Source organism: Camellia sinensis, chromosome 1 (genome assembly GCF_055761805.1).
Source record: "Camellia sinensis isolate YWXY chromosome 1, ASM5576180v1, whole genome shotgun sequence".
Lineage (NCBI taxonomy): Eukaryota > Viridiplantae > Streptophyta > Magnoliopsida > Ericales > Theaceae > Camellia > Camellia sinensis.
In genome coordinates, this window is record NC_138961.1 from 127,382,002 (window position 1) to 127,526,180 (window position 144,179).

Genomic DNA, 144,179 nt, shown 5'->3' on the forward strand with positions numbered 1-144,179 from the left:
AAACAGTAAACGGGTCGGGTCTAAACCGGAATCGTTATACAATTATATATTCAACAATTCTTAGAACATGAGTTCTACATCATATGGTATACATAATTAAACACAAATAATGCCTAGTGGGCTATAAGTTCTAAGACTTGGGCTCAGTTACAAATAATGCTTCTCAAACCCATAAATGTTAGCCCTGGGCTAGAAAAAACACACAATACTTAGACGAGCCATCATGCTCCAAAACAATTCCCTCCACGCCTTCACTTTGGTGGAATCACAACATTCTTATCTGAAAGCAGTTTCCACATGAGCATAAAGCTTAGTAAATGAATTCTTGACAAAGTACATACAATTTTATCAATCTCATAGGATGGATGCATATTCCATGCCATGTCAAGATATAGATTTTTCTCATTTGAAATCTCACGCCATGCACTTGTTCGAAAACATAATTGATTCAATAATTTCAATAGATAAACAAGGGGTGGTAAATACAACACTGGTAATCCCAAAGGCAAGGTGTTTGCTAGTAGGATCTCAAGGCACTACCTCATAGCCACTTTTTCGGCTCCTAATTGGAAGGATTTTGGTACCTCCACCGTGTGGGTTTATGGTCTTTCACCATGGATCTCAAGCCAACTTAATTCACAATTCTAGGTATTTACCCCACAACTCAACATATTTTTAATATTTCCAATGAATCAATTTGAAAACCAACTTCTCAAATCCAAATTTCCAACATATGACAATTTGAAAACATGTAATATGAGAAGAGATGACAATGTAATGGAACAATACATTTTATTTCCCAATCTCTTAACAATATTCCCAATCTCGACAACATAAATCTCAATTGTTGTTTAGCATAACATCTCTACTCAATATATATATATATATACACAACATATATCCTAAGAGACAATAACAACACGTCATCACATGTATTTGCTTTCTTATATAATTGACGAAATTTCAATAGCATAATCATCCTTTTCAATTCTTTATCTTCTCAAGACAATTATAACAACATACTATTCTCATAATTTTTCAACATCAATCTCCCTTCTTTCATGGATTTTCAAAGATGATAAATTTCATTACAGTCTCATCATATCTCAATAATAATGCTCTACAAAATCATGATTTTTCATCAATATAACCTTTTCCTTCAGAATTTCAAATCTTGTGTTTTCGCAAAATTAGGGTTTCTCACTTAAAAAAAAAATCCTCATAAAAGACTTCCAACGATCAACATAGTCTACAATTTTAAAATTTTGGAGAAATATTAGACAAAACCCCTCATTTGAATAATACAAATATTTCAAACAATTAAAACCCGAACTTCTTATCCCAATACCTTACCAAAATAACACATAGAGTAGATAAAACGTATGTATAACTCGAAAAAGTTCCTATCTCAAGCTATGGAGAGAAGAAGAGACGAAAAGCCCCAAAATCGATAGTGTTGAAAACTGATCTCCATCTCACACAACGAAACTCTCAACGTGCCCTCCAAAAGTGCCTCAAAAACAAGGGTTAAAATCTCAATAGATTGAGAGAACTTAAATGAAATATGGAAGTTTTGTGGGTTGGGTAGAGAGAGAGAGAGAGAAAAAGAGAGAGAGAGAGAGAGAGAGAGAGAGAGAAGAGAGAAAATATAGATATAGAGAGAGAGATGAAGAAAAAGTGATGAGAAAGATAGAGGATCAGATTTTATAAAAAGTAGTTTGAAATTCGAAGCTGAATCAGACATTTGGCACCCTCTTCCACACGTGAGGGCCCCTTGGTCGCATGTGCAGCGCTCTTATCTGCACGTGTGGGAAACCTCCTCCTCGTGTGCCTTTATTTCAATAGCCAACCCTCAAATTTCCTCCACCACTGCATGTGCGACACACCACCCCACACGTGCGGTCCCTTATCTATATGTCTGGTTCATTTCTTGCACAAGCAGTCTTGTTTACCAGAGTGTTTTCCTAAGTTTAACTAGGTGTTCCTCCATCTCAGTCCCCTTGCGCACCCAAAAAGAGAGAATACTAAACCCATAAGTAATTTAGGGTCACAATTACAAGAAAATTATGAAATATGGTGAACTCGCATGACCGACAAGGCCTCAGATTTAAATTAAAGGTCCGAATCAAGGAACTAACGGAATAAAAGGAGAGTAAAGCGGTTTATATACAATAGACATCACATTATATTTGTGGTGGCAAGAGAGAATGAGGAGTTGGGGGTGGCGGTGGAGATTGGTGGCGGTGCATTGCGACAGAGTGTGGCCGGAGTTGGCAATGGTTGGGTTAGGAGAGTGGGTTAGGGAGAGCGTATAATTGGAATTAAAGTGGAGGTTCAAAGAGAAAATGGAGGGGACTCATTTAGCTGGGTGGGATTCAAAGAAGTGAGGGATGTAACGCCCCAAGTAATCGGGAGCACCAAAAGATATATTAACAATAATTATAGATATATATATATATATATATATATTTTCCCTTCTTCTTCTTCTTCTTCCTTAAGTTATAAGCGTAGGAAACGTCACTAATGAGTCCTTTGGTCAATAACCAAACAAGATCCGAGGAAGTCGGTGGAGTCAGTATAGCCTCCCTTTTAAGTCCAATAACCTTAGATAGCAAGTTATCTTTCTGACAGATCTTAAGAGGTATTGACACAAGGTCTCATAAGTAACATGGAGATAAGTATAGGATCACAAAAATATTCATATGTATATAAGAAAATAATATTTTAGTGTTACAAATTTTTATTACAAAACAAGGTTCCATCATTAGTACAATTCCGATAGAAAATGAAAATATGGATGGACTTATAACAAAGCAACTTCTAACTTTGTCTATGACAGCCAAAAATCTTCGAATGTCTCCGGTACCTCATTGGCTACAAAGGTTTATTTAACACCTGGTATGAAACGCTATGAGTTTTTAATGCCTAATAAACACACACACACACACACACACACACCCTCCCTTTTTCCCGTCCAATACATTTACAAAAATACAACTAAATAGTTAAACATGATGAACAAATAAGCAAGTAATTAATTAGAGAGTCATAAGGTTAGATGTTAGAATCTAGAAATCCCCGAAAGAGATTTCATCATCCAAACCACAAGAATTGGATTCGGATTATTCGGTATGCCCCATCTTTTATTGCTTTGCAGACCTTACCTCGGATGCCTAGAACGTTTATGTACCGCATAGCGCCAAACGAGGACCTTAAAAGAGATGGTAAAAATATGGGCTTTGCCCATAAACCTCCTCCAACCTTATCCATCATAAACATCTAGGGTCCAAATACAACCGATTCATTGAAGGGTTCTGACACAACCGTTTGTGCAAGACTTTACTTCAAATAAGGAACACGTATCGCCAACCGATTCAATGCAAACACAATATTTCCTCATAATACAATTCAAGTGATTGAAATCCAATTACCACCCCAACTAAGTTTCACATTGTGTTAAATGTTTTAAGTTAAGGTTAGAATAATTTATCAAGACCATTATTTTCATACAAGCATGAGCATCATCAAAGTACCATTGCAAGGAAATGTAGCCACAACATATGTAATTGCCATACTAAAACTCAAACAAGTGATTAGAAGCACATTCATGAAATTAATTAAATGAAATCACCAACAAATATAAATTTTTAGATTAGATACACTTTAAAGATCACAATCTAAGAGACATTTCTAGATTTTTCCTAAACTTGGCCTTGCCATGCATTGTAGATAATTTTATCTAATTTTCATAACATTTTTTCAGAAGTGGCATAACTTTGCTAGATTTTTAGATATTTAAGAAATACACCAACGATGTCCAGATTTGCCGACCATTACGAAAATCGAATTTTCTCTCAAACCACTCACTCTTTTTCAACAAATTTTTTTTCCCGTGTAAGCTAACGCTTAAAGGAAAGTTTTGACATAAAAAAGAGATTAAGGAGATTTTTTTTCATTTTTCTAAATTTTTTGCAAGTGGGATATAAAAATCGGTTCTTTGAGCACAAAGCTTGAAATAAAAGAAAAAGTAAGAAAAGAGAGTAACCATGAGTAATTTTAGAACTTCCATTGTGATGAAAACATGCTAGATAATATATATATATATATATATAACACTCAGAATTTTAGACTCAAGGTGTTCCTTTGGAAATTATGTGCGATAGGTATAGAAAAAGATAATTTTGCATTGAATAAGAGGAAACACGAGTAAGGGTGGGATAAGGCTCAACTCTTTCATTTTTAACATAAGAACACCATGTATACACATCGCAAAATAATTTTTTAAACATCTAATTCCATGTATTTAGAAGAGAAAATAAAAGAATGGATTGTGTTATGGCTTACTTGAAACTTTGTGATGAGTTGCACAAAATTTTCTCTCTTTTTCCTTCTCCACTACCAAAGCTCACTCTCTTCCTCTCCACTCTCTCTTTCAGCCGAATGTGTGTGTGAGTGTATAAGATGTGTAAAACGTGAAGGGTTATGGTGTTTTTATAGGAAAAAAATATGGTGCGAATTGTCTAAAATGCCCTTGCTTCAATTTGAATATTTACAACTCTACCAATGTCAAAACTTTTCCATGATTAAAGCAATTTGTTTCAATTTGTACCATTTTTCAAAAACTTTTCCATTATCCAAAGCAATTTGCCCCAATTTGTACCATTTTTCAAAAACTTTCCCATTATCTGAAGCAATTTCTCCCAACTTGTACCATTAGTCAAAAACTTGTCCATTAATCAAAAAAATTTCATAAATCATGCTTTGATGTTTGCAAAAGTATACCAAATATAGTATCCTGGAATTTTCCGGCTATGTGCTTGTGATTTGAGGGAATCTTTCAATCCATTTTAGCGTATAAATTCATATATATATATATATATATATATATGTATGTATGTAGGTATTTTGTGTACTAATTATTTGTTAAGAAAATGTGCAAATATATATATATATATATATAATGGTACTAACTTTGGGTCAATTTGTGACTCAAGTAAAATGTGAGGGTTAAGGCCTTAATTTATAAATTGAAACATTTATTTAAGTGTATTATTTAATTGAATTAGGATTTGGGAATTCAATTTAGTTAAAGTTTCTTCGTTTCTAATTAAACGGCGAATTGTAATGAGAATCGGGAACCTAAGGTTTTGAACGGTAAATCTATAATTAGGGCATTAATTAATTATTATTATTAGAGCTTTGGAAATAATCCCTAAGTTCCTGGGTTCGATTAGGGTTTGCGAATTTAATATTGGCGCATGTTTTTTGACGCTAGAGTTAAAATTTAAATCAAGTAAGGAGTTGAGGGTCTTTATGGAAATAATTCAAAAGTAAGGGTCTTAAAAAGAAATTACAAAAGGTCAGGGGCCTCACAAGGGGGTAAAAAGGTAGGAATAAATAGGAGTACTTGAAATTATTTTTTGTTGCTGGGCAATGTCATGTGGTGCTTTAACTTGGTATTGATTAGTTAAAACAATAAGTTTTAATATTTTTTTTGTTAGGTTTTGAAGAATAAATTAACAAATGTCAAATGATAAATGATATAGACTTATATTCCAAGACCATCAGCTAATCACTCCCTATAATTTATTCTTTACAAGTTGATTAGCTAATACTGACACAAGGACAGATCAAAGAGTGATTATTTTATAACCTTAGGGCATGTTTGATTGCATGGATTAGAGCATGGGATTGAGATTATTAATCCGTGGGCCCAATTATCCTATGTTTGTTTTAACATTTTGGGTTAGGATTATTAATCCAATGGATAATTAATCCAACAAATTTGTAGGATTATTAGTAATGGAGTAGGGGTGAGATTATTTATCCAATGGATATTAATCCAATTGGATAGTGAATACTACACTAATTTAATAGGATTATTAATACTTCACTATTAGTCTTGTGAATCAAACATGACCTCAAAGTATTATTCCATATCATTTATCAGTTGACACTATCAAGTTATTTCTCAAAAACTCAGTTGGTTCTAATTTTTGGACTTAAATTTTCAAGCATTGAGTTCTTTTATTTTTCGTATTATTTGTTCTTGGTTAATTTTTTTAATATTGTAAGCGAAGTTTTTTACTTTTTAGATGCACCTCACCTAAATGTACTTAAAAAATAAAATATTTGTAAAAAAATATTTAAAAATAAATACAAAAAATAAAAAAAATATACTAATTTTTTGTATTTTTTTATTTTTGGTATTTGGTGAATTTTTTAAAGATTTTTTTCTTAAATATTATACTTTTTAAGTATATTTATATCAACTGTATTTACAAACCTAAAAAATTCGTTTAAAATATTAAAACAATTCAGTGAAAACAAAAAAAAAAAATACATGAAAAAAAATTAATTTTCAAAAAATAAGATACAATCAAACATGGTATGGTTTCACTACTTTAGCCAATAAATATCATGTTGAAGCAACCATATAAAATTGTCCCATTGACAAAAAAAAAAAAAACTCAAATCAAAGGGTACATGTAATGCCCCAAAATAAATAGACACTCAACACCATTATATTATCAATAAAAATTGTGGAAGCTTACAATTAACATGCATTTATTTATCTTTCCATTTTACAATAGGGATTTCGAGACATGATTAACATGAAATAAGATATGTTTCATACAAGTTAATGCCTTAAAGGTTACAAATTTCCAAGGTCTTATCCGATTACAACAAATGAATCACAACTCAATACAAAAAAACTCGTGGCCTAAATTACAACAAAATAAACAAAGAAAACAATAAATATAAGCCTTAAGCTCCAAGATACTCCCAAGATATTGCCTTGGTGGAGACACACTAGTCCACCTAAAAATGGTTTCCCTCATAAGGTGAGCATAAAGCCTCGTAGAAATAAACTTAATAACTTGTATGATGCTTAACAATGTCATAAGGTGTATGCATATGAGATGCCATGGTAAAACATGGATTTTTTTTCTTTGAAACAATGCGATGCTTAATTTCCAAAACATTTTCCCCAGTATGTTTTTCCAAAATGATAAAATTAGTAAATAAAACGAATAAATCTCCAGGGCTAGTGATCATAATAGAAAGCTATACAGTTATCTATGCCATTTCTCTGGGATTATCCAGATGTAATCGGCACCTACCGTGCGAGTTTCTGATCTTACATCAAGGACACATAGGCCAAATTAATTCCCACACCCCCTTATAGTTGCATCATTTTATTTGCCCTTTCCAATAACACAATACGTGTGTTTCAAAACAACAATACGTTTTCCAAACATAAAATCTCCAATTTACAAATCCATGGTATGCTCAATGCGATGTATGATTTGTAAACATTTCCAGTCCCTAATTTACATGCAATTTCTGCAGCAATCAACACAATCCTCCACTGGTTGCCAAAACAATTATCTCTAATGCCATTATTAAAAGATAACAATAACAACAACAATATCCAAAATGTTATCAAAACCGGAATCCCAATGATTTATACAAAATCTCCACGATTCCCAAAAACACATGCATACTCCTTACGAGTCTTGTGAATCTCAACTGAAAATATACAATTTTCCTAAAACATCCAATTAATTCTTTTTAACAATTACCGTTTTTTTTTCCGAAAAGAGTAATCCATACTCAGTGATTTCCAAAGCCCAAAAACGTTTAACAACCAAACTTCTTTTCTCAAAAACCCCACAACACACCCAATTCCATACCACTTTTGAAAACATCGACCATCCTAGTTTTGTCAAACTTTGGGGATTTCTTTTCAAAACACAATTTTCTACGAAATCTCATTACAAAATGACTACTAGCTTATCAATTTTAAACCACAGCTGAAAACAAAGCTCTTTTCCCCAAATTAATGCATTTATAACCAAAAGCTAACTTTTCGCAAACCCTTAACTATCAAAAATAGCAAATAATGAAGCTAAGACGCATGCACATCGATAAGGAAATCCTTACCTCAATTCCAGAAGATGAGAAAAGCCTAAAAGCCCCAAAATCAACAACGACGAAACCACGATCTGACCATATTAAAATAAAGCCCTCTACCTCTTCTACACTGAAGTCTAAGGCACTAAGAGTGAGAGATGATTAAAAAGAGATGAAATCCGGATTTGAGGCTCAAAGAACCCAAAAATGACGAAACAATAGAGAGAGAGAGAGAGAGAGAGAGAGAAGAGATGAGGCTGAAAACATATGTTTTCGGACACAGCACATGCTTATATAGAAAACAGGTTGCAGGCGCGAACATCAGGTCACAGGTGTGATTTCCCTATTCGTGACCGCGGTTAGCCCTACCGCGTGTGACACCCCAAAATCTACACTAAGGGTTGTAGTCAAGGGAAAGTCACTAATGAGTCCTATGGTTAATGACCAAGTAAGATCCCAGATCGCTAGAGGTGTCAAATTAGCCTCCCTTCTAAGTCCAGCTTTCTTAGGTAGCATGCTACCCTTTTGACATATTTTAAAAGGCATTGATGCAAGGTCTCATAAGCAATGTCAGGAACTATATTGGTTTTTAAAATGAGAGTCATATAATAATAAGAGAATAGATACAAAATATCCTTAGTTACAAAAATTAGTTCCATCAATATTACATCCAAAAATAAAATTTCAGATGGACTTTACAAAACAACAAAAAAACATTTTAGCTTCTCTAGAACAACCAAAAGTATTCGAAAGTTTCTGGTTTGTCGTTTTCTACTGCAAGATCCTCTTCGGTACCTGGCATGATATGCCATGAACTTTGAATGCCCAGTAAACGCACACACACCCCGTCCATTTTTCCAAATCTAAAACACAATAACAATGACAACAATAGGGGAAAGGAACATGATATTCAAGTAAATAACAAAGGTTACAAGGTTAGTTATTAGTAGTCTAGAAATCCCCCAAAGAGATTTCATTCTCCCAATCACAAGAATTGGCGGATTATTCAGTATGCCCCATCTTTTGTTACTTTATAGACTTTACCCCAGATGCCTACTGTAGCCCAACCTTTTCGCGCCCACTTTCGGAAATCGAAATAAGCCCTACAGTTCAGACTCCCGCGGTTCTGAGTCTGATTCCACAAGTGGAATGTGAAATAGATAATCACCAAAGAGTTCAAATCTGACAAATCTTTTGAAAAATTGATTTTGAATCAAATTGCCAAAAATGGACTGCTTTGCTAGATACAGAGTCGCCACCTAAATATTTTATTTTGGAAAAATTTAGGAAACCTATGACTCGTGCCAAAGGCCATGTGTCCGTCATCACCAAGATTGTCTTGGCTCGGGAAGTTAAGTACGAGAGGGGAAGGTCATGAATACAATCGAGCACCCCCACTCGCCCGATCAAAGATCGACCTCTACCAATCATAATATGAATCTTATCAACATTATACGCCCTTGTTCAGGCTTATTAAGCTAGCATTTACTATGTGATGTGCACATACACAAGTATAGACTAACTTGCAAGAATTGGAACATTTCGAATCATGTTCATTTTGAAAATTGTTTCGAATATATATCACTTGAAAAAATGATCGCATATGAACATTTACTCAAATTTTTCCAATTCAAACAAATAGCCTTCATCTACAGGCATTCAAGCAGTTTTAGCAATTAAGCAATTTAGCCTCATGGCAAGTGTGCTAGACATGACAACAATCACACTCATGCGATATGCTAAAGCGGGTAAAGGCTCACCTAGTACTTCAAGCCAAATAAAACATGAGTTAGAAAAAAAATGCATAATTCCTAACTATGCAATATGACTAATGCAACACATGCGATATGCAACTAATAGGCTCGGCTACTAAACATGGCATATGAAGCAATTAAATAGCATGCGGTCTAAGCACGTATTCAAAGAAGTATTTAAACTAACAATGCAGTTAGAATGATGAATCGAGCCTCGGTGCATACAATACAAATGGATGCAAACATGAATGCTAATTGAAACGTGATGTCCCTAAACTAACCATCATAAGTAGTTAAATAAAAGGGAGAAAGACGTGGGGTTAGAAGACATACACATTATTACAACATTGTGCCCTCGCACAGAAGGGTCCGAATGAACTAAGCTAATTAACTAACTAATTAAAGCTAAGCTAATTATTACAAAAACAAATGAATAAATAGCTAAACTACTTAACTAATTATTACAAACCGAAGTAATCAATTAACTATTCTAGCTAATTAAATTACAATACTAAATCGAATAACTAGTTAACTAACTAATTAATTACAATATTTTACAAAATTAACTAGCTACAACTAATTAATTACAACAAATATTTAAACTAAACAAGCTCGGTATACAAGGAATGCTCATGCACATGCTCGGTTTCCACCCGAAAAGTCACTGTTTTGCTTCCGAAGAGCCTCTGTTGCACAATAGAACACACGCACTATTGCCCACTTCCAGAATAACTCTGCTCTGCTTTAGGAACACATTTCAAAATTCTGCATCCGTGGCTAGCCGGCCAGTGATGAGGACTGCCGGCCACCAGTGATAGCTGGCCGGCCATGGAAAGTGGCCTGCCAGCCACTGCTGCCCAGTTCATCTTGCTGCAATAGAGAGCAAATAGAGCATATATAGGGTATTTTCAAGGGTTTGTTTGCACAACTCACCCCAAAATAATGGAAAAATAGTAGGAAAAATAGTAGAGAAAGCAAGCAAATAGGTAAAGGCTTATACCTCTTGAAGAGAAGAAGCAATTCCAAGCAACAAGACCTAGTAAACACACCCTCTAGAGCTCAAACCAAGCTCAAAAGTACCTCGGCTCAAAGATGAGAAGATTTGGTTAAGGGTGTATAGGCAAAGGTTAAGGAATTGTAGGCAAAAGTGTAAAGAATTGCTAGAGAGAGGAAAATTTTTTAGTTCAAAATTTTCCTACCTTGAAAGCAAGAAGAGAGGTCCTTTATATATAGAAAACATGAAATTTCCTTAAGGAGATCCAGCCCTACATGTAGGGATAGATGCATGCATCTGTGCAAACAGTTGGCACAGCTAGCATAAAATATCTGTAAAATACACTGGTGGCCGGTCGGCTATCACTGGTGGCCGTAAAGCCACATTAGTGGCCGGCAGGCCACCAGAGGCTGCAGGCTGGAAAAGCTAGGCTTGGTCCAAAACTGGGACAACAAAGGTACAGGGTTTGAGAGGCTCAAAGTTATGGCGTTCCGCTGAGGACTTCGAGCACTTGGCAAGCAAATAAACTCATCATCGGGTGTGCATGCAATGGCATCAAAGTTGTAAGGGTCGTCAAAAATAGGATGTCTACACCTACCAACGGTTACATATCACGTAACGCTAACCGAGGACCTCAAAAGAGACGGTAAAATAAGGGTCTTGCCCATTACCTCCTCACACCAAAACTACGTATGGTCTGAATACAATCGCTTCGTTCAAGGGTTCTGAAACAACCACTTGCGCAAGACTTTAGCTTTCAAAAGGGAACACGTCCTGCTAACCAGTTCGGTTTGAACATAACTTTATCTCATAACAATACTCATGTGATCGAAACCCCATTAGTCATCTCATTAAGTTTTTTGTTTAGATTAATGTTTTTAGTTAGCAATAGCAAATTACAAAAGAATAAATTTGCATAAGTATGAGCATCATCGAAGGACCAAAATAAAATGTATATGACCATAACACATGCAATATCATACCAAGACATGATCATATACTAATAAGCATATTCATGAAGACAAGAGCATAAAACACCAATGCAAAATTAAATTTCTAGATTCAGTACTATTTAAAGATTAAAGTTAAAAGGACCATTTCAGATTTTTCCTGAGCCTGGCCTTCCTATGGTTCATAGAGAATTTCATCTATTTTTTAGAATATCTTTCGGAAATCGAATACCTTTTCTAGATTTTTAATTATTTAAGAAACACTGTAGTGCTGTCCAGATTCGTCGACCATTACGAAAAGCGGATTTTCTTTCAAACCGCTTACTCTTTTTAAATGAAACCAATTTTCCATGAAAGTTGACTCTTTAAGGAAGTTTTTGACATGAAACTGAGGTCCATGAGATTTTTCTACATTTTTCTAGAATTTTTGAAGCTGTAAAACTGGTTTTTCATGCATAATACTCAAAATAGGAAGATTGGTGAAAAAAGAGGCCAACTAAGGGAAATTTTTCATTTCTTTTGGGATGAAAACATACTAAATAGTGTATCAATAACTCATAGTTTTAGAGAGATGGTGTGCCTTTGGAAATAATGTGAGATATGGGAAGAAAAAGGAAGTTTTGTATGTATTAAGATGAAATATAAATGGAAGAAGGATCAAAGCCCAATTCATTAACTTTGAACACATGAACACCATTACAAAACATCTGAAATATGATTTTAAATCTCTAATAACATGTATTTGAAAAGGGAAATAGAATGAGAGATGGTGGTGTTGATTACTTGAGATTTGGTTGGTTAGCTAACAAGACCTTCTCTTTCTCTCATTTCCTCCACCAAGCTCACTCTCTTGCCCTCTCTTCCTCTCAGCCGAATAGGGTGTTTGTGTGTGTGTTCTTGTGTGCAAAATGCTAAGGGAGGGGTTTTATTTATACTAAAATTGGTGCAAAAGGTCCAAAGTGCCCATTGGTTGGAACTAGATTGGATATTTTGAATCTACTTTGATCTTAATGGAATAGTGGATTATTAGAGGCCTTAATTATGCAATTAATCATGATCTAGTTGGACTTTGATTAGGATGGAACTTGAGGTGGAAACAAAGTTCTTTGTTTTGGGGGTACTAGCAAACTTTTCCATGAATTCATGGATTATGTTTGAAAAAGTTATCTATATTTATTTTCCCTAGGGTGGCCGGCCATGTGGGGTGGATTTGAGGGGATTATTTTATTTTTTTTCTTGTGTACAATTGATGGAAATTTCAAAATATAGTGTGTCAAATAGGTTTAAAGGTACAAGTATGTATATATATATATATAATAGTACTAGTTTGGGGTCAATTAGTAATTTAATAAAAATGTGAGGGCTTTAGGTTTAATTTATGAATTGGAACATTTATTTAAGTGTAGAATTAAACTAAATTAGGGTTAGAGAATCTAATTTGATTTAGATTTCTTGTTTCGAATAAAAAGGCTATCAATCAATGAACGTGATGAAAACCGAAAAAACCTAGGGTTTTAAGTGGTAATTCCATATTTAGGGAGTCAATTAATCAGTGTTAGAATATTAGAAATGATTCCTAAGTTACCAAAATCGATTAGGGTTTGCGAGTTTTCGCTTCTAGGGTTAAAGTTGAAATCATTTAGGAAATCAAGGGTCTTTATTACAATATTCCAAAAGTAAGGGACTTTTAAGAAAATAAAATTTTCAAGGGCGTCACATTGCGAGCGTGACTGCACAGGCCGAGGCGTGCACTGCAACCCCCTCGCAAGCCATGCATCTTCCTTCCATCCATCCGACCTAAGGACGCATTCTACTAGCGACCTGGTCGTGGCCCATCGCGAGCATGACCATCCAACACCACCAATCGCAAGTGCAACCAGTAAGGTCGCCGGCGTAACCTGCTTGACCCAACAACACTAGGCTGTTGCCCAGTAGCTAGCCTGAAACACTTCCAAGGTCCACACCAACCATACAAAACCAAAACACCAGAAACAACGTGTCCCAACCAAAAACTAAAACGAATAGGGTTTTTCTAACTTGGAACACTACAATCTCCCCCACTTAAAAAATTTCATCCTCAAAATTGGACAACACCGAAACAATCAACAACACATCCACAACCTCAACAACAACCACAATAGCTACAACACCACAAACCACCCAACCACAATCACCTTTTCCTCAATAATACCGCGACAAAATAAAATGAAACTTGAGCTACAACCATGCAATGAAACTCATCAAAATCACTATGACGCTAACTTGTAATAAGGTATAGATAAAATTTCAAGCAAGGAAATTCAAACACACATTGCACCTGGTTATTTTGAACTCAAAATTCTCCAAACACACACTACTCAAACAGTCCCCATACAACTAACTTCTCATCATTACCTTAACCCAATTATGCACTCTCATGTGTGACCTACCATAAGATGCTTATTCACATTAACTCAACTACGCCACTCAGAAACATTGGAAAACACACACACGTAACAAGAGAATAAAATTTCACTCCGCACCCACTGTGAATTCAGGTCACGACTTTTATTGGTTAAACAACATTTGTTACAATAGGTTCACCGCAAAACCCTGAAATAGAAAACAATGAAAAACCATATTTTGTTTTTAAAGAAAATAAATAAAATAAGAAAACCCTTAATAAGATTTTGTTTTGTTTGTTTTGTTTGCCACAAAGAACGACACCACTGTTATGCCTTGACCCAAACCATACCATCTACAAGACCAACCTCAGGAAACCCACCTACACATATCAAAACCCCTTTTTTACTTTCGATGTAATTACCAAAAATTAAACTTTCATTTTGAGATCACTAAATTTCCAAAAACAAAAAGTTTTTATTTTCCATCTCCAATTTGATAACTCTCCCAACCGTCACCTAACCAATGATATAACCATTACAAAAGAAAGAGTATCACCACCCTGGAACTAAATATTAGGAGGAAAAATTAGCTACAACGATAAGAAATCAAACGGCACAAGAAACCAAGTTACACTACTAGACCTAGAAAACCTAACCCCGCACCGTTACTATCTCATTCCCAACTACATGCCATCAAACCTTCATCTACAAAACGAGCTACTATGACCACCCCCCATCCTAGAAAATAACAACAAACCCAAAACCTCTATAACATCTTGAACAACCATCAGAAGATATATAAAAAGACCAAGAAACAACCGAAGACGACTGTAGACACCCCATTTTGACTGCCTGCAAGACTTAGGCACTTGGTTCGATACACTCAATGACGAAAGTTGAATTGTGTGCTTTGAATTCACAGTGATTCGGATTCAGTCAGGCTCTTGAATTAACCTCAAATCGTTAGCATTTACCTTGTTTGAATTTCTAAGTCTCATTTTTTGACCTTTTGCCATCCTGAGCGGGGAGGGCATACATGCCTGGTCGTGCCACAGTGAAGGCCGGCCGCGGCTATGAATGGCCGGCCAGGCCTTGGTGGCAAGAAACACTGTACTGGGCGGGAGCCCCCCAGCTATCCATTTTTGAAGATATTTATCACCTTTTGAGCTCAAATTCTATAAAAACGAGGTATGGCCTCTGTTTTGCGCGGTTAGAAAAAATTCTAGAAAGCTTATATACACCTTGAGAGCTCTTCCTTCCTCCTTCTTTCATGGCAAGCAACCTTTGAGTTAACCTACCTCGTTTGTGTCATCTCCATACACCATACACCATACACAACCTTGTCTCACCATCTTAGAGCCATGGTTGGTCTTTGAGAAGCCTAATTCAAGCGTAAGGGTGTGTTGATACTTTGTTTGGATCACAAGCAAGAGCTAACTTCTTTGAGAGGTATAAGCTTGTTATTCCCTCTTGCTTTCAACTCTTTCATTTGCTGTCTAGCTCTTATCATTTTGTGTTGTTTTGATCCTATTTTAAAGGGTTTAAGTTTGGGTTTGGAGAGCTATCAAAAGAGTAGAGAGAGTTTGCTCTTTTTGCATCTTTACCTATAGCTCAAACCCTTACTTTTCCACTCTTTTCTTTTGTTCTCTACACTGATTTTCAGAGTTAAAAAAAGGGCTAAAATCATGTTTTTGGAGTTTCAAAAATGGAGGGGTTAGCCACCCCTCATTGTTCTTGTTTACTAGCCTTGTTTACTAGCCTTGTTTCCTCTTTTGTTGATTAGCTTCTTTTAGGCTCCTTTTGTGGGCTTTAAACCTTTTCTTTTTTGTGAGCTTTAAGCCTTTGTTTTTCATTTGTTAAGGGTTGTTTTAGGGCTGTCCTAGCCTTTTAAATTGGTTCAAGCTTTGGTTAGTTCCATTGTTGTCTTATGAATTAGCATACATAACTTGTTGCATGTTGTTCCAAACTTTCCTGTACTTACTTTTCTTGTTAAGAGTCTCACTCTAACAAATCATCTAACCATCTATCTCTTTCATTCTTGAGAATGATTTCAACAGATTGAGGTTGCTCAAAACATGTAAGAGAGACTTCTACTTAATGGCTAAATCTTTTCGGAGATTCATTGTCAACGGTATAGTCTTTCTCTCATGTTTTAGAAGAACCTCTCGTTTGACGTTACTTCTTGTTTAGCGGACTTTAACATCACCATGGACAAGTGGACTAAGAATGGAAATGACTAAAAGAATTAATTTAAAAGCAACCAACAAACTTTAAAAAAAATGAATCATCTTGTTTAGGCTTGGCCGGATGTTATGCCAAGTTAATCGAGTCAAGAACTATCATGTGCTAATTCATGGTTTTGATGATTCTTGAAGCGTCTTTACCACTCTCTTTGAGTTCACTCCATGACAAGAGTGATGGGTGGTCATATCCATTGCATTTCATTGATCTTTGTCCAAAGTTGTATTCAAAATCATTAAGCAATCAATTTGCTCATTGATGGCTTTGGAAGCAATTCTAACCTTCTCTCGAGGCTTTCCCATGACAGAAAAGGAAGAAAGGGACAAACAGAGCTTGAACAACTCTATTTGCACTGTTTTCACTTCAGAACACAAAACTGAGGTACGACCGGCCTTCTCCATGCCCGGCCAGGCTTCATTGCCCTCAAAGTTTGGTCAGCAGTGTATTTTTGTAGAAAATAAAGGGAAATGGCTGAGGTGAAACAAGGCAAGCTTGGGATAGACAGAGTTGCTCTTGAGCACCGTGCATGTGCATGCATGCAATTTTTGCGCATCCTTGCTTATATTATGATTATTGTAATTAATTAATTTAATATTGTTTATTGTAATTAATCTTATCATTAATGTGTTGTAATTATTATTGTCCCTTTTATAATTGCTTGTAGTTACTTAGCTTAGAGAGTTAGTTTATTTATCTCGGTTATCCTTGTTGTAATAATCTTGGTTATCCGTTGTAATAGCATAGATAGCCTAATTAGCTAGTTCATAAGCTTAGCCTATTCCATTCATTTGGCTTTGTAATAATTAGTCTAATTCGCACTTTCAAACTCTGATTCAGACCCTCCTGCGTGAATGCACAAATGTTGTAATAACGTGTATGTCTTCCAACCCCACGTCTTTCTCTCTTTTATTTACCTGCTTATGTTAGTTAGATTAGAGCATCACGTTTTGTTCGCATCCCTCATGCCATGCATCCATTTGTATTGCATGCACCGAGGCTCAGTTTATTATTCAAACTGGCATTGCCATTTAAATAATTCTTTAAATACGTGCTTAGACCGCATGTTAGAAAATTGATTCACATGTCATAACTTAGTAGCTGAGCCTATTAGTTGCTTATTGCATGTATTACATTAGTCATAGTGCATTGATTAGAGACATGCATGTTTTCTAATTAGCTTGTTGTTGTTTGGCTTGGAGTACTAGGTGAGCCTTTACCTCGTTTTAGCATATCGCATAAGTGTGAGTGTTGCTATGTCTAACATGCTTGCCATGAGGTTAAGTGCTTAAATGATTAAATGCTTGAATGCCTATGGATGAAGGTTAATTGCTTGAATTAGGATAGTTTGATTAATGTCCATTTTAAGCCCACCTTTTCAAGTGGCATATTCACAAATCCTTTTTGTTCAAAAACAAACATTGAAATCAAATGTTCCAACTTTTGCAAAATTAGTCTATACTTGTGTGCAACACATAGTAATGTAATATTAGTCTAATAATCAAAACAAGAGCATATAATATAAATAAGAATCACAACATGATTAGTAGAGACTGATCTTTTATTGGGCGAGTAGGGTGCTCAATTCATGACCTTCCCCTATCGTACTTAAGTTCCTGAGCCTAGACACTTTGGTGATGACGAACTAATGGCCTTTGGCACGAGTCTCGGGTTTCCTAAATTTTTCAAAAATATTTAGATGGCGACTCTGTAATCTAGCAAAACAGTTCATTTTTGGCATTTGATTCAAACTTTGATTTTCCAAAAAGAATTGCCGGATTTGGACTCCTTTTGTGTTTTCTCTATTTCACATTGCACTTGTGAAATCAGATTCAGCACCACAAGTGGAGTCCAAACTATAGGGCTATTTGTCTTCCGAAAGGAGCACGAAAAGTCGAGCTTCAACGACCTCATCCTGATTCGTGAGAATACAAGAAAGACAAGGCGCTACGCCACTTACCGAATTCTTACCCAAATATCGGTCATTTCATCGACCCCCTCCCCCTCAGTTAGCAACATACTTGAAACTCTAATCATCCACTACCTTCATTCACTGCCTTCCCTCACAGAAACTTCACCTCGCGAGTCCAAAACTCACACTTCTTAAACTTAACTACTCACGAAGAATGCTAAACGACTCAAATGCTACCAAACCATTCACATCTGCCTTTATAAAGGAAGGATAACCCAATATAGCTGACAAGGGCAACCGTAACAATCTAAAACTCATGAAAGTCCCCTACCAACTCAGGACAAAAGGTCACCCCAACACTTAATTGCGTTCTAAAATCCCTCGAAAATTGTTCTTGAATTCTTCTGCCACCTCATCACTATCTAACTCAAAACACATCGACCAGACAACCTATACCCTTACCACCTATCTATCATACCACCCATGTCTAACCAAATAAGGAATCAACACCCTGGGTCCATAACCCTTATTGCACAGACACCGAAACACTCCTATTCCAAGGCCAAAAGCTGTGAGATGAACCCTATTCTCAGTACATGAAACATACAACAAACCACACCAACACACTCCTATATACTAGCAATCCAAAACAAAAGGGGAATCTATAATTAAGAGCAACCACCACAAAATGAAACTAGCTACCCTCAGTAGACTAGGAATAATCTTCCATAAAAGAAACTTAAGTCACCTTCATGCTGACCACTCTTAACTTCCTAAACACCAACACCGTCAATTCCTAATATTCCAAAATCCCTAAAAGTGTACTAAGGACACCGATTCATCTAGCCCATTTCTTGGTATGAAACCACATCACTTCACCAACGCTTACTCATAGCCTCTAATACATCACCCCATTCATCCACTCTTTCCACTTAACACCAACACAATACCCCAATACCAATCACCCCTATATGGGGGGGTTCCACCCTTTTTACTCACTCTTTGAGTCCAAAATGGACTTCTCTAGACCAAAACCCACAACTTCTAGTCACAAAACAAGACACCATGCGTCATACCCAACGTAACCACATACCGAAAACATCCCCATACCGAAGACCGATAAAGTCCATGATAGACTCGCTATCCACTCCAATCTGATATGCACAACTACCACTATAACAACAAGTTGTTGGTTGAACCAATAGGGACTTTGGCAGAAGGTACCACCAGACACCACCACCTTCCTCACCACAAACACAACCCTTACTCTCCCTCAAGGAGCCTCCATTTCGATAACCCAAAACTCGCACCACTGACATAAAACCCCAATAGCCAATCCCCACCAAATTGAACATACTAATTGGTATAACTCCACCTTCATAATATTCTAACTAGCCATAGTGATCCTCATAGTACCTATCTCCCACAACCAACTCCATTGTCTAATCATTCCAAAATCAATTACAACCAAACCCAAATTATTTAACCCAACAAACAAGTCCCAATTCAAAATGAGGCTCACCCCAAACAAAAACACAAGGGTACATACCCATAAATATCACAAATTTTCTTCTACTTCCTCAACCACTTACCATGTTAAGAAAATTTAATAGTCATTACATACCCCAATTCATGAAGGTAAACAAACAAATAAACATATATATACAAAAGCAAATAATCATGATGTCTTAACATCTCACAACACTTTGGTTACCAAAATAACAACATAACGATTACAAACAACAATCCACCGGTTACAAAACAAAATAACCCAAAATACAACTACACCACTGGTCACTACTACCACCATTGTCCCTCACTGGACCACTAAACTTGGTTACTTTTGAACCCCGAGATACCCTAAGAGCTTACACACCAAGGACAAAACTACTGATGTGTCCCAACTGGCCACACCAGAAATAACCTCGAAATTCCCCACTTTAGAATTGAAATTGCAACTCTCCCGAGGCCCACGAAGTCCAACCTATGCGGTTTAGATAAAAGAATCGGAGTGTCCCTACCCGGACTATTAAGGCTAAGTTTGACTAGATTTTAGAACATCCAAAAGAGTCCAACGCTGGATACAAAACACCAAGTATGGCCCGACTGGTTATACACATAGCAAATAGACAGTCTTCTATTGTGTGACCAATTCAAAGTCTGAAAAGATAAGGACCCTTGCGACTGCTCCCTTATAAGCACCTAGCCGCCTTAAATCCCAGCTGACTAAATGATTCTGGTGGTACAAGTGTTGGTTTAGTCAGCAACCTCGCCTTCTTCTTTTAACTCCTACTAGGTCTACCACGACCCAAACTACAGGAGTTGCCAAAATGACCTCCTCCCCACTCTGTCCCAAAGCTAAAATCATGGCTTTTATATGAGTCGCTGTTTCTCCAAGTGCATTATCACATCTATGCCTAGACCCAACTACCTTCTCCGAATAACATCACAACCCCTCTCTTACCATCCAAGCTTCTCCCAACTCTAAAAAATGAAACTCCTTGGTTTCTACCAATTCAAGAGCACACCACGACGAACTAGGAACCCATGCCTCAAACTACGCCAAAGGGGTAGTACCTCGGCACAACTCCACATATTGTTTCCTCTACTCTTCTCGTGTGGAAGGAAGAAAATCACCACAACCCCACCTAAACCTCCTAAGCAAGACAACACAACAAACTAAGCACCAAATAAACATGTTCATAATAGAGTCTTATAATTACAATAATAACAAATACAATAGTATTTCATTCCACGAAAGCACCTAATCACATAATCACATACAAATTATCAATATAATTTGTTCCATGAAGCCCTAAGAATTCTTATTAGAACGAACATTGATCAAGTGCCCTCCTAATAAGACCTCCAAGCATTCAGTAGACACAAAGAACATCTTAAGAATCCAATTCCATACCCACTTAACCATGTAAACATGTTGTCATTTAGCATACCAAGCATACCACATCTCTATTATGTGAGACAAACCCATTGTGGTAATAACCACTTTCCCACGTACCCAAATATTCAAATCCGGTAAGCTTTAATACCAAGTGTACTGCCCTAAAATAAATAGACACACAACACCATTATATTATCAATAAAAATTTCAAAAACTTACCATTAACATGCGTTTATTTATCTTTCCATTTTACAACAGGGATTCTGAGACATGATTAACATGAAATAAGACTTGTTTCATACAAGTTAATGTCTTAAAGACTACAAATTTCCAAGGCCTTGTCCGATTACAACAAATGAGTCACAACTCAATATAAAGAAGCACATAACTTAAATTACAACAAAATAAACAAAGAAAACAATAAATACAAGCCTCAAGCTCTAAGATCCTCCCAAGTCATCGCCTTGGTGGAGGCACATGAGTCCACCTAAAAAAGGTTTCCTTCGTAGGGTGAGCATAAAGCCCAACAGAAATAAACTTAATGACATGTATGATGCATAACAATGCATAAGGTGTATGCATATACGATGCCATGGTAAAACATGCATTTTTCTCTTTGAAACAATGCGATGCAAAATTTCCAAAACATTTTTCCCAGTATTCTTTTTAAAATGATAAAATCGGTAAATAAAACAAATAAATCTCTAGGGCTAGTGATCATAATAGAAAGCTATACAAGCTATTTATACCATTTCTCCGGGATTATTCGGATGGAATCGGCACCTACCGCGCAGGTTTTTAGTCTTACACCAAGGACACATAGGTTAAATTAATTCCCACACCCTCTTACAATTTTATCATTTTATTTACCATTTCCAATAATACAATACATGTGTTTCAAAGCAATAATACGTTTTCCAAACATAAAATCTCTAGTTTACAAATCCATGATATGCTTAATGTGATGTATGATTTGTAAACATTTCCAATCCCTAATCCACATGTAATTTGTACAACAATCAACACAACCCTCCATCGGTTGTCAAAACAATTATCTCTAATGCCATTATTAAAAGATAACAATAACGATAACAACAACAATATCCAAAATGATATCAAAATCGAAGTCCCAATGATTTATACAAAATCTCTACGATTCGTAAAAACACATGCACACTCCTTACGAGTCTTGTGAATCTCAACCGAAAATATAAAATTTCCTAAAACATCCAATTAATTCTTTTTAACAATTACCCTTTTTTTTTCCCAAAAAGAGTAATCCATACTCGGTGATTTCCAAAACCCAAAAAACGTTTAACAACCAAACTTCTTTTCTCAAAAACCCCACAACACACCCAATTCCACACCACTTTCCAAAACATCGACCATCCTAGTTTTGTCAAACTTTGGAGATTTCTTTTCAAAACACAATTTTCTACAAAATCTCATTACACAACGATTACTAGCTTACCAATTTTAAACCACAACTGAAAAGAAATCTCTTTCCCCCAAATTAATGCATTTATATAATATAACCAAAAGCTAACTTTTCACAAACCCTTAACTATAAAAAATAAAAATAAATAGCAAATAACGAAGCTACGTAGCATGCAGATTGATAAGGAAATCCCTACCTCAACTCTAGAAGAGGAGAAAGCCCAAAAGTCCCAAAATCGACAGTGACAAAAGCACGATTTGACCAGATTAAAATGAAGCCCTCTACCTCCTCTACACTAAAGTCTAAGGCACTTAGGGTGAGGGATGATCAAAAAGAGATGAAATCAAGGTTTGAATTTCAAAGAACCCAAAAATTGTGAAACGAGAGAGAGAGAGAGAGAGAGAGAGAGAGAAAAAAAAAAGAGAGAGAAGGGATGAGGCTGAAAACAAATTTTTTCGAACACAACACCCACTTACATAGAAAATAGGTTGTGGGCACGGCCGTGGTTAACCATACCGCGAGCGTAACTACGCAGGCCGCAGAATGCATCGCGACTCTCCTTGCAGGCCATGCACGTTTCCTCCATACATCCGACTTGATGACACACTCTGCTCGTGCCCTGGTTGCGGCCCATCGCGGGCACGACTATCCAGCACCACCAATTGCGGGCGCGACTTGCCTGACCCAGCAATATTAGGCTGCTTCCCAGCAGCCAGCCCAAAGCACTCCCAAGGTCCATACCCACCAGGAAAAACCAAAAACACCGGACAACAACGTTTCCCTACCAGAAACTAAAACAAATAGGGTTTTTCTAACTCGGGCCACTATAGTTCAAGTACAAATAAGAGGATTCAAAGAAAAAGTTAGGGTTCAATTGAAAACTATTACTCACCTCAATACAAAAAAAAAAAAAAAAAAAAAAAAAAAAGGGTAAACTATAAATACATTTTTTAATTTTGTTTAAAATGTGAATCGTTTTCTATAGTTCTGAAAATTATATTTTGTTTCTTGAAGTTTCTAACTTTTTAATTAATAAATTTTTTATTAATAAATTATTAAATTAATTAACAGGTTTTAGTGATGTCAAAATATATTTTAATTAATAATTTAAATAATTTTATTATTATATAAAAGAGCAATTAAGAATTTTATTTCTGTAATTAATTTTAGGAAAAATTGGTCTAGGGTCCCTCTCCCACTTTTCATAATGGAAGAGATTCTCAAAATTATTTTTTGATGTCTAAGGTCCCTCTCATCTATCACAGAGAAATTCAACCCCCTTCCTTTTGTCTACTCTCGCACACACACACAGACATGTACATACATACATACATACATACATACATACATACATACATACATACAGAGATAGAGCAGAACTAGGTGTAGCCGACGGTGAAGAGGACGTAGCGAGGCACATGTGGTCCAGCGAAGTACCACAGCGTCAATACCACCATGCCCAATGTTAGAGGTAGCGAGATTAGATAGAACACCCACATCTCTCTCCTCTCTCTCTCTCTCTCTCTCTCTCTCTCTCTCTCTCTACTCCCTTCTGTCCCTCCCTTTCTCTCTCTCTTTCTCTAGAAATCAAGTTTCTGTCTCGATTTCAGGTGCGTGGTTTTGTTGGGCAAGAAGAAGATTGGAAAGGGAATCAATGTGAAAGGGTTACCAGACCCCGTCAAACGGAGCTCCGATTGATGCTTCGAATTTGAAAATTTGAAACATCAGTACAGCCACTTACAACCAAAATACAGCACTGAATCTAAAAATTTTCAGTAATTTTCCCACGGTTTCTCGGAGACCAAACACATGCACAAGTGAAGGAGGTTAAAATAGGTTTTTTTTCTTTTTCTTTTTTTAAAAATTCTCCACCTTCTTAGTAGTAGAATTTCTCAAATTTCTCTGGGTTCAAGCTTCCAGGAGTATTTGGCAATGGAACTGAATTTTCTCTAGGTTGAGAATTTTCTCTGGGTTGAGAATTTCTCTGGTAATTTAGCTCACAAAACGTCTATTTCGATTATTTTTTTTCATTTGAACTGAATTTTAGGTCAAATATTCAAAGAAACTAAATGAAAATTCAAAGAAACTAAATACAAATTCAATGTACGCTCCCAACTCAGGCACTAAATAATTAACAAGTCAACTTGGTTGTTAACCACAACTTCACATTTTATTCTGGACAAAGTACAAGAACAAGCAAAAGCATCAAACTGACAGTTTACAGAGAAACAAACTAAAGAAGAAGAAAGCTTGAGCAAGAAGTGTTGATCATGGCAGAAGGTGAAGACGAAGCTCCAGCTATCAAGTCAACTCTTATGCTGATTGTTCTCATACTCATCCTGGTGATTATGTGCATGCCACCTTCAAGGGAACGAGCTGTGTCCGTATACCGTTGCTGTTGAGAGATTTATCTCTGCAACTCATGTTTTTCATTTTCTCGTTCTTTAGTTTCTAGAACTGTACACTTTATTTTGGCTAGAATGAGAGGTAAATTTTAGACATAATTGAATTTTTCTGAATTGAATTTTCTCTGGTTTGGACAAAAGAATTTCTCTGGATTAAATTTTCTATGGTTGAATTTTCTCTGGATTGAATTTTCTCTGATCGAATTTTCTCTGGGACTGAAATTTCTCTGGATTGATGTTGAGGAACCTTAGACATCCTGAAAATAGTTGATGTCCTTTATACTATAAAATCATAATATCAGGGACCTTAAAAAAAATACCCCTTAATTTTATTAAAAAAAGTTTTGACAATAAAATATTGAATAAATTATAAATACACCCCTTGAGGTTTGCTTAAAATACAGATTAATCTCTGTGGTTTGAAAAATTACAAATACCCTCTTATTAGAATTTTTTATTTAACAGAATTAACTGAAAAAATAAAATTCATAATTGTTCTCTTATACAATAATAAAATTACTTAAATTATTAATTAAAATATACTTTTAACATCATTAAAAACTGTTAATTAACTTAATAATTTATTAACAAAATGGGTAATTTGTTATGAAATTAGAAACCTTAAGAGTGAAATGTAATTTTCAAAATTATAGGAGGCGATTTGTATTTTAATAAAATCTCAAGAGGTATATTTATAATTTATCCTAAAATATTATAATTTTTTAAATTACATGAATAATTTATATTTTATTTTATTTTATTTTTTAATCCCAAATAAAATCCTATATATCTAATATTTTCAATGCTCCGAGGGTTTACCTTTTTATTTTTTATTTTTTTAAACATACTCGTGGGGTTTACTTGAACCCCTCATTACAACGTAGCGTCGCCCGTGCTGGAGAGTGACCAAAAAGAGTCCAGATCCTCTGCAGCGGTTTCCTGCAGTGGTTCCTGCTGTGGTGCCAAAACGACGTCGTTTCGGAACCTCCTTCCTTTTTTTTTTTTTCTTTCCCCAGCTCCTCTCTTGCACTCCATTCCCAACTCTGAGACCCAAATCAGAGAGATACCACAAGGATGACAGAGAAGAAGAAGGAAGGAAGGAAGAGAAAGGGAAATCACCGGCATCACCAACGAGACCCTTCACCTCCTTACCTCATCGGAAAACTCTCATGCTACCGTCGCCGCTGTCACAGCCCCCAAAGCCTCTGAAAAAAAGGGGCTTCATCTTCTTCTCGCCATTCAATTTGTTCCATGATTTGATGAAGACAAAACCATTAGAACGAAGGCGTTTGCTTGGTCTGGAAGTTCATGATAAATATGTTGGCCTTGCTGTTTCAGATACGAACAACCTCTGAGGTATGAAACTTCATTGAACACAATAAGTTTCAATATTTTCATGCTCTCTCCTGGGCATTTCATGGGTAGTTTTATGTATTTTTTCAGCAGGACATATGTAACAAGTACCCACTATTGCTATAAAATTTGCTAGCATGTTATGATCTACATAGAGTCAAGGATATTTGCTATGTGTTTTTCTGGGAACTTACTGAGTGCTACCTAACACGTTGGTAAAACTAATTTTTGCTTGGTCTGCTGGGTTCTTGTTTCCCTTTGCAAATTGAACGTTAATCAGAACATTCATTCTTGCTATCAGCAAGAAATTTCATAACAGTTAAAGTAAATAAAAACTCCTTAATTTTTTTTCTTTCTTCTCTTATCAATTTGATGAAGAACTAACTCACATTTTAACTTTCAACCATATTTTGAAATGTTTAAAATTTGTTTGTGTTTTGTACTCAAAATACTCAGCATTTAGATATTTAGTTTTGCCTCTGAAAAAATTATGCTGAAATTGAAAATTTGAAACCTTTTTTGTGACTTGGTCATATGTGCCTTTCCATTCCATTCTGCAAACTGTGGTTGTTATTTATGGACGATATGCCAGTAGCCCACTTGATCTACGAGAAGGAGGAGGAGGTTGAGGAGGAGGAGAGATAGAGGAGGAGGAGGTTGAAAATCCATTACGGTCGCCTCGCCTTCGCCTCACCTCCGCCGCCGCATCACAACGCATCGCCTTGCCTCGCCGCCATCGCCCTCCTTTTTGTTTCGTATCTCTGTTTTGCTCCTCGGATGGGTTAGGGTTCTCAGCCTACCTCAGAGAGAGAAGACAATGGACAAAAGAAAAGAAGAAAGAAAGAAAACAAAAAAAACAAAAAAAAAAAAAGATGAAAACGACGTCGTTTCAGTACCACGGCAGGAAGAATTGCAGGGAACCACGGCAGAGGATCCGGACTCGACCAAAAAAGCAACGAGAGGAGAGTGACAGCAGGGCCGTGACCGGCGAGCTAGGAGAGCCCGGTGAGCTGTCTCCCTCTCCCTACTTTCTGTCCTTTTTTGTTTATAGCATTTTTAATGGAACAAATATTTTGCAAATTACCCATATAAGGATAAACCTACTCATGATGAGTGGCTGGCTGGGATAACCCCCAAACACTTTTGAAAAATCCCTAATTTCTATAATTTCTTTGCCCTTATTTAATTGGTTTTAAGTTTTGGTTTATGTGTTTGTTAGACCGAATTTATTTTCCTTAATTCTTTGCTAATTTTTGTTCCTTAATTTCTGTAAACATATTCTTTGAAAGAATCTAAAGCTAATGTAACTTTGTTTCGATCTGTCTGTATATATATATATATATATTTTACATATTTTTGTGGGTTAAATTTCTGTGAATTTTTGTGAGTTGAATTTATGTGGATTCTGAATTTTTGTTGGTTCAATTTTTATTTCCTATTGTAACTTTACATTTTGTTGCTGTAGTTGTTGTTTATTTATTTCCATTATAAATTGGATTTGACTATAATGCAACAAGACTAGATTTTTGTCTTTTGAATTATTGCAATGATATTCGCTAATAGCTGAAAGAATCGAAATGATTTTATCCATTTAAATTGTGAAGCTTATCTTCTTTAAATTCTCCTTAGATACATTACCAGACTCTATAGCTGCTTCATGTTGTGGTAAATTAATTTGTGTTCCATTTAGTTACTGTCTGAAACGAATTCAACTTTGAATTTTTATTGTATTGTTTTTGTGCCAGTTTCTAATCTTTCTCATATTCATCTGGTGGTGGAACATTAATAATATTATAATGTACTACTGATCTTATATACTATACAATTGTAGTGTGCTCCCAAATAACTCCAAATGGCTATTCTTAAATTCTCATTATGTTGAAGTTATCTCCTATTTGGTGCCCTCTTTGATTGTCTTTCATGTTTCCTTTTTACCCGTTTTCTATTTTTTTTGGGGATTAAATGCAGGGGAAATTTGAAACTCATTTTATCTTATTTTTACCTTCATTGAACTGAACTCCTTTTACCTATTCATTTCCCAAGTTCCCATCCTATTCCTCTTCCTCTTTGCAGGATAAGGATTGTATCCAACTATTATCTTGAGTTTTTTTTTTTTTTTTTTTTTTTTTTTTTTTTTTTTTTTTTTTTTTATGGAATTTGAATTGGATATTTATGGTATAAGAATTAGAGATGAAATGGGACTTTTGCATGATATAAAAAGACCCTCACACCCATTAAAAACTTGAAAAACTCCCCCACTCCTCCACTCCTCCACTTTGACACTCCTCTCTTTCCATCTCCGTATTCCAAAGTCCCACTGAAGAACAAAAGCAGATACCTTTGTAACTCATGGACATCATGGTTGATTCATATGTTTGTCACCACCAACGTTGCTATGTTTCCACAATTTTATGCCAACAATTGTCCCCTTAATGTTTGCTTTTGTTATGTTTTCATTGTGATAATTTATGCACTGGAATTGTTTTGGTGCAAAAATTGGGATCATGGTGTGTGTATTTATTGACTTTTTTTGGTTGATTAGATGTTTGAAGTGAGAATTTTATACGTTGTTTCTTTCATAGTTTAATATTGGCCTCTTTTATTAATTTTTTTCCCCCCCTCTTTTGAAATTTTGTGAGCTGTGTTGAAATTTTTGTTCTTAGAGTGTGCTATATGTTGTTGTTCAAATATTTTATTGAATGACTTTTTTTGGGCAATTCTGTTAAAAATTCAATCATATTGTGACACTGATCTATCATCTATCATCTATCAATTTATGCTTATTTCTTTACCTATCAAAAAATATATGTTTATTTGATTCTTTTTGTTTTCAATAATTGTGATTGAAATATATGGCATAAATACATGACATGAATGTGTTCTATTCCTTGTTGATCTAGCATTGTTGGTTATTTTTTTTAAAGCTATTCTATAATTTTGTTTGTGGGTATTGTTCATGATATTTTAGAAGACAGTTAATTTGGGGATTACTCAATTGTATAATGATTTAACAAAAATAGTTAATAAAATTAAACTAAGGAAAGAATATGCTTTTCTTAAAATTTCTTCAATCTCTTAACAAAATGTAGTTGTTCTTAAGACCTCGATTAATTCGACTAAAATTTTAATTAAAAAATTATCATTATCTTTATAATTAGTCAAGTAAATGTAATTTTACACCATAGGGTTATCTCTAAAAATTTAAAGATGTGATGAATATTGTACAATATGAAAATAGGCCGTAGGCTTTGGAGTAAATTTTGAAGAGTTTTTTTGAATAAATTTGGGTAAGAGAGGATATGGAATAATGGATTGAATTTTATTGATTTTTAGAGACAGAGAGATCATGGTAAAACTGAGTCTCTGATGGGTTTGATCCATTATTTTATGGCGCCAAGTTTGACTATAACATAACATGCTTTAGAAAATTGGGAAACTAATTTCACTTGTGTAAAGTTAAGCATTTTTTTTAAAAAAATATTTCAAAAGTAAAATGTGTAGATCAAATGTTTTATTTTAAGCGTGATTTATACCATATCAAGTTTAAATCTACATTATACAATTCATTTTCTGAGTATTTTGTAAAGCAATTTTGAAGATATTTTTTGGGTAACTTTTCTGCATTTTGATCTTGGTTTTGACTCTAAAAGCTTTCATCTTTGCCTGAGGTTAAAATTTTTGGTTACATTATGTCATTATTAGAAGAATTAGGAGTCTATTTTATTAGAATTGGATATTCAAGCTTTTTTCCCAATTAATTGTTTTTATTATTATTATTATTATTATTATTATTATTATTATTATTTCCATAAAAGATGTATAACTCAGCAGTAAAAACTTAAATATCACACGTAGTTGGAGACTTTGCCATGCAAAACATTTTCCCTGTTTCTTTGCAGAGTTGAAGGGGTGAAATTGAATTAGTAGTAAAAGTAAAGCCCAAAAATTTGTTTCAAAAATTGCTATGGGTTTAAGAGTCTTACGAGACTATAAAACTCTTTCAAAGAGGGGAGTACCAATATCATGAGGATTTGGGTTTGCTAATCCCTTAGCAAACCCAAAACCTGTCCGCAGCCCGGGCCTAGATCCTAGGCCTAGGCATCTATTTTGAGGCCTGGCTTGTGAGCTTGGCCCACCAGGCCCGACCTGAGCTCAAGCCCGCGGCTTGACCCATTAGGCTCGATATTGTTTTTCCCCCTGTTGGCTTGGAGAATTTTTGGAATGAGAATGGAGATGGGAAATTACTATTCTTACATATAATTTTTATACAAATTTCTTCACTAGAATGACCTAGTAGTAGCATCTTTGTGATTAAATATCATTTTAAGGGTCATTTTATTTTAATGTCATTCTATATAAAATAATCACTCAATTAGTTTATAGGAAGTAATTTTTTACAAGAAAAGTATACAATTTACAATAATATTAACTAGATCGTTAGAGGAAAAATATATTGGGTAAATTACACTTCGCCCTTTAGCTTTCACCTGAATTTCATTTTGGTCCCTCGCCTATTTATTGTAACAACTAATTCTTTAGACTTGAACATGAGTTTCATGTAGTCCCTTTTTTACGTCACCGTTTTAAATTTGAGTGAATGTTGAAAAATGAAAGACCAAAATAGGATTTAAGTGAAAGTTAGAGGTTTTTTTTTTTTTCCTCAAATAAACACAACCCCCCCCCCCCCCCCCCCCCTTCCCTTAAATGCCCTTAGATGTGCTCACGTTTCTTGACATGAGCACTTTTTGTCAATTTGTTAATAGTAGAGACAGGAGGAATACTTTGAAATTATTTTGTAGTTATTCCACTTCAATGGTTTTTGGCCATTACAGTTACTCTTAAAATTTTCTCTTGTGATCATGATTTAGTTTTGTTGTGATCATGATTTTACTTTATCAAACTTCAAGTCAGATAACTTAAAATTTAGTTTTATTATTTTTTGACAAAGCATTTGACTCAATATTGAGAGAATAATTTTTTATGTGTAAACAAAACAAATGATTTTGGCAGGGCTAATGCTTTTCCATGGAATTGCTCTGATACACACTGTTTGTAATACAGTCGTGTTTTGGCAGAGAAAAATCAACTCCCTCCTAGTGCAACTAACAATTCCCTATCTCAGTTGCTGATCGAAGCTGATACTATGCTCTTGCTCTTAGAGTAGTAACATTGACTATATGGCTAAAGACAAAAGAGAAAATGAAGTTATGAAGGTCAAAATTGTTCTCATATTTAATAATACCAACAATGCGATACCCATATGGGATGAATTTGACAACACTGATTGCATTGTTGCAAGCATGTGCGCAACACAAGAACCTCAGGAAAGGAAAAGAAATCCATGCCTACATTCTCATCAGTGGCTTCCTAAGCTCCCCGCTATCAACAACTAGCCTTATCAACATGTACTCCAAGTGTAACAGCATCACCGATGCCTTAACGATTTTTGATATGTCAACCCATCACCAAAACCAATACCTGTTTGCTTATAATGCGATTGTAGCTGGGCTCATCGCCAATGACATGCCGAGACCCGCATTGGAATCTTACTGGAGAATGCGGTTGGCAGGTATTAGGCCAGACAAGTTTACGTTTCCATGTGTAATTAAGGCATGCTCAGATGTTAAGGAGATTTTAGAAGGTAGGAAGGTTCATGGATTGCTGTTTAAATTTGGGTTGGAGCTGGATATCTTTGTTGGAAGTGCCTTGGTTCATTCTTATTTGAAGTTTGGCTTCACGGATGAGGCACATCAACTGTTTGAGGAATTGCCCATCAGAGATGTTGTGCTATGGAATGCAATGATTAATGGGTTTGCACAAATTGGGCAGCTTGGCAGGGCACTGGAGGCTTGTAAGAAGATGGTTGAAGAAGGGGTTGTTCTGAGTAATTTTACAGTTACTGGGATCTTATCAATTTTTTCTATGATGGGGGACCTTAATAATGGGAGGGCAATTCATGGTTTTGCAATGAAAATGGGTTATGATTCTGGTATTGCAGTTTTAAATGCACTGATTGATTTGTATGGAAAATGCAAATGGGTTGAGGACGCATTGAAGATTTTTGAGATGATGCCAGAGAAGGATATATTTTCATGGAACTCTATATTATGTGTTCAAGAACAGTTTGGTGATCATGGTGGAACTTTGAGGTTTTTCGATAGGATGTTACGAGCTGGGGTTAAACCTGATTTGGTCACAGTCACTACTGTCCTACCGGCTTGCACTCATTTGGCAGCGTTGATGCATGGTAGGGAGATTCATGGTTACGTGATTATCAATGAATTGGAGAAAGATGGTGATGATAAAGATGATGATGTGTATGTTAAAAATGCCGTTATGGATATGTATGTAAAATGCGGGAGTATGAGGGAAGCTCGTTTGGTTTTTGATAAGATGAACTACAAAGATGTGGCATCATGGAATATCATGATTGTGGGGTATGGCATGCACGGGTTTGGAGGTGAGGCGCTAGATATGTTTTATGGCATGTGTGAGGCACAATTGAGGCCTGATGAGGTGACTTTTGTTGGAGTTTTGTCAGCATGCAGCCATGTAGGCCTCGTAAGCCAAGGCCAAGAGTTTCTTGTGCAGATGCAGTCACAATATGGGGTGGTTCCAACCATTGAACATTACACCTGCGTGATTGACATGCTTGGTAGGGCTGGGCAGCTCGAGGAGGCGTATGAACTGGTGTCAGCTATGCCAATTGAGGCCAATCCAGTGGTATGGAGGTCTTTCCTAGCAGCATGTCGGCTCCATGGGAATGCAACTTTGGCTGAGGTTGCTGCACAGCAGGTGTATGAGCTTGAACCAGAACACTCTGGAAGTTATGTATTAATGTCAAACATTTATGGCTCAGTTGGTCGATATGAGGAGGTTTCAGAAGTGAGATATACAATGAAGCAACAAAATGTGAAAAAGGCGCCAGGGTGTAGTTGGATTGAACTCAGTGATCGAGTCCACATTTTTGTTACTGGTGACCGGACACATCCTGAAGACTACTTGATTTATGCTAGATTAAATTCATTAACTACTCGCATGTATGAGCACGGATCCTAACCACGTTCTAACGCATTATAACGCTCCTGCTGCTTGCTTCCTAACATTTTTCTGCTAGCTGTCTAACGTTTTACAGAGACAAATGGAACCGCTTGGTTGTCTACTAGAAGAATTCTACTCCTTCCTCACCGAATAACCTAGGCATCCTCCTAGAATTTTCCAGTATCGGTGCTTCCTATCTATTTTTTCAAAGTCAATTTCACGTGCTACAAGTTTACAACACTGCAAATTTCATGATGATGGCTGCAGTGTGAATTTTGTCTTCTATGCCATGTGCTTCTGCAACAAGCATTAGATTTCTCACAAAATACACACACACACACACATATATATATATATATATATATATATGTCTTTGTTATTAAAATCTTATGATTCGCGATTCGATTCACGATTTGATTTGTAATTTTTGTAAAATCAATATGAATCAATAAGTGAATCTATTTTAGAACTGAATCTTTAATGAGCATGATTCGATTCACTTTTCACGATTCATACAATTCTTGAAACTATCGTGTCCGACGTATTTTCGACTATTTTTTCTCCATCTTTTTTTTGAAAATAATATAATACAACTTCTAATAGCATTTAGTACCAAAATAACAAATATATATACATGATTTGTTATTATTTTTGTCGTCATGGAGTTTTTAATAAGATCCAATCAGATTTAAGCAGACTTAACATGTTTTTAACATTTCTTTTCGTTTTTTTCCTTTTAAAAAAATCATAATACATCTTCTAAAGATGTTTAAAATTAAAGTAACTTACACTATGAATTATCTATTGTTATTTTATTAAATTAAATATAGTTTAATATTACATGGGTGATGTTAGTTATCCCTTTTAAACTATTTTGAGCTTTAAAAATAAAATATCCTAAATAATTTTTTCTTGTTATTTGGTTATTGTTATTTGAAAAAATATGTATGTTTATTGTCTAAATATTAATATCGTTGTTAAATTATTGTTACTTTAGAAATTGAAAGTTGGTCTTTGTTTACTGCCTTTATTAAAAATTGTTGACAAGAAATATCTAAAAAAAGGAAAAGGTAAGGTGATGATCTTACCTAAAAAATTTTGTTAACTTCTTACCTATTAAACTATGTGATCATCATTCAAAAAATTATTTTTATTAATTTAAATCTAAATATTTTATGTTCAGAAAAATACATTTAAAATCCAAATATGTAAATATATTTTTCTAAGTAATTTAAAAAAAAGGTGACCGAGTATTTACGATTCACAATTCAAATCCCGAGTTGACAACTATGATATACATATATCTCTTCTTGGTGGAATTGGTATTACACTGTGCTACTGTCGGCATAGTCCTAACGCTGTCCAAGCCAACGTTCTGGTACCACAGCTTCAAATCCTGGTAATTATATCCCAATTTTCATATTTATGGTCTGTTGCACAATATCAAACTATGTTATTTTCATGCATGTATTTATGTATGGTAATTATTCTTGCCAAATCAGATTTCCATGGACTCGAATATCAATGGAAGAGATGAAAAGAAATTAAGAAAACTATAAATAGGCTTAACTTCGTTAAGTTATAAGAATACTAGATATTGAATGTAGAGTGATAGTCTTTATAGAAGTAAAATCCTTAATATAATCTATCATTACATTGACAAATTTGAAATAACTACATGAATATCCTACTTATTTCTCTGTTCAAACCTCCATACACGATCAATCTCTTACAATTTATCAAGTTTAATCACAAACCAATTTCGAAAACAACAATTCAAATGGAGCTTTGTGATTTCATAGCAAACCAACATGTGTGTATATGCATTAACCCATCAAAAGCAAACTAAAAACCCATCATGCCATCAATATAAAGATCAAATTTAACAAAGCACAGAATGAAAAAAGAGCTTACAAACCACCAACTTCAAAACAAGTCTATCAAAACCAAGCACTTAAATATCATCATAACAGATAACCTTTCACATAGACATATTTGCTAGCTGTTAAATATGAAAAATATGTATTTTGATTTTGTTCTAAAAGCACACGTGTGCTGCTCTAGTGGTAAAAATGTTATTTCCCAGACTGAAGGTCTTGGCTGTAAATCTCATTCACCTCACTATATGATTTTATGTTTTAAATAAGCTATAGTATAGTATAGATAGATAGATTAAAAGTTCATAATTAAAAAATGGAACCCAAAATCACATCTGACTACCATACTGATCAAGTTCCTTGTCATTGTTCTTGCGTAACTGAGGAAAGGGGAGGACATCTTGAGAGACTCAAATTCTCAAACACACCCCCTCTTTTTTTTTTTTTTTTTTGGTTCTCTGTTTTTGTTTTAGAAAATGACTTTGTAAAATGATGTCTCCATTCTAAGATATCAAAAAATTAGTTGGTAAGATTTTCTTCCTTGACAACAATGCTTTTATTTCTTTGTTTCATTAATGGAAATTGGTATTGGGATCATTCTGTTTTAAAGTCACTGCTATGATTGTTGGATTGGCATAAAAATCACTCACATAGAAGTTAGCTAAAGTTGTTATTATTAAAAGATGAATTTGAATTGACAAATATATCCAAACTATTCTTTTGAATATAATGTCTATTTAAATTTTATAGTATCCTTAGCTAGGAAGCACGGGTGTGGGTACGGGTATGGGTACCATACGGGTAAAATATGGCATATTCAAAAAAAAAAAAAAAGCTACGGGTACGGCTGAGATGCATTAATTTTTTTTTTTTAAATTTATAACTAAACATCCAATATACAAATCAAAGTTTAATATCATAATTAAAAAATCAAAAAATAAATCATTTAACAATACTTGCAGTTGAACCTATACTTCCTCATGAACTCATATTCCTATAACCATTATTAACAAAATAAGTTGTGAATTCTTTCACTTCATTCACTTTTGTAATTTTCAAATAGCAATTTAAAAGCATCAATACTATGATGAAAGCAATTAATTTTTTTTTTAATCTTTTATTTTATATAATTCTAAATGTCTACTACAATACAAGACTACAACAGTAAGAAGAAAGGGCACAAAGTGGGTGATTTGATTTTACATTGCCTAATTTTTTTGAATAAGGTTGTAGCTTGCATCAAATTTCAGTTGCTTTGTGGGAAAAAAATGTAAAATATATATATATATATATACATGAAACAAATTGGAAATATGAAAGAAAATCTAAAAAATGAATAAGAAGAAGAAAGAGTAAGAAGAATCTAAAGAAAAAAGAATCGAAGAAAGAGGAAGAATCTAAAAGAATCGAAGAAACAAAAATCTGGAGTGAAAAAAACTCACCAATGAAGAAGAAAGAGGAAGAAGAATCGAAGAAGAAGAAGAGGAACTCGCTGATGGAGAGTAGATTCATTGTCAACTAGCAGTGTCGTCTTCGATGAAGGGTAGATTCTGTTGAGTTTGATACTCTGGTGGACCAAGAAATACAACCTTTATTGATAACACTCTAGTACACAAAACATTTGTACACAATCACTCACTAGTACACTCCACTTATCCACTCACACATACATTTAAGCACTCACACTTTGTGTCTTCCTCACACAAGACCTTGAGACATTTCACACTAGCTAGTACTTGACCACTCACTTTGGACTCATTCTTCTTTCACTCAATTGTCCAATTTCTTAGTACATGCACTCATCTCATAGTTATACTAGCTGAAGAACTTTTTAGAATACACTCATACTTTTCTTACACTCTAGAACAATCTAGATTACTCTAGTATATATTAGAGCTTTCTATTATTGTCTAAAATATTCTAGAATTTTTCGGAACTTTCTAGATTTCTCTAGTTTTCTCCAAATTTCTTTAATGTTCCGGAACCTTCTAGGATATTCTGGAATCTTCTGTATTTTTCTAGGTCTTTCCAGTACCTTCTAGATCTTTCCGGAGTATTCTAGATTCATGTGGAAACTTCTAGAATATTCTAGAAAGTAAGGAGAGTTAGTGATGACTCTCAACACTCCCCCTTAGCACTAACTCTCATTTCTAGATTATGTAACCATGCCACATTGTTTTAGAAACTCTTTGTGAGTATTTCTACACCCTGGTCCTCTACCTCGATAAACTTTGTCTCCATCTGTTCCAATATTTTCTTCTCTCTTTTGAAATGATTTATTCTTCCATGGAACACCACGTCCTTGGCCGAATATACAATCTCGATCCTTGGGCTTAAGTACTGAATGCCAGGTTCGACTCTATCTTTGTCACGCCCTAAGCTCCGTGACAATGCTGCACACTCATTTAAGTGAGCATGCAAGGCTAAGAGTCCAATCACATAACCCACAATGTAAAATACTCAAATTAAATCCTTAATTATCATAATGCTAAATTCCATAAAAATAAATGATTCTTATCGTACGAAATTGTCCATCAAGTCAACTAATATAATCCACTAACAAAATAATAATCCAAATACTTAAATCATAGTCTTACTCTCGGCACTCCCATAAGTAAAAATCCCGCACAGCTCTACTTCTCAGAATCTAGAAAAAATAAAATAAAATAAGAGTAAGCTAGATAGCCCAGTAAATAACCAACCATCACTGCTAGCTGGATCAACTATACAAAAAAGAAATAGTGGATAACCAATAAATATATTTGCGCTACCATTCAATAAATGAACAATTATTTTGTAAGGTGGTTTTGTAGCTGAAAATAAACAGTGTAGCAATACATTTTAATTGAAAAGACAATGAGGTAATTCGATGAAATTTCGTTGTGCAAAATTGATGGTTCAATATTCAAATGGTTCAATGATGCAATTCACAAAACCCAAGTCTTGGTGACTACGGTCACTTAGCCCGTGACAAGGCCCAGAACCACACATAGGCCGGTGGTAAAGCCCCGAAAGAAACTAGTTTCTGTGCTAATAAATAACCCCCATTGGCTAGGGTCCAAATCATAGTCAGACTAGAGTGATGTTCTGCATTCAAACAATACACAACTTTTAAATAAAATATTTGATATTTTCAAAATAAACATTTGGTACAATTTTCAGAATAGTTTTACCAAATATTCAAATAATTTTCATAATAATATTCGATGTTGTTTTATACTTGACCCATATTTTATTTTAAAAGAACATGAATGCTATAAATAAATATTTATGATTTTAAACGATTCGATAGGAATAAAAATAAACCAACAGTGATAGAGGGTTACTTACACCAAACGCTTAGAAATAATATTCCAACACCAACTCCAAACACCCAGCTCCACCACTTCAATCACACAAACATAATAAACAAAACCTCAAATAAATTAATATTTTTACGTGTTACATACACCCACAAAAGCCCCACCATATTAGATTAATGTATTGCTTTAATATCCAAGTGATCAAACCATTCAACCCAACTTTATAGCCAAACACACCCTTACCCATGATACAAAACTCCATTGTTTCTATTACCCACCCAAAGTTACACTTACACATTGCACCCAATTCTCAAAACCTAAGTAGGCATCTATAGATCTTTCAAATCCCCTTAATGCATTGACTGTTAAATTCCTCAACATAAACTTAATAATTAACAGTAAAGACAGATTTTACCTTAACCAATGGGTGTCTCAAACTCACCAACGTGTTGCCTCCAATCCCTATTGCGGCCTCACTTGAACCTCTCTTCTCTTTTTCTTTTCTTTTTTCTTTTACCTTCTCAAACCCTAGCCGTCTACGGAGCAATTTCCAGCCTCTGTTTTGTTTGTTTCCCAAGACTTAAAGCCACAATAGGTGGGGTTATTAACTTAATTTCTCAAAGTTACAAAATTACCCATCTAAGTAATAGAAAATATAATGCCATCTCATAACTAATTCTTTGATACTAATAAATGACCCATATAAATTAATTTAATTACTAATCTATCAAATAAAATAATCCTACACACAACTTGGGTTTTACAGTCTTGATGCAATACCTTCCTCTTTCATCATCTTCCTTAAATTGTTAAATTTTGTTGTTTCCTGAAATGTTATTGACTCTTTTATATCATCCATCTTAGCAAAGGTTGCATCAGCACACCTTGGATTGTGTTGACATTGCCTTGCAAATATTGATTGTTGTAGCTTTATCACTTCTTCAACTTCTTCTTCTTCTGTTTGCTCCTCCAACTTCTCTGGTAGGTGAGCTTCTGGATCTTTAAATGTTGAAGACTGAGACTCAATTGCAAGAATCGACTCATCTGTGATAGAGTGTGCATCCATGTCCTTGGTAACTGCATTGCACTGCTCATGTACGCCTTCATCGAAGTGTAGCTCCTCTTCTGAATCTGCTTGAGTAGCCACAAACATTGTAGGAGACGCTTCAAAATCCCATTCTTCTTCAAATTCTGGCTGTTTTTCTAAGTAACCTGGTTCCAAGGTCTTGAACATTGCACATGAAGCTTGGAAATCTCATTATTCTTCACTGTTGTCTTGGTGACTTTTAAATGTCACCAATTACCTTCTTCTTGCCTTCTCTTTGAACGACAATCTTTTGCGTAATGACCTCTCTTTCCACATTTGTAGCACTCTATGTTATGCCGCTAGGGTGCTGAGGATCGTCGATCATGGTTGTTACTGCCAGATTAAGCTCCCCCTGTTTGAGAGCTCCCATCCTGCTGCTGTGATTTGGCGTGTTCTTCATTTTCTTTGGCCTTGTAGAGTTAGGCCGTCTTGGTGTAACGCCCTCAAAAAAAAAAATATTAAACCCATCAAATAATACATTCGTTGACATATGAAATAACCACATTCTTATATACATCAGTGTTTCATTACAGAAGTATTACATGTTAACAACAAAAGCAAATGCCCTAAGGGCTTACAGCTTTCCAAGTTAACACTTGGTACAACAAGAGTACTAACTCATACACGTTAAGCCCTTGGCTTGAATTTACATGTAATACATCAAAAGGTAAAGCGACAAAAGCAGGTCCGCCTCTAGCCTCCCAAGCTATGTCCTTGGAGGTGGCATGCTACCTGTACCTGAAAATGATATTCCCATATAGGGTGAGCCACAGCCCAGTAGAAATACACTAAACCAACCATGAACAATGACTAAAATATTAGCAATTGATAGATGGTCAACACTGATACAATCACACAAATCACTTATTTATGTCATACGACTTACGAGTCCAAGTTTCCTTTCATTTTCCCTTTTTCCACGGATAGGCATATAAGCACTAACCACATTCTCAACAGATATGTATAATAACAATATCCACATTCTCAGATAAGCAAATAAGCTATATCCACATTCTACAACAGATATGTATAATAACAATATCCACATTCTCAGATAAGCAAATAAGCTGTATCCACATTCTACAACAGATATGTATAATAACAATATCCACATTCTCAGATAAGCAAATAAGCTATATCCACTGTTCACAAAGATAAGCATATGAGCTCTATCTCCACTTCTCTAGACAAGCATATGAGCTTTATCTACGGAGTTCATCCCCTATCTTCTCCCAACACTATCCGGTTTAGAGGTACATCCCCTATCTTCCCCTAAACCGCGGAGTACATCCCCCATCTCCTCCTCTACACATAACGTATACAAACACATTGGTTCTATATACAATCACTCAATACATTCAGTTAATGTACTCTATCAACCGTCAAATTCCATGACACATACCATTGATTAGTTTCAGTTTGCCTAATCATCATGCATTGTCTACAACAATCACGACTATCCTCCACCGATAGCCCAAAGCAGTTATTTCTAAACAGAAAATAAATGCACAATGGATATTCAATCAACATTTCATTTCGGTGTGTGATAAACAATCCAACTACACCCTTTAATCCCATACATTCTCAATCTTGACAATTCCATTTCATTTTCTCATTTCTCACAATTAATTATCCCAATTAATCAAACAATGTAATTAGGTCATTATTCATAATTAACATTTCAACCCTTAGGTCCCATTTCCATCAATGATTTAACATTTATTCCATTTCTCTATGCCAAACATGCATCTAGGTTTATTATGAATAAAACTCCAACTTTTGTAAATTATACAAAAAGCCCAAACTCTCACAAAATTACCAAACCAACCCCAACATCTCAAAATACCAAAATTTAAAGACAAAATCCATAGAGAGGAGTAGGATATCCCTACCTCAAATTCGGAGTCCCAAAGGAGAAGACAACAAAACTCAACGTGCTCCAAAACCCGAGATTTTCATATTAAAAGGAAGTCCTCGACGATCAACAACTTTTTTGTAAAGGCCAAAGATGAGCAAATCACTCCTACTAGATCAAAACCTAGAGAGAAGGTAGAGTCTAGAGTGAGAGGCTCAACAATGGTGTTTTTGGAAAAGTAAGAGAGAGAAGAGAAAGTGAAAAAGTGATTTGAAAAGTCAAAACACGGAACTTAAACCCAGTCGGTCCGCTCGAGCGTAACACACAGACTCCCGCTCGAGCGTCCAAACTCCCGCTCGAGCGTACAACGCTGCACAGGAAAAATACTGAATGGGTGTAATCTCCGCTCGAGCGCCACAACCCCCGCTCGAGCGTACAGGCCAAAATCTGGGCAACTAGTTTTGGTTTCTAAACTCAACCAACCTATAACAAACTCGCCCAACACATCCTATAACTCAAATGTGAAGTAAAGAGGATGCAAACAAGATAAATTAACAACAACTAACATCCACGGACACATGTCCGGATCACTGTTCAACAAGGGTAAAACCCGGGATCGCTATAGTCCACCATGTCTTGGTCCACCCCTTCTATCATTATTACTGAAGAGTGTCTCCTGTCTTCAATGAGACCCCAACCATTTGTTTGCATAGGCTTTCTTGATTGGCCAATAAATTCTTCAACTCTATAAGAGATGGTTGAATTGGCCAACCCCTTATAGCTGTGATGAATGCATTATACTCGTGCCTTAACCCATGTATAATGATCCTCCTCTTTCTTTCCTCATTAATATTTGCTTTAGGATCTAGATCTGAAATTTCATGACATCGATCCTTAATTTTTGTGAAATATTCACTTATGTACTTATTTCCTTGAGTGGTAGACATCAACTCATTTTCTAGAAATTGGAGCTAGGCATCATTTGTTTTTGAAAACAATAATGCAAAGGTGTCCCATGCTGCCTTGGGTGTGTCATCATTCCTTATACGCCCGAGCAACTCATCCTCTATGGTTGTCTTGAGCACATACATTGCCTTTCCGGCCTTGATCTTCCATTTGCGGAGTGCCTCGGCATTTTCTGTGGAAGGTGGTGCAGTCTCATTTCCATTAACAACCTCCCACAAATCCTGCCCTTCAAGGTAGGACTTGATGCGACTCTGCCAACTCTGGTAGTTGTTGTTGTTGAGTCTTGTGACTCCACTCGTTGTGTTCACAAGATCTACCATCGTGACTTGGTGTGATCCTCCTGCACTTTCACCAAGTAAGTGTGGTCACTAATCCACAAACTTCACGGTCTTAAGTTGTGCAGGATCAACTCAAGAAAACGGTCCTTGACCGCCTTGCTCTGATACCAAATTGTTGGGTTAGAACACAACAGCTATACAAAAGTGAATCTTTATTTAGATGCAAAGATACACTCAAGTATACAAGAAGACTCTCAAGGACACCTCACATTTGGAATCACTCACACTCAAGCACTTGACTCCACTCTTGATTGTTGTGTCTTATATCTTCGAAATGAGGTCACTTCTCTTTATATAGTCATCCACTTCCTCAATGGATGGCTAGGATCATTTTGATCCAAGGGCTATTATTAACCCTCTAGAATATTCTAGCATATACTCATACTTTCCTATATTCTAGAACTCTCTAAACTATTCTAGTATATAATAGTACTTTCTAAAATACATTTTTTTTTCTTTTTTCTTTTTGTGAGTTTGACACACTGGTGGACCTAGAAATACAACCTTTATTGATAACACTCTAGTACACAAAACACTTGTACACAATCACTCACTAGTACACTCCACTTATCCACTCACACATACATTCAAGCACTCACACTTTGTGTCTTCCTCACACAAGACCTTGAGACACTTTACACTAGATAGTGCTTGACCACTCACTTTGGACTCACTCTTCTTTCACTCAATTGTCCAATTGTCCAATTTCTTAGTACATGCACTCATCTCATTTTTATACTAGTTGAAGAACTTTCTAGAATACACTCACACTTTTCTTACACTCTAAAACAATCTAGATTACTCTAGTATATATTAGAGCTTTCTATTATTGTCTAAAATATTCTAGAACTTTCTGGAACTTTCTAGATTTCTCTAGTTTTCTCCAAACTTCTTTAATGTTCCGGAACCTTCTAGGATATTCTGGAATCTTCTAGATTTCTCTAGGTCTTTCCAGTACCTTCTAGATCTTTTCGAAGTATTCTAGATTCATGTGGAAACTTCTAGAATATTCTAGAGAGAAGATTCTAGAGAGTGAGGAGAGTTAGTGATGACTCTCAACAGATTCAACCACTCTATTCTTCGAATGGAAGTCGACTTCACTAGTTCTTCGAATGGTTTGGGGTTTTAACTCAAAATGATAGAAATAATCCGTTCTATGTTTTTCATTATTACTAAACACCCCTATATTTATTTAATTTTTCAAAATGGGCAAAAATTAATTGCTCCGGTGCCCCTAAAATATTATGAAAATTTTGTTGACCCTGACGTACCCAACCGCATGCCCATGGTGTACCCACAATGTACCGGTTGTATAAAACATACTCGGTATGTTTTTGCCGTACCCGATACATGTGCAGTCGTACCGGTACGCGTACCTGTACCCGGTACTTGTACAACAATATTTTTGAAGTACCTGTGCTTCATAGACCCTTAGTGGATAGTGTAGTGATAGGGAACTGAATAGTTTTATTTTTATTTTATTATTATTATGATTTTTCCGCGAAATTTTGAACTTTGCCCCTAGTGTAGTTATTGTTATTAAGAGATGAATTCAAATTTATAAATATATAGGTGTAAGTTTAACTTGATGCTTTTAATAGGTGATCGTTTTCGTTCCTTCAGTTTTTGGAGATGCATGTCCTTTTGCATTTTCTTTGTATTAATATTATCTTTTAAATTTGTTGAAATTCCATGGGGGGTGTAGCTACTAGCTACTGAGATCATGCAATCAATTATGTCTTTATAAATGTAACTGGTTTATGTCAACTCATGTATTGACTATGGATAATTTTTTTTTTCATTTTATATCATGGCAGATTCTTAGAGAAAATATTCATTATTTTCTTGCGTTGTATTTCTGCACCAGATGTGCTACATTTGCAGGAAGAGATCATCATGAATTGAGCTTTGGTGATGACCTATTTAGCAGCCCTTTCGAATAACTCTGACGAAGGAATTTTCTGAGTAATGTACTTGCAATTCTTCCTCTTAAAAAAGAAATCATTTGAGCTGAAGTACATAGGGTGGCCAAATTTCCTGAACACGAGTAGTCTCGACTTTCCAGAATTGTGGCTCTAATTTCAATAACTTGTTCAACTCAAATGTGCTACTTCTTCTTGTTACAAAACATAATACCGTTCTTAGTTGAGACTGTTATAAACACGTATAATGGATGAGTTAAAACAAATAAAAGAAAGGACTTTGCTGTTTGTAGTTGGCACTGCCACCGTTCAGAGGTGGTTGGTTGTTGCATGTGCTTTTATTTCTCATGCATTACTAATTTTTTTTGTGCATTGTTGAATACTGATTTGTCTTGTGCTTACCTTGCCTTGTTCCTTCTTTTTCTTTATTATTCTTAGATCTTGCATGAAATTTGTAGGCAAGACTTGAAAACCACAATGTGTTTTATGTACATATCTATTTAATTTCCAAAGCTTGTGCTGTGTGTAATGTGTTTTATGTACACATTACACACAGCACAATTTGGACAGATTGACACGAGAATTTTGTCTTTTATGCATATAGGTCTTCTAAATAAGCATTGTAACTGCGACATGACCCCCACACGGTAATAAGCATTGCAACTGCGACACAATCCCTATGTACGTAGCGAGTGCGGATCCAACTAGTAAGTATAAAATTGTTCAATTATTTAAGCACTCCAGTTCATACTTCTTGTCCCCGCAGTTTTCTAGATTGCCTTTCAATCTAGAGGGGTGGGTGATATTATGAATATTTCCACATGAAGAATAATAAGATTGGTCACAGTGGTAGTGACTTCTCTTAGCATGGCCATTTGCAAAAAACAGGACAAGAGCAAGGGCTGTCTACCCCGCCAAGAGAAGCTTCCCCCCCCCCCCGGCGGAAAACATGGAGTGACTCATAGCGAGAGAGAAAAAGAGAGATTCCACTTATGAGTATACATTGGGGAAATTCTATAATACACCCCTCTTTTTCAGGTGTGTACCATATGAAGATGGTTGTGATCTTTGGATATGATTTATTGTGTTATTGGTTATGACTTGATTATAACTCATCGTCGTGTTAGTTATGACCTAATTATGATATTTTGTGATTTTTATTTTGGTTATGACCAGAAAGATTTTTAGTTATACTTCCAAGTAGTGTTTTGTTATGACTCGTAGTTATGATATGGTTATGACATTATGACCTATTATGGTTATTATTTTGGTTATGACCAAATAAGATTTGGTTATGCGATGTTTGATTATGACCTATCGTATTTTTTTTAGTTATGTGACTTGAAAGTAATTTAGTTATGATATTTGTGGTATTATCAGTTGTATATGATATACCTTAAGTGATTTAATTACGACATTTGTGTATGTCTATGCCCGAGTAAACATAGGACACAACGTTATCATCATATGCTGATTTTGGATTTGCAGTAGTATGTTACATTGTTGGGTTAATAAGGGATAAGAATTGTTCACTTAATATATTTGTGACTTTTTATTGATTGGTGACATTATGTAAGGTAATGTTATTGTTATATTATTTTTTTCCATAGTTGATGGAGCTAGCAAGATGTTATTGTGAGGTCTAATTTGGGAACATGCTATTTTAGTAACTTTTTGACTTTTTGGTTAAAATATAAGGTAAAAAAAAAACTTATATGTTTGGAATGACTTTTTGGGTTTTTACGAAAAGATGTGCAAAAAATGGAGAGAAGAGAATCCTTGACTTTTTGGTATAAGTTATAGTCTTTTTGACTTTTTTAGTAATTTTTTGACTTTTAGACTAAAACTATTGCTTTCCAAACGAGACCTAAGTTATGTGTAGGGATAGCAATGGAACGCCCTGCCCTTACCAATATCATATCGGGGCGGGATAAATCAAGGAGGTGATGACGGCGGGGTGGGATGGAAGTGGGTTAATTTCATAACTTTAATAATGAAAATATTAATAAAAATTAAAAATAACATAATATATTACGGATAATAATTTATAATTAATGAGTATTAAATGATATGCAATGATAGATAAATAAGTAAAAATAAATGTTAAGTGTGATATTTTTGTATTTTAATATTGTTATATTGAAAAACATTAAATTATATAAACATTGTATAAATATAATTGGGGTGGAGAGCAAAACTCATCCCCATCCCATTTTGTCATCAAGGCAAGGAAAATCTGCAGGAGGGGAGAGAAAGTTATCATCCCTTGTAATGCTCATGTAGAAAAGAAGATTTCTAATTCAAATTTAAATTTGGGCAACTTAAAAAAATTACAAACTTTGTTAGCAGGCAAATTGATATTGGAATTGGAGTTCTTCTCTTTGTTGTGATTGAAATTGGATTGCAGCAAATGAAATTTAATACAACACTGATACCACATCATCAGTGACACATGATAATACTTTGACAAGCCCAAGGAAGGTGTAGATTGTTTCCGCTGACTTACTTTTACTTGTGACTTTTACACCTCCCAACAACAGAAGTTCATAGTGGCCACACTCGAGCACAAGGCTTACAATTTCTTCTGCCTTCTATCAAACTTAGAAAATGGTTTTCTCAATTCATTTGTATATGAATTCCTATTAACACAGCAACAACAAATTCATTCTTAACTGAAAATGTCTTATTGAATATTGATTCCATTCCACAATCACCAGGTCACAAAGATCCAAGCCTCCAAGATACTTATCCTAGGATTCATGGATTTGGAGAAGCCAAGTTCCTCGCTAATACTGATTAACCTCGTGTTGAACTTTATGATCATCTTTGTGCCTATCCACAAAACAAATAACTTCATATATTTCTCAATATATATATATATATATTTTGGGATGATGAATTTGAATAGGGATTTAGAAAGGGAAAGAAAAAGTAAGATAAATATGAATGAAATATAAGTTAAATTTTTTTTCTCAATTGTCCTCACTTTTTTCTTTTCTTTTTCAAATTATTGTTCAAATTCATTATTCAAACATAACTTTAATAATCAAGCAACAAAATCTCTATCTTCAAAAGCATTGAAAATGAAGAAAAACATAAAATAAAATAAAAAAAAAACTACAAATGACAATTCAAAATTTTCACTAACACTCCCTTTATTAAGGCAAAAAACATTTTTCGCATTAAAATTTTATCAATACCACTACATTTCTGCCACCACCACCACCGTCATTGCCGTTACTGCCACCATCTCTACCACCACCCATTGGCGGACACAGGTTGTAGTGGGCGACGGCCATCGGCCCCCAAACTTTTGAAAAATTACACTTTCACCATGCAATTTTGAATTTTTATAAAAGAAGTTTGCATTTTGGCCACTTCAAAATATATATAATTTTACTCTAACCCCTCCAAAATCTAAATAATTTTACTTTTGCTATCCTAAATTTTGAATTTTTTTGTTATTTTCATGCAATTTTTAGTAATTATAAAATAAATTAGTATTTTAGTCACTCTAAACCTTTGAAAAATCTCATTACTTTCATGTCATTTTGAGTTTTTGTAAAATAAATTGATATTTTGATTTCCAAAATCTGTATAATCTCATTTCAATTCCTCTAAAATCTAAATAATTTTCCTTTAGCCCCCCTTTGCACAATTTATGTGTTCACCACTGTTGCCACCACCTCCACCCCATCACTACTACTACCACCGTTGCCACTACCACACCACTACTCCCGCCGCCGCTACCACCACCATCACCACCACCGCCACCACCTCAACACCTCCACCTCCACATCCACATCCACCCCATGGTCGCCACCACTAATGCAACTATTAGTACATTAGTTTAAAGAACGTAACCAAACATAGGAAAACGTTTTCTATAGAAAATATTTTTTGCAAAAAACTTTTTTGTATTAAATGTTTTCGAAACAGAGCGTAAAAGATAATAGTCAATAAATAGCTGGACAAATACCATCCTAGTCCCAAAACTGAGGATCCCAAAGGTATTCAAACAAAGGCTATAAATGAAGTACTAGTAAGGCTCTTGAAAATTTTGATATTTCAATCATTAGATATATGTTAGCTGTATATTATTATAAATATATCTTATCTATTTGTATTGTATCTCTCTCTATCTTTATCTCCTTCTAGTCTTATCTTTATCTTTTTTTGTACCTATCTATGTTTTCTTTCTGCCTATATATACAGGCTTCTCCTATTGTATTATTCATTCAATTCAATATATTGTTTCTCTTTTCTTTTCTCTCTCTACTTTCATAACATGGTATCAAAGCCTAGGGTTCTCTCCTAGCCTCAATTTTTTTTTTCTTTTTTGGTTCTATCCTCGATTGGTTTCTGCTAGCTTATGCGTATTTAGTCCATCCCTGTTTCCATGGTTCCGGGCTACCTCTGTTCCTCCCATCAACCTTCAATTTGGACGCTTTCAGGAACGTTATCAGACCACTGCCTCTCCTGCCAAAGCAATTTGGGATTTCTTAAAGGAACGTTATCAGACCACTGGACATGCTCATCAGTATCAACTATTGCAGGTTTTTCATCACATGCGCCAGGCACCCGGTCAGTCTCTCAATGACTTTCTATTTCAAATGTCGTCTGTTTGGGATCAACTCGCTCTTTCTGAACCTCTACGGGCTCATTCTGACGATGCACAACTATTTATTACTTATCAAAATCATCAGTGACTATTATAGTTTCTTATAACTCTTCATAGCACTTTTGAGCCTGTACGTGTTTCCTTGCTCCATCGTTTGCCCTTGCCCACTTTAGAGCAAGCCATTACTAAACTCCTCTCAGAGAAGACTCATTTTGGGAGTCTCAAATCTCAAGACATGGATTTTGTTCTTGCTACACCACCTTCTCAGAGTTCCTTATCTTCACAGCCAATCATATGCAGTTATTGTTGTAATTGAGGCCTGCCAACCAATCGCTCTCTTGTTCACTGCTAGGTTAGCGATGCTTGACTTGTCACAAGACTACTCCAGGCTATCTCTAAAGTAATTGTCCTCGAGCTCCCTCCACTATTTCATCTATGAAAGGGGATTCTCGTTCTGGGTCTCAGTCTAAATCTGGTCACGATTCTCGTTCTGCTGCTGTTGCCTTTGAGGGTTCTTCTGCTCCTTCCTTCTCTATGGATGATGTTGAGTCCATTATCCACTAGGTGCTCCACAAATCTGGTACTCCTCCCTCTACTGCTCTTTCCGTAACCTCAGGTAACTCTTCATGGTATTTTGATTCCGCTTGTTGTAATCTCATGACTTCTGACTCCACTCTATTTTCTTCTTTGTCATCATCCTCTTCTGCTCCCACTATACATACTGCTGATGGTTCTCATATGCCTGTTAGTCATATTGGCCAAATCTCTACTTCCACTGTGTCTTTTTCTGATGCTTACCATATTCCTTCTCTTAAAATGAACCTTATCTCTGTTGTTTAGTTATGTGAACTTGGTCTAACTATTACCTTCTCTGCTAATAGTTGTTTGGTGTAGGACCCTCAGACGAGACAAATCCTTGGGATAGGCCGTAAGCATGGATGTCTATTCGAGCTTATCCATCTTCGCAGTCCGCACAAATCCTCTATTGTTGCTGCTGCATCTACTATGTCTTCTTTTCAACTTTGGCATTATCGCTTAGGACATGTCTCTTTTATTTGTTTGAAAATTTTAATTTCTAGTGGTCAGTTAGGTCGTGTCTGTCTTGAAGATGTCGATTGCTTATCTTGTCAAATTGTTAAACAACCTGCATTACCTTTTAATAAAAGTAATTCTATTTCTACTGCTCCTTTTGATCTTGTGCATTCCGATATTTGGGGACCTTCCCCCACACCTACCATGGGGGGGGGGTCTAGATATTTTGTGATTTTTGTTGATGATTTTTTTCGATATACTTGGCTTTTTCTTCTCAAAAATCGCTCTGAACTTAAACAAATTTACTATGATTTCTCTGCTATGGTCCGCACTCAGTTTTCTCGTACTATTAAGCTTTTTCGTTCTAATAATGCTAAGAAGTACTTGGATTCTGATTTTCTTTCTTTTCTTCGGGCTCATGGTACTCTCCTTCATCGATCTTGTATAGGCACTTCCCAACAAAATGGATGAGCTGAAAGAAAGCACCGTCATATTCTAGACACTACTCGAGCTCTTCTGCTCTCTTCTTTTTGTCCTGAAAAATTTTGGGGGGAAGCTACCCTCACTGCCATCCACACCATCAATCGTGTCCCCACCCCTGTAATAGCTAACACTTCTCCTTTCGAGCACTTGTATGGTTCTCCTCCTGACTATACCACTCTTAAAATTTTTGGTTCTTCTTGTTTTGTTCTACTTCAGCCTCATGAACACACTAAACCTGAACCTTGTTCTCGTCTTTGTTGTTTTCTGGGGTATGGTATCGAACATAAAGGGTATCGTTGTTGGGATCCTATCTCCAAACGTCTTCGTATTTCCCATCATGTAGTCTTTTGGGAACACAAAATGTTCTCTACTCTTTCCAAGTTTCATCTACCACAGTCCACCCACTCACCGGTCTTCACTGATATTTCTATAGATCTGTTTTCTGATGACTTTGATATAGATTCTGGCCCTATGCTTCCACAGCCGCCTACGCCTATCGTCCATCCTGAGGATCTTGTGTCAGCTGATGGCCCTACGCCTTCTCCATCTCCAGTGGAGGTTCCTCCGGAACCTATTTCCATTGAGGTTCCTCCTCTACCTGAGCATCATTCTACACGGGTAAGGCAACCTTCTGTTCTTCTCCGTAATTATATTGTTGGTTCCACTGCCTTTTGCTCTCATGAACCTATTTCTTATCAAGAAGTTTCTTCTAACCCTCTTTGGCAACAAGCTATGACTGATGAACTGCAGGCTTTCGATCAAATTCATACCTGGGATGTGGTTGATCTTCCTCCTGGAAAGCGTACTGTTAGTTGCAAATGGGTTTACAAGATCAAAACTCATTCTGATGGTTCCATTGAGCGTTACAAAGCTCGCATTGTTGCCCGGGGATTTAGTCAAGAATATGGGATTGACTATGAGGAAACATTTGCTCATGTTGCCCCTTTTACTTCAGTTCGCAACTTACTTGCCGTTGCTGCTGCTCGCCACTGGCACCTTTCTTAGATGGATGTCAAGAATGCATTTCTCAATGGTGATCTCACTGAGGAAGTTTATATACAACCTTCTCCTGGTTTTTCTATTCCCTCAAACAAGGTTTGCAAACTCCGCTATGCTTTGTATGGTTTGAAACAAGCTCCACGTGCCTGGTTTGCCAAGTTCAGCTCTACCATTCGTGACTTTGGTTTTTCTTCCAGTGCCCATGATTCTGCCATGTTTATCCATAAGACAGAGTGCAGTACTATTCTCCTTCTCCTCTATGTGGATGATCTGATTATCACTGGAGATGACATAGTGGGTATTTCTAGTCTCAAATAGTTTCTTTATCGCCAGTTTGAGACGAAAGATTTGGGTGCACTTAGCTAATTCCATGGCTTGGAAATTTCTCAAGATTCCTCTCGTTATTTTCTTACCCAGGCCAAGTATACTTCTGATCTCTTGGCTCGTGCTAGCCTTACTGATTGCAAGACTGTCACTACTCCAATTGATTCTCAGACTCGTCTTACACCTCTTGACGGCCCTCTATTGTTAGATGCCACTTTATATCGTCAGCTAGTTGGTAGTCTTGTCTATCTCACAGTTACCCGTTCAGATATTGCTTATGCTGTTCACATTGTTAGTCAATTTATGACTGCTCCTTACTCTCCACACTATGCTGCTCTAGTTCGCATTTTGTGCTATCTCAAAGGAACTCTGTTTCATGGTCTTCACTACTCCCCTCACTTTTCTCTACAACTACATGCCTTTTCTGATGCTGATTGGGTAGGGGATCGTACTGATCGTCGTTCCACTATTGGGTTCTGTTTCTTCTTGGGCAACTCTCTCATTTCCTGGCGCAGCAAGAAGCAAACCCTTGTTGCTCGTTCTAGTACCGAGGCTGAGTATCATGCTCTTGCTGACACTACTCAGGAGCTTATGTGGCTTCGTTGTCTTCTTTTTGACATGGGTGTTTCTCATTCAGCTGCCATCAACCTTTATTGTGACAATCAAAGTACTATTCAGATTGCCCATAACGATGTCTTCCATGATCGCACCAAGTATATTGAGATTGATTGCTACTTCATACGACAACATGTTACCAGTGGCCATATTCGTCTTCTCTTTGTTACCTCTGTTGATCAGACCGTCGACTTCTTCACCAAAGCTCATCTTCCAGGCCGCTTCTCTGATCTCCTCTCCAAGCTCAAGTTGATATCTGACTTACCACCTTGAGCTTGAGGGGGGGTGTAAGCTGTATATTATTAAAAATATATCTTATCTATTTGTATTGTATCTCTCTCTATCTTTATCTCCTTCTAGTCTTATCTCCATATTTTTTTGTACCTATCTAGGTTTCCTTTCTACCTATATATACAGGCTTCTCCTATTGTATTATTCATTCAATTCAATGTAGAGTTTCTCTTTTCTCTTCTCTCTCTACTTTCATAACGATATAGAATCAATCTCATAATATCACAAATTATGAAATCTTAACATTTAGGCATCTTTTTAAAATCTGATATATATACTCTCTCTTGCTGGTTACTATGGTGGGAGAGAAAGCATGACATTCAATCAAAAGAAGAATAAGATGGCAATCATAATAAAGTTGATTGAAGATTTTAAAGCTAGAGTCAACTCTTGGAAACATGTTAAAAACAGTTTTGATAATTGGCGTAGATCATCAGGTTGTTCTGTTCGATTGCTAGTAGATGGTTAGGGTGTCTAGGGGCTTGGCCCTTATGTTTCGTACATAATTTATTGTCTCTTCAATGAATTATTTTACTTGGAAAAAAATAAAATAGAATTCAGACCTCTTAGGTGCTTGATTTCCACTCAAGCAACTTTGAAAAATAAATGCCAGTAATTGCATATTTTCTTAACAACACCACAAGCGTCAAGAGGACAAGAAGTTAATAATTTCATTATCTTTTGCAGATGTATCAAAGAAACTAGAGGTCGCAGGTAAAGTCATATGTTAAGCCTTCACTTGACACTAGCAATGCAATAGTAAGCTAAGGATTCTTCACTCTGTACATTATATATACGTAGATGAAGTTATAGGTTTTTTTCTAGTCGAATTTTTTTTGGAGGATTACACATCTCAGTGGCCCCCAAGATATTCATATGCTGATATTAAACGGATCACAAATCAATTTATGGAAAAATTAGGCCAAGGAGGTTATGGAACCATGTACAAAGGAACTCTTTCACATGAAATCTTTGTTGCTGTTAAGGTCCTCAACAATTCCAAGGGAAATGGGGAAGACTTCATCAATGAACTTGGAACAATTGGGAAAATCTGCCATGTGAATATTGTATACTTGGTTGGGTTTTGTGCTGATGGGTTTGCCCAAGCTCTTGTCTACAAGTTCCTACTAAACTATTCACTAGAAAAGTACATTTTTTTCCTGAGAACCCCAATAACCACCTCCTTGGTTGGGAAAGGATTTAGATATTGCTCTAGGCATAGCTAAAGCGATTGAATATCTTCACAAAGGGTGTGATCAGTGAATCCTCCATTTCAATATTAAACCTTGTTAGACCAAAACTTTCATCCAAAGATCTTTGATTTTGGCCTAGCCAAATTGTGTTCCAAGGAGCAAAGTGTTGTGTGTGGGTGATTTTCTGACCACATTGCCAACTTAGTGCTCAACTGGAGAACACCGGCAGAATAGATTAAGCCCGAACGACCTGCAACAGAAAGAAGAATTTCCGGTGGTGGCTTGTCCACCCGGGGGCACTTCGACGATCAAGTCAATACTCAATATCTCTCAAAGATAACCAATAGTGCTTAACTCACTAGACAGAATATCAAAAGCATAAAAGGCATACCTTAGACCCATGAGGGTGCCTCTCTTTTATAGCCAACATAATCCTAGTCCCAATAGAAGCCTAGCTCCAATGGACTTAGGATTACTGCTAACCTTGGACTCCCAATAGAATTAGGATAAACTCTCTAAGAGTCTCATCTTTATCCAAACTGAAGTCTTCTCCCATTCTAGGACTCTTGTCCGTTATCCGCTTATCTCGGATTTCAGTATTTTCGGAGATAACCTCGGGCTTGCCGAGATCACCTCGGCGTCATGGCTAGGACACGTGGCACCTCGGCTGGCACTTCGGTGACACCTCGGCCACGTGTCGTTATTCAAAATTTATGTCCCCACAACTGCCCCCTAGGTTCTATTACCTCGGCATCCCGAGGTGATGGAACCTATATCATTCCTTCCTTTAATCATGACCCCGGTTTAACTTCAACTTGTAAACTTTTCTCAAGTTTCAACAAGTGTTAAACAATGATCTCGGTTTAACTTCAACTTGTAAATTGTCCACAAATTTCAACAAGTGTTAAACAATGATCTCGGTCTAACTTCAACTTGTAAATTGTCCACAAATTTCAACAAGTGTTAAACAATGATTTCGGTTTAACTACTTGTAAATTGTCCACAAATTTCAACAAGTGTTAAACAGTGATTTCGGTTTAACTTCAACTTGTAAATTGTCCACAAATTTCAACAAGTGTTAAACAATGATTTCGACAAGCTCTTCTCTTCTCGGACTTAATCATCTTAGGCCGAGATCTTGTCTTCTGGGATCTCAGATCCGAGATCTGGAATCCAGGATCGGCTTACTTGGGCTGAGCTCTTGTCTTCTCATATCCAGTGTTATCTCGGCTTGACAGGTGAGGTCACCTCAGCATCTTGTCGCTTTCTCTGGAGGTAATCTCTCAGATCCTCCTTGGTTCGTCTAGGAGCTTGGCTATCTCCGGATTTCAACCTCTTTGGTGCACTACTTCCTGTGTCATTGCGAGTCCTTTTGGACCTTCCTCCATTGGTTGCGTTGAAATAGAGGTCCTTTCCCTGAACATGTCGATGTTCTTTGGAGTCAGCTTCCTTGGTACGATGTGTCCTCTGTGAATCTCCCATTCTTGATTCTCCTCGTCCGACCTCCCTTGAAGGCCGGTGAGAATGTTCCTTGGTCCTATCATGCTGAGGAGTCGTAGGAGTTGTGTTCTGCTCCCCTGCCTGGGCATCTTTCTTGGCTGCTAGAATCGGCGTATCTTGTGATGGGAACGGTGGCTGGAGGTCGTCCTCGTTATAATACTTGCTTCGGTCTGATTTCTTTGGCACGTCGCCCTCCTGGCCGACGTCCTCTTCTCCGTGATTCTTATCACGAGTTTTTTCGTTGTAGTTGTCTTCTTCGACGCCAAGGTCAATATGTTTCCCACTCTCAGTAGGGGTGTCGTCCCCAACCTTCTCTTTCGGTCTGTCGTTGGCCATCTATTCTCCTTTTCTTTCCCACATACGGCGCCAAATTGTGTGGGTGATTTTGTGACCATACTGCCAACTTAGTGCTCAACTGGAAAACACCGGCATAATAGATTAAGCCCGAACAACCTATAACAGAAAGAAGAGTTTTCGGCGGTGGCTCGTCTACCCGGGGGCACTCTGACGATCAAGTCAGTACTCAATATCTCTCAAAGATAACCAATAATGCTTAACTCACTAGACAGAATATCAAAAGCATAAAAGACAAACCTTAGACCCATGAGGGTGCCTCTCTTTTATAGCCAACATAATCTTAGTCCCAATAGAAGCCTAGCTCCAATGGACTTAGGATTACGGTTAACCTTGGACTCCCAATAGAATTAGGATAAACTCTCTAAGAGTCTCATCTTTATCCAAACTGAAGTCTTCTCCCATTCTAGGACTCTTGTCCCTTATCCGCTTATCTCAGATTTTGGTATTTTCGGAGATAACCTTGGCCTTTCCGAGATCACCTCGGCGTCATGGTTAGGACACGTGACACCTCGGCTGGCACTTCGGTGACACCCCGGCCATGTGTAGTTATTCAAAATTTATGTCCCCACATGTTGTATCCATGACTGCTACTAAGGGGACCATGGGTTATACCCAAAGTGTTATGTAGGAACCTTGGGAAAGTATCCTACAAGGCTACAAGTCAGATGTTTATAGTTATGGAACGTTGTTGCTTGAAATGGTTGGAGGGAGAAAGAATGATGTTACAATTGAAAACACTAGCCAAATGTACTTTCCAGCGTGGATCTATTAACAGTTTGGAACAAGGACAGAAGCTATGGATCCAGGTTGACAAAGATGGAGATGCTAAAATAGCGAAAAAGCTAACAATCATGGGGTTTAGTGCATTCAATGGAATCCAATAAATCGTCCTTTCATGTAATATGTGATTCAAATGCTGGCAGGAGAAACAAACAACATGAACATGTTTCCTAATTCTTTTGCGACTACAAATGCCATGAGGCATGGAAGACAGATTGAACAACAACTAGCAGTTATCGTAGAACTAGAGAGAGGCCCAGTTGGTTAAATGTTGAAGTCAGGCTTAGAAGCGTCTCAAAAATCAAGAATTCTCTATTGCTCTGCTCATAACTAAATACAATGGAGAAACAATCGACTCCTCAGTAAACGCTATTTGACTATTTTATACTCTTCGTCACAGTTTAGTTACAAACCCATCAAAAGTGAATTCCATAATATAATGTGAGCATGATAGTCTCTGCACTATTTCTAGAAAATCGAAGGTTTCATATTCAACAATAATTTGATGGGAAAAAAAAAATTGAGAAAAGATGTGGGGTCTTTTGACTTTGGAGAAACGATCGCGATTGGTAGCTCAAGATTTTTGGCTCGAAATTGGCTCGAAAAAGTGAGAGAGAAGGAGGAGGAGGAGGGAGAGGCTGGAGGAGGGGCGGAGAAGGAGGAGGAGGAGGAGGGACTGGAGAGGGCCAACATATCGGGGTGGAGGCGGAGGCGGGGGGCGGAGGGGGAGGAGGAGCGGGGGCGGGGGGTGGGGGCTGCGAGGCTGAGGCTGCGACGACGATCGGCGGATGGGGGACTGCGACGATCGGGCAGAGGCGATGGCGGAGGACTGCGACGACGGGCGGAGGGCTGCGACGGACGACCTGCCTTCTCTCTCTTTCTCTCTCTCTCTCTCTCTCCCTCTCCCTCTCATTTTCCTCTGTTTCAGACCAGCATGACGAAGAAGAAAAAAAAAAAAAAAAAAAAAGACAGCCCAAAACGACGTCGTTTTAGGCTGTCGAGCCAAAATCGAGCCACGAATTTCGAGCTACCAGTCATTTTCATTGGAGAAATTTGATTCTATCAAGTTTCCAAAATTTTATATCTTTCAATTCAAAACAATTGCTGGAAACGTCAAATTAATTGGTCCAAGATATAGATGTTGAAGAATTTGAGGTAGACAATGACCAAAAAAAAGTTCCCCTGTACCAAGATGTTAAAATTCTCAAGCCAACCACCTCCCTCAAATCCTCTAGTGTATTATTTGACTTCCCTAGTCTCTAACAATTTAATAATGGCATGGTGTGATGAAACTAATCCAATTAACATGACATCACTGATATAATTACACACACATACATATTCAGGGACACAACCATGATTCTATCCTTGGGGGGCCAAAATGTAAAATAAAAACATTCATATTTAATGTAGATGTATTTATATTTTAAATTAAAATTTTATTTACCTACCAAATTGCATTTTTTATTTTGAAAAATCACTCACGTAAGCAGTAAGCACTATACAAGAAATAAAAAAAATTAAAAAATTTACGAAAAAGAAAAAGAGAATATAAGATTTTATCATATTTTGTCTATCAAATAAAATAATATTATTGCATTAGCAACAAATATGAATTATAGAACTCATTATATTAATGTATAATATTATTAAAAAAATTAGGTATAAAAATATAATCATCATAATATAATTGTTTTGCTATGGAGTTGGAAAAGAGAATAAAAACACAAGAAGAAAAGAAAAAAAACAAAAGAGAGAGTAACAACGAGAGAAATCAAACAAAAGAATTTAGAAATATGAAAGTGGATTATACTAAGGTTGTGGCTGTGCTTGATTCATGAATCTGAGCAGGGATTTAGAAAGAGAAAGAAAAAATGTGTGTAAAATGTGGTTATTGTATATTTTATTAGGAGAACTATATATAGGTGGGAGAAGGAAAAAATAATTACCAATACATGAAGGAGTGTAAGCACTTCCATAGTCTTTCATTTGGACCCTATCACAGACACACTTGTATCCCTCATACATTGATAATTTTTTTCAACTCCCTACTTGCAAATAGTTCCCCCTATTTTATTTATATTTCACATACTTTTTTTCTTTCCATTTTTAAATCTCTATCCAAATCCATTAATCATGTTAAATATAGTAATTATACTTATATCATAGTGAGTATGGTTATACTAAGTATGATAATGAATATAATATGATATGTATGATATACAAAATATATAATTATTATATTTAACAAATCAAAACACAACATAAATACTTTATCACATAGAATGTTCATGGAATTATTCGAGTGAAAAGCAGAATGAAAAAAATAAGAAAGTGGGGTGAAAATATAACATTCATCAACTTGGGGGCCAATACACATGCACATATGGAAATGGATATAAAGAAGTAGTAGTATACACAAAGCAATTGAACCAAGGCAGGGGAGCCATAGCCGCTTACTGAAGTATGACTTATAGGATGAGGTGGGCACTAGTTCTATATAAAACAAGGCACCCACGTGGGTGAAATATATGTTTTTATTTATGGGTTAATTGCTTGCTGGAGTTGATACTTAGTGATTATCTAAGAGATACTGACTTGATCGTCGAAGTGCCCTCCCGATTGAGAACAACAGGATAAGTTATTATGTTCCTTGTTTCAGGTTGTGGATTCCATCTAGTGTATGTGCTCTTCGGCTTTGTTCATAGAATCTTTGGAGGAGGATTCGATTTGGTTGTGTGATCAAATTTTGACACACAATATTGTTATTTTTTTCCAGAAACTTACTACTTCGGATTGAAGTGTAGTTGATAATTTAGTTATCTTTTACATGAGCCTAATTCAAGCTACTTCGAGTAAATGGCATTGCAGGTTAAGCTGTTTGCTTATCTTATACATTGTCTATACACATTTGAAATAAGAGTTTGAGAAACTATATCCAAAGCTCATGTGCTGTCATATGGTGTCAAAGCAATATCCCTACAAAATAACAAATAATAAAACATAAAAAACCCACATGTATCACAGAATAGAAATGGAAAAGCCCCATTCTTACCTAATTTGTATGTACAATCTTTCACGAGAATCATGTGGCAGTGATTTTTATTTTTATCTTTCATAATTAAAATGTCTCTTCACGAGTTCTTTGTTTTAAAGTGATTGGGCCAACATATCAATCATATCATTCTATATAAAATATGCATTTTTTTTTTTTGGGGGGGGGGGGGTGTGTGAACATTATAACTCATAGAATCTTCGCAAAAATGTGACGAATGTAAATGTAACTAAGAAAGTCTTCAAGCAATTGAAATGCAACACAAGGAGAGACATCTCAACCATATAACAAGTTTTCACACAAATTTATTTCAATGAGGCATAGTTGTCCAATCATGTGTTGGAATAAGACTACCTCAATTATACGAGGGAGATGTTAGAATTCCCTGCTAAAACATAATTTTTTATATGAAACAACTTGAGGTGCAACACATCCACAGTGATGGAATTTATGCGATCACAAGGAGGATAGCATAGGCAACTCTGCAAGATCCATGTCCATTTCATGATCTTCAACTGGCATCGCTTGTGGACACAAAGAAGGCTTGGGAGGCATTTGCAAGAGTTCAACATTCCCTTCAAGCATCTCTACAACTTTGTTCATTGAAGGACGGTCACTGGGATTCATTTGTATGCACCATAAAGCAACTATTATCATTTTCTTTACCATCACTCTTTCCTTCTCGGTGGTCTCACCCATTTCTATGTTCCTCCCTTCTCTAGATTGGTCGTAGACCCACGAAGGAAAGTAAATTTGGCTTGCATGATCTGCAAAGACATTCAAATTTCTCCTCCTGCCAGCCATTTCCATCAGTAACATTCCAAAACTATAAACATCAGCTTTATATGAAATGCCTCCAATGTTCTTATAGAATAACTCCGGAGCCATGTAGCCCATTGTTCCTCTTGCTGCAGTCAGTGACACAATGCTATCATTTATTGGATACAATTTTGCGAGCCCAAAATCAGAAAGTTTTGGAGTGAAATTCTCGTCAAGAAGAATGTTATGAGGCTTGATGTCAAAATGTAAGATCTGGATGTCACAACCTCGATGCAAATATTCAATCCCACGAGCCACTCCAAGAGAAATCTCGTACATTTGCGTGCAACTTAGGTGGACATTTCCTTCTTGAGAAAAAATGTATTTTTCAAGAGACCCATTAGGCATGAACTCATATACTAGAGCGCGCTTAGATCTCTCTACACAAAAACCAATTAGCCTGACCACATTAATGTGATGAATCCTTCCGATAGTGGCAACTTCATTGATAAAGTCTTGCCCATTAGCTTTGGATTTATCCAATATCTTTATTGCTGCAGGATGGCCACTTCGAAGCATTCCTTTATACACACAACCATAGCCTCCTTCACCCAACTTATCCTTGAAACCTTTAGTCATTTTTTTAATGTCCAAGTAAGAGTACATAATAGGCATGAGATTATTCTGACTTCGAAGAAAATCCTCAATGTTGTCGAACATAGACAAATGCCTTCTCCTAAACTTATAGATTAAAAACACAAACATAAATGCCATCCCAAATAAAGCTCTTCCTGCGAGGCCTAGTACTGTATGAGAAAATTGGAAGTCAGAACCTGCTTTAGGTTGGACGAAGGAGGCCATATTGAATTTGGCGTAAGTTCTTTATACTAAGGATTAATTAATGTTCATTTGAACACAGAAAGAAGTGAGTGAATCCCAAAAGTGACAAAATTTAAGAATTGTTCGGTAATTTTTTACTATTTTGGATAAATTATAAATACGACTTTTCAGATTTGTTTAAAATATAAATTGTTTCTTATAATTTTAAAAATTACATTTCGTTTTTTCAAATTTCTAATTGCATGACAAATGACCTATTTTATTAATAAATTATTAAGTCAATTAACAATTTTTAATGAAGACATAAATATATTTCAATTAACAATTCTAGTAATTTTATTGTTATATAGAAAAGTAATTAGAAAATTTTATTTTTTCGATTAATTTTATTAAATAAATTTTATTGATAAGGAGATATTTATAATTTCTAAAATCGCAGGACCAATCTGCCTAGTATTTTTGTGTCTCTTGGTCTCTCCTATGGTTCAACGTAAATTTAAAAAGATTTAAAGTGAGCTAAATGATCTTCTGTTAATTTCATGTATTTTATTTAGAAAGATTTATAATATTTTTATTCATTTATATATATATATATATATATATTGTTACCATAAATAAATTTTGAGGGAGAGTGATATAGATCTCCGTACCTGTGTAGGAAAGCAAGTTGACTAGCGCTGCAAGATAAAAAGAAAAATGTTAGGAACATCAAGCGATTTATTAATATTTTCATCAAATATGCCATATGCTTGTGGGTTCTATCATTACTCAGATAAAAATAATGATATTTATATGAAGATTTGAGTTATCAGAGGCAGTGACAGAGAGAAATGAAAGAGTGCCCAATATAATTAACAAGGGTTAGGCTAATTTGAGGGGCTGTGAGGTTTCTTACGGTCCCATTTTGATAATATCAATCGTTTATTTTATAATGTTATTTATATATTATTATATAAAAAAATTAAGTCAATATGAAAATTACAACTTTTTTATTTTTATTTTATCTTATTGTGTTTGTCTCCACAAAAAATACATAATCTATTTTAAAAAACATATTTGTCATTTATTTTTTTGAGACAAATTTAATAAAATGAAAAAATTATAATTCTCGGATCAACTTAATTTTTTCACGAATGATATAAACTAAAAACTCTACAAAATTAATAGTTCAAGTCATTAAAACGAAACTCGTACTTATTCCCATGGCCCCTCAAGTCAAGTTTCAATTTGAAACTTGAGAAAAATGTAACCTAATTTACAAAGTGTGTTTATATATTAATGCAATGAAACCTCCTTGAACTTTTGGAGGAAAACAAAAAACAAAAAACAAAAAACAAAACAAACAAAACCAGCAACACATTTTCTTCTTATATTAAATTGGAGTTTTTTTACCCCCCCAAAAAAATAAAAATAAGTAAAATTAAAAGAAAGCATAAATTTAAATTTTGTATGATTAATTGTTTTGTTATTAATTAGATTTGAAACTATAAAATAACAACACCATATTTTTATATATTTGAATTAGATTGTAATGATTTCTTTATAATCTAATCTATCTTAACTAAATTTAATATACAATTGGGTAAATTATAAATACACCCCTGAGGTTGATGAAAATACGAACTACCTCCCATGGTTATGAAAATTGCATCCCATTCCTTCAGGTTTTTAATCGCATAACTAATTAATGATTCATTTTATGAATAATTCATTAAGTTAGTTAATAGTTTTTAATGATGTTAAAAATATATTTCAATTAACAATTCTAGTAATTTTATTATTGTATAAAAGTGTACTTGAGAATTTCCTTTTTTCTATTAATTATGTTAAATAAAAATTTCTAAAAATGAAATATTTATAATTCCTAGAATCACAAGAGACAATTTGTATCTTAAGTAAAGCTCAAGAGGTATATTTGTAATTTACCATATATAATTTTAGTGAGTATAGCAAACCTTGTAGGGATGAACTCCCTTCCATAACTTCATCTCTCCATACCCCCCTCATGGGCCCTAATTTATACCCACATCCATCATCTGAACCATTTATTTCGTAGACCCCACAATAAAAGTTATTTATGAAAAAGATTAATTTCATCGAATGTGTATAAACATAAGAACAAATCAAATTTTATTTTGTAAAATGAACAACAAATATGATTGTAAATTTAAACTAGTCATTTTATAAAACGAAATGCGATTTGTTCCCGTATTTATAGTTATCCAATAAAACTGATTTTTTACATGGATAACCATTACCGTGAGGCTTACTAAGTAAATAGTTCGAATCATTTGTGTGTGCCGAATTTGTTGGCTCCATAATTAAACCATCTAGTTAGAAGGTGACTTGTGGCAAGTAAGGGTAATTATGTAGATGCCCAAGCCATTAAAGAACCCGGCCTCTTAAGCAAATTTCGTGAACAACAGATGCAAGTTCTAGCAGTTGAAAGGTAGTTATTCAACATGTGAACAACACAAGGAAATAAGTTATCGAGACGGTTAGCGGTTTTGCACACACAAAGAGAAGAATTGATCTTAAGAAGTAGCTACAAGAAAAGAGATCATGGTAAGGAAAAGCAGCTCAATTGCTTCAAAGGCCAAAAGAAGATTATAAATAGATAAAAGCAAAGATGAAAAGGCCCCCCGAACAAATCCAGACTCTACGGCTTTGTCATTTCTTTTATCTTTAAATTTTAGCATTGCACTTACTTTTCATAGGACTAGAATAAAGTAACTCTTGTATTTTCAGAATTTGACCTTCAATGATGCCCTTACTAAAGGTAACATTTTGTAATTGCATTATTCAATTAATCAATTACATTTTCTATTTAGTCTCTTCCTCTCATTCTGTTTCGAATTCAAGTAATATTGCATTGGTTCTTAATAAAACACAACCAATAACATCCTCTTCATTAAGGCTAAAAGAATCTAATCACAATTGCCTAATAAGTAAATTGACTTATAAATTCTACAAGGGTTTTTCCGATCCTTACTGGTAGGAGAAAATTACATATTTATCTTTCGAAGTGTCAAAATAGCCAACATATAGTTTTTTGGCACATCCAATGGGACACTTTTTGTGTTGAAATATGGTAAGAACATGACGCCAAGAAGAAGAACATGTAGATAATGATGTTGATGTTGATATTGAGGTACAAGAAGAGGGTCTTTTGGCCTCGAAGAGAAGAAGTAGCAGACCCTCCCTCTACTTCTAGCCAACAAGAAAATGGCCAAGTACGTGTAGAAGAGAATCCTTATCCAAGGATTAAGACACAACCTCAACATATTGGCCAACCACAAGGTCAATCTTATGAAAAAGCACCTTTCCAAGGCCAAACACTTGGCCAAAGTAGTAGAATTAGAAGTGAACCACTATTATTTAGTCCTACCATGTCAAATGAACAGTGGATTGGAATAGTGTCCATGATAAGTCAAATAATGGCTACAACCTTTAGGAATTAGTCTCATTCTTTTGGTGCATCAATCATTCAAAAGATTGATAATAGGCTAGAAAATGTAGGTCTTATTCCAAATGATGGACATAAGAATCCTGTTCAAGTAATAACCCAACCTACACCATCTTTTACTAACAACTAAAGCAATGGTGACAATAAGGGAAGAACCACACAATCTTTTTATCAGCCTATTAGACCAGCTCCACCAATTGGTTTGGGGATTTATCATAGATTGTCTACTACTGAAGAGACAAATGTTGTACAAGTAGAGCCTCAGGTTACACCTTGAAGTGCACCTAGTAATCCTACCTATGGATATACACAAGCACGAATGAATAATACTACTAGAATGGTGTCAAATCTAGTTTTTGAACCTACACTCGAGGGGGTTGGCAGAGCCTTTTAGACCACCACATGTTGTTCTTAGGGAAGAAGATGTAATAGGATATGAACAACCACCAAACCCTACTGTGTACCACATGGATCGAATGACTGCATCTTTTGTTCAGCCAGTGCCAAATATGTAACCCCATGCTCATAGATAACAAATCTATCAAGGGTATGGCCAATAATAGATCCTAGTACCCAAGTGGTGGCCCAACCTATTATTCCAAATGCTATTCATACAAAACAATTGTTGAACATGCTGTAAGAAATATGTGGTCCTATGACTCGAGGGGTGCAAACATCAGTATACAGAAAACCTTACCCTGATTGGGTGGATAGGTTGCATGAGTTCCCAAAGGGCTATAAAGTCCCAAATTTCACTTTGTTTCGAGGGGATGGGAATCGATCAACTAGAGAACATATTGCTAGGTTCACAAGGCAAAGTGGGAAATATACAAATCATGATTACATGAAGCTTCGATTATTCCCTAGTTCATTAATTGGCCTAGTATTTGCTTGGTATATTATCTTACTTCTTGGTACTGTCCAAACTTGGCAACAGATGGAAGAAATGTTCTATGCCCAGTTCTTCCAAACTGAACCAGAAGTCTCAATAGATGACCTACCAATATTGAGCCAAAGACTAGATGAGAAGGCTGCCCAATTCATAGTTAGATTTAAAAGGGCTAGGAATAGGTGCAGGGTAGTCCTTCCAGAGCCTGAATTTGTTAGGTTGGCTCAGAATGGTCTAAAATTTACACATATGAAAAGAGTTTGATGCAATGGACTTCACATACCTAGTTAATTTAACGTATAAGGGGACTAGGTATGAAACTCTGTTAGAGGAAGAACAAAATATGAATAACTCTTCATATTGGACTTATTATAAAGATCCTAATTTGGAAATTAATGTTACAAAGATTGTAGGCAAATAACCATATACATGTGACACCTTAATTAAGAAGGAAACTACAATTGATCGTCAGTTTAAAAAGAAAAATTTTCATAGAACATATTTTTTTGATATTTCTAAAGTTGATGAAATATTTAATCATTTGTTGGCAACACAATTTTTAAAACTACTGAAAGGAGTGGTTATGCCCCTTTCAGATGAATTGAAGGGTAAAATATATTGTTAATGACATAATACTTGGTTTCATTTAACTAAACACTGTATTTTTTTCAAGACAGGATTTAAGAGCAGATCTGGGAAGGCAAGGCTGAGAAGGCAATGGGGATTGACAAAGATCTCTTTCTAGAGGTGCATGAAATGTAAGCCAATGTTGGGGTTCCAAATTCTATCATCCAGGCATTGGAATGAGGTTTGTATCTAGGAGAATTGGATGTCTTAGATGTCCAGATGAATGAAATAAAACAGGAGATAGCTTCAAAGGAACATAATCCATCTCAAAAATAAAAAGATGTTAGCATTTCAGATGGCCAGAAACAATTTGATTGCTCAGTAGCTGTATGTTCTTTAGAGACATCAACTGTACAAAGAATTTGTCCCAAATGCAGAGTCAGCTACAATGGATGGCTGGAGTCCCTGAGAAGGTTGAGAATAAAAGTAATAATTCAAGACATGTGGTTCGAACGTTTAGTGGCATGTAGGAACGAAACTATGCTCCATATTATCCGATGTCCTTTTATGAAAAGACATCTTCGACCAAAGGTAGGGGCACTAGAGGCTCATTCAAGAGTAGGAATCACAAAGATACAAGAGCAGACTTACTTTTCCAGTCTCATAGGGAAAGGAGTTTGAGAGAAGTCTAGAAGTTGGACCCTCGAAGACTAGCACTTCTAGCCCTACTCACATGCAAGTATACTCTTGGGTTCAAGGGTTGTCTAATTGGTTTGTTATGCAGACCAGACCCTAGGTCATTCCAGTGGAAGCTAAGAAAGATCAGAAACCAAAAATGGTAAGGCCACCTTCTGTTGTGCCTGACCAATGGGCGATGCTGAAGAACCCAAAGAGCAAGCAACTAGATTTGGTGCCTATCCTCTCCAGGTCTCAAAGGAGGAAAATTCATAGCAGGTGCTTGAAAGAACTCCAAGACTCTATCAAGGTAATACCTAGAAGAAGGGTTAGTAGAGAAAGAAGAATCGATAAGGAGCATGTAAAATATAATCGTGCTCAAGAGAAAAGAGAACAATTGGCTAGATTTTATGCTAAATTTAACAGCCATGGAAAATGCCAATCTTGTAAAAGTGATTATGAGTTTGAAGATTCAGTAATCTAAGTAGATGGTTTAGTTACAATGGAAGATGCGCTGTTCAAAACTATGATGGCAGAATAAATCAAGCCAGCGAAAATTAAGTTGGCTGATCCCATGGAAATATAGGGGGGCCAAAATTCTAAAAGCAGTTCACAACCTTCGAAGAGGTCAGGATCTCAGAATGAGCCAGTCTTGATCCAATTTGGCTCATTACCTACTGTGAACATAAACATGGTTTATGTCTTATCTTATATGTTTGAGGTTGATCTAAGACAACGAAGAAGCCCATCTATCGAGGAATGGGTGGACATAGGTGGTGATTCTTCTGCTACATAGACCGAAATGGTGGAAGAGATAGATTCTAATGGCTTAAAAGAGATGGAGGTCCAGGTAGCTACACCATGCTACCCTTTTGAGTACATCACTCTAAGCATGACTCAGCACATCAAACCTTTGTATATAAAGGCACATTTTGATGGAGTGTTGATGATCAGGGTGCTAGTAGACAATGGAGCAGTAGTTAATTTGTTGCCCAAAGCCTCCTTGAAGAAATTGGGTTTGAAGACTCCAAACATCTATATCAGGCTTCACAAGGGACAAACATATGGCCTAAGGTATCCTACCAGTTAACCTTAGCGTGGGATTTAGACACTGTATGGTAACCTTTTTCATGGTTGATAGCAAGGCAAAATACAATGCTTTACTAGGAAAAGATTGGCTTCACACCAATAAGTGTGTGCCATCATCCTTGCATAAAAGATCATAATAACTTTAGGTGATGGGGAAATAGAAAAAGTCTAGGCAAACCCTCAGCCATTCACTGCTCATGTAGACTTTGCAGAGGCAAAGTTGTATGATGATGGAGTGATGCCCTTGAGTGTGATAAAGACTTAGGAAGGGACAATATATAATGGGCCTAATAAAGAAGTGGCTTATCTCAAACAGAGGATTTGGGATGGTTTGGATGAGCTAGTATGCAACAAAGATGAGTCTAATGACTAGCTCTGAATCAGAAACAATGCAAAAGGCCATAACATTGGCCTTGAATAATGTATTAGCTTTAGATATTGAAGCCAGAATCCAAGAAGATGAGATTTTTTGGGCAGATTTTGTCCATGAGGATGAGGAAAGGCAATCAGAAGTTGAGATGTCAGAAGCATTGAAGGAGTCTGAAATAATGGAAAACTTGGAAATCAAGACTCAGTACCCCTTATAGAAAGTAAATCTGGGCATGGAATTCGCTTCAAATCCAACTTTTATTAGTGCTTGCTTAGACCCAATCTCTAAAGCTAGATTAATGGCTTTATTAAGGGAATATAAAGATTGCTTTGCTTGGGATTATAGTAAGTTACCTGGTCTAGATAGGCAGTTGTTGGTACTTATTATATGTATTATTTACAGCAGTTAGTGGAACATAGGCTTCTTATTAAGCCTAACTTTAAACTAGATAAGTAGAAACCTCAAAGAATGAGCCCATAAGTGACTCTTAAAGTCAAAAAGGAAATTTCTAGATTGCTGAAAGTTGGATTCATCAGGATAGCCAAGTATGTAGAATGGTTGTCTAATATTGTTCCATTGGTAAAAAAAAATGAAAAGATGAGGATCAGCATTGACTTTTGAAACCTGAATTTAGCAACTCCTAAAGGCGAGTATCTAATGCCAGTGGTGGATTTACTTGTGGATAGATCAACTGGTCATACTATTTTTTCTACGATGGATAGCCATTCTGGGTATAATCAGATCTGCATAGCTAAAGAAGATGTCCACAAAATAGCTTTTAGGTGTCTAGAGAATTCAAAACCTTAGAATAGGTAAAAATACCTTTTGGGTTGAAGAATGCTAGTGCAACTTATCAAAGGGCCATGAATACAATCTTTCATGACCTAGTGGGGTGGTTTCTGGAGTTTTATATTGATGACATCATTCCTAGTCATTCGAAGATCATTTAACTCATTTAGAAGTATCATTCAAAAGAATGGCGCATTACCAATACAAGCTTAACCCTCTGAAACATGCTTTTGGAGTGTCAGCTGGTAATTTTCTAAGATATATTGTCCATAGAAGAGGAATCCAGATTGACATGGATAAAGCTAAGGCCATAATTGAAGCAAAACCACCAAAAGTAAGAAGGAATTGTAATAATTCCTTGGACAACTTAATTTTTTTAGAAGATTTATTTCTAATATTGTTGGGAAAACTAAAGTTTTTTCTTCTTTGTTGAAGCTCAAAGATTATGAGAGTTTTAGGTGGAATGCAGAGCACCAGGCCATATTCGAAGCCATTAAGAGTTATTTGCCTAAGCCTCCTGTGTGGATGCCTCCAATGGAAGACAAGCCCCTGAAGTTGTACATTACAGCAGAAGAAGAATCAATTGGAGTCTTATTGGCCCAAGATAATGAATATGGCAAAGAGCAAACAATTTATTACCTTAGCAAGTTTTTGAATTCTTGTGAATGTAAATACTCAGCCATTGAGAAATTATGTTTAATCTTGTATTTTGCTACAATAAAGTTGAGATACTATATTTTAACAAGAGTTATGCATGTTGTAACATCTACTGATTTGATTAAATACATGTTAATAAGACCCATCTTAAGTGGTAATATTGGTAAATAAGTCTGAGCTTTATGAGAAGTTTTCCTTGAATATGTTCCCTATAAATCAATAAAAGGGTAAACTTTGACAAATTTTCTAACTGACCCTCCATGCCAAGAAGAACAGAAAAGCTCAAATGATTCAAATATGGCTAACATTGTGCCTTGGAAATTGTGGTTTGATGGTTCCAAAGCCAATGGCTTGGTTGGGGTTAGAATTTTAATTGAATCTCCAACAGGAGTACAAACCAAGCATGGTTTTAGAATAGATAAGCCAAATTGTTCTAATTACCAAATTGAGTATGAAGCTTTGGTTTCGGAGTTAGAACTTTTAATAGGCTTAAAAGCTGAAACATTTGAGGTATTTGGAGATTCCTAGTTGGTTGTAAACTAGTTAAATGGTATTTTTAAATGCCAAAATGATGGTCTATTACCTTATTATGTAACAGCTTTATACTTAAGTTTTCATTTCAAGGACATGGTGATATCACACATCCCTAGATTTATGAACGAACAAGCTAATGAAGTGGCTCAAATAGTATCGAATTACAGGAAACGAGATGAACATGAACTGGATACATCTTAGATTTCTTTTAAAAAGAGGCTTTTGTTCTTAAAAGATAAAGGGATAGTAGTAGAAGCTTAGTCAATTGATGTACCAGAAAATGATTGGAGACATCCAGTTATCCAATATTTGACAAGTCTAGATGTAGAGGCAAGTAGAGCTGTCAAACTAAGGTCAGTAAAATTCATCTTATATGATAACAACCTTTACAAAAGAGGAGCAGATGGACTATTACTAGAATGTTTGGGGTCTAAGGAGGCTAGAATAGTAATGGTTGAGGTTCATGAGGGTATTTGTGGAGTTCACCAGTCAGGAGTCAAAATGAGATGGTTACTAAGAAAACATTTGTACTACTACCCAAGTACACTCAAAGATTGTATTGAGCATACAAAAGGTTGTCAAGCATGCCAAAAACATTGGATGATAAGACATGTTCTAGTAGATGAAATGCATTCAGTGATCAAGCCTTGGCCTTTTAGAGGTTGAGCAATGAATATAATTGGAAAGATTCATCCTCCATTTTTGAAGCATCATTGCTTCATTCTAGTAGCCACAGAGTATTTTATGAAGTGGGTCAAAGCAAAGCCATATAAATCCATAGATCAAACTGAGGTAATCAGCTTCATTAAAGATCTAATGTATAAGTTTGGTATTCCCCAAACTATTACTGTTGATAATGAAACAGTATTCGAGTGTGGTTTAGTGAATGTTTTTGTTGAAGAACTTGGTATAAGCATAATTACACTCAGTCTAATGGACAAGCTTAGTCATCAAACAAGACAATCAAAAAAGGAATTCAGAAGATGATAGAAGACAATCCCGGAGAGTGTCATAATATACTTTTAGAAGTCTTGTGGGCATACAGAATATCTAAAAGTTCTAGCACTGGGGTTAATCCATTTGCCTTAGTATATGGACATGATGGTGTGCTCCCAATGGATATTAATGTTAAATTTTTAAGAGTTAAAGCACAAGATTGTTTTGACAAGGATCTTTATTGTCAAAACATGTGCATGAAATTAGAAGATCTTGATGAAGCCAAAATTTTGGCTTTGAACAAAATTATAATCCAAAAGTAAAAGGATACAAGATGCTATCACAAGAGGGTGTATCATCAAAGCTTCGATGAGGGAGACCTAGTATGGAAAACCATATAACCTCTTGGCATCAAAAATCACAAATTTGGTAAATGATCACTTAATTGGGAAAGACCATTTTAGATTCATAAAGTACTTCCAAATGAGACTTATTATTTAAGGAACCTTAATGGTTTTATACATCTGAGAAAAATCAATGGCGAATTCTTAAAATTATATTTTCTAACTGTTTGGGAAACCTCATGTGATAAAGAATCAAATCTTAACAAAAGATAAGCACAAAGCAAGCATAACAAAGACCAAAGTTGCTAAAAGTAAAATTTTCATTAATTAGATGAAGATTTTATAGAGGCCATAGTTGGGTTCAAAATGATGTGCATTGTTTGAGTTGTTCCTGTACAATCATCTTCCTACTATCAAAAGAAGGAAGTAGATCAAGTGCCTTATACATATCAGTCCTAAGGAGCCCTAGATTGGTGCTAAAGGCCTATATTTTCTCATAGGTTGTGGCCAATGCTACATTGACCTCTGTTAGCTCTTCCTCTAAGGCCTTTTTCTTCATAAGAAGTGCCTTTTGCTGGGTAGATGCATCTGCATATTCAGATATGAGAGAAATAACTCTAGCTTGAGTAGTGCTAACAAGAGTTTGGTCTTGTGTAAGTTGTTGTTGAGAATTCAAAGCTAACTCTTACAACTGAGGATAAAAGTCTAAGGAGATCATGGCCTTCAAGAGCACATTATGCAAAGGGAATTTATGGTGAAACAAGGACTGGCAGCATAAATTAAACCCTCGTTTGAAGATTGGATTCTTTAAAGCTAGTAAGGGAAGTCTTGAGAAGCGTTCCACCTTAATACTCAAGTGTTGAGGGGATGGGGCATTATCAGGAATAAAATGGCTGATGAAAAAGTCTGCCAGTAGAAGAGGGTTAGTTTCAACAGACAATAACAAAGGAATAGGTGTAGCTGTCATGATTTGTTAAAGCTCTTGCTCAAATGCCATTAACTCAGGCCTCGTTTGGCAAGAGGCTATTTTAGCCAATTAGCCAAAAAGTTACTAAATTAGCCAAAAAGCTAACAACCCATACCAAAAAGTCAAAGATTCTCTTTTCTTTCTACTTTTTGCACATCTTTTCGTAATTAGCCAAAAAGTCATCCCAAACATACAAGTTTTTTTTACCTACCTTTTTAGCCAAATAGCCAAAAAGTTACTAAATTAGCCTGTTCCCAAACGAGGCCTCAGACCCTAACATTTCCATAGCTTCACTATTGCTAGCTTGAGGTTTTATGCTCTCCTCCATTGTTGTTTGATTCTATGCTTGAGGTGCAGAAGTGCTGTTAGAAGGTATGGAACTTGGTAAGATTTTTGATTGAGAAGTCTCAACCATAGTAGCCTCTGATAGAAGGATGCTCTCTACTATTCTTCGAACCAGGGAATCAAGTGAAGAAGAATTGAAAGGTTTAGTTTGGCTCAAGGTATCAACAACACGTGGAGGAATTACTGGGGTAGAGGTTTGAGAAACAATAGGAGATGAGACAGGAAAGACTGCTTGCAGAGGTGTAATTGGGACATGTTGTTCAGTAGTATCCTTTGGTAAGTCCTCTTTTGCTTCCTCTTCACTAACAATCTAGGGTTTGTAGGGATACACAACCCTGCTTCAGCGAGTAAAAGGGATAGCGCAAGGATCAACCCATTCCAAGAGATGACGATGAATCTTGAAACGAATGAAAGGTGTTGAACATGACTCTCAAAGTGTCCTAACCAGTAGCAATGCTGGTTGAGGAAGAAGATGTGGGTGCGTCCCATCCCAAAGAAGAGGATTGCAAAGTAAGAGGGAAAGAGGAAGCAATTTGTGTTTGGATAGTATAATGTTCTGGTTGAAGGATATGAGAAGGAGAGCCAAAATGAACAACCTTAAGATGCGAACCCAACTCTAGAGACGTTGGGTAGTTGGAAAGAATAGTTGCATTAGCACTGCAAAAATCTACATCATCCTGAACCTTGTTAGACATTTGATCAAGACCAGCAATAGTTCGAAGCCTCTGAAGATAAATGTTTTAGGCAAAGATCGATAGTCAAAGGTTGATGATTCTAAGTCTCTACGATTATTTGGTCTTAAATACAAAAATTCAGAAGTGCAAGCCAAAAGATCATGGTAGGAGAGAACATTTATAAAGGAAGCTAAACTTAAGTAAGTGGAGGTTGTGGAGAAAATAAAGCACCAGAAGTTAGAACCACTAGTGTAACCCATATTGCTTACACTAGTGCAGAGGGTAATGTTGGCGCCATAATTAAATCATCATGTTAGAAGGTGACATTTGGCAAGCAAGGGTAATTATGCAGATGCCCAAGTCATTAACGAAACCCACCTTTGACGCAACTCACGTGAGTAGTGGATGTGAGTTTGGGCAGCTGAAAGGTAGTTATTCAACACGTGAAGAGCATAAGGGAAAGAAGTTATCAAGACAACAGTTATTAGTGGTTTTGCATGCATAAAGAGAAGAAGTGACCCTAAGAAATAGCTACAAAAAAGGAGATAATGGTAAGGAAAAGCAGCTTAACTACTTCGCAGGGCAAAAGAAGGATATAAATATATGAAAGCAAAGATGAAAATGTCCCCAGAATAAATCCAAGCTCTACGTCTTTGTCGTTTCATTTATCTTTAAATTTCAGCATTGCACTTACTTTTCATAGAAGTAGATTAAAGTAACTCTTGTATTCGAAGTTGTCCTTACTAAAGGTAACATTTTATAATTGCATTATTCAATTAATCAATTACATTTTCTGTTCAGTCTCTCCCTCCCATTCTATTTTGAATTCAAGTTATATTGCATTGGTTCTTACTAAAATACAACCTGTAAAGTCTCTTGATTGAGGCTAAAAAAACCTAATCATAATCGCCTGACAAGTAAATTAAATTGGCTTATAACTTCTGTTAGGACTTTTCAGATCATTGTTGGCACGTGACAATTACATTTTTATCCTTTGAAGTGTCAAAATAGCCAATAGGATTAGAGCCAACAAGAAGAATATGAAGAGCTATGGATAGATGAAATATGGTGGGGAGCTAATTCCAACTTAGAATTTTAGTACTAGATTAATGCTTTAAAAGGAAGCACCAAGCTATGAAGGATAGTGGGCGCTATAAGATGAGATGGTGGGATCTAAAGGGGATAAATTATAAATATTTAAGAATAGAATGGATGAAGAAGGTTCTTGGGATTTGAAAGATGATGCTAACACTATGTGGAACTCGCTGGCCAATTATATAAGGAGAATCTCAAGGGAAGTCCTTGGAGAGTCAAAAGCAAAGGGACCCAACTCTAAGGAAACTTTATGGTGGAGGGATGAGGTTCAAGAGGTAGTAAAGACGAAAAAAAGTGCTTTAAAAAGTGGCAGAAAGATAGAACTGAATAAAATCTTAAGAGCTACAGATTGGCTAATAAGGAGATCTAAAAAGTAGTGAGAGAGACTAAATTGAAAGCCTATGATGACCTACAAACTAGAATTGATAGTAAGTAAGGAGAAAAGAGAATATAGAAACTTGCTACGATAAAAGAGAGGAAAACAAGATATTTTAATCAGGTTAAGTACATCAAGAGTGAGAAGTCTAAGATGTTGGTAAAGGATGAAGAGATTAAAGAGATGTGGAAGAACTATGTTGAGAAGTTGTTAAATGAGGAACATGGAGGAGGTCAAAAGGGGAGGAAGTAATCAGTAATAAGGAAAATCAAGATTATATTCTATCGCATAATTAGGAATTTTGAAGTGAAGATTGTACTTAAGAAGATGAAATCAAATAAGGCTCTAGAACTCGATGATATCCCTATTGAAGTTTGGAAATATTTGGGTAAGAAGGGGGTTGCTTGGTTGACTATGCTATTTAGTAATATTTTGTTGACTAGGAAAATGCTAGAGGAGTGGATGATGAGTATTTTAGTGCCAATCTATAAGAATAAAGGAGATGTTTAGAATTACAACAACTATAAAGGAATTAAGTTGATATGTCATATAATGAAAGTATGGGAGATTGATAGAATGCCAATTACGAAATATAATAGAGCTGTTAGAGAATCAATTTAGATTTATACCCGATAGGTTAACAATGGAAGTGATCTATCTTTTGAGAAGAGTAATAGAGAAGTATAGAAAGAAGAAAAGAGATATTCATATGGTTTTTATTGATCTTGAGAAAGCATATAATAGGGTGCTTCGAGATATAATCTAGTGGATGTTAGAGAAGAAAGGGGTGACAAAAGGCCACATTGATGTGATTAGGGACATGTATGAAGGTGTGGAGACAACTATTAGATCATCGGTTAAAATTTTCAATCACTGTGGAGTTACATCAAGGATCAACCTTAAGTCTTTATCTTTTTACTTTAGTTATGAATGAGTTGACGAAAAATATTCAAAATGATGTGCCATGGTGTATGCTTTTTGCAGATGATATCATGTTAGTGAATGAGACTAGAAAATGAGTTAACACTAAGTTGAAGACATGGAGAGAAGGACTTGAATCTAAAGTATTTAGGATAAGCAGAATTAAAACAGAGTATATGGAATGTAATTTTAGTAATAGTAACAATGAAAACAGAGGAGAAGTGAAGATTGAGAACCAAGAGCTACCTAAGAGTGAACCTTTTCGTTATTTATAATCAATTACCAAAACGGCTGGGGATATTGGAGCATATGTAGTCCATCAAATTAAGGTGAGGTGACTTAAGTAGAGGAGTGCGTTTGGGGTACTGTGCGATAAACAAGTACCCACTAGATTAGAAGGGAAATTCTATAAAACGGCTATTAGACCAGCGATGTTGTATGTGATAAAATGTTGGGAAACTAAGAAACAACGTGTAGATAAGATGAGTGTGCCTGAGATAAGTATGCTAAGGTGGCTGTGTGGCAAGAATAGAAAATACAGAATTAGGAATAAGTATATTCATGAATGAGTACGAGTAGCAGTGATAGAAGATAAGCGGAGAGAGAATAGATTGAGATGGTTCAGTCATATACAATAGAGACCAACAGAGGCAGTAATGAAGAGGCGCGATACATTGACGGTAGAGGGAAGTGTTAGGAGAAGGGCAAACCTAGATTGACATGGACTAGTATAGTAAATAGAGATATGAATCTCCTTGGTTTGGCTAACCAAATGGCCTTTGATAGAGTCGAGTAGAGAAGAAAGATTCATGTAGCCGACCCGATTTGATAGGACTTAAGGCTTGGTTTGGTATTTGAATAAAGAGCTTTGTCTTAAAGGTTGGTTATGGTGAAGAAAAAAAAAAAAAGGTTAACACTTTCTGAGATTTGCTTAAAATACGAATTGTTTTCTGTGGGTTTGAAAATTACATTCCACTCTTTCAAATTCTAATTCATAATGAGTGACGCTTTTTATTAATAAATTATTAAGTCAATTAATAGTTTTTAATGAAAAAGATATATTTTAATTAACAATTTCAGTAATTTTATTATTGTATAGGGGAGTAATTAGAAATTTTATTTCTTCTATTATTTATGTTAAATAAAAAATTCTGATAATGAGGTATTTGTAATTTCAAAACTGTAGGAATATTCTATACTTTAAGTAAATCTTATGAAGTGTTTATAATTTCAAAAATGTTTGATCTACTAAATTTTCCTCTGCTGAAATTGCTTGAATGAATCGACCGGGTAAAAATGAATATCCTACATGTAAGATACTCATTGGGTAATTCAGACAGAGGAAAATTTAGTGGATGTAGCGGTACTGTTGTAATTTTCCCTAAAAAAAACTAATACTCTATGTGGTTCATTGGGATGAGAGAGAATTGTATGAAATGGTGATTACTTAAGTTTTTTTGGGGGGAATTAATTAATAGTGGAGCAGAGAAAAAAAAAAAAATACAAAGACATAGAGGGTGCAAATGAATCTGTGATGAGGTACAAATGAAAAGTTGCACCCCTCCATATTTATTTGTGTAATTTCTTTTTTTTATATGTCTAGTGATAAGTAATTTTCCCAAGGATTTTTATGAAATGACAATTCCTTTAAAATGATATAAAATGATTCTATTTGTAATATTTCTCATTATTATTTCATTCCACTCAAACATATCAATAATTATTTTAATAAAATCATCACTATATTCCAATTCATTTAAGTAAACCAAACCCTAGCTAAGAGCTAAGAACGTTTCTGATATGAATGGATGAAGGAAGAATACTTACATAAAGCGATCCTCCACATGTAGCCTGCATTATTTTAAAGGAAAAAAAAATTGTCAGCCAACAAAAAGCATTACTCCTCGCAGTCATATGTATCTTAAAATCTTTAATAATTAATATTAGGGTAAATTAACCGATCTCTCGTCAGATTTAAAGAAAATATAATAAATTTCATAATTTTAATAAATTATATTGAGTTTTTTTAAAAAAATTTAATTTATATAACACTTAACTTCAATTTCATTAATAATTTGTTAGTTATATGAATGAAAAAAAAAATAATATTGTCTTCTATTTTACATAAAAATATATATTTTAAGTTATTTATTTTTATATTTTTGCACTATTGTATTAGTTTTGGTTCATTTAACCTTATTAAAAGGAGTCAGGGTAATTATATTAAAATTATTAGACTTACTTTATTTTTATCAAACATCAAGGGAGGTTAGTGTAATTTACCCTTAATGTTAAAATTAATTTTAACATGTTATATAGCTAAATGTTTTATCTTGGAAAGTTTTTTTAAATGGTGGAATTATCGTATATTATATTTTCTTATAAAATAACAAATATAAATATTATTTTGTAAGTTGTATTAAGAAAGATGTAAACAGAAATTTTTTTACGAATCTTACGAGAGAATTTTGCAATAATACAATTTGACAAGAAGAATGACAAACTAATAGAGATGATTTTTTTAAGAGATTTTGCTAAATTCTAATTTCAACAATTACTTTAGGACATTTTTAAAAAATAATGAATTAAACATCATGCCCCACATACTATAATAATGAATCAGGGTGGAATTTGAAAATTATTGACAAATTATAAAATACACCCCAAACTTTGATTATTGTTACAAATAAGACACCATGGTTTTCATTTATTCAAATTACAGTTTGAATCTTAAAAACTTTTAAATTGGTCCAATTCAAACTATCCATCTATCTTGATTTAAAGGCAATAACAAAGAAGGATGATTTTGTCAATTTATTCACCACAAACATATACAGTATGCATATATTACGGATGCTTCTATTTTCACATCTCATTCTTTCTTTGTTCACACATTTAATGATATTTTATTTTATTATAATTTTGTCCTAAGATAAAATTACCAAAATGTCCTTATCTTTACCAAAATCCTAACTTCCTTCTAAACCTAACCCTAGCCGCCGCCACCACGAACCACCATTGCTGCAACTTTGCCTCCTTGAAATCCCCATTGCCATGAGTTTCCTACCATTGCAAACTACGTAGCCCCTCTGCGGTACCCTCGTAACCACCACTCTTCATCCTGTCAAAATCATAGTCGCAACTTCTCTCACTATGAAACGCTAGTTGCTGGCTATCACTCTTTATTTCAAAACCCTAGTCGTGCAATCTCTCTCTTTGAGAATCTCTCTATATCGTGGTCGCTAGAGTGTGGATAGGATTGGTGTGTTGTAGGTGAAGGAGTTACAAGAAGGAAGGGTCGTAGGAAGGGTATCGAAGAGAATTTGGTAGGAGCGGAGGTGCAAAGAGGGTCGTTGGGGACGGTTGAGGAGGGCCACCAGAGATGGTAGTAGCAGTGGATGTGAGATAGGAGGCTCGCGATGGTGGCCAGAGTTCGTCGTGGTTCATGGTGGTAGCGAGTGGTAGTTAGGGTTAGGTTGGGTTTGAAGGAGTTAGAGGTATTTTTTTACAAGAAAGGATGTCTACTGAGCAAAATTTGATATTTGAAAATCATTAATTGTGTGCCTTGTAAAGAGATGTGTAATGAAAGGGTTTAGTATGTGGAAATAGAATTACCTATATATTATACTAACAGTTGGCACATGTAATGCTTGCGCAATTCAAATAAATAAAATAAAAATAAATTACTTATTATGTGTTGTGTGTTGGTCAATTGGTAAGAATCTTCTTCATCAAACATTAGGTCTAAGGGTTCAAGTCTCACTTCTTCCTTTTATCTATTTTTTTTTTTTAATTGGAAAAATAGCCACTTGATAAAAGGAGATAAGAAACTTCAAGAAACAAAGTGATTTGTTCACTAATATAACTAGCGGGCGCCACACGAAATGCATATGTAATTCAAATAAGAATAAAAATAAATGATAACAAACTAATATTATAAGACAAATGTTGCCTAAGTGGTAAGAATCTTTTTTGTTAAAAATAAGGTCTTGGGTTTATTCTTTGTCCATCTCTTTGAATAATCTTTTTGTTTTAAAATAGAAAAATCAGTCATGTAGTATGAGAAGAAGAAAAGGCTTCACGATACCACTAAGGTTGTTGCTTAAGATATATTGTATAGATTATAGGAAAAAGCCAATGGTGTCATGTGCACCTTACCACAAATTAACATAACTTTATTAAAAAATTTCGTAACATCAATCCTAGAATGTTGAATCTAGCCACAAATTGACATAACAAAAATATCGTAATCAAACCACAAACTTCTGTAATATCAACTATAAAATTGTGAATATTTTGTTATATTATTTATGGTGAAGTTACACATTTTATGATTGATGTTACAAAATTTTATAACAAAACTATGTCAATTTATAATAGAATACGTATAGTCTGCACTCTTGAAGGGGTTGCACACTGTAGCCTTTCCCTAGATATAAATATCCACCATCACCTCCTTTATTGCTCTCAACATGATCTCACACTAGGAGAGACAACACAAACTATCCCCACCGTCTCCCACCGCCTTTGCCATACCCAGTATCTCTTCCATTTCCCTACCTTTCTTGCCACCACCAATGCCTCCCCTATCATTCCCCACCTTCGCCCCTAGTTTTGATTGTAGAAATAGTTCTCTATTACGTGGATTTGGAGCATAGTTTGTTTTAATTCAGAATGTGGAATCCATGTTGAGTTGCAAGATATCGATAAACTATCTCTGATTTGAATATGAAGATCTTAGAAGAGGAATAAGTTGAATCAGCACAATATACAATTTACAACTCTTACATATCGGTTTATTGGTGCACTGACGCGGTGTTTGATTGGGGAATTTAGAGAAGAAAAGAGAAAAAGTATGTAAAATTAGGTGAAATATAGGTATATTTTATTTAAATTTCACCTATATTTTTCCTTTCTCTTTTCAAATTCATCTCAAAATTTCCCAACCAAACACTGTATAAGTGTATGTAAATATGAGTTGAGATGTGTAGTAGATGGCAGTTTGGGGAATGGGAAGATCTTAGAAAAGGAATAAATTGAATCAGTACATTAAATTGTTTACAACTCTTAAATATCGGCTTATTATATGCAAATGTGATGGATAATATGTGGCTGTGGAGGAAGGGAAATGGAAGGAGGGTTGTGGGTAAGGGGAAGGAAAGGGAGGGACTAATACAGTTTAGTTTAAGTGTATGGTGGTACTGAGATGGATGGTTAAGATGGTTATTAAGGGTTGACGGTTATTTGGTATCGTTAAGGTAAAATCTTGATTCACATTAATATTGTATTTAAATTATAAAGTTGGTTAGGAATTTAAAAACAAAATAGAAAGAGGTGAGAGAAAATAAAATATAACCTGATTTTTTTTTTTTTCATTTTTCTCGCTTTTTCTTTTTACTTTTAAATTTTTGTCCACATCTATCAATAAAAAAAAAACCTAAGTTGAAATAAAAAATGAGAGAATGCCACATGCTTTGCAAAAAAATTCCTGTGTTAGACAAGTTATAAGCAGGGTCGATGAATGGGTGGGATTAAGAGTAATTTAACACATCAAAGTTTAAATAGAAAAAAAATTAAAGAATCATGAAAAAGCCACATGCTTTTGCCACATGCTTTACAAAAACCAGTTTTTTTTTTTTTTTTTTTTTTTTTTTTGAGGTCAAACTAAATAAAGGATTTTTTATTTGGACAAAAACAGGTTTCCTAATTCCAGTCTTCTAACAGTGAGGGGGCCAGATTCATATCAAAATACTCTTATACAATAATGTAACATAGAAGAGAAATCCTATGTGTGTATCTCTTTAGGTACATATCATATGTATTTTATTTAAAAATATATAATTTTATTATAAAATGTGCAATATTATTACAAATTGACATAATAAAATATCTAAAATTTTATAATTGATATTGCAAAAATTTATGATTTGATTATGACATTTTTTGTTACGCTAATTTATAGCGAGATTACACATTTTGTAGTTATTATTATTAAATTTTGTAATAAAATTACATATTTTGTCGAAGCTGCATATGGTGTCATAGCATTTCCCAGCATCAATATAGCACTGTTTTTAGTTTTTGAATTGTTTAACAGCTTAGAATTTTTTTCTGCTTGGTTTTGAGTTTTTAAAAATAACTTTTTGAGTTTTCAATTCGTATCTTTGTATTTTTAATATTTTAATCAAATTTTTTTTTAAAATTTTTAGATCCACTTAATCTTAATATACTTAAAAAGTAAAAAATTTATATGAAAATCTTTAAAAAAATTTATTGAATACAACAAAATACAAAAATGTATTGTGTTTGGTAAATTTTTTATTTTTTAAAAAATCACAAATACTATAATTTTTAAGAATATTTAGATTAGGTATATTTAAAAAATAAAAAAATTGGATAAAGTCTCGTTTGGGAACCCTCCCTTTTAGCCAAAAAGTCAAAAAGTTACTAAATTAGTCAAAAAGCCAGCAACTCATACCAAAAAGTCAAAGATTCTCTTTTCTGTCTACTTTTTGCACATCTTTTCGTAAAAAGCCAAAAAACCATCCCAAACATACTAGTTTTTTTTGGCTCATATTTTAGCCAAATATTCAAAAAGTTACTAAATTAACCTGTTCCCAAACGAGGCCAAAATATTAAAAAAATTCACTAAAAAAAAAAAAAAAAAAAACTAAATTTTGTAAAAAGCGGACTCAATTTTCTAAAACCAAACATGATTTTAACATATATCTTCGTTTTTGATGAAGTTGAATTTTTGGAATTCTCTCTGAGATCTTTTGTTTGCGAATAAAAAAAAAAAAATTAATTAATGAATATTCATTGTATTGACCATTACCCAAAACAGTAAAATTTCACTTTTTTCAAATATTAAAGTTTTCACTTGAGGCTAAAAATCGCAAAATGGAAAGCCAATCCCAAAAAATAAAAGAACATGGTTCACTTTCTATGTCTCAAGATGATAATTGATTGATATCAACTAATCATTATCTTGACACATGTTTAAAAAATGTGTTTAAAAAATAAACTTGAATAATATTTTTCAAAGTAAAATGATGCCTTATTTTATGTCTAAGACTAAAAATTTCAAATTGAGGCCCGCAAAATGACAAAATTGAAATTGATGTTTTCAAACAATTAAAATTTTCTATTCTAAAAAGGTGAAATTCAAATTGAATGCTAAAATTTTAAAATTGAGGGCAAAAAATCGTCTTTTTATTTTTATTTTTATTTTTATTTTTTTAGATAGTAACACACAATTTCCTAATAGTAAACTTTATAATTTGATTTATATATAATTTTAGATTAATGATTCATCCACTAAATTTGTTTAGTCTGAATTTGGGTTAAATAAATTCGGTGGATGTAACGGTGTTGATAATTTTAAATCAAGGCCATTTTTTTAATTTTATTTTTACAAGTTGATTGCTTAAATTAACTTGATCTATATCTATCCAAAGTCAACTTTAATTTTTCTTCACATTGACTATGCTATTTGCAAATATGGTGATCCTGGTTTGTTAGATTTTACCTTACATGAAACATGATGGTCGTGAAGCTATTTTAGAGAAATATTTTTCTCTGTTACAATGAAAAAAAAAACAAAAAACAAAAAACAAAGAAAAGAAAAAGAAATGGAAAAAGGAATATTTTTATTTGTTCATATTATTAGCGAATGAAGAAATTGAATCGGAATTCAGGGTTTGAAGTATTAAAAAAAATCTTACGCACAACGAAAGGTCGACCTATGCGGTAGACAGTTTCTGAAGTAGTAGCTGCCGAAGTAGGAGCCGTAGTAGCTGTTAAAGTAAAGCTCAAATCCATAAGCCATGGCATCGTGGACGGCCAAGAAGGAAATGTTCCCACGATTTTCACTCCTCATCGACAACAGCGGCTGTGCAATCGGAACCATCATCTCCACTGTACACAAATCCGCCACATCTGACACGTTCAAGTCACCCAACGCAACGTACAAATATTGCCCTTTTACAGAGTCCGAAGAATTTCCTCCTCCTTTGCTACAAATATTGTGTATGTAGAGGGGAGACTTCACTGGGTTCTCACAATTCATGAACACTACTACTAGAGGTCTATCATATGCGTACCTCAAACGATATGGATATTGAAAGGTGTTGCCATAGGTCAAAGAGTGAAGAGGAAGAGAGGAGCAATCGTCCTTCTGTATGCCCACATCCACAAGTCTGATTGTCTGCTTGTCGTGGTTGATCTCCTCCACGTAGTATTTTCCAGAGAATGAGTATAATACTGTGCGATTATTCTTGCACTCCAATTCATACGCCTCGTCTCCGCAGTCTTTTGGATCGCCTTTCAATCTAAAGGGATTGGTGATGTTATTATTTCCACACGAAGAAGCGTCACAGTGGTGGTGACTTTTCCTAGCATAGCGATTTACAGAAAACAGGACGACAACAGCAACAACAACAACAACAAGGGCTGTGCACCCTGCCAAGAGAATCTTTCCCCCAAACATGGAGACTCTCAGAGAGAGAGAGAGAGAGAGAGGGGGATTCCAGTATACAGTATACAGACATCAAATTATATAAATCACACGTGTTCCACGACAATTAGACCAAGTTTGATTGTGCGGTCTCAATTAGATTGATAGTATTTTTAAGATATTTTTAGTATTATTAATTCTTGTAGAATATGCATATTGTATTTTGTATTTGGATTGACTCATCATTAGGATGAGAGATTGATAATCTTACCCATTTTGCAATTAACAGTTTAAAAATCTCTCGTTTAGTCTTTCATTTTGTATCACATTCTCTTGAAATTCTGTAGTCCATCATTTACACAATATTTGATTGGGAGATTTGAGAAGGAATTTAAAAAATAAAAGAAAAAATGAGTGTGAAACTAGGTAAAATATAAGTATACTAGCATATACCCGTGCCTGAAGGCACGGTATAAGTAATATTAAGATTAGAATATAATTGTAATCCTAACACTATTTAAATTTATTTTTTAATTTGATAAAATCACAAATTTATTATAAAATTTTAGAGTTCTCACAAAACTCCTCACAAAAATTCGTTTTTGCTTATATAATATATAACTAGATAAATAGATGTGCCTAACATATATACAATTTCTATGGGCATACATACAATACTACTTTTACTTATATAATTATATGGAAATTGTATGTATGCCCGTAATGTCCTAGTGTATTACGGGCACACATACATTGTATGAAAATATGTGTAAAATATATTGAACAAAAATGAAAAGATAAAAAATAAATAAACAAGTAGATAGAAAAATAAAAACATGAGAAAATAAAAAAAATAAAAAGAAAAGAGAGAGGAATGCGAGATCATGGGATCATGAAAGGAGTGATATGAGAAAAGGAAAAAGTAAGAGACAGAGAAGCAGGAAAGTAGAAAATGTATATGTAGAACATTTTTTGAAAAATATATCTTAGCCATTGCTTTATAATTTGAACAGATTTGAGCCATCTCAATGTTCTAATGGGACAAAAATATGTTGCAGATTTAAAAATCATCTTACTTTATTATATGGATGTTGAAAATTCATATGAGATCTAAATTTATGAAGTCTATCAGATATTCAATATATTTAAAAATAATAATTAATTGTTCAAAGTCATTTAATTTGTGGACTATAAAATTCATTAATTTAATCTCCACTACACATAGTAAAACCTAACTCCTAATTTTGGAATCGCAAACTTTTCCATATAATATGAATAAAAATAAGTGAACAAAAAAGAGAAAATAAAAAAAGCAACAAATGAAGAGAAAAATAAAAATGGGAGAAATTAAAAATAAATAAAAAGAAAAGAAAGAGGAAGGTATGATCATGGGTTCATGGAAGGATGGGTGAGAAAAGGAAAAAGTAAGAGAGAGAAGCGAAAAAATAGGAAATATATATGTAGGATATTTTTTGAAAAATATATCTCAGTCGTTGTTTTATAATTTGAATAGATTTGAGTCGTTCAAATATCATAGTAGGACAAATGTGTATAGGACAAATTTAAAAACCATCCTGCTTTATTATATAGATGTTAAAGATTCATATGGGGTCTAAATTTATGAAATCTATCAGGTATTCAATATATTTAAAAATAATAATAAAATTTTCAAATTCATTTAATTTGTGGTCTAAAAAATTCATTTGTTGTAACGCCCCAAATTTTTAGCCCAAATGATAATACAACAATAATGGCTCTTTCAAGGAAAACCAAATATAAATCTCTAAACTTACATTATATGATACAATAGTTCTTTATGCAACAATACATTAATCCAACAACAAAAACATAAACAAATAAATACCTCCAAGGGTTTACAAGTTTCTAATGCTTGAGCCTGGTTACAGAAAATGGTTATTCAAACCTACACACATATAGCCCTTGGCTTACACACAGAGTCACAATAAAATGAGAGTCTCGTACTCTTAACACACATTTCCTCGCCTTTAGTTAAGCGGCATCACTACATCTTTTCCTGCACAAAAATCCCGTAGGGTGAGCATATAGCCCAGTAGGAAATCTTTAATAAAGTATATACATTTTATACAAGTCTCAAGAGATAAAATGCACATGCCGTGCTATGCCATTTTGAAAGAAAATCACATCTTCATCTTTCAAAACTATCATGCTCAATGATGTCATGCAATTCAATTCTTCATAACTTAACAATTCATTTCAAGAGTGGCAAATACGACTCTAGTAATCCCTAGGTCGGTGTCTGCAAGTAGACTATACAAGTGCTACCAATTTGTCATTTTTACCAGTATTAACCGGAAGGCTCGACACCTATCCACGCGGGCTTTCGGTCTTTCACTTCGGACTCTCAGGCCAACTTATTCAATATCATCTACACTACCTATCAAGACTTACCAACGTATTTACCCCAAAACCATTCCATGAAAACTTGCTTTTCAACATTCTTTTCTCAATGCAAGTTTTCAGATCAACTTTCAAAGTTTAATGTAATCAAATGAATTGATATGCTAATAACACAAGATGAATATAAATACTTTTATTCCAATTCATCATCTAAGGAATAACACAATTCCCTCTTCTTAAGTATCCTCAACAATTAGTCATTTTAAGACTATTTTAACGTTTTGAACAATAATTTTCAAAATAAACAATAATTCTCATATTCCCTGAAATTCATCATTTATATAAATATGAATAAGAAATTTTTCAAAGATTCATTTATTTTGACACACAAAATAAATATAACAATATCATTCATGGATTTTCAGTCCCTTAAAAAAAATCCCCAAATTCTAAGTTTTCTCACCAAAACTATACAACTCAAATTTTTTGAAAGAACACTTTCCAAAATCATCTTTTCTTCAATCAACGAAGGTCAAAACCCATAAGATCATTTTAAAAGAACAAGAGACAAACCTACTTTCAAAATCGCTCAACTTCTTGAATCAACAATCAATTTTCAAAGCTATCGAAAAATGATTTCGAAAATCATATAGATCTTGCAAAAACATATATATAACTCTAAGAAAATTCCTACCTCAAGTTTTGAAGAAGAAATGAGATGAAACCCCCAAAATCAACGGTGTAGAAACTCGATCTTCACCGCACACAACGAAACCCTCGAGATGATAACCAACTTTGGTGAATAACTTAGGTCTAAATCCCAATGGATTTGGAGAAATCAAAGAGAGAATATGACTTCTAGAGAGAGAAGCTCCCGATCTGAAATTCTGGAGAGTTTTAGAGGGAGAGAGAGAAAGGACTAAAAAAGTTATCTGAAATATCAGATTCATAAACTGATATAACATGGGCCGCTTGAGCGTGGAAAGCCTTGCTCGAGTGTCAAATACACTAACCCAGTACTTTTGTAGGCAGGTCAAACTTCTAAAACCAAACATTCTCTGCTCGAGCGGACAAGCAACTTCGAATGCATTTTGCATTTTGCAACCTCGATCCCCAGCCGACCCAGTTGAAGTGGCAAAACATGAAAAAAGGATCGAAACCGGGATCGCTACATTATTATAATTTTCACTACACACAATAAAATCTGGCTCTTGATTTTGGGATAGTAGATTTTTCTATATAATATGAATAAAAATAAGTAAACAAAAAGGAGAAAATAAAAAAATAAAGAAATAGAGAGAAAAATAAAAATGGGAGAAAATAAAAAAAAATAAAAAGAGAGAGGAATATGGGATCATGGGATCGTAGAAAGATGGGTGAGAAAATGAAAAAGTAAGAGAGAGAAGCGGGAAAGTAGAAAATATACATGTATGATATTTTTTAAGAAATATATTTCAACCGTTGTTTTATAATTTGAATAAATCTGTGCCGTGCAAATGTCCTAGTAGGATAAATGTGTATAGGACAAATTCAAAAACCATTCTACTTTATTATATAGATTTTATTCATATTTCATTTTACTTTTCTATTTTCCTTTTCAAATTATATCTCAAATCCCTCAACCAAACACAGCGTTAAGAAATATACAGTTACAGGACCCTATTTTTCTTAGTCAAATGTTAGTAATGTTATAAAAAATTAAAAAAATCATACATGATGATGTGGTTCATTGTGGACCTTTCACTTCAAAATAAAATATCATTAAAAATGAATTTATTTACAATAATGATATTGCCATATCACTATTATTAAATTTTTTTGTATGTTTAAAATTTTTCATATTAATTATGCCTTTTGTTGAAGGGTTTTCCCCTACCATATGCATTTTTAAATTATGTCATTTTCTTATTTAATTATGACTAATTTTCTTTTTTGGTTATGACCTTATTTTAGTTATGACTTATGAGATCTTTAGTTATGCCTCATATGTTGTTTGGTTATAAACTTTTTTTTTTTTTTTTAGTTATGACTCATAAAATATGAAATTACGTCATTTTCTTCTTTAGTTATAAGGTGTATATGGTACACACCCTTTAATCTTTCCCATATGTATCAAATAAAACAATAGTACATTTCCTTTTGAGGTTTTATTTTTTTTTATTTTTGTTTTCCCTCTTTTATCTATTTCGTCTTGACTATTCATACCCGTAAGTCTAACATCAACAAAAATTACATAATACAAGAAAGACCCGTAATAGGAAAGAAACAAAGAAACTAAGAGAAGACTTTATGTTGGTGATAATTACAAATAAAACATTAGAAAATACAAATAATAGAAATTACAATAATTATTGAAAGGGCTGAGGCGCGGGAAATTCGCTCTCTTTAAGGAGATTCAAGCCCTCTGCGATTAGGCAAAGCCTCACACCGGTGCAGTAGAAAAAACCTTGACTTGTCCCTCCCAGGATACAACAGCCCTACTAAGTCGTATGGTTCACCAATACTGCACAATTGATTAAATCCAAAACTTTATCATATACACCCTTTTTTATTTGCCTGATAAATTCACACTAGACATAACAAAGCAACAAAAACTCCTTCTCATGTGTTCCAAGATGGGAGATTAGCTCAATTTATAGAAGATGAAACTTGGTGGACAAGTTTCTTGGGGGATTCTTCTTGGAAGTTGCTTGGAGGCTCCTTGGAAGATGCTTGGAGGGTAGGTATGAAGACTTGAAGGAGACTTGACTTGGCAAAGACTTGGAGGATAAGAATAGGAAAGAAAATTGGTAGGCAACTTCCTTGGAAGTCTTGGAGACTTGTAGAGAAAGATAATGAAAATTTGGAGGAAAAGAAAAGAAAATCAAACCTATAACACATTATAATATTAAAATACATGCTAATATTCCCTCACCTATTTTAATATTATAGGTAACAAAAACTGAGATTATTAGGCAAATAAGGATATTATGCATTATGGTACGTGTGCTCTGCATTGAACCTCCATTACTGAAACAATAATATCTACTCCAGAGCCAACAGTATGCTCAGAATTGAACTATGACTACGTAAGGGAAATAAATAATTATTGCACACACATAATATTCCAGGTGTTCACATAAGCTTTAAGAGCTAGCACATTACGGTCTTGTGCGATCCCAGTATTTATGAGTATGTTTGAGAATTATCCCAAATCTCATAGGTAGCGGCCCCACTACCACACTCACATATGTGAATTCTGTCAAGGGTGCTCCTGTAACTATGACACCCCACTCAATAAGAGTTACAGAAATTCATTAAGAGTTTTTTAATAACTCAACCTCTACAACATTACATGATAAATGCACTTACATCATAGGGATGGGTAAAAAGTAATTTAGTGCATTTCTTACGGCCATCATATGATCGTTTTTTTCATTGAACCCAGTTACAGGATCTCTGGTCCCTGGGTTGAGTATCCTCATACATGGCTCCTGCTATATTCAATGGGCTTCAACCCCATCCCCCTCGATGTATTCCAAACTCTATCTCTTGCTAAGGCCTTAGTTAATGGATCTGCAAGATTATCACCAGATTTAACATAATCCACATTTATGATGCCATTATTTATATAAGATCTCACAGTACCGTGTTTTTTTCTGATAGGTTTGGATTTACCGTTATAATAACGGTTATTAACTCGACCAATTGCTACGGTGCTATCACAATGAATCAATATCGGTGGAATCGGTTTTTCCCAACAAGATATTTCATTTAACAAATCTCTCAACCAATTTGCTTCTTCACTAGCTGTAGCTAAAGCAATAAGCTCAGCCTCCATTGTTGAATTAGCAATAATGGTTTGTTTTTTCGATTTCTAACTTATAGCACCACCTCCCAATGTAAATAAGTAACCATTGGTTGATAATGAATCACCTGACAAGGTATTCCAATCGGCATCACTGTAACTTTCGAGTGCTGCAGGATACTTATTATAAAACAAGCCATATTTTATGGTACCAGATAAATATTTCATAATACGCTCAATGGCTAGCCAGTGATCATTGCTAGGCTTGCTAGTAAACCTGCTAAGTACTCCAACTGCATAGGCAATGTCAGGTCTAGTACAGTCAGTTGCATAACGCAAGCTACCAATCATACTAGCATATTCCTTTTGATTAATTACATCCTTATCATTTTCAACAGGAAATAAACACACATGAGGATCAAAAGGAGTAAGAACATGCTTGCAGTTATAAAAATTATATTTTCTCAAAATCTTCTCAACATAATGCGACTGATCAAGAAATATACCATCACAGGTTTTGGTAATTTTCATTCCCAAAATATAATTAGCCTCACCAAGATCTTTCATATTAAAATGGCTATTAAGCATATTTTTAGTTTCCACGATGATATGCAAATTAGAGCCAAATATGAGTAAATCATCTACATAGAGGCTAATAATGACATGTGAATTCTTTTCAGATTTATAATAAATGCATTTATCACATTCATTTGTTTTATAGCAATTCTCAATCATGCAGGAATCAAATTTCTCATGCCATTGTTTAGGGGTCTGTTTTAAGCCATATAGGGATTTAACTAACTTGCATACTTTGCTTTCTTGACTGGGTTCCACAAAACCCTCAGGTTGATCCATATAGATTTCTTCACCCAAGTCTCCATTTAAAAAGGGTGTTGTAACATCCATTTGATGAATTTTTAGATCATGAATTGCAGCCACTGCAATTAATAATCTAATGGATGTAACTCTAGTAACCAGAGAAAATGTATCAAAAAAGTCAAGATCTGCTTGTTGTTTAAAACCTTTTGCAACAAGCCTTGCTTTATATTTATCAATAGTTCCATCCGGTTTAAGTTTTTTTCTCAAAATCCATTTACAGCCAATAGTTTTACAACTTGGTGGTAAATCTATTAATACCCAAGTTTTATTGGAAAATAATGATTCCATCTCATCATTTACAGCCTCATTCTAAAAAACAGAGTCAGGAGATGCCAAAGCTTCTTGTAAAGTTAATGGAGTTTCCTCCACATTAAAAACATGATAATCAGGGCCAAAATCTTTTTCTAATCTGGCTCTTTTACTCTGTCTAGGTTCAAAACTACAGTGTCTTGGTTTTGTAAAAGAGGAGTAGAGGAACCAGTTTCAGATAAAATATTTTCTTGATAATTTTGACCCTCACCATTTTTAGACCCCCACCATTTTTAGATTTAAAAGGAAATTTTTCTTCATGAAAAATTGCATCACCTGATTTAAAAATTATTTTGTTTCAATATCAAAAAATCTATAGGCTGTACTATTTGTTGCATATCCAAGAAAAGCGCAAGTGGCAGCTTTCACACCTAATTTAGGTCTTTTAGGGTCCACAAGTTTAACAAAAGCTAGATAACCCCAAACCCTCAAATATCTTAAATTTGGTTTATGCCCTTTCCACAACTCAAAAGGTGTAACTTTTATTTTTTTATGTGGCACTCTATTCATGACATAACATGCAGTTAAAATTGCTTCTCTCCCACAAATTTGAAGGAGCACTTGCTTCAATTAGCATAGCATTTGTTAAATCAGTTAAAGTTCTATTTTTCCTTTCTGCTATACCATTCGATGCAGGTGAAAATGGTGGAGTAGTTTCATGGGTTATTCGCAAAGAATGAGCAAACGAGTTGAATCCAAAAGATTCATACTCCCGGCCTCTATCACTTCTATACCTTTTAATCTTTTTTCCGAATTGATTTTCAACTTTAAGAAGGAATTCTTTAAATTTTTCAAAAGTATCACTTTTATTTTTCAACAAGTATACATAAGTGTATTTTGAAAAATCATCAATAAAAGTAATAAAATATCTATTCCACCAGGTGTTAAAATTCTTTCAAATTCACATAAATCAGTGTGAATTAATTCTAACAATTCAATATTTCTCACCACACTTTTATGAGGTCTTTTAGTTATTTTTGCTTGACTACAAACTTCACATTTCTCAAACTTATTTGTTAGTCTGGGAATTAATCCTAAACTACTCATGACTCCCACATATCGGCTAGTAATATGACACAGACGAGCATGCCAAAAATTCACAGAAGACAGCATGTAAACAGAAACATGTGCTTTCTTATTCTCAACATTTAATTTAAACATTCCATCACAGGCATACCATTTCCCCACAAATATGCCTTTTCTAGTGATTACATATTGGTCAGATTCAATAGTCTGTTTGAAACCAGCTTTGTTGAGCAAATAACTTGACATCAAATTTTTTCTCATGGACGGTGTGTACAACACATCTTTTAAAACAAGCACACGTCCAGAGGTAAAATTCAGCTAAACATCCCCACACCCGAGCACCTTGATTAAACTAGAGTCACCAAGCATAACAGTTCTCTCCTCATTAAAAGGAGTAAAATTTTTGAACCAATCTTTATCATAGCAAACATGCATATTGGCACCAGAGTCTGCCCACCACCCTTTTACAGATTGAACCATAAAAATATCTGTGATCATAGCCACAAATGGTTCCTCCGTAACATTAGCATGTGGTCGAGACTGTTGTTTCCGAAATTTGCAAGTTCGAGCAATATGCCCACTTTTGCCACACACAAAACATGTCATATTTGTCAGATCTTGTGAAGGGGGTTCTTGGTTCCATTTTTTTTACCTCGGGTAATTTTTATTTTGTGGCCTTTCAGTATTTTTCCAAATTTTTTTAACTGGCTTCAAGTGACTATTTTTATGAAATCGACCTTTAGGTAAAGTATTTCCAGAAGTTAAATTTACCTTTGCAGTGGAATGCTCTTGTGTCATAAGCGCATCTTGTCGTTGTACTTCCTCCTCCACCCGAATCTGTGTAATTAGAGTCTCCAAGGACGTCTCTTTTTGCTTGTGACGCATTTACTTCTGAAACTCCCTCCAAGATGAGGGAAGTTTGTCAACAATACCTGCTACAACAAGATTGTCTCCAATTTTGATACCTTCGGATCTAACTTCAGCCACTAGCATCTGAAAGTCTTGAAATTGCTCCACTACTGATTTTCCATCTATCATTTAATAGCGGAAAAAACGGCTTACAACATATTTTTTAGCGCCTGCCTCTTCACTGTCATATTTATTCTGCAAGGCTTTCCAAATTTTCTTGGCAGTGGTGTAAGTAGTATCATAATAATCATAAAATTTATCCGAAAGAAAATTCAAAAAATAATATCGACATTTATACTCATCTGTGTTGTATTTCTCGATTTTTTCAAAATGAGCAGCATACTCTTCGTCGGTCATCTCTTCAGTGGGGACTTTGTTTGGATTTTTCTCGGTCAGGATATAGGCCACTTTGAGGAGACTGAGGTAGAAAAGCACCTTGCCTTTCCATCTCTTGAAATGAGCTCCCTTGAACCGGAAGGGCTTTTGAGATCGCCGGTATTCTCGTTGGGCTTCTCCAGTATTGGTTCCATGACTTTTTGCTATTTGAATCTCCTTAAAATTGTTGGTGATAATTACAAATAAAACACTAGAAAATACAAATAATTGAAATTACAATAATTATTTAAAGGGCTGAGGCGCGGGAAATTCGCTCTCTTTAAGGAGATTCAAGCCCTCTGCGGTTAGGTAAAGCCTCACACCGGTGCAGCAAAAAAAATCTTGACTTGTCCCCTCCAGGATACAACAGCCCGACTAAGTCGTATGGTTTATTAATACTGCACAATTAGTTTAACCCAAAACTTTATCACATACACCCTTTTTTATTTGCCTGATAAACTCACACTAGACATAACAAAGCAACAAAAACTCCTTCTCATGTGTTCTAAGATGGGGGATTAGCTCAATTTATAGAAGATGAAACTTGGTGGACAAGTTTTTTGGAGGATTCTTTTTGGAAGTTGCTTGGAGGCTCCTTGGAAGATGCTTGGAGGATAGGTATGAAGACTTGAAGGAGACTTGATTTGGCAAAGACTTAGGGGATAAGAATAGGAAAGGAAATTGGTAGGCAACTTCCTTGGAAGTCTTGGAGACTTGTAGAGAAAGACAATGAAAACTTGGAGGAAAAGAAGAGAAAATCAAACCTATAACACATTATAATATTAAAATACATGCTAACACTTTATAATGATAAAAAAATAATAATAATTAATCATTATTTTTGGTAAAAATTGTTGACTCGACCTCTTTGTTGAAAGGAATAGAGTCCTTTTGAGTACTTTCTTCCTCTAACCATCTCCTAATACTTGATCCAAAGGTTTCAACATCAACTTTGTAGCCTTTGGATCAAGTGTTAAATGTTGGTTATTAGAGGAAAAAAGTGCTAGAGAGGATTTAGATCCCACTTGAAAATGTATCATAGTGGCTGATTAAGTTAACTCAATTAGATACCATTGAGAAAAGATTTTTTTTTTTTTATAAAAAAAGTTGATACAAGAACCCCTATTGTCTATGTAAAGGGGAGACGTCACTGGGTTCTCACAATTCATGAACACTACTGGACTTGCGTTGCTCAAATAATATGGATAGGATTTACTAAAGTTGTGATAGGTTAAAGAGTGAAGAGGAAAAGAGGAGCAATCGTCCTTGTGTATGCCCACATCCACAACTCTGATTGTATAGTTGTCGTAGTTGATCTCCTCCACGTAGTATTTTCCAGAGAATAAGTGTAATGCTGTGCGATTATTCTCGCACTCCAATTCATACTCCTTGTCTCCGCAGTTTTTTGGATCGTCTTTCAATCCAAAGGGAAGGGTGATGTTATCATTATTTCCACACGAAGAAGGGACACAGTTGTGGTTACTTTTCTTAGCATAGCAATTTACAGAAAACAGGACAAGAAGAACAAGGGTTGTGTACCCTGCCAAGAGAATCTTTCCCCCAAACATGGAGAGACTCTGAGTGAGAGAGATAGAGAGAGATTCCAGTATATAGTACGAGAAAAGTTAGGAATCATGAATTTTTTTTATGAAAATGATTATGAAAAATTTATGATCCTTGGATTATCTTGATTAGTGTGTGGTGCTTCATTCTAAGTGTAATCTAAGGATCACAAAACCTTCATGATTATTTTCATGAAAATTTTTTTATGATACCTAACATTGCTGATACAGTATACAGACATCAAATTATATAAATCACACGTGTTCCATGACAATTAGTCCAAGTGTGATTGTGCCGTCTCAATTAGATTAGATTGATTATTATTTATAAGACAGTTTTAGTATTATTAATTCTTGTAGAATATGTATATTATATTTTATATCTGCATTGACTCAACATTAGGATGAGAGATTGATAATCTTACCGATTTTGCAATTAACAGTTTGAATCTCTCATTTAGTCTTTCATTTTGTATCATATTCTCTTGAAATTCAATAGTCCATCATTTATGTTGCATTAGGTTGGGAAATTTAAAAAGAGATTTGAAAAAGAAAATAAAAAAAATGTGTAAAATTAGGTAAAATATAAATATATTTTATTCACATTTCACTTTTTTTTTTTTCATTTCCCTTTTCAAATCATTTTCTAAATTCTCCAACCAAACATAGGGTTAAGAAATATTATGTCCAAGTAAATAGTTACTGGACCCTAATTTTCTTAGTCAAATATTAGTAATGTTATAAAAATAAAAAAAAATTCATGCATAATGATGTGATTCATTGTGGACCTTCCACTTCAAAATAAAACATCTTTAAAGATGGATTTATTTACAATAATGATAATATCACATCACTGTTGTTAAATTTTTTTTGTATGTTTAAAATTTTTGATATTAATTATGCCTTTTGTTGAAGGGGTTTCTTAAGAATCCATTAAATGTACCTAATTACTATCATAGAAACTTGAAAAAAATTATAGATGTATTTCGGTACAGACTAACCTACCATTTTCTTTTTGAGACTATTGTTGAAAAGTCTAACCTAAAGAGGGTATAAAACATTAGGTTCAGTGGATATTTTTTATAGTGAGAGGTCCACCCTTTGTGAAATAGTTTGGTGAGAAATCTTTTTGCTTGTTTTAAAGGACATTTTGTTTCTAATTTTACACCTTAATTTACTTGTGGACGTTTTTTTATCTGTTGACATTTTTTTAACTATCTATTCAAATTCATACCTATCTGTTCAAATTTTTTGACTCTTTGTTCATATATTTTTTTATCTATTGAATTTTTTTAACTTATTTGTTGAATTTTTATAACTTATTTTTTCTATCTGTTCAAATTCACGCCATTTTCAAACTTTCTCTCCTTATCTGTTCCTCTTTCCACTTTTCTTTTCCCTCTCTATTTGTTTCTTTCTCTACTTGTTTATCTATTCATTTTTTTTTTCTGTTCAAAACAAATAAAAACAAGACAAATTTATATATATACATGAAACAGATAAATTGTTTTATCTGTTCAAACCTATTTTTCTTATTTTTAACCTATCTATTGAACACAAAGCAAGAGAAGAGAGAGAGAAGAAAGAAGAGAGAGAGAGAGAGAGAGAGAGAGAGAGAGAGAGAGAGATAACGCCGGCTGGCAGCTTGAAGGCGGCGACGAAAGTTAGGGTTTCATCCAACAATAATTCAACAACAACAATAACAATAACAATAAAATAATCAACTACTAAAAAAAAGGCTTTTGCAGTTAGATCCAACAACAACCACCATTTTAGCCATAGCTGAGAGTTCTAAGTTTGTCACAATTAAAGATTAATAAAAAAAATTTAAAAAAAAAAAAAAGAAAAGAAAAGAAGAAAAAAAGCATATCTACAAATCTGAAGTGTAGATCTGAGTCGGTTGTGGTGGGTTTGAGGAGGTGCATGATGAGATTGTTAGTTAGTTTGATGACACCGAAGTGAGATTGAGATTGAAAGATGAAAGGCTCAGAGCTCCCCTACTCATATACAATAAAATAACAAAAACCAGTGAGCGAATCAATGTGCATAAGCACATTAAAGCCAAACAGAGAGGAAAATGATTAAGGATGAAGATCGAATAAATATACTATGACTGAGAGATTGATAAGAGTTGAAATCAAGGTTCTAAATATCGGCCGGTACGTTCCGTACCGGCCGGTTCGTACCGGAATATGCCACCACCGAGTCGGATACTCACCGGTATACCGGTGAGAATGAATTTCGCGTCTGTAACGGCCGATTCCCGCTACGTATCGGCCTGAATCCGATACGTGAGCGATATATTTCCGATACAGCCGGTACGAAGCAAAAAATAATCGACCAAAGCGAAGCAAAGCAGCTGTAAAAGTGGAGCAAAGCACCTGCAAAAGTCATGCTCTGTTTATATATAGAGAAGGCATGCTCTGTTTATATATAGAGCAAAGCACCTGCAAAATATATAAACAGTTCGGTTTATATATATATATATATATATATATGTTTTGCCTCTGTTTGCTTTGTATAAAGCATGCTCTGTTTTTTTTTCTTTGATGAAATTCACCTGTTTTTCTTCTGCAACTTCGGGTCAATATTTTGAGTGAGAGAGAGGGAGAGAGAGAGAGAGGTGGTTGTATTATGGTATGAAAGCCTGAGATTGAAGTGGATATATATGAGGTGCATTGGGAGTCTGAGATTGAGATGGATAAGAAGAGAGAGCTACTTGGCTACATGGAGGTGCATAGGTTTATGGTGGATTTGTAGATTCAAATGTTTAAGGTTTTTTTATTTTTATTTTTTTTTATTTTTATATACACCTATACCTCTATTTATATTAATATATATATATATATATATATATATTCTCAATACAAGAAAAAATAAATATTCAAATCAATTTTTTTATTAAAAGTTTAACATATGCCAAAAATAAATACATATCATTTAGTTGAAAATTAGTCAAAAATGTTCTTACATAACGAAATTTTGATTAAAATATAACAAATTAAAGTTAAAAGAGTCAAAAAAATGTATAAAATTTAGTTTTAGAGGGATTGTTAATGATTTTTAAAATTTCACGGTCGCGACGTCCGATTCCCGATACGTACCGGCCGATACTACCGATACCGATACTCCGCGATCGATACCGTTACGTCAGCCGATACCGCGATTTAGAACTATGGTTGAAATTATACTGAAAAAAGGTTTAGATCCAAAGTAGTTTATGTCATAGCAAAGTTGATTTGCATCGGAACAACTCCATCAGTCGGAGATGAGGCTTCTGATCTACCTCATCAGATCTACATGTATCTCCGGCTTCTGATCTATCTCATCAGATCTATCTCACTCTCACTCTCTCTCACTCTCTCTCTCTCTCTCTAACCTCACCCGAGGCTCTCAACCATCGCCGAAGACCACTAGACATTCATCGTACTTTCGGCGATGACGACGGAGGTGGTGGTTCATGATTGCAGCGGCAATGCAAGAGTGGTGAAAGGAAGCGCTACGAAGCTCGCCGGCGACGTCGGAATGATAATGGCGAACATAGAAGAGAGCGGCGAAGAGCTTATCGCCGATTCGCATCTCGTCGATTTTCATAGCTGAGATATGAGGGCCTTACGGTTCACAATCTAGTGGTGGTTCATGATTTGGTGATGATCAACGGTGTCCTAGTACTCCAGCCGCCGACGAGTGTGTTAGATTCTAGTAGTGGAGCATCGACAGAGAAGCGGCAGAGGAGCACATAGAGAGAGAGAAAGGGACATAAAGAGTTTAGAGAGAGAGAGTTAGGGTTTATAAAGAGAGAGAGAGAGAGTGTGTGTGTAACTGTGTGAGATGAATCGTGTATATATACATAGGGCATTGTTTTAGAACCCTTAAAATATCCACTCCATAATTTTCTTACACACATGGAGGTCAGAAATTAGATGAGAAAAAAAAATAATAATAATTATTGACCAATCAAAATTAAAAAGGTCAAAAGGATGACCCCAAAAGGAGTCTCAACCTTTATTCATATATATAAAAGGTTTTTGGTCGTTTTGCTTAAGATTATTATTTTGGATAAAGTACTTCAATACTTGGACCTTTGGATGTAAACAATTCAAATTTGGACTTTTAGACCGAAAGACCTTTCTTTTTATTAGAAATGAAAAAAATATAAATCAAATAAAAAAATACGTTCTTTAATTGTAATCAAAACTTCATCCATTGTTGCCTAAAAATTAGAAGAATTAAAAAAAAAATTAAAATCATATCTCAATATATATATATATATATATAGGGAAATTCTACTATACACCCCTCCTACCGTATACATTTTAAATTATGTCAATTTCTTCTTTAATTATGAATAATTTTTTTCTTTGGTTATGACCTTATTTTAGTTATGATTTATGAAATCTTTAGTTATACCTCATGTGTTGTTTTGGTTATAACTTCTTCTTCTTTTTATTTTTATTTTTTATGACTCATAAAATATGAAATTATGTTATTTTCTTCTTTAGTTATAAAGTGTATACAGTACACACATTTCCCATATATATATATATATATATCAAATAAAACAATAGTACATTTTCCTTTTGAGGTTTAATTTTTTTATTTTTGTTTTCCCTCTTTTATCTATTTCATCTTGACTATTCCGTCTTGCTACTAGAAAGCAGTACAACAATACATACCCGTAAGTCTAACATCAACAAAAATTACATAATACAAGAAAGATCCTGTAGTAGGAAAGAAACAAACAACTAAGAGAAGACTTTATAATGATAAAAAAATAATAATAGTTAATCATTATTTTTGGTAAAAATTGATGACTTGACCTCTTAGTTGAAAGGAGTAGAGTCCTTTTGAGTACTTTCCTCCTCCAACCATCACCTAATACTTGATCCAAAGGTTTCAACATTAACTTTGTAGCCTTTGGATCAAGTATTAAATATTGATTATTAGAGGAAAATAGTGCTAGAGAGGATCTGGATCCCAGTTGAAAACGTATCATAGTGGCTGATTGAGTTAACTTAATTAGATACCATTGAGAAAGATTTTTTTTTTTTTTTTTTAAATATTGATAGTTGAATAGTGAAGTGAGGACTAGTGAAGTGAGGACTAGTTGTTCTATGAATAGGATTCAATAGTTGCAACATGCAGGGGTGGTCAACTAGTTGCTCGACCCTCACAACCTGCCTAATCCAACCCTACCCGCTAGGTTTTGGGCGGTTCCGAGATATAGGTAAGATTGGATGTGGGTTCAGTTTTAGATAAAATTGCGTGTTCGGTTCGGGTTGCACACAACCAATCCACAACCTACCCGTATTATTAAAAAAAAAAAAATTATAATCTCCAACATGGGTCGTTCCTTTTCTTTTGCCTTTTTATCTCAATTTCATTGTCTTTCCCCACTTATATAAAGCCTTTGTGCCTATTGAAAGTACTAAAAAAACAATATGGGATGCAAAGTAATGAAAACTTAAGACTAAATCATATATTTTTATATATATATATATATTAGCATAAAATCTGTACTATGCACGACCTTAAACAAATAATTAAAATTTTATTTTTGAATTTAAATAGTAACAATTTTAAAAGTTAAAGGTAAAATAGTTAAAATCATGTAAATTAAGTTATTTTTCAACTACACTCAAATAAAGTTTTAATTGTGTTGCCATTAGTGTTATATTTTAAGTATTACCTAACAATCCCAAGGCATTGGCCTAGTGGATGTAGCTTAGGGTCTATGGGTGTGCTCTCTAACTCCCACTACGTGTTATCATATAGCAACCCAGGTAAAGACCCGACCCTTATACTCTTTGATTCATGATCTAGTGCTCATTGTAGTTGTTTATGCCCATTCTTTTCTTATATTGTTGTTCGGAGAGTAGATATTATGGTTATGAGTTGTTTGAAACAGGTTGCACGTTAGTTTTTCAAAAGGGATTATGCTTGATTCTTTTCGGGTTTGCTCAAGTGGACTTTCCTTCGCTCGAGCGATCTTTGGTTCCTTCTAGTATCTGTGTTTGTAGTATGAACTTCTGGGAGTGAGGTATTCTTTGCTCAAGCCATGGGTTGGTCACTAAAGCGGTATTCTGTGTCTGATGCTCGAGTGGTATTTATTTCGCTCAAGTGGTATCTTTGCAGGTCTAAACTACTGGAAGGGAGTTATCGTGCACTCGAGCCATGATTTGGTCACTCGAGCAGTTGCTTGTGTTTGATGCTCAAGAGGTGTTTCGGTCACTCGTGCGGTCTGTGCATATATCAGTATGGAAAAAAGATCTTTTCTTTCACTTTTTGAGCTTTCTCTCTCTAAAAAGTTTCTTTATCAATTTTTTTCACTCTCTCTCTCTCTCTCTAGTTCTTGTCTAAGCATCTTTATATACTCAAATCCGTTGGTCTCGCCGCCGTAGTGCTGTGGGAAAAAATGTGGAGCTCATAGAGGTGGACATTCTAATCGGAAAGTTTTAGTTTTCGGCTTCGTCAAACTTTGGGTCTTGTTCATCTGTCACACCCTGAATTTACGAGGTCCGGCTCACATGAGTAAACCACCGAACGATAAACGATAACTAACAACACTCATGCAGATGTATATAATATAGGCGTACAGTACATGTGTTATTCCAATTTTATACATTCTTACATACAACATCTAAGTCGAATGGATGCTCTATAACTAAAACATACAAAGATGTTATAATCAAATTAAAATACCCAAAGACTTACATCATATACAAAGGATGCAACCCTTACAAGAATAACACACGACCAATAGTAACACAAATGGCCCAGGGCCTACAAATAAAGGAACCACCCTACACGGTTCCGAATACAACTTTACTATCTTAGTCCACATCCACATAATCATACCTGAAAAAAAATTTCAGCCACGTAGGGTTAGCATAAAGCCTAGTAGGAAGTATTTCAAAAACTAAATATGCTCCACCAGTGCAAATGATCATGAGTGCAATACATACATATATAATATCCCAAATGCATTCTCAAATCTACTTGCTTTCTCAATAAAAACCCTTTCTTCCCAGTCTTTAAAACCTTTTGTTTATTCGAAGCATTTTCCGAATTCAATACATTAGTTTGATATAAAATCCATTTTCACAAGTCAATCCAAGTATCTCAATACCAACTAACAATTTCATTGCCAATTCCAATACGAATACATCGTTAACCAACAGCAGTTACATTGCTAAGACCGTTTTAAAATCATTTCTTTCCAAAACCAAAATGATAATAAATAAAATGAGTAAATTTCCAAAACCAATACAACCTTTCATGGAAATTTCGTCTATGGGAAACCGTCAAATGAAACCCATGTAAACATAGACTATACAAGTACTACCATTGCCATTTTACAAAAATTTCGTCCGCGAGATAGGCACCCATGTATATGTATGATTTTTAGGACTTTCACACTGGACACACAGGCCAACTTAATCGATGTGGCAACAACCTTTTCCCAGATTCACTGTTTTATTTATCCTTTCCAAATAGCACAATACATGTGGTTCAAAATATTATTTTTCCAAAACAATGCAAATGTTTTAAAACATAATGCGAGAATTTCCAAAAACCTCTTTCCAAAACATATAGTTTAAATTTTCAAAATTCATTACATGCTCCATGATATGCATGATTTATAAATAGTCCAGTTTGCCTAGTTCGTATGCAATTTCTACAACAATCATAACTATCCTCCACTGATAGCCCAAAACATATATCTCTAAACAGATAAATAAATTCCGTTAACGATACACTTCTCCAAAATCTCAAATAGGAGTGATAATACATATCTAACTCTACCATCATCATTAATCTTCATTTCAATTTCACATTACTCAACATTTATTCCTTTTCCTCTTTACAATCTCAACAATTACATTTTAGGACATAACCCCCTTTCTCTTTGAAAATCCATTTCAATGCAAGAAATAGCTCATTTCAATATATATCAATTCCAATTTCATAATCATAACCTTTTTCAAGAAAATATTTGGAAACCCCTCTTTTACATTTTGATTTAATAATCTAACAATTTTCCAAAAAGATCAACATTTTAGGGTTTCTCCAAATTCGGGTTTTTTACTTTTAAAAACTCATATACATTTTTTTGTAAGTGGAAAATAAACTTTTGTAGCTAAACCATAGCTCAAAAATCCCATTTGGAACAAACCCTCACTTAGAAAACAAATTTCTAAAAATCAATCCAAGAACAATGAAATCTATATATTTAAAATACACTATAAATACACTACTGAACTCATATTGAGTTTAAAAAATAGTACCTACCTCTTGAAGCAAGATGGAAACAAGTCGCTGATGGTGAAACGATGATCCGTTGAGATTAAATGGAAGCCTCGTCGTGCTCTACGTTTTGGTATATGGAACTAGGGGTCAAAGATGTCTAGAAATAGATGAAATCAAGACTAAAAAGATTGAGAAAACAAAAATGGTGGAAGGGGAGAGAGAGAGAGAGAGAGAGAGAAAGGAGTGAAAAGTGGAGAGGTTTGACCCAAAAAGTAACTTTTAAAGACCTGATTCTGCGCAGTACGCTCGAGCACTGAAAGTTATGCTCGAGCGCACTATGCTCACTACACAGATTTACAAATTTCAAATAGGTATAACTCTCTCGTCCGGACTTCGATTAGGGTCGCTCTTATGTTCAAATTGAAGCCTCGAAAGTAAACTTTCCAATGGTTTTAGCGTCACATTAAGATTCAAAGTGTGGACAGAGAAAAAGATAAAAGAGTGAATACTACTCAATCTCACCCAACTACTATGGTAACACCTCAACCAAGGCTCAAATATCGACCAAGAATGTTCCCAATCAAGATAATTAAAGAGTCAAATATAATTCCATTATAACAAGAAGTACATAGTGTTACATCATCTCTCATTCTAATCTTGAGATAAGGATTTCTTTAACCTCTTTGTATGATTCTTAGCCTTGTTATGTGGTCCTTGAAAGAGTGGTGAATTGGGAGTTGTGGGTTTGATTTGGAATTGGTTTTACAAGTATAAAAGAGGGGTTTTCAAATGAGTTCATGGAAAATGTTGGGAAGATGAGTATATTGATAGGTTGGGTTGAAATCTTGAAAATCTCTCCTTTAAATGTGTTTTTGAAAGAAATAGATGTTTTGTTGAAAATCTTGAAAATCATTCAGCGTGTTTGGTTTGAGTTTTTTGGATTAAGTTTTTTAAAAATTGAGTTTTTTAGTTTTCGTGTTTTTTGTTTTTAGTGAATATTTTTAAAATTTTAAACATTTTTTTTTTACTTTTTTAGATGCACTTTACTTAGATGTATCTAAAAAGTAAAAAAATTATGAAAAAATATTTTAAAAATTAAGAAATACATAAAAATACAAAAAATGTACTGAATTCTTGTATTTTTTTTTTGTATTTTTGGTATTGTGGACGCACCCGTGGGCCTTGCTACCACATTTCGGACTCAAATGTTACGGTTTTGAATCTAATCCCGCAAAGTGCAATGCAAGACCAATAAATCACCAACGAGTCCAAATCTGGCAAATAGTTTTGGAAAACTGATTTTTAAGAAAGAAGTGCCAAATATGGACTGCTTTGCCAGATATAGAGTCGCCACCTAAATATTTTATTTTTGGGAAATTTAGGAAACCCTGACTCGTGCCTAAGGCCACGTGTCCGTCATCATCAAAGTTGTCTCGGCTCGAGAACTTGGGTACGATTGGGGAAGGTCATCCATGAGCACCCCCGCTCGCCCGATTCGAAGATCGGCCTGTACTAAGTATGATATCGAGTTTTTGAAAACACATGCGTTCTTATTCTGGTTAATTAGCTAGAATTACCATGTGATGCGTACAACACACAAGTATAAACTAGATCGCCTAATTTAGAACAAAGCATCGCATATCCGTTTGTTTGGAAATGGTTTGAAGTTTGCTACTCGCAAGTAGGCTAAATCACAGATTTCAATAAATTGTTCCAATTCAAGCAACCTAACCTTCAGCAACAGGCATCCAGGCAGTTATATCATATAAGCAATTAGCCTCATGGCAAGCATGCTATCATGTTAACATTCACATACATACGAGATGCTAAAGCATAAACATTTACAGTGTACTCTGAGCCAAAACAAGGAACTAGTTAGTAATCAATGCATGATCTTAGTTCATGCTAACAATGGCTAATGCATCACATGCAAAATGCAACTAGAAATAGGCTCAGCTATTCTAAGATGGCATGTGGGATGCGACAATTCGATACACGTATTCAACTTGGAATTTGAAACACGATGCAGTTAGTATGATGAGTCGAGCCCGGTGCATGCAATACAGATGAATAAATGCACACATGCATAATATAAGGATTCTAAAACAAAATATGTCCTAAAACTACCTATCATAAGCAGGTAAGTAAAAAGGAAAAAGACGTGAGGTTGGAAGACATTCACACACTCACGCACACTTATTACACAATTGCGCCGTCTTGACAGAGGGACTAAAAGAATAATACAAATTAACTAATTAACTAACTAACCAGCTAATTAATTATCACACAACACTTAACTAATTAAACAAATTAATTAAGCTACTAAAGCAGTAAAACAGCCTCGAGAAGAGGGGTGCATGCATGCTCGGACGGTTTCGCTCGGAAATCCATCGCCATGTCACATGTTGCCTCTGTTTGCACTGTTCTGCACTTTTGAAAATTGCACAAGCCCTAAGGATGCTTCTAAACCACTCCCTGAGTGTTGTGGGAGGTCACCGGCCACAATATAAGGCCACAGGCCATGGGAAATTGGTCACCGACCATAAATAGGGCTCTCGGCCAAACATTGGTAGCCGACCAGCACTGAAGATGGCCGACCGGCCATATCTTCTTGCAGAATGCTGTTTTGCCTTGTAGAACCTCTTCAAGAACAAAACTCCAGCAAGTTTTCTGAGTTTAAACCTACCCAAGAACACTGAAATCAACCTCCTAGCACCTCAGCAATCAAGGATGGTGTTCTAGTATGTGTTTGTGTACGAAAGTAAGACAATACTACACCTTTGGAAACAAAACAAGGCTAAACAAGGAAGAATAGATACAATACTATATCTATCCTCTCAAGAACAATTTTTCTGAACCCTTGAGGAGGGAGGAGCGACTCCCTCTTTATAGAAGTTCAAATTTGCAAAGCTTCTAAGAAAAACTAAGCAAAGGAGCCAATCCCTCCATACACGTGTATGGAGGGGGTAATTATGCGTGCCAGCTGGCACTAAATATCTGCATAAAGCAAATGAACAGGGGTCGGCCAGCAAAAATGGCCAATCGACCAACACAATGGCCGGTCGACCAAATACAGTGCCGACCGGCCAACACTCTTGGCCGGTGGAAAGAAAACATTGTCGATGGCCTCAGGCCTTGGCCGGTGGGTTGAGAAAATGGCCAACAAGCCACCCTCTTCTCTCAGAAGCAAAAACACAGGTGTTTGGTTCACAACCAATCACAAAAAAAACAAGTTGAGAGATCTTGAGGCAAGACGCGTAGCCGAGACCTTCGAGAACTCAAAACGAACACAAACATGGATAATCATCGAGTGTTCAAACGATGACGTTCGAGTATTGAGGACGGTCAAAAATGGGGTGTCTACAGTTGCCCAGTTGCCCCTCTTTAACAAAACTTGAAAGTCATAAGGATGACGGGAGTGAATGTCAAAACCCGGAGATGACCCATTTTTGACAAGGCTGAAAACTCAGACAAAGAATGCAAGATAGCAAGATATGTACTCGAAGGCAGGGACAAAATGCAAGAACAATGCACAAAGCCGAGCATAACTTATGATCATGCAAAGAAAGCTGTAACGAAGCATAACATGCAATAGTTTTAAGCTAGCATAAACCAAACTACATTACAATGCAGAGAGGATGTAAGAGAATTATTCAATTCTCACTACGTCTTACATAGAGAATACAATACCTGCCCGGATCATCTAGTCGTGCTAGCTTCAAATGAACCGTGCATACAATATCGTGCCTGTAAAAGAAAGAAACTTAATAGGTACAATATCCTTAGAAATATGCATAACAATGCAATTTAAAACTGTGTGACAACGCGAGTGGAGGGATGCAAAACAATGCAACCTAAGGACGATGCATGACAATGCGGAACGGATGCAAGACAATGCAGCCTAAGTGTGACGCATAACAATGCGGGTTGGATACAAGACAATGCAACCTAAGTGTGACGCATAACAATGCGGGTTGGATGCAAGATAATGCAACCTAAATGTGACCTATAACAATGCGGAATGGATGCAAAAAAATACAACCTCAGTGTGACACATAACAATGCGGGTATAAAATGCAAAATGATATGCAATATTACAAAACAATGTAATAATATATAATGTATTGAAACAATGCTAATGATATGCAATGTATTTGAAATGATCAAACCACAAGCAGTACAAAACCTTACAAATATCATAAAGGGATGAAGATGTAAAATCAAACTATGTCTACCATAGAAAAGGTGCCGACACCCTCAAACCACAATCCCCTTAGTGGAATAGGCGCGTACACATGCAGAACTATGTGTTTGTAGACGGAACACAAAATACAAGTAATTGGGTGGCATGATATAAGTGAGGAATGACCTGCTGAGGAAAGATCATGATCCTAAATACTGGATGCAACACACTACACTACAATGCAATGAATGTAATGGATGAATTGAATAAGGTACACGGCCAAACCGTATCTTGCCTAAACAAGGCATGGACACAAACAAACCACGTCTAAACACGGAAATGGTGCCGTCACCCTCAAACCACAATTCTATTAGTGGAATAGGTGCGTACACAAAATCTCATAACCATGCTTTAACGTGAAAAGTATGAGCACATACCAGACCAAGCTCAACATGGAAAGGCGCAAGCCATAGATGGATAATGCAGTGAATGCATGCCAACTACAATGCAATATATATTCTATATGCAATGGATGGAGCGGATAAGGCGCGCGGCCAAACCGTATCTTGCCTAGGAAAGGCATGGACACAAACAAACCACGTCTATCATGGACATGGTGTCGTCACCCTCAAACCACAATCCCTTTAGTGAAATAGGTGCGTATACAAAATCTCATAACCATGCTTTAATGTGAAAAGTATGGGCACATACCAGACCAAGCTCAACATGGAAAGACGCAAGCCATAGATGGATAATGCAGTGAATGCATGCAAACTACAATGCAATATATATTCTATATGCAATGCAATGCAATACTAGATGATGTAGTAGTTAGGAGGCGAATGTACCTTACAGGGGCACTCGGTAATGACCTACCTCAGCAATGTCCTACCTCATGCTGATGTGGGAATCTTCCCCTTCTTCTCGGTTGAACGACAGGTACCACTCTTCTCCCTAGCTATGGTTGCAGCTTTCCCTATTCTTCAACAGGGTGACATACTAGGTTGGTTCAGTATCCAGAATTGAGGCGCATACCTACTACCTCAACGTGTGGGGCTTCCATACAGATTTCAAGCCGGGGATACACCCCTGGGTATTCAAACCAGACTTTAGTCTCGAAAATTCCAAACCTTTGCGTTCTAGGCATGAGCCGTTCGAACTCTAGTTTCCACCATCTCAGTTGATCTCCTAGGAACTCACCGCAAACATAGGCATGTGACTATACTAGACCACCAGAAGTCGTTCGGACATGACAGACACCAAAGGAATTGCACCTTTAGAGGATTTAAGGTCTCCTAGACCAGAGAGTCGTTCAGGCACGACAAACACCAAAGGAATTGCACCTTCAGAGGATTTAAGGTCTCCTAGACTGGTGGATTTAAGGTCTCCCAGACCGATGGATTTAAGGTCTCCCAGACCGGGGAAATTGCACAAGACAGTGCGAAACAGGGTGCGCCAGGCAACGTGAACAATGCAATGTACTAACAAGTGCAGGTAAGATGCGCAAGGCAGCGCGACAAAATGCATGCAAAATGCAAGTACGATGCGCAAGACAGTGCGAATGAAGATGCAGGATTTAAGGTCTCCTTAGACGGGCGGATTTAAGGTCTCCCAGATCGGGGAGATTGCATAAGACAGTGCGATGAAATACATGCAAAATGCAATGCAATGCACTAACAGGTGCATATGAAATGCAATGCGCAAAACAGTGCGATGAAATGATAGAGTAGATGCTAAGGGTGACAAATTCCAACCACTAGAATCACGAGAGGAGGTTCAAAACAACCCGCCCAGCTCGTCTATAACGCAACCTGAGATAAAACCCACCCAGGCCCACGCACCACGCGTCCTGAGATAAATCCCAAACACGCTGAAATCGTGTAAGGAACAGGAAAGGGAGAAACAAGGGGACATATCCCAGCTGTTTCGGAATGGTATAAGCATTAGAACGTATTCCAAATGCTTTAAACCAGGGAAGGAGAAACATAGGGAGACAACCCTGTGTTTCGAAATGGTATGAGCATTGGAATGTATTCCAAATGCTCTAAACCAGAAAAGGAGAAACATAGGGAGACAACCTCGTGTTTCAGAATGGTATGAGCATTGGAACGTATTCTAAATGCTCTAAACCAGAAAAGGAGAAACATGGGGAGACAACCCTGTGTTTTGAAAAGAAGAAGAGACATAGGGACGTATCCCCGTGTCTCGACAATGGCGCGAGCATTGGAACGTATTCCAAATGCTCATAACCAGAGAAGGAGAAACAAAGGGAGATAACCCTATGTTTCAACAAAGAAGAAGAAACCTGGGGACGTATCCCCGTGTCTCAGAAAAAGAAAAACCTCTCAGCGTAGCACACGCGAGAAGGGAAAGAGAAAACCTTCTCAGCGTAGCACACATGAGAGAAGAAGAGACGGTGCAAGAACGCGCAGTCATCCAAATGCGTATCAAACGCGAGAGGAGGAGGGTACCCAAACGCATGCTCAAATGCGAGAGGAGAGAGGTATCAGTCAAAACTGAACTGGAGCTTTTCTAAATGAACAGTACATACAATACCGTTCATAAACGAGAAAGAAACCAGAAAGGTAGAATGCAACACAATGCATGAAAGCAATGAATCAAACAAAGCGGTACTTTACAAAGCACCTCGTGGGACGAGTAGCGGTGAACCGCTCTACTCTGACGGAGATCTCCCCCTATGTTCCTCGAACACCTACCTTCAACTCACAGTAAAAAGGTCCTGAAATGATGACAAGGAGCAACATCTACTGGGAAAACCACTGATGCCGCTTTTCTTCCTGATCATACTTGTGACTTTCTCTCATTGCAAACACAGCCAAGATAAACCCGGCAGAGATTGGTACTCGGGAAGAGCACTTCTGATTGCCATTCTAGCACGAAAGTAGTCGACAAAGTATTCTATTGATTTCGAACGCACAGCCCATTCTGAAGATTGTTCATTCTGAACTCACAGCCCATAATTCTGAATACACAGCTCATCCAGCATACAACTGGTTCTGAACACACGGCTCGTTCTGAACATTGCTTATTCTGAACTCATAGCCCATAACACAGTATCCTGTTTATTCTGCACATGGCGGATGCAGGACACTGTTGATTCTGAACACACAGCCCATTCCGAACACTACTCATTCTGAACTCATAGCCTATAACACAGTATTCTGTTTATTTTGCACACGGCTCATACAAGGAACTGTTCGTTCTGAACATACAGTCCAATCTGAACACCGTTCAATCTGAACTCACTGAACATACAGTCCAATCTGAATACTGCTCAATCTGAACTCACAGCCCATAACACAGTATTCGATTTATTCCGCACACAGCTGGTACAACACACTGTTCGTTCTGAACACACAACCCATAACACAGTGGTTGGCTCATTTTGAACACGCTGGATGGAAAGATGGAATTTGCAGGAGTTGAAACAAACTTAGATGCTCCGAATTTTCCTTATTTTCCTTTTGCTTCGCGATTCGGAACCCCTAGCTTCAGATAGGTTCTAATTTTACTGCTCCGACATGACCCGGGTTGAACCCTGCGTTTTTTGAAAGAACAAATTCTGTTTTGCACAAATGTGGAGAATGGCACAGCACTCTGAGCACAAAATGATTTTTTTTGAAATAAGAAAAGGGTTCTCAACCGGGTATTGAGCCTACAACTGACTACAGTCAAAACGACTCAATAACGGAGAACAAAAGGTAAACAACCTAAACACATCAAGAAACACTCAAAACGACTCAAAGCAAGAATTGAGACAAACAAAAACAAAATACATGACATATAGACGTGTTCCAAAGATGAGAGACATCTCAGTTCGTGAGAAGCCAGTTTCTTGGGGTATTGGTTCCCACCCCTTCTCATTTGTGATACTCACATCACTCGACCCTCAGGCTCGATTTTTCTCTCAAAACCCTTTTCTCACCTTTTCTCTCATTGCACATCTCTCTATTCTTCAATCTCTGATTTTTCATCCCTCTCCTAGGTGGTTGATGGATAAACAGGAAATTGTGGGTTGATGCCCCAATATTATCAGCTCGCAGCTATTTCCTTTGGTGACATCTAGCCGATGCCCTTGATGAGGCGATGGAATATCTTGATCCATTTCCATTCGTGCTTCGCATTTGGTTTGATACCTCGCTACTCGGAGGGTGAGAGAGCTTTCAGCCCTTTGCTTGTTAACTTTAGTTGTGCCTTTTTCTGGCAAGCATGATACCCTTTCTGGCAAGTAGAGCGCCCTTTCTGGCGAGTATGTTGACAATGGGGAAAAGACAGAACGCCTGACTCAACTGTGCCCTTAGTCCATCATTTTGACCATTTTTTTTTTGTTTTGGTTTTCTACTAAAAAAATTTTGACCAACATGAGAGTTAGATTAACATACTTGTTCAATTTTCTAATTTGAAATCATGCAAGTTAGGTTATGAGCACTGAAAATTTTCCTTTTTTGGGGTCCAAGAAATGGTCCAGTTTTGGAAAAATTGGAATAATTTTCGAGAGAATTGGTCAACCTTAGTAAAAATTCTCAAAAACTATTTTGGCAAACAGCCACTGCTCAACGAGCATAGAACTTACTCTTGAGATGCACAACCTCAAATTCAAAGGAAAATTGCCCCTTGCTTGAAGAGAGTTGCATGGTAACAGAAGGTTACCCCTTGTTTGAACGGCACCGCAGCGCATTGAATGGCAACGGAAAGTTGCCCCTTGTTTGAATGACACCGCGGCGCAATGTAGTCAGTCCTCAGAGTGACGAACACAACCAAATTCTCAGACACAGAGAAGGCAAAGATGATCGAAACCATTATATGGGCACAATCAATTTGGAAGTGTTTGTGGCTGGACTTTAGAATGAAGTTGCCTACGTATCCCAAACATGGGAATCAAGCCTTACATAGTTCAGGTTAGGGTACACTCGTGTATTAACCCTCACCTTTTGCGCTCTAACTTTTGCCAAGGCTGCCCTTCTGGGTTTTTAACCTTGCGAGCTATGTTTTTCTTTTCTTTGTACTTCTTTTTCATTCTTTGTATTTTTTTCTTTTCTCTCTTCTTTTTTTCTTGCTCTAACTTTTGCCTGGGTCGCCCTTCCGGGCTTTTGGCCCAGCGAGCCTCTCAAAGGTAAAAATGTAGCTTTGTCCATGGTAAATGATTTTAGGATCTTGGGGCCATCTGTATGCAAAAGAATGGCTGCTGTTTGTTGATGATGTAGAAGTCCATCCAATGGGGCTGAATTTGCCCCTAGTGCTGCGGATAGGAGCTCGATTGTTCTTCAGCAATACTTACTTCTTTCCTCCCTTCTGGGATTTGGCATTCTTGCCAGTCTTCATTGATTTGAGAAATGTCCCAATTTTTGACTCTTCGAGCACGTCTGATATTTTTGCCCCTAGTTTGAGGGGTGCTTTCGATCTAACTTTGCAAGCTTCTTTTGATAACATATGATCTTCTGTGATCTGACTTTCTTGCCCCTAGTTCGAGGGCTACTTCGAATTTGGCCATGCAAGCCTCACATTGTGTGGTTGGCCGTTGAACATTCTAAGTCAAAGTTCAAGGCTTGAAAGCAAATGGGTCGAGTCTCGAGGCTGAGAGCCATCCTAAGTTGCACAATTTCAAGAGCGATTCCACACAGGTCTTCGCAGGACCGCGCAAAATATTTTTTTGAAATCTTTTAAGAAAGCGACTAATCGCTCGCGCTGAAGACAGTGTAGAACCAATCTGGATCAAGCCAGGATCCTTCTCAGTACTCACACTAACAAGCATGATTTCATTCATTAAGGGCTTAGCATGCCTCTCTTTCTCTCAAGTTGATCAAATTTTGCAAATCTCGAGGAATTCCTTCATCTTCATTTTTTCTTTATCACAATGTTCAAAAAGTTTTTGAAAAACTTAGGTCAATGCAATGATTTAAAGGCACAGAAGAGCAGGCGAAATGCACTGCCGTTTCAATCTAAACTTGCTGGCGCCATAGGCGTAAGGCAGAAGCAAACATAAGAGTGTGAAAATCACTGCTGTTCCATTCAGATCTGTTGGCACAACTGGCTCCTCAGCAGAAACAGACTCAAAAGAAAGCAAAAAGATAAATACAAAACAAGCAAGTAATGTCCGAGGTAACATCCCCGGAATCACCTGACTCGTATACAACGGGACTGACTCGATACAACAAGATAGACCCGACTGACATAGTATGAAAGACTGACCATATACAAGTCAACAAAACTGACTGAATACCCAAGTTAGAAAGTATAAAAACCAGCATTCGCAAATGCTTAAAACAGTGCCTGCCATACGCCACATCCGAGGTAAACCGAGCGCCGTCCGCAGGTGGTCCAACCCCTGATCACATACTTGTATTATCCTCGAAATCCACCAATCCAGTGCTGACAGACTTTGTTGAGCTCGGCGGGAGGATGACTTCATTGTCAATCAAATCTTGCACTTCGTGGCGAAGACAGGAGCAGTTGTCGGTGTTGTGACCGGTTTGTTGATGGTACACGCAGTACTGAGTAGCATCATGTGAGAGAGGGAGGTTACTTGGGAGAGGCCGAGGCTCGAGGGGTTTAAGATGCCTCTTTTCAGCCAGGATTTGAAGTGCTTTAGACAAAGGCATGTAGAGGGCATGGAAGACTCTGCGACCTTAGGGCAAATACTTCGAAGTCTGCAGACTTTTACTGGATGCACTAGCAAAGGGATCGGCAGGTGCTGCCTTGGCTCTCTGATCTTTTCCAGGCGTAGGGTTAGGATTGGTAGGAACAGTTCTGGTGCGACGGTCCCTATCCCGATTTTCCCTCTGGCTTGAACTACTCTCGGTCTCAGTGGGGAAGATGTCATCCACGATCTTAGCCACAACTGCAAGTACTTGTTGCTTATTCAACCCCTCGGCTTTCAGAGCCTCAACAGTTTGCTGAAGTTGTTCATAGGGATCAGTGTCCATTTTCATCTTGTTTTTTCCACTAGCCTCAGCTTGGTGGGAGGTTTGGGTTATTGCTTCAGTGCGAAGCCCTGTTGTCGTCGACACGTCATTGCTGGAGCTTGAGACAACTTCAGGTTGGCTGAGCTCAATCACAATTCGCCCCAGTAGCGGGGGCTCTTGTGGCATGAAGTTCCCGGCACACGATGTGGTTGGTGGCGAAGCCGACATTCCATAGGCGAGATCAGCCACAGACCTCTGGAGGTCGCCAATCATTCTTATCAACTCAAACGTGGTGGGGTCACGAGTTTGAAACAACTAGGGTGTCCAGATCGGGTCCGAGACAGGCGACCTAGGCGGATGTGGTACTTCAACATTGGTCTTATCCTGCGAGATGATTCCTTGGTCCAATGCGGTTGCCATAACCACAATTTCCTCTGAATTTTGTGTCGTCATAAGTCCGTTGAAATGAACGGAGGTGATGTGACCGGTGACTGACGGATTAGACGTCTGTCTTGCCTTAGCGAAAGAGAACACTGGCTATTCCGAACTAAATCTCTAAACTAAAAGAGAAAAACAGGCAGCATCTCAGCCCAATTTCACCAGAGCAGACATAAGCATAGCCGAATAACTGTACTCTACTACTGATCACTGTTCCCAAAATTACTACCCCAAATCTGAATCTGATACCCGCAAATATAACTGATTCTCAAAACACTGATGCCCGCAGGCCTGATTCTCAGACTTGCAAACTGATATATGCGTTCCCTATGGAGATACACTCTAAAAGCACATAGCCAGCAAATGAGAGCCAATACACCCCTATGCTGGGGTAGGGTTTCCCTGTCCTAGTTTCGTCAAGAACTAGGGTTTCACTACGCACATAGCGGTTTCAAACAACCTATAATCGGGTAAGCAACCTGTCCTAGTTTGGAATAGTCACTACAGATTCCGATATGCACTAGGTTGAATGGTCAAAAAGGGTGCCCCAGTAAAAATCGGGGTTTGTGTTCCCATCGTGGCAGAGCCCACAACCGGTCAGCCTTATGGCACGCTTCTCAAAGTGAGCCTCTGGTAAACCGTTCAGGAATAGCATACGGCAAACACAGTGTCCTAGGCGCACAAATGCACATGCAATGCAAAGAAACACATAAGTGTAATCAAAATAAGATATCATGAGTTCGAGTCAAGTTCTCTAAGTCCCCAGTAGAGTTGTCCGAAACTGTGGACGCGCCCGTGGGCCTTGCTACCATAGTTGGGACTCAAATGTTACGGTTCTGAATCTAATCCTGCAAAGTGCAATGTGAGACCGATAAATCACCAAAGAGTTCAAATCCGGCAAATCGTTTTGAAAAATTGATTTTTAAGAAAGAAGTGCCAAACATGGACTGCTTTGCCAGATACAGAGTCGCCACCTAAATATTTTATTTTTGGAGAATTTAGGAAACCCTGACTCATGCCTAAGGCCACATGCCCGTCATCACCAAAGTTACCTCGGCTCGGGAACTTGGGTACGATTGGGGAAGGTCATCTATGAGCACCCTCACTCGCCCGATCCGAAGATCGGCCTGTACTAAGCATGATATCGAGTTTTTGAAAACACATACGTTCTTATTCCGATTAATTAGCTAGAATTACCATGTGATACGCACAATACACAAGTATAGACTAGATCGCCTAATTTGGAACAAAGCATCGCATATCCGTTTGTTTGGAAATGGTTTGAAGTTTGCCACTCGTAAGTAGACTAAATCACGGATTTCAATGAATTGTTCCAATTCAAGCAACCCAACCTTCAGCCACAGGCCTCCAGGCAGTTATATCACATAAGCAATTAGCCTTATAGCAAGCATGCTATCATGTTAATATTCACATACATACGAGATGCTAAAGTATAAACACTTACAGTGTACTCCGAGCCAAAACAAGGAACTAGTTAGTAATCAATGCATGATCCTAGTTCATGTTAACAATGGCTAATGCATCACATGCAAAATACAACTAGAAATAGGCTCGACTATTCTAAGATGGCATATGGGATGCGACAATTCGATACACGTATTCAACTTGAAATTTGAAACACGATGCAGTTAGTATGATGCGTCGAGACCGGTGCATGCAATACAGATGAATGAATGCACACATGCATAGCATAAGGATGCTAAAACGAAATATGTCCTAAAACTACCCATCATAAGGAGGTAAGTAAAAGGGAGAAAGACGTGAGATTGGAAGACATTCACACACTCATGCACACTTATTACACAATTGCGCCCTCTCGATGGAGGGACTAAAAGAATAATACAAATTAACTAATTAACTAACTAACCAGCTAATTAATTATCATACAACACTTAACTAATTAAACAAATTAATTAAGCTACTAAAGTAGTAAAACAGGCTCAGGAAGAGGAGTGCATGCATGCTCGGACGGTTTCGCTCGGAAATCCATCGCCATGTCACATGTTGCCTCTGTTTGCACTGTTCTGCACTTCTGAAAATTGCACAAGCCCTAAGGATGCTTCTGAACCACTCCTTGAGTGTTGTGGGAGGTCACCGGCCAAAATATAGGGCCACCAGCCATGGAAAATTGGTCACTGACCATAAATAGGGCTCTCGGCCAAACATTGGTAGCCGGCCGGCACTGAAGATGGCCGACCGGCCATATCTTCTTGCAGAATGCTGTTTTGCCTTGTAAAACCTCTTCAAGAACAAAGCTCCAGCAAGTTTTCTGAGTTTAAACCAACCCAAGAACACTGAAATCAACCTCCTAGCACCTCAGCAACCATGGATGGTGTTCTAGTGTTTGTTTGTGTACGAAAGTAAGACAATACTACACATTTGGAAACAAAACAAGGCTAAACAAGGAAGAATAGATACAATACTATATCTATCCTCTCAAGAATAATTTTTCTGAACCCCTGAGGAAGGAGGCGGGACTCCTTCTTTATAAAAGTTCAACTTTGCAAAGCTTCTAAGAGAAGCTAAGCAAATGAGCCAATCCCTCCATACATGTGTATGGAGGGGGTAATTATGCGTGCCAGCTATGCCAGCTGGCACTAAATATCTGCATAAAGTAGATGAACAGGGGTCGGCCAGCAAAAATGGCCGATCGACCAACACAATGGCCGGTCGACCAAATGCAGTGCCGACCGGCCAACACTCTTGGCCGGTGGAAAGAAAACATGGCCGATGGCCTTAGGCCTTGGCCGGTGGGTTGAGAAAATGGCCAACAAGCCACCCTCTTCCCTTAAAAGCAAAAACACAGGTGTTTGGTTTACAACCGAGCACAAAACAAACAAGTTGAGAGATCTTGAGGCAAGGCGCGTAGCTAAGACCTCCGAGAACTCAAAACGAACACAAACATGGATAATCAGTGAGTGTTCAAACGATGACGTCCGAGTATTGAGGACAGTCAAAAATGAGGTGTCTATAGGTATTTAGTGAATTTTTAAAAGATTTTTTTTACAATTTTTTTACTTTTTAGGTGTATTTATGTTAGGTGTGTCTAAAAAGTAAAAAAATTGCATAAAATATTAAAAAAATTCAATAAAAAAAAACACAAAAAATAAGAAAGTAGAATTTTTTGAAAACTATTTTTAGAAAAATGGAACCAAGCAAGCTTATTGGTTTTTGAACTAAGGAAAACAGAAAAGATGTTGAACTTATGAAATGGTAATATGAATATATCTATTGAAGATGAGAGTGGAGTTGAATATGTATTATGACTCTTATATTGAAATTATAAAATCATATATGTTGCTTGGTAATTTTTTTTTTTTTATAGAGATATTTGTTTTTGGCCATCGGTAGAGGATAGTTTTGATTGTTGCAGAAATTGCATGAGGATTAGGTTAATTGAAACTAATTACTCATACATTTTGCATTGAACATTTTTTTTTTAATATTTATACATTGAAAATATATCATTTTGAGGGGGGGGGGGGGAAATGTGAATACCTTGGTAGATTTAGTTAGGAGGTGTGTGTGTGGTATTATCTATGTTGGCCTATGTGTCCTTGATAAAAGTCTAGAAACTCGTGCGGTTAAGTGTTGATCCTTTCATTTAGTACTAGTAAAATGGCTTTGATAGTGCTTGTATAGCTTACTAGCAAACGTGATTTCTAGTGTTGTGTATCCACTGCACTGTTTTTTGATTTTAAAAAGTGTTGTTTTATGAATTATGTCATTACATTGTTTTGAAAGAGAAAATGGAAACGTTTTAGTAAATGACACATATGCATTCACCATATGACTTTGTTAAGCTTCACACAATGTGCTAAGATATTCTCTATTCGGCTTTAGCTCACCCTATGTGGAAACCAACTTTCAGGTGCTGAAGGTATATACCCCCACCAAGGACTTAGCTTGGCAGGATCTTGGAGCTGAAAGCTCATTTGTTTTTCTTTTATATGTAAAATACCTTTTGTACAAGCCTTAAACTTTTTATTTGTTTTGAGCTTGACCCACTTTTGTTATAACAAAGTATCGTCTTGGAAATATGTAATCATTAAGGCATGAACTTATCCGAATTTTCTTTTATTTTATATATCGCCATGTGTCACATGCTATAAATTCAAAATCTAGGATTTATGAATTTATAATGCATGTGACACCTTTTGTAATGTTCTCAAGAGAATTAATTAATGATTGAAACCTTATTAGTTTTCCACATATCTAGTGTATCCTATGGGATTATTTGTTATTATATTTTGGGGGCGTTACATATCAACTCCTTGAGGTTATGCCCGTATGTTTTTCTTGAGATTTGCCGATCTATGTAGAGGAGGTGTTTTGTGTAGATGGGCCCGATCCAAGTGGAGGGGGCGCTTTGTGTGTATTTTGGGTTTAGTTAAGGTGCGCATAAATATTACAATAACAAAAAAAATCACTTAAAATTAAAAGTAAATATATTGTTTCAAGTCAATTTTTTGTCACATAACAACATACTACTTTAATTTACAATTACATATTGAAATTCAAATTAGATAATCATATGAAGGAAACTTCAAAGAAGGTAGTACTGACCCATTTTCTTAAGCCACTCCAAATCAAATCCATCTTATCCTATAGAAGCAATACTGACCTATTTTTTTTAAGTCACTCTACTATCTACAAATTATTTCACTTCCTTCTCACCGCTTCAGCCAGCCTTTTTCAAGTACCTTTCTCCAGCGACCTTTACGACTTTCAACCCAACGCAACAATTTACTAGAGCTCCTGCCTATATCCTCCAATCTATACCCTATTAACCAGACTAATGCAGTTTTTATTTTATTTTATTTTATTTTTATTTTTATTTTTATTTTTTTAACAAAAACAAAAATCATCAAACGGTTATTTTTTAAAGTAAAAGGAGATTTTTGTAATTTATAAAATATCAAGGAATGATTGGGCTACAGAGAATGTGTGGAGTAAGATTGGTTTGAGAATATTCTATTTTAGTAATTTTTGACATTTTAGTTAAAATATGAGATAGAAAAAATTAATAAATTTGAGATATTTTTTAACTTTTTAGAAATATATATATATATATATATACAAAAAGTAGAGAAAATAAAATATTTGATTTTTTTTTTTGTATAATTTTTTGATTTTTTAATTATTATAATAATTTCCCAAAGTCGCCTTTAGTTTGGCACAAGCTGAGTATGACAAAATCTGAACCAATTTCTTTTGGCCCATGTTCAACTATTTTAAGTAATATATATTTTTGACATATGTTTGAAATAATTACATATTAACAATGACATTCTTTTATATGACATTTATGTTTTGTTTGAATAATGAATTTAAAGGAATCCAAATGAAATTAACTAAACAAAAAATAAAGGAAAATGAGTTGGATCCCTACAAGGAGGCACCCTCTTTGACCTCCTCTCTCTTTGATTGGCCAGTTTTTCTTTTTTCCTTCTCCTCCAATCACCACCTGCCACGTGTGTGTGGGGTGGTGATTGGTGGAGGTCTCAATCACTTCTCAAAAATAAATTGTATTTTTTTTATAACAATTATTATCTTCTTCTTTTTCTTTTATATTTCCTTAACCCAACCAAAAAGAGAAAGGGGGGGGGGGGAATCTTATTTCACTTCATTTTATTTTCCTCTGGCTTTTTTGTTTTTCATGATTCTTTCATTATGTAAATTTAAGATCCAAACAAAATTTTAAATTTATCATAATAAAATTTTAAATCTATCATAATAAATTTATAATATTATGATAATTCAAATTATCTTGTCTTAGTATGAAACATAAAAGTCACAAATTATCCTTACTTGATAAACTATTATCTATATATATATATATATATGCTTTTTCTTTTTTCTTTTTTGTTTTGTTTTGTTTTGTTTTGAGAAGTGTATTTGCTTGTTGTAGTTAAAAAAATATTTTCTTAAATTAATTTATTTAATAATATTTAGTTTGTCTTAAACTTATAACTGGGTATCACAAGATTAATAGCAATTTTCAATTTTGGTTGGACCATTTTGGTCAAGTGAGTCACTTGGCTCATACCCGTACCTAACTAATTTTTTTTTTTTTTTTTTTTCATAATAATTTATAAGAACAACTTGTTAATATTGCAAAATAAATAAATAATAACCATATCCAAATTCCATTAGCTAAAAAATTAATTTCAAGCATATTAGAGTTACGTTATAACTTAAAATCAAGCTACTTACTTGGCTCATATTAAAATAAAAATTCCGATTATTGCATATCCAAGTTCCATTACCTAAAAAATTAATTTCAAGCATATTAAAGTTACCTTACAATTTTAACTCAAACTACTTACTTGGCTCATACTAAAATAAAAATTACGATTATTGGATCGAGTTAATTTTTTTATGAATAATATATATTATATACGGATGACGTACAAAAATAAATTATTTAAATTATCAAAAAAGGTTCGTGGTGGATCCCATGAATCCTAAAATTCTTTCAAGTGTAGATTTAAACTCGACAGAAACCCAACCCAATAAAATCAAATGGTAGTATGGCTAAACAAAATTTTTATACTGAATTTGAAGAAAATTAAATATTTTAGATCGTATACTACCGAGAATTTAAAGTAGTGAAATATTATAGTAAAATTAGTATTATTTAAAAAGAATAAAAAATTATTAATTTTTTTGGAGTTATCTTTCTTCAATTCCTACAGTTTCATGAAAATATAGGAAAAAAATATGCAATGACTTAGTGGTAAATTTTGTGGTATCATGAAAATGATAATATATTAATTTTTTGACATATGTATAATTTTAAAAACATATATATATATATATATTTGGTATAGGTATTTTTTAAAATATTGCCTTTTATATTGAAGAATCAACATAATATGTATTTTTACATTTTAGAAACATAAAGAATTTGTGTTAGTTTCTGTATAAAATGTTTTGAAATAGGCATGATTAGAAGGAAAAAAAATGTTACCATATTGATAACAAATCAATACTTTAATTCCATGAGTCTTTTTATAATTTATAAATTTAATAATTTGAGAAAATCTATATTGAGACTTTCAATCACTAACGTTTTCCCTTGTATTATTATATAATATATATTTTTGAAGTCCACTTGTGTTGCCCCACATTGAAAAAAAAGGATTATTTGAGTCATTCTCATCTATTATATGCACCCACCCACGCTCCCGATTGACCTATCTGCACAAACCGCAGCATTGCACGATTGCGGGTCCAATTTTTTTCAACCACTTTGGAGGCGATTGTGGGTCGGATCGTATCTATAATTTTGAAATTTAAAAATATTTATAAAGAAAGTTTTTTTTTTTTTTTTTAAAAAAAAAGAGAAGAAAAACTAGTTATCTAACTCATATTTAATTCATTTCTAATTTGATATTTAAATTTTTTTAAAAGAAATTCCAAATATAAATTTAGTCTTATTTAATTTAAAATTTTGTAATATTTATTTAAAGATATTAATAAAAAATTATTTTTTAAAAAATAAAAAATACATGTGGTGTCACAATTAAAAATTTTTTAGGTGTCAAAATATTTACCGCACATTTATCATTGAAAAAATATTTACCAATTTAAGAATTAAATAAATAAGAAGGCAGAATAACTCATTGATTGAGCATGAACCAAGACAATTCTCCAAGGACAAGACTTGAGCCGAAAATTAGCATAAAAATCAATACTTAATCCAATATATCCATCACAACATAACAAATTATGATATAATTTAAATATAAAGTTTAAATTTATTATTACCAAATGCTTCTACTAATTAACTAATCAATTTTTTAGATAAGATCCAAATTGGGCTCCAACATATTCAATAGTTCAGACTGACTAGATCTTAGATAGTCTATTCGAGAAATAAAAGCAAAGTATTAATTTCCCCTTTTTTTTCATACATAAACGTACCTAAATATTCATATAATAATTTAAACATAAATATATAAAAAATTTACCCAATTTTAAAAATTAGAATAAATAATATGTTCATATATATTTATATATATATTTTATTATAAAAACTACTAATAGATATGTATTATCAATTATATATATATATATATATATATATATTTATTATAAAAACTACTAATAGATATGTATTATCAATTTAATAAGTAAATGGTCAAATGGTTCATGGGTTGAGTATTGATCAAGACAATTTTTTAATGATTAGATCATAGTTGTAACAACCCGATATTTCTATACCATTTTATGGATTACCAAACCGTTACTATTACCCAATTCCAAAGCATTAATATGAATAAGAATAAAAGACAACAAATCTTATGAGCCAAAACTCATCAAATTCTCATAAATTCTTCATTATGGTACTTACATTAGTTTACAAAATACAAAATTATAAAATATAGATCAAAGTGCCATAAGGGCTTATACCTTTCAAGGCTAAAGGCCATGATCACAATAAAATAAAATCCTATCCCAACAAGTAAGCTCGATAGCTGTAAACAAAGTAACATCAAAAGGAGTTTCAATACTCCATCTACAACTCCATTTTCCTTTCAACGACTTGGAGATACATCTTCATCACCTAGAATTTTGGAATGTCTAGCCCATAAAAAGTGAGTGAGCTTTTACGTCTAATAGGAAATAAACTTAACACATTATATATTGGATATGATTATGTTCATGCAATGTCATGCCATGCGTAAAACTTTGACTTCATTTTGAAACTCACATGTGAAATGTATAATTTAAAACCCTTGTTTGACCCAAATTCTTTAACCTTTAACATAACCAAGAACATTTCATTTTTCAATAAAATCCATGATAGACATCTCAGTCACCCCCCATATTTACCGGCCACCAAGCACGGTAGGGCAAGTGGGCACCTCTCATATTTTGAAAACATCTCCACATTTACTAGCCACTGAGCACGGAGGGCATTTGGACACCCATTTTCATTCTGAAAACATCTCCACATTTACCGGCCACCAAGTACGAAGGGACGATTGGACACCCAACAATCTATTCAACCATATTTCCTACATTTACCGGCGTTTAGCATGGAAGGGCAATTGGGCACTTTAACCATTGATAACATTTCCATATTTTTCAGCCTACGAGCACGGAAGGGCAATTGGGCACCTCAACATACACAATGCATATCTAGAACACACATGCACTTTTAAATCACAAGACACATAGTCCAAAACCATGAGAATGCAATGTGATGCATGAGTTTCCAAATATTCTAATTTACTCAAAGTTCAATTTTATTGCACAAGAATTCAACAAGTGAAAATTAATGAAAATATTCTCATTTCAATGACTCCAACTCTTTCTCATTGCCAAAAATAATTTCATACGAAATATTAACTTTACATACTTCCAACATTCTCAAGTTTCCATACAATTCAACTTCCTTGAATCCTTAATAATATCATCATAAATCGAAATTCACCCCACTCACATATATTCAAAGAAAATCAATTGAAATTTTAGCATAAAGTACCAATTAGTTCAAACTCCATTTTAAAAGCAAAATCCAAATCTAGGGTTTCAAGAAAATTAGGGGTCTTTCTCATTTCTTCATCAAATCCTCAAATCATCAATTATTATTCCTCAATATGTCAAAACATTCGAAACATTTTAAGATTTTGAGTGAAAACTCCATTTTTTTTACATTAACAACTCTTCATCAAAATTTTCTAACTCATAACAACCCGTAATCCCAAAATGTTACAAAATCATACAAAATCATAAATATACAGAGTTAAGAGAACTCCCTACCTCAAGAATGAGAACAAGAAGCAAGGTTCAAGAAGAACTCTTTACAAAATCGAAATTCAATCGGTAGAAATCAAGATCCCCACGTGGTCTTCGTTTATTACAAGAGGTTTAGGCATGGATCTTAGTGAAAAGTGAGATATTTAGAGAGAGAAATTTAGGATTTTCGGAGTTGAGGAGAGGAAGAGGAAAATAAAAAGTGAAAGACATGATCTAAAATGCAACTTTTAAGATGCTAATATCGCACAAATCGCTCGAGCGATCTTTCCACTACTTGAGCGGTGAACTCAAGCTCTCAGTATTTTAATCTACAGAGCAAAATACTGGATGCACCCTCTTCATCGCTCGAGCAATCACCCAGGACACAGCATGTCATACAACTCAGCTATTAAGGCACTCCTAGCACATTAACCTTATTTCCATCCATATGTAACCATTTAAGTAAATGTTTTTATTTAGCCTCTTACATTTATATTTCATTTACTTAGGTTTACAATGTAAATAAGGAAATATCCCCTATTTAGATTCAAAGAAAAATACTAAAAAATAAAAATCCAATTAAATGAAAAGTGGTTCCCCTAGTTTTAGTACAAAAATAATTTTCCGACTAAAACTTCTAAGTTTGGCATTGAAGTAAAGTGGCTAATACCTTGTAGAAAAATCTCATAAAATCAAATTAGACTATTTAATATATAAGGAACAATTTTTGCCAAAAATTATTTTCTAAATCGCAAGTTTTGAAAAATCTAATTTCTACACATAGAAAATTTTCAGGCTAAGTCCAATCTTTGACAAAAAAAAACCTTTTTAATACAACCATCTTTATACGAACAAGAATAAGGGTCGGATCTCAATTCGAGCCATTACAATCTCCCACACTTAGAAAATTTCATTCTTGAAATCTAGGCAACTCAAGATTCAAGAGTCCGACAATGCTAGAAGGAGCCAACATTTGGACCAACGCTCGCAAATCAATCGCAACTAGTTTCTAGTCGAAAATGGGTTTTAAGGAGAAGTTTCCCTACACAAAGATTTTGAAGGCTATTTTAGTTGAATGGACGGTTCCCAGTATGTATGGGTTCTCAATCAACAACTCTAATATATAAGGCTATGAATGAAGCTACGACCCACAAAACTCAATGGTGTCCATAAGGCTAAAATCCCACAAGGATGGTTTCCACACGCCTAAAGGCATATTACCCACATTGTAGCGATCCCAGTTTTGCCACTTCGCTGAGTATGTCAGGGATCGAGCTGCCTGGTCAGCTCGCGAGGGTAAAGGGGACAGCGCCCCTTGGCTAGTCCAAGGGTAGTGCCCTGGCCGGGATCGAGTTGCCTGGTTAGCTCGCGGGGGTCCAGGGGGGCAGCGTCTCTTGGCGGGTCCTAGGGCAGCGCCCTGGTGAGGTTAAGGGGCAGCGCCTCCAAAGCAAAAATGCAAAATGCGTTAGAAGTTACTTGTTCGCTCGAGCGGCCGTTTATGCACTCGAGCGGAAAATGTTTGGTTTTAGAAGTTTCACTTGTCTGCAAAAGTACTGGGAAAGTGTATTTGACGCTTGAGCGAGACTTTCTATGCTCGAGCGGACCATGTTATATCATTTCGTAAATCTGATATTTTAGATCATTTTTATAGATATCTCTCTCTCTAAAAACCCTTTCATCTCCCATCTCTCTACATTTCCCTATGCCAAATTGGATCAAAACCTCGATTTCTTAAGATCCATTAGAGTTCTGCCATAAGTTCTTCATCAAAGTTGGTTAACTTCTCGAGGGCTTCGTTGTGTGCGATGAAGATTGAGTTTCGACATCGTAAATTTTGGGGTTTCATCTCAAATTTTCTTCAAAATTTGAGGTAGGGATTTTCTTAGAGTTATATATATATTTTTGCAAGATCTATATGATTTTTGAAATCATCTTTTGATGGCTTTGAAAATTGATTGTTGTTTCAATAAGTTGAGTGATTTTGAAAGTGGGTTTGTCTTTTGTTCTTTTAAAATGATCTTATGGGTTTTGATCTTCGTTGATAGAAGAAAAGATGATTTTGGAAAGTTTTCTTTCAAAAGATTTGAGTTGTATAGGTTTGGTGAGAAAACCTAGAATTTGGGAATTTTTTTTAAAGGAGACTGAAAATCCATGAAAGATATTGTTATATTTATTTTCTGTGTCAAAATAAATGGATGTTTGGAAAATTTCTTATTTATAATTATATAAATAATGAATTTCAGGGAATATGATAATTGTTGTTCATTTTGAAAATTATTGTTCAAAACGTTGAAATAGTCTTAAAATAACTAATTGTCGAGGATACTTGAGAAGAAGGAATTGGGTTATTCCTTGGATGATGAATTGGAAGAAAAATATTTATATTCATCTTGTGAAATTGGCATATCAATTCATTTGATTATATTAAACTTTGAAAGTTGATTTGAAAACTTGCATTGAGAAAAAAATGTTGAGAAACAAGTTTTCATGGAATGGTTTTGGGGTAAATAGGTTGGTAAGTCTTGACAGGTGATGTAGATAATATTGAATAAGTTGGCCTGAGAGTTCGGGGTGAAAGACCGAAAACCCGCGTGGATAGGTGTCGAGCCTTCCGGTTAATACCGGTAAAAATGACAATTTGGTAGTACTTGTATAGTCTACGTGTAGACACTGACCTAGGGATTACCAGAGTCGTATTTACTGCCCTTGAAATAAATTGTTAAGTTTTGAACAATTGAAATTGCATGATATTATTGAGTATGATGGTTTTCAAAAGATGAAAATGTGATTTATCTTCAAAAATGGCATAACATGGCATGTGCATTTCATCTCTTAAGACTTGTATAAAATGTATATACTTTGTTAATAATTTCCTACTGGGCTTTATGGTCACCCTACGAGATTTTTGTGCAGGAAAATATGTGGTGATCCCACCTAACTAGGGGTGTGGAAGTATGTGTGTTGGGAGTACAATGCTCTCATTTTACTGTGACTCTGTGTATAAGCCAAGGGCTGTATTTGTGTGGGTTTGAATAACCATTTTGTGTAACCAGGCTCAAGTCTTGGAAACTTGTAAACCCTTGGGTGTATTTATTTGTTTGTTTACTTGTTGTTGGATTAATGTATTGTTGCATGAAGAACTATTGTATCATGTAATATAAATTTGGAGATTTATATTTGGTTTTCCTTGAAAGAGCCATGATTGTTGTCTTATCATTTGGGCTAGAAATTTGGGGCGTTACAACTTGGTATCAGAGCTACCGAGTTTAAATACTTGGGGCTCGTGGGAAGTGGTTGCTTAACCACAATGGGTTCATTTAGCATGCTTAGGAAGTGCTATGTATTTTGTGACTATATGATAACATGCTTATGTGACTAAATGGTTATGGGATTTGAATTTTGGGATGTTGTTTGCACCTATTAAATTCCTTATGGTGTTATTAGAAGGGTACTTGATCAATACTCACTCTATTAAGAATTCTTGGAGTGAAATTGAATTGTGTATATGGTAGAGAAATATATAGAATTGTTGTAGTCGAACGTGTGAGTCAAGTTACGAGCACATATGAGTTAATGTGCTAAATTATTTCTCTTCTGACCTTAATTAGGATGTTAGGAAGGGGTCAAGTCCGTGGTGGTAGAGGCGGAAGGCATGGTAGGGCTCGCCGAGGTGTGCATGAGGTATCGGTCCATAGGGTTCTGATGCAAGAAGAAGGGTTCGACCAAGCTAATATGGCTGAGTAGGTGGGACAAGCGGGTTAAACCGCAATGGGGGCCCTAGCTCGAGAAATGGCAGGGGCTTTAAAAGAGTCTATGAACTTGTTGAGGGTGGAGAATCAAGCCCGAGAGAACACCGCGGAGTCAAGGGCGAGTTTCTTTACTAGAGAGTTCATGCGGGCCAAACTGAATGAGTTCCATGGTGGTCCCGAGCCCAAGAAAGCGGATGAGTGGCTCGAACAAACTGTGAATACATTTGAAATACTTCACATCGAAGATAGTGAACTAAGAGTGACTCTAGCAAGTTACTACCTTAAGGGAGACACGGGTCAATGGTGGAAATATGCCAAGGGTAGAGTGGAGCCGACATGGGAAGCCTTTGCGGTTGTTTTCCAAGATAAGTACATACCTCCCACTACTAGGGAGAGATTGAGGCAAGAGTTTAAAGACCTCAAACAACTCGACATGCCCGTGGCCGAGTTTGAGGCGGTATTCTCTAGTTTGTCCAGATTTGCACCAGAGTTGGTGGCAACGGAAGAACGCCGTTGCATTGAATTTGAAAAGAAATTGAAAACAAAAATTATGTTCAAGCTTGTCGAAAATATGATTCGGGAATATGACCGTCTTGTGGAGACGACGACATGCATAGAAATTTCCATACAAGCCAAGGAGGGGAGGCTATAGAGTTCGAGGTCTAGGGGCCAAGAGTCTCAAAGAGACTATAGGCAGAATAAGAAGAGCAGGAACACCTATCCATCCCAGTCCCAACCACAGCAATCTAGATCCACTTTTCCTTTGCCTAGTGCGGGTCTGGGAAAAAGTGCATCGAGTAGCTTCTCGTGTTTCCAGTGTGGCCAACCGGGTCACAAAGCCTTCTCATGCCCATAGAAGGGAGGAGGGCAGTTAATGCTACCACCACCTAACCGATCTCAAAATCAGTCTCAGTCTCAAAATAAAGGTCAAGGGTTTAATTGTTATCAGTGTGGTCAGCCTGGGCATATGAAGAGAACTCGCCCACAGTTGGGAGGCGCACCTAGCGCATCAGGGTCGAGGCAGACTCAGAGCCACCAGCAGGCTCAATTAGTCCAAGTTTCGCGAGTTAATCATGGAGCCACTTCGGCTCAGTCAGTACAATAGGCCTATGCTCCGAGAGGGGAGCAAGTTAATCAAGGGCCATAGAGGCGTGTGTATGCTGTTTCCGTGCCAGAGCAGTTGCTAGAATCCTCAGTTGTGAGAGGTATTTTTGTTGTGTGTAATTTCTTTGGCTAATGTATTGATAGACTCGGGTACGTCTCATTTATTTATATCTACTGCATTTGCTTCTACATTGGGGTTAGAGGTAGCACGGTTAGTGCCTCCACTCAGAGTAGAGTCACCTGTTGGGGGTACAGTTGATTTAGACCGGGGTTGTTGTGATTGTGAAATAGAAGTTGTCGGACGTCGACTTCCGTTTGCTTTTGTGTTGCTAGATATGTTCAGTTTTGATGTCATTTTAGGCATGGATTGGTTGTGTTCTTATCAAGCGGTGATTGATTGTTACAGTTAGAGAGTTACGGTGTGCACTTCAGGTGGTGATCATTTCTATTTTCTAGGGAACCGAGTTGATAGAGCCTTGTCGCCAGTTGTTGACCCTCGTAGTAGGAGAAAGCTTAGTGGCCTTCTTGCAACTCTCTTTGATAGTGAGAGTGACAGGACTCGTGTTGACTTACCAAGGGTAGTTTATGAATACCCAGCTGTCTTTCTAGAAGATCTTACTAGTTTACCACCTCACCGGGAGATCGAGTTCTCCATTGAATTAGTGTCTGGCACGGCACCGATTCCATGTCACCGTATAGATTTGCACCTGCCGAATTGCATGAGTTAAAGATTCAACTCCAAGAATTTTTAGACAAGGGTTTCATTCGCCCTAGTACATTGCCTTGGGGAGCACCGGCTCTCTTTGCAAAGAAGAAAGATAGGTCATTGCGGTTGTGTATTGATTACCGCAAGTTGAATAGAGTTACAGTTAAGAACAAGTATCCTCTACCCAGAATAGATGATTTATTTGACCAACTTAGAGGGTTTTGTTGCTTCTCAAAAATAGATTTGAGGTCGAGGTACCATCAGTTGAGAGTTCGGGAGGAGGACATTCAGAAAACGACATTTCGTACTTATTATGGCCACTATGAATTCCTTGTAATGCCTTTTGGGATGACCAATGCACCGGCTTCCTTTATGGATTTGATTAACAGAATTCTTCGGGAATACTTGGATCGTTTTGTGGTCGTCTTTGTGGACGACATCTTGATTTATTCAACCTCTGAAGAGGAACACAAGACTCACTTGCGGGTAGTGCTGGGTTTACTTAGTGAGCACCAATTGTATGCCAAATTGAAAAATGCGAGTTTTGGTTAACAGAGGTGAAGTTTTTGGGGCATGTAGTGTCTAAAGAGGGAGTGACTGTGGACTCCTCAAAGATAGATGCCGTACAGGATTGGGAACAACCCAAGAATGTCTTTGAAATCTAAAGTTTCTTGGGATTAGCAGGGTATTATCGACGTTTTGTAAGGAACTTCTCTAGACTAGATGCACCTTTAACTAGGTTGACTAGAAAGGGTATCAAATTTGTGTGGAGTGAGGCTTGTGAAAAGTCATTCCAAGAGCTTAAGACTAGATTGACTACCGCACCAGTTTTGATAATTCCGAAAAGGGGTTTGAATTACACTGCCTATTGTGATGCATCCGGGGATGGACTTGGTTGTGTCTTGATGTAAGAGGGAAAAGTTGTGGCCTACGGTTCACGACAATTGAAAACTCATGAGAAAAATTATCCCACCCATAATCTAGAATTAGCAACGGTGATTTTTGCTTTCAAAATTTAGAGGCATTACTTGTACGGTGAGAAGTTTGAAGTCTTCTTCGATCATAAGAGTCTAAAGTATTTGTTTTCTCAAAAAGACTTGAATTTACGACAACGGAGGTGGATGGAATTTATGGAGGATTATGACTTTGAGTTACACTATCATCCAAGGAAGGCCAATGTGGTGGCCGATGTTTCGAGTCGAAAATCTGTGAGTAGTTTGGCGAGTGTAGCCATTCGGGAATGGGATATGCTAGATGTTATTGGCAAGATTGATTTGCACTTGGGTGAGTCCGGAGAGAGTGCTACCTTGTTTACTTTGAATGCTCAGCCTACCTTGGTTAGTAAGGTCATAGAGGCACAACGAGGAGACTGTGATGTGGAATCAATCCGTGTTAAGATTTCCAATGGAAAGGAAGAGAAAGGTTTGAACGTTCACTCGGATCTGAGTATATGTTACCTAGACCGTTTGTTTGTACCAGAATCTTGTAGAGAGGAAGTACTTCGGGAGTTCCATCACTCACGCCTTGCGGTACACCCAGGAGGCACTAAAATGTATCATGATCTTAGTCATCAGTTTTGGTGGAGGGGTATGAAACGGGATGTCGCTTTATTTATATCGAAGTGCTTTACTTGTCAACAAGTGAAGGCCGAACACCAAAGACCAGCGGGTTTGTTACAACCTTTACCGATAGCCGAGTGGAAATGGGAGCGTGTTACCATAGATTTTGTAGTTGGGCTTCCTAGAACACAACGAGGCAATGACGCCGTTTGGGTGATTGTTGATAGGTTGACTAAGTCTACCCATTTCATTCCGATATGCACCAGCGACTCAGTTGAACGCTTGGCAGAGTTGTACATTAGATAGATAGTTCGACTTCATAAAGTCTCTGTGACTATTGTGTCGGATAAGGATCTTCGTTTTACTGCCCGGTTATGGCAAAGCCTTCAAGAAGCATTGGGAACTAAGTTGACTTTTAGCACCGCTTATCATCCTCAAACTAATGGACAGTCGGAATGTACCATTCAGATTTTGGAGGACACGCTTAGATCTTATGTCCTTGATTTTAAGGGGCCTTAGGAAATGCACTTACCATTGATTGAGTTTGCTTACAACAATAGTTACCATGCTAGTATTAGGATGGCACCATTTGAGGCCTTGTATGGCCGACCTTGTAGATTACCGGTTTGTTGGGCCAAAGTGGGTGATGCACCGTTACTGGGTCCAAAAATTGTTAGAGAGACAATCAAGAAAGTTGTTCTCATTCGGAAGAGGTTAGCTACGGCCTAAAGCCGACAAAAGAGTTATGCTGATAAGAGAAGACGACCTTTATCTTTTGAAGTTGGTGACCATGTGTTTACCAAGGCGGGGTTTGATGAGATTTGGTAAGAGTGGTAAATTATCTCGAAGGTTCATTGGGCCTTTTGAGATCTTAGAGCGAATTGGGGAAGTGGTATACCGGTTAGCTTTACCGCCACAACTTTTGGGAGTTCACAACATATTTCATGTAGCTATGCTTAGGAAGTATGAACCCGACCCTTCTCATGTACTTGATTGGGCTGACTTAGAGGTAGATGAGGATGCCTTTTACGAAGAACGACTAGTTCAAATATTAGATACCCCGGAGCAAGTGCTACGGGGCAAAACTATACTGTTGGTAAAGGTGTTGTGGAGACACCATGGGGTTGAAGAAGCGACGTGGGAACAGGAGGCAGAAGTCCGCTCCAAATATCCGGATTTATTTGAAAATACTTAAGTTGCTAGTCTTTGTAATATTCCCTAGTGTTGAGGGAAATGTGTTTAAAGTTGTTAACCACATGTTGATATGTGCGTTGTTGTTTTAAGCATAACGTTGTTTAGAGTTACCATTACTTTTTGAAAAATTTCATGTTTATGCGTATTTGGGAGGTTGTTGTTAATGAGATAACCATGGTGGAAATGGTAGAATTTGGTTGAGAGTTAATGCTGTGATTTGAAAATGAAATAGCGTGGTTTTGATCGCTAGAAACCCCTTGTTTGGGTAGTTTGATTTGAAATTTCAGGGACAAAATTCTTTAAGGGGGGAAGGTTGTAGCAATCCCAGTTTTGCCACTTTGCTGAGTATGTCGGGGATCAAGCTGCCCGGTTAGCTCGCAGGGCTCCAGGGGGCAGCGCCCCTTGGCGGGTCCTAGGGCAGCGCCTTGGCGGGGTTGAGGGGCAGCGCCTCCGAAGCAAAAATGCAAAATGCGTTAGAAGTTACTTGTCCACTCGAGCGGCCACTTATGCGCTTGTGCGGAGAATGTTTGGTTTTAGAAGTTTAACCTATCTGCAAAAGTACTGGGAAAGTGTATTTGACGCTCGAGCGGACCATGTTATATCAGTTCGTGAATCTGATATTTCAGATCACTTTTGTATATCTCTCTCTCTCTCTAAAAACCCTTTCCTCTCCCTTCTCTCTACATTTTCCGACGCCAAATTGGATCAAAACCTTGCTTTCTCAAGATCCATTAGAGTTCTGCCATAAGTTCTTCATCAAAGTTGGTTAACTTCTCAAGGGCTTCGTTGTGTGCTATAAAGATCGAGTTTCGACATCGTAAATTTTGGGGCTTCATCTCAATTTTTCTTCAAAACTTAAGGTAGGGATTTTCTTAGAGTTATATATATATATATTTGCAAGATCTATATGATTTTCGAAATCATCTTTCGATAGCTTTGAAAATTGATTGTTAATTCAATAAGTTAAGCGATTTTGAAAGTGGTTTTGTCTCTTGTTCTTTTAAAATGATCTTATGGGTTTTGATCTTTGTTGATTGAAGAAAAGATGATTTTGGAAAGTTTTCTTTCAAAAGATTTGAGTTGTATAGTTTTGATGAGAAAACCTAGAATTTGGGGATTTTTTTAAAGGAGATTGAAAATCCATGAATGATATTGTTATATTTATTTTGTGTGTCAAAATAAATGGATGTTTGGAAAATTTCTTATTTATATTTATATAAATGATGAATTTCAGGGAATATGAGAATGGTTGTTCATTTTGGAAATTATTGTTCAAAACGTTGAAATAGTCTTGAAATAACTAATTGTCGAGGATACTTGAGAATGAGGAATTGTGTTATTCCTTAGATGATGAATTGGAAGAAAAGTATTTATATTCATCTTGTGAAATTGGCATATCAATTTATTTGATTACATTAAACTTTGAAAGTTGATTTGAAAACTTGCATTGAGAAAAGAATGTTGAGAAACAAGTTTTCATAGAATGGTTTTGGGGTAAATAGGTTGGTACGTCTTGATAGGTGGTGTAGATGATATTGAATAAGTTGGCCTGAGAGTCCGGGTGAAAGACCGAAAACCCGCGTGGATAGGTGTCGAGCCTTCTGGTTAATACTGGTAAAAATGACAATTTGGTAGTACTTGTATAGTCTACTTGCAGACACCGACCTAGGAATTACCAGAGTCGTATTTACCGCCTTTGAAATAAATTGTTAAGTTTTGAACAATTGAAATTGCATGATGGTTTTCAAAAGATAAAAATGTGATTTATCTTCAAAAAGGGCATAACATGGCATGTGCATTTCATCTCTTAAGACTTGTATAAAATGTCTATACTTTGTTAAGAATTTCCTACTAGGCTTTATGATCACCCTACGGGATTTTTGTGCAGGAAAAGATGTGGTGATCCCACCCAACTAGGGACGTGGAACTATGTGTGTTGGGAGTACAATGCTCTCATTTTACTGTCACTTTGTGTGTAAGCTAAGGGCTATGTTTGTGTGGGTTTGAATAACCATTTTATGTAACCAGGCTCAAGTCTTGGAAACTTGTAAACCCTTAGGGGTATTTATTTATTTATTTACTTGTAGTTGGATTAATGTATTGTTGCATGAAGAACAATTGTATCATGTAATGTAAGTTTAGAGATTTATATTCGGTTTTCCTTGAAAGAGCCATGATTGTTGTCTTATCATTTGGGCTAGAAATTTGGGGCGTTACACACACTTCAGTCGTACACCAACACTCGATAATAAACGAATACTCAGTATCCAAAACCCCCAAGGATGGTACCACATACTCGCAACAAGAAGCTCTCAATCAACTAACAAAAGAATAGAGTTCACCAAGGGAAACTCGGTTCATAAAACAACAATTCGCCGCCATGGCTTTGACGATGTTAATTTACTCAAGACAAGACACTAAATAGTTTCCACTGGTCACACTTCAAACTCGAGGGTGATCCCATATTAACAATAAAAAAACACTAATAAATTCTCATAACTGAAAGGGACTTTACTCAGGAAACTTGATTTACAAACAAAAGGGAAGAATTACAGTGCAATGAATTTGACTGATTCTAGTTCACCAAGGTAACATGTCCAAACACAAATCTGTTAATCCATGCCCAACTCAACACAACACAACCAAGCAATGTATAAGAACTAATAATTCATTCTTGAAAAAAGAAAATATTCATTATCCTAAAAACGTTTCCAAATCTTTCTTTCAACAATATACCTGGTGATCCTCAACCATCACCCAACATTATCCATCATTCCTACGGTGATATCACAACCCAACTATAACATTTTTTTAAAAATAATTATAGTAACAACAATAATTATAAGAAGGCGTTGAAGCACAAACAACGATGAAGTACAAATACTTCACAATTTTTTTTTTTTTTTTTTCCTGGAGTTTCATGCCCCCACACTCATCGGCACAACTGACCATCTAAATAGTGTTGCAAAACACACACTCTCATAGATGCCCTCTAATGCCTCTTTTAACATTACAATCCTTGATCAAAGCCAAAGTAACTCTAGAGGTGACTACTCATTGACCCCTTACCTAGCACCAACCAACTGTTACCACAACCCATTACGCTTTGCATCAACACCGATACTTACCCAATACAGTTTACCCTATATGGGGTTCAAAACACATTCTCCTACAACCTACTGGCATGCATCAGACACCTTAAAAACCAAACACGATATGACCCATTGCGCCGAACATTTCTTACTCTGAAACTCAATCCTCTAACTTTCATTCTTAGGTTGACTCACTATAACCCTCATACCTATATGGCAATTCACACAACTCATCCTACCACTAAAGGACCAATAGGGTTGACGACAACCTCACCAATCACGCGACCCGAACACATAGAACAACAAGCATAACCATTACTCTCATCATCAAGAGATACAAGTCTTACCCTTTCTCAAGGAACCTCCCCAACACTGCGCCAAACAACTGTCTCCCATTCTATAAAACTCTAATGGGTTATACTACCCCCAAACCATACACACCTAGAATAAAAAACTTTATTCCCAAACATCCCAAATGAGTCTCGCAAAACATAATTTTATAAATTTTCAACAACTTAGTCTTAATCAAGTATGAGGTTCACAAGCGATCCCATATTCGACTATGTGAGGCAATAGCATTTTCACATCAGACTAAGATTACCACTCTTAACAAGGATTCATCAAAACATATAGAATTACATGTCACTACAATCCAATTTCCTTGGAAAACACAGACACATATATACATATGCAACATCTAAAAATACACTGTCCTACCTATAACACCATAGCATTACAATACCAAAACAACAAAACATTACATTACTCCCTCATAACATCATCGTCCTTACTTGAACTACCAAACTTATTTTGTCCAATTTGAGGGCAATGACACTTAACATGGTCTGGCTGATTACACTTAACACAAATAGGTGGTCTCCTATCTTGTAACTGGGCTGACTGATGAAGTTGTTCCCAATCTGAAACCAACTGAAGGTTATGCAATTGTTTGGATCCCAAAGCACTAGGAATCCCTACCAAATGTGGGCAAAGTCTCTTTACGTGCCCTGGTTGTTCACACTGGTAGTAGGTGGACATCTGACCATTACCCCGAAACTGGCTTTGAGAATGAGCCGACTACTACTATAATTGCTTTCCTTCCTTTTGATGGCAAGCTGAAGGCTTATGACCCTACTGGCCTCATTGAAAACAAGTCATTTTATTTTGACTAGTACTCCCTAAACTCATCTTCGTTTCTAAAGATCGAGGGTTGGTCTGCTACAACTACGATTGAGTGTTAGTGATACACTTCAATTTTATAACAGTTCTAATTTAGACAGGACCCTTTTCATGCTCTTATATCCGGGATTTCATACCTTTAATTATTGTTTATGCCCTTATCATCTTGTCGTTAGTTGAGTTTGGTTGTTTAGAGTTGTTAGTTGTGTTTGAAACAGGTCAGGAGTTAGTTTTTAAATAGAGTTGTTATCTGTTTCATTTCTAGTTCGCTCGAGCGATGCTTTGGTTGCTTGAGCGGTCTTTGAGATCCCTTAATATTTTTGTAGGCCTGTAAAACTTTTGAAATAGGGTAATTTTTGCTTGAGCGGTATTCTTATTCGCTCAAGCGTCTTTTGCAAGTCTGAACTTCTAGGAGGAGGTCATTGTGTGCTCGAGCAATATTTTTGTCGGTCAAGTAGTGTCACTTATTGTGTCTAACACTCGAGCAGTGTTTTGGTCGCTTCAGGGAAAGCTTTTTTCTGTCACTTTTTCATCTCTCTCTCTCTCTAAAACTCTTCTAAACCTAATTTCTTCACTCTAACTCTCTCTAGTTCTTGCGTTAAAACCCCAAATACTCCCTAATCCATTGATTTCTCCACCTTAGTTCCTCGGAAAAAAAAATGTAGCACTCGTCGAAAGCTTCGTTTTAATTGGAGAAGATCTTGTTTTAGGCTCCGTCAAACTTCTACCCATACTCTCATCCTTTTGAACTCTTAAGGTAGGGATTTCTTAAACCTTTGGTATGATTCTTAGCTTAGTTATTTGCTCTTTGAAATGGTTTAGTGATTTGGTGATTTTGGGTTTAAATCTAGGGTTTGATTTTGAAATGTAAAAGAGAGGTTTTTAAAATAAATTCTTGAGAAAGGTTGTGGGAGTGTGAATATTGTTGGGTTGCATTGAAATGCTAGAAATTCCTTTCTTAAATGTGATTTTGAAAGTAAATGAGGTTTTGTTAGAAAATCATGATATTTGATTTATTAAAGAAAAGGAAAAGATATTGGATTTTGAAAAGATAAGATGATTGTATCTGTTGATGATGAGAGTGGAGTTTGATATATATTATCACTCCCATTTTTAAAATTTATGAGGTTATATCTATTGTTGAAAAATTATCTGTTGAGTAAAAATATCTATTTTGGGTTATCGGTGGAGAATATCTTTGATTGTTGTAGAAATTGCATGAGGATTGGGTTGATTGAAACTAATTACTCATACATCTTGCATTGAACATTGTTTCATACTTAACATTGAAAATGTATTGTTTTGAGAAAAATGGGTGTATACCCTGGTAAATCTGGTTTAGGAGTGTGGTTTTGGTTTATTATTTTGGCCTGTGTTTCCTTGGTGAAAGTCCAGAGACCTGCGCGGTTAGGTGTCGATCTTTCTGGTTACTACCAGTAAATGGCTTTGACAATGCTTATATAGCCTACTGGCAGACATGTGCCTAGAGGTTCCAGTATTTTGTATCTATTGCCCTGTTTTTTGATATAAAAGTATATTTTTCATTAATTGATATATAATATTGGCATTGTTTTAAGATGGAAAACTATAATGTTTGGAAAAATGGCATGCGCATGTATTCACCTTATGATTTTGTTAAGTTCCTTACATTGCGTTCAAGCATCTCTACTGGGCTTTAACTCACCCTACGTGTAAAACAACTTTTAGGTGCCGATGATATCGCTCCACCAAGGACATTCCTTGGGAGGACTTGAAGCCCAGAGCTTCTTTTTTTGTTTCTTTTGTGTAATTTGTTTTTGTACAAGCCCTAGGCTTTCTATATATTGAGTTTAACTCACTTTTGTTGTACCCAAGTAATGACTTGGAAAGATGTAGCCATTATTGCATAAACTTACTTGTACTTGCTTTTATTTCAATTCATTTACACATGTCATATTCTATAGATTCAGGGTCTAGGATTTATGAATGTATACATGCGTATGACACCTTTTGTTCATGAAAATAGAATCAATGAAAGGTTAATATTTTATAAATTCCTACTTTTCCATCGAATATCATGAAGTAGATAGTTGTTATTTTTGTGGGGCGTTATAACTTGGTATCAGAGCTACTGAGATTGAATACTTTAGGATCGTGGGATGTGGTTTCAGCACAATAGGTTTATCTCACTAAATGATATTAGAAGTAAACTTGGTATGTTATATGATAACATGTTTATGTGACTAAATGGGTATGGGATTTGATTTATAAGATATTGATCGAGTCTATGAGTTTTTAAAAGTCCTTTAGAAGAGCACTTGATCACTGCTATTTCTAACTGGAACTCTAGCAATGCCACAAAACGATCATTATCTAGAAAGGAAATTTGTTTGTGACTATGTGATTCGGTGCTTATGTGGAATGAATTACTTGTTGTCCACCGTATTAGGACGTTAGTGAATTAGCTCCGATACATTTATAAATATGCTAATCTATTGTGTTACCTTTATTAGAATGTCAGGACGCGGACGTGGTGGTGGTAGGCGTGGCAGGCCTAGGCAGTAGAAGATGTCGATACTAGATGAAATTTCGGTACAAAAGGAGGGAGTTGATCAGACCAATGTGGCTGAGCCAGTATGTCAGCAATCCATGGGCACCTTAGCCCAGGAAATGACCGAAGCATTGTGGGAATCTATGGATATTCTCAGGGTTAGGAATCAAGTCTATACCCACGTTGCAGAAACATGGCCATCGTTTTTGAAGAGGGAGTTTTTCCGATCGAATTCGGATGAGTTTGTTAGGGATCTGAAAGAGCCACTAAAAGTTGACGAATGGCTTAAACAGATGGTGAAAACGTTCGAGATGCTTGGCATCGTGGATGATGGGTTGAGGGTGACCTCGACATCTTTTCAACTTAAAGGAGATGCGGATCAATGGTGGAAGTATGCTCGAGGGCATTGGGGTGACTAGGGAGGCTTTTATCAATGCCTTCTAGGACAAGTTTTTGCCGCCCACTACTAGCGAGAAATTGAGGGAGCAATTTCTGAAGCTCAAGTAGTTGAACACACCAGTGGCCGAGTTTGAGGCAACTTTCACTAGCATATTGAGTTTTGTTCCGAAACTTGTGGCGACGGAAGAACGTTGTTGCATCGAGTTCGAGAAGAGGTTGAGGACCAAGCTCCTTTTCAAGGTGGCCGGGTCTATGATTAAGGATTACGATTGCGTAAAGAAGGCATCGGCTCACTTAGAGACCATGATTTAAACAGAGGAGGAGCATATAAAAGGCTCTAGGAAGAGGAGCCAGGATATTCAGGGGGATTCTAGAGATAACAAACGGCAAAAGAGTTCCAACCCATAGCAGTCCCAGGCTAAGTAGTTTAGATCCACCTTTCCGGTATCGAGTTCTAGTTCAGGAAGAGGTAACCAAGGTGGTTTTACTTGCTTCAAGTGTGGTTAGTTAGGCCACAAGTCTTCAGGTTGCCCACAGAGAGGAGGAGGGCAACAGCTTACACCGCCCATGACTCGTTCTTAGGTTTAGGGCCAAAGGAGAAGGCAGTCACCTACCTATTATCAGTGTGGGTAGTTAAGGTACTTGAAAAGTTTTTTGCCCTTTGTCAGGTGGTATATCTGGTGTATCTGGTTTGAGACAGACATAGAGCCATTAGCTAGCCTAGTCAACATAAGCCTTTAGGGCCAATCAGGGAGCCTCTTCGGCTCAATCCATGTACCCGACCTATACTTCGAGGGGTGAGCAGGTAAAGCAGAGGCTTTCAGGGCATGTGTATGCTATTAGCACATCAGATTAGTTACCAGCACCTTCTATTGTGAGAGGTTACTTTTTGCTGTTCAACTCTATTGCCAACATGTTGATTGATGCTGGAGCATCTCATTCCTTCATTTTGTCTGCATTCACATCGATTTTGGGATTAGAAATGGCTCGATTAGCATCTCTACTCAAGGTAGAGTCACAAGTTGGGGGTAAGGTTGTCTTGGATTGGGGATGTCGCGATTGTAAGATAGAGGTTAGCAGTTGCCGACTTTTTTTTAATTTCATTTTATTAGACATGTCGGGTTTCAATGTCATCATAGGCCTGGATTAGTTGTCTTCATACCGCGCCACCATAGATTGCCACTATATGAGAGTTACTGTGTGCACCTTGAGTGGTAATTATTTTTTTTTCTAGGGGACCGAGCTAATTGATTTATGTCGCCATTGTATGACTAACGTGGTCTGGGCGAGCTTAATTTCCTCCTTGCAACCTTCTTGGGTAATGAGAGTGACGTGGTCCGAGGTGACTTATCAAGGGTAGTTTGTGAATACCTAGATGTCTTTCCTGATGACCTTACTAGTTTACCACCCCATCGGGAGATTGAATTCTCTATTGACTTAGTACCCGACACGACACCACACCGATTTTCATGGCACCATATAGATTTGCATCCGCCAAATTGCATAAGTTGAAGATTTAACTCCAACAAACTTTTAGATAAGGGCTTCATCCGCCCTAGTACTTCACCTTGGAGAGCATAGACTCTTTTTGCATAGTAGAAAGATGGCACATTATGACTGTGTATCGATTACCGGAAGTTGAACCGAGTAACTGTTAAGAACAAGTACCCATTGCCACAAATAAATGATCTGTTTAACAAGTTAAAGCAGTCACGTTGCTTTTCAAAAATTGATTTGAGGTCGAGTTATCACCAGTTGAGAGTGAAGAAGGAGGATATTCAGAAAATGGCATTTCGTACATAGTATGGCCATTATGAATTCTTAGTAATGCCTTTTGGGATAAGCAATGCATCGACTTCATTTATGGATTTGATGAATCGAGTCTTTCGTGAGTTCTTAGATCGATTCATGGTTGTCTTCGTCGACGACATCTTAGTCTACTTACCCTCCAAGAAGAAACATGAGGAACACTTCCTGGTAGTACTTGAGCTTCTTAGAGCACTCCATTTATATGACAAGTTCGGGAAATGTGAGTTTTCTTAGGCCATGTGGTATCCGGGAGGTGACTGTAGATTCATCTAAGACAAACGCAATGCAAGACTAGGACAACCTAAGAATGCCATTAAGATCCAGAGTTTCTTGGGCTTAGCCAAGTATTACCAACATTTTATGAATGATTTCTCAAGATTGGCTTCACCGTTAACCAAATTGACAAGGAAGGAAATTAAATTTGTACGGAGCAAGGCTTGCGAAAAGCCTTTTCAAGAGCTTCAAGATAGAACACCGCTGCAGATTTGATTATTCAAAGAGAGGTTTGGGTTATCTAGTTTATTATGATGCGACTCAGGAAGACTTGGGTTGTGTATTGATGCAAGAGGGAAAAGTGGTAGCGTATGGCTCACGATAATTAAAAACACATGAGAGAAACTATCTCACTCATGACTTAGAGCTAGCAACGGTGATTTTTGCCTTAAAAATTTGGAGGCATTATCTGTACGAGAAGAGATTTGAAGTGTTTTCTAATCACAAGAGTTTGAAATATCTATTTTCACAAAAAGATTGGAGTTTGAGGCAGAGGAGGTGGATGGAGTTTAAGAAGGATTACACTATTATCTAGGAAAGACTAGCGTAGTGGCCGACACTTTGAGTAGGAAATCCATAAGCACTATAGCTAGTATCGCCATCTAGGAATGAGAGATGATGGGTGTGTTTGACTTATATCTTGTCAAGTCTGTCGGTTCGGCCGCTTTGTTCACTGTAGTTGCACAACCTACAGGCTGATTGCGAGTGAAATCTATCCGAGGAAAGATATCCAGTGGGAAGGTAGAAAAAGGCTTGAATGTTTATTCTGACTTGAGTATAAGGTATCTAGACCGTTTTTATGTGCTAGAATCTTGTAGAGATGAGGCACTCTGAGAGTTCCACCATTCATGCCTTACAGTACACTCAGGAGGCACAAAGATGTACCACAACCTTAGTCTCCAGTTTTAGTAGAGGGGGATGAAGAGAGATGTAGCCTTGTTTGTTTCGAGGTGCCTTACTTGTCAACAAGTGAAGGCCGAGCATCAACGACCAACGGGTTTGTTGCAATCCCTACCTATAGTCGAGCGGGAGTGAGAGCATGTCACGATGGATTTTGTTATGGGTTTTTGAAAGAATCAACGAGGTAATGATGCCGTATGGGTGATAGTTGACCAATTAACCAAATCAACACACTTTGTATCTATTCGTATGAGTGACTCA

At 35.9% G+C, this 144,179-nt stretch overlaps 2 protein-coding genes, 1 long non-coding RNA gene and 1 pseudogene across 4 annotated transcripts; 2 read left to right on the plus strand and 2 right to left on the minus strand.

Moving 5' to 3' along the window:
- Nucleotides 1–25,927: 25,927 nt before the first annotated feature.
- Nucleotides 25,928–33,797, plus strand: LOC114257197 (pentatricopeptide repeat-containing protein At3g14730). 2 transcript variants are annotated; one of them, XM_082883941.1, is made up of 2 exons: nt 25,928–26,250; nt 31,258–33,797. In XM_082883941.1, exon 2 carries the CDS (start codon nt 31,495–31,497, stop codon nt 33,304–33,306), a length of 1,812 nt encoding a protein of 603 aa, XP_082740067.1. In that variant the 5' UTR covers nt 25,928–26,250; nt 31,258–31,494; the 3' UTR covers nt 33,307–33,797. The 2 variants fall into 2 exon arrangements, with proteins under 2 accessions (XP_082740067.1, XP_082740070.1); XM_082883944.1 differs by lacking the exon at nt 25,928–26,250 and adding an exon at nt 26,867–27,252.
- A 20,088-nt stretch (nt 33,798–53,885) lies between these two features.
- On the plus strand, nt 53,886–56,678 carry LOC145819907 (rust resistance kinase Lr10 pseudogene; annotated as a pseudogene).
- A 3,490-nt stretch (nt 56,679–60,168) lies between these two features.
- On the minus strand, nt 60,169–84,924 carry LOC114278862 (LEAF RUST 10 DISEASE-RESISTANCE LOCUS RECEPTOR-LIKE PROTEIN KINASE-like 2.1). The gene is made up of 4 exons (XM_082883951.1): nt 83,907–84,924; nt 78,006–78,029; nt 62,135–62,161; nt 60,169–61,450 (listed from the first exon to the last, which is right to left on the minus strand). The coding sequence occupies exons 1-4, from the start codon at nt 84,664–84,666 to the stop codon at nt 60,342–60,344; spliced, it is 1,920 nt and encodes a 639-aa protein (XP_082740077.1). The 5' UTR covers nt 84,667–84,924; the 3' UTR covers nt 60,169–60,341.
- A 1,473-nt stretch (nt 84,925–86,397) lies between these two features.
- LOC145797259 (uncharacterized) lies at nt 86,398–94,797 on the minus strand. The gene is made up of 2 exons (XR_014338581.1): nt 93,785–94,797; nt 86,398–86,668 (listed from the first exon to the last, which is right to left on the minus strand). It is a non-coding gene; the product is annotated as an uncharacterized LOC145797259 (long non-coding RNA).
- Between the last annotated feature and the right edge of the window lie 49,382 nt (nt 94,798–144,179).

Bases quoted from the DNA above. Each gene is read 5' to 3' on its own strand.
- LOC114257197 (XM_082883941.1), top strand. From the start codon at position 31,495: ATGCGATACCCATATGGGATGAATTTGACAACACTGATTGCATTGTTG.
- LOC114278862 (XM_082883951.1), bottom strand. From the start codon at position 84,666: ATGTTTGGGGGAAAGATTCTCTTGGCAGGGTGCACAGCCCTTGTTGTT. The intron at 62,162-78,005 runs GTAAGTATTCTT...TTTATCTTGCAG, and splicing joins CATGTGGAGGATCGCTTTAT to CGCTAGTCAACTTGCTTTCC. The intron at 61,451-62,134 runs GTACGGAGATCT...TTTCTCATACAG, and splicing joins CAACTTGCTTTCCTACACAG to TACTAGGCCTCGCAGGAAGA.